Source organism: Carcharhinus amblyrhynchos, chromosome 23, assembly GCF_965287045.1.
Source record: "Carcharhinus amblyrhynchos chromosome 23, sCarAmb.v2.hapA, whole genome shotgun sequence".
NCBI lineage: Eukaryota > Metazoa > Chordata > Chondrichthyes > Carcharhiniformes > Carcharhinidae > Carcharhinus > Carcharhinus amblyrhynchos.
This window is the reverse complement of record NC_137346.1, coordinates 31,300,477-31,431,179: the sequence shown is the minus strand read 5'-3', so window position 1 is coordinate 31,431,179 and position 130,703 is coordinate 31,300,477. Positions and strand designations below refer to the sequence as shown.

At 42.8% G+C, this 130,703-nt stretch overlaps 3 protein-coding genes and 2 non-coding genes across 7 annotated transcripts; 2 read left to right on the top strand and 3 right to left on the bottom strand.

The window, feature by feature from the left end:
- Positions 1-37,860: 37,860 nt before the first annotated feature.
- On the bottom strand, positions 37,861-53,372 carry tbl2 (transducin beta like 2). The gene is made up of 7 exons (XM_080210827.1): positions 53,222-53,372; positions 49,803-49,933; positions 46,069-46,253; positions 43,416-43,567; positions 42,710-42,836; positions 41,190-41,342; positions 37,861-38,333 (listed from the first exon to the last, which is right to left on the bottom strand). The coding sequence occupies exons 1-7, from the start codon at positions 53,340-53,342 to the stop codon at positions 37,877-37,879; spliced, it is 1,326 nt and encodes a 441-aa protein (XP_080066953.1). The 5' UTR covers positions 53,343-53,372; the 3' UTR covers positions 37,861-37,876.
- A 13,246-nt stretch (positions 53,373-66,618) lies between these two features.
- On the top strand, positions 66,619-107,437 carry slc5a2 (solute carrier family 5 member 2). Its single transcript, XM_080210934.1, has 15 exons — positions 66,619-66,786; positions 77,770-77,841; positions 78,300-78,404; positions 79,822-79,881; positions 80,411-80,515; positions 80,821-80,926; positions 86,083-86,163; positions 88,614-88,843; positions 91,886-92,021; positions 99,608-99,715; positions 102,357-102,507; positions 102,713-102,881; positions 105,198-105,413; positions 106,209-106,347; positions 107,183-107,437. Exons 1-15 carry the CDS (start codon positions 66,664-66,666, stop codon positions 107,395-107,397), a joined length of 2,016 nt encoding a protein of 671 aa, XP_080067060.1. The 5' UTR covers positions 66,619-66,663; the 3' UTR covers positions 107,398-107,437.
- A 7,077-nt stretch (positions 107,438-114,514) lies between these two features.
- Positions 114,515-128,184, top strand: psph (phosphoserine phosphatase). Of its 3 annotated transcripts, XM_080210579.1 has the most exons (7): positions 114,515-114,712; positions 119,251-119,406; positions 121,103-121,237; positions 122,495-122,640; positions 126,791-126,939; positions 127,145-127,248; positions 127,363-128,182. In XM_080210579.1, exons 2-7 carry the CDS (start codon positions 119,267-119,269, stop codon positions 127,364-127,366), a joined length of 678 nt encoding a protein of 225 aa, XP_080066705.1. In that variant the 5' UTR covers positions 114,515-114,712; positions 119,251-119,266; the 3' UTR covers positions 127,367-128,182. The 3 variants fall into 3 exon arrangements, with proteins under 3 accessions (XP_080066705.1, XP_080066704.1, XP_080066706.1); XM_080210578.1 differs by having other exon boundaries at positions 127,145-128,183; XM_080210580.1 differs by lacking the exon at positions 114,515-114,712 and adding an exon at positions 115,154-115,265 and having other exon boundaries at positions 127,145-128,184.
- On the bottom strand, positions 125,897-126,087 carry LOC145357657 (U2 spliceosomal RNA). The gene has a single exon (XR_013889346.1). It is a non-coding gene; the product is annotated as a U2 spliceosomal RNA (small nuclear RNA).
- LOC145357658 (U2 spliceosomal RNA) lies at positions 126,227-126,418 on the bottom strand. The gene has a single exon (XR_013889347.1). It is a non-coding gene; the product is annotated as a U2 spliceosomal RNA (small nuclear RNA).
- Positions 128,185-130,703: the final 2,519 nt, after the last annotated feature.

Sequence of the window (130,703 nt, the reverse complement as noted above, 5' to 3'; positions counted from 1 at the left end):
GGGTTCCAGTTTCTCACACTGATCTTGAAATGAACCATTGTTCTATTTTTATATTCGATAGAATCCCTACAGTGCAGGAGAGGCCATTCAGCCCATTGGGTCTGTGACAATTCTCTGAGACAGGCCCTCTCAACCGCCCTATCCCCATTATCCCATATATTTCCCATGGCTAATCCATTCAACCTACTCCTTTTGGAACACTGAGGGACAATATAGCATGGCCAATTCTTGGAACCTGCACATCTTTGGACTGTGGGAGGAAACTGGAACACCCGGGGGAAACCTGCACAGACACACAGAGAATGTGCAGACTCCACGCAGACAATGACCCAAGGCTGGTATTGAACCTGGATATGCTGTGAGGCAGCAGAGCTAACCATTGTGCCACCTTTTGAAATACTGTCAGAAAACTCAGGCTCATCATTTTGTTTGCCTCCATGGTTACTAACTAAAGCCGTCTGTTTATCTCAAATATTTACATCCATCCTTATGGGGAATAAACAGTGTACATGTTCTCCTTCATTTCCCTTTAATCTATGCTGGCTGTAATGAAATTCTACAGCAGCACCAACTTTATATTTATACAGAGCTCTTAATATAATGGACTGTCCCAAGGCACTTCAGTGGAGCATTGTAAAATAGACAGTGAGCCACATAAGAAGATAATTAGCTCAAATGACCAAAAACTCGATTAAAGAGGTAAGCTTCATAACAGAGGAAAGTAATGCGGAGAGGCACAGGAAGGGGATTCCAGAACTTTTCGGGCCGAGACAACTGAAGACACAGCCACCAGTGGGGAAGCAATCATAATAAGGAATGCACAAGGGGCCAGAATTAAAGGAATGCAGATGTCTCCAAAGATAGTCCAAAGATGTGCAGGTTTGTTGGATTGATCATGCTAAATCGCCCCTTCGTGTCCAAATATGTGTAGGATGGGAGGATTAATGGGGTAAATGTGAGGAGTTACAGGGATAGGGCGGGATGGGCATAACTAAGATGCTGTATCAAAGATAGGTTATGATGGGCCAAATGGCTTCCTTCTGCACTTAGGGATTACATGATCTCAGGTGATTGTGGGACTGGAGGAGATTACAGGCATGGGGAGGGGCAAGGCTATGGAGGGATCCGAAAACAAGAATATTTTAAAATTAATATATTGCTTGACTCTGAGCCAATGTAGGTGAACAAGCAAAGGGCAACAGGGGATCAGGACTTGCTGTGAGTTAAGACCTGGACAGTTGAGTTTTGGATGACATCAAGTTTACAATTTCAATTGATTCTTTGCAAATAGCTCTTCAAATGCTTTCTGATTCTAAGGTAGATTTCTAAGTGATTATTATTTTTTTCAGAAAACCTTTAAGCCCTTGTGTATTCATTCAGACTTCTCCGTTGGAGATTAGTATTTCTATCATTGATCTTTCTTCCAAGATGTGTTGTGAGTTTGGAATTGCTCTGGTCCTTTAGCGGGGAACCTGATGAGATGAGAGACACAATCATTGCCAGTTACAAGGAGTAAATCTCGAGTTAGTTGTGTAGTATGATGAGTCATTCCCAGCCACAATTTCATACGCTCACTCAGTTGCCTTAGAGAATTGGAGAGGAGTTTCTCAGAGATTTCCTGAATTGCCTGCAGCTTTTTTATCTATCTATCCCAGGAAATAGCTGGTATTGCTAAGAGGAAAAAGTGGGGGACATGGGGAATAAACAGTCTACATTTATCTTATTGATGGGTGGAGTGAGCATAATGGGGCTAAATGCCTTTTCTTGCCCTTTGCAAACATTCCTGTATCCTCAAAAATATCTCAATGCAATTATGATAACTGGATTTTGGATGCTTCCCAATGTGTGATTGATGTACCACAAACTGTGTCATTGTTGAAGATCAAACCCAGAATAGTCTCTGTCTAATTTTGGCTGCAAGACAAACTCTTATGAGACAATCCTGCACCACATTTAAAGCACATACTTCTCTTTTCCAGATCTGGATAATTTAAATGTCAGCTAATGTTCATGCCTCACTTGCCCATACTGGCACCTGCAATGTCTGCCCTTTCTCTATACTCTCTGCCCTGGTATTTTAGTCTCTCAAATCAATGTTCTTCCATCAGGTCACTGTGCTTCATTTTTATATCATACATTTTTTGCCTTTCTACAAACTTATTTTTTTCTGCTCCAAATATTAATAGAACCGAAGCACTTTTACCTTCTTATTGTTTCTCCTCTTTGAGCTTTGTCTTCAATTTTAACCTGTATATACTTTCTTGTTTTCATGTCTGCATACAGTAAAAACAACTCTACACACCATCCTTCTGGTATTAAAAATGACCTATACTGGCCGCCATACAAGATAACGGATGATCAGTACAATACAAAACCCAATCTGAAGTCAGAGTGCTTGTTCAGTGGGTTGCAGCAGTCCTACAGCCCTCATTGTACTCTGGACAGGAAACCTAAAGTCACAAATTCTGGACCACTAGCCCCAGCAACTGGTCATCTCAATTCCGCTTCCCATTTGCTCCTCCGTTCATTTATTTATTCAGATTTTCTCTTCGAGCTCTCAACTGTATTTCAAACAGAATCTCATTAAATGTGTAACAGTGAATCCACAATTAATCTTCTGGGGTATAAGACAGAACAGAACAGAACTCAGACACCATAAATACTGTCTCTAGAGTCAGTGTCTACTGGTGGATCCCATGATTGTCATAAAGAACATCTGACTTTTAATTTATTCATCAAATGAGCAACCAGAGATAGATGCATTCAAACCTTGGTGACGCTAACCAGGTAGCCAAGGCAGAGCCCATTATTTTTGCAACTTTACAGACTGTAATTTCAATTACAACTACGCACTCACTAGAGACACCTAAGGGTATTGGAAGAGCATGACATGACAATTAGTTTTCATTGTGGCTTCATCTGTAAATTAAATACATCTAGTACCATATAACTACAAAGTGGTTATTCTCTCAGCATTTTAAGCCAGTCCAACCAATGTTAAACAGGCACTGAACTTATAACATCTCCATCAGAATCAGTAAAAAAAAGACCATTTAGGTTTTCAGCAATGTGCCTTTCAGAACCAGAGAGAGTGAAAGATGAGTAAATTCTTAAAAATTGCTGTGATCCCAGAATGAGAGCCAATGATGGAGGAAAGGGGGTGGTGTGAGTAGAGTAGTGAGACCAAGGTTTGGTTCAGGGTGGTTGGGGAACAGGCAGCGATGTTTTTTCTTCCACCTCGCCATTTTGAAGTCTTGTTGGATGCGTGGAGTGGGCTTTAGAGCTGATTTCATTGGGCCGTGCCCACCAGACCAAGGCAAGAAAAAAGAGTCCAGGCGTGACAAGGGGCCTCAGGAGTCAGCCCCAGGACTGATCCACCTGAATCTTCACCTCCATGGTTACCATGGAGGAGAGGGAGCTGTGGGGATCGCAACCTACAGTTTTTGGAACCCATGTCCTGTGCAATCAAGAGCTGAATTAGAAGGTCCCGCGGGCCTATGGCAGCTCTTGGGCTGTATTTGTTCAAGTCTGGTCTTAAAGGAGGTGGAAGGAATGAGGGAAAGAAAGATTTTGGAAGGGAATTTCAGAGCTCAGGAGAGAACGGGAAGATGCACAAGAGACCAGAATTGGAGCAATGCAAAATTCCTGGAGGGTTACAGAGATAATGAGGACTGTGGAGGGATTTGAAGGCAACAATGAATTTTTGCATAGCTGGCTCCTTTCAAGCTATCACTTGTGCTTTTGCCACATTGTACAGATTTCAGAACTCTAGTCACCCGGCAGAAATATCCTTTATTATTCCCCCATGGAAAGGAAGCAATACCGAAAGAGAGTGAAGCTGTTTAACTAACAGTCGGGTTCCCTGAAATACAAGATCTCAGCTGATGGTACCCTTTCAACCACCAACAGAACCTTCCAACTCAATGTGGGTGAATGCACAATGCAGCAGGGGTCACGATGGTTTAATCTGGCAGCTGTCTCCTTTGTCAGTGCTGTACAGCAGCAGATTGAGCAAATGGGACTAGGGTAACCTGCTGGAGTCCTGGCCCCTGACAAAATCAGGTGGGATTCTGATTTAAAGTTGGGAGAGGATTGCGAAAGTTAGCTATAATTTCTGTCCCAGTATAATTTGATTATTCACTTAGCAGAGGATCAACAAGGTCAGCTTGGGTTCTTGTCAGAGGAGAAAGAAGAGAAGGACAGTGAGACGACTGAGTCTGATACACAGCCAGGAAAACTGGTGCATCAAACTTTGACAATATAAAAGCTGTACCATCCTCTCTAGAGGAGCCGGAATATGCCAGGCATAACCACTCCTATCCCTATCTGCTTCTCTCCACCTTTCTGACAAATCAATCTAAAAAAGTGCATCCTGTTAACCTCCCTACCCCGATTTTGAGTTCTGCTTCAACATTTATTTCCCTGGTGATGGGTCCTCAATGAGAATATACAATGGGCACTAATCTTATGATCTTTCTGATTGCCACATTAGCAAGAGGGGTAAGTATGATCACAGGCCACTCCCATTAGAGCCGTGGAGAAGCCATTTTTTCTTTCTGTTAAATCATCAAACTACCTGCAACTATTACCAGCCCTCCAGTGTTCCTGCTGGCGGAGCCCTTCTGCCCAATATTTATGTCTTCTGCAATTCTTTGAGGAAAGCAACTAGCATTATACAGACAGAACATCAGCCGGAGAGGCAGCTGCCTTGTTATTGCTAAGCCCCAGCTTTTGTATGGTCCTTGCAAATGAAGAGCACCTGCAAATGGCAGCCAAAGTTTGGAGCAGCAATCGACACAACGTTATCCAGCAACTTTACCCAACAGTTAGGCCTCCTGTCCTCAGAACTCTTTCAAATCATCTACTAATATGCGAGTTGATGGTCTGCAGATTCCTTAGACCACCTCACCTCAGATGCCACAAAGGCACCATCATATATTCTCCATTCTATGTAGCGGGTGCTGAAGATTCTCTATAGATATGTAAAGTATATCTTCTGATTAAGCGCATCTTTGTTACAGCCCCTATGCAATGCAGATTTGTGAATCCCTCTCTGGGCCTAACTCTCCCTCTTGCTGTTGCTTATTTACTGCCTTTAGGTGATAGCCTTGGCTAACTCTCACATCTAAGTCAAAGTGTTATAGGTTTAAACTTCATTCTAGGATAAGAACATATAATCCAGGCTGGAAAAAGGGTGCTGGGGGAATGCTTTCTGGACAAGACATATTAAACCAATCAATGTGAAAGATCCCGTGGCATCACTTCTCATGATGAAAATCATCAAAAGCAGATTAATCAGTTGTTCATCTTATCACTGTTTGTTGCACCTAGTGCAAGTTTATTACCTTGTTTGCCCACATAATAATAAATACATTTCAAAAGTACTTTGGGATGTTCTGAGTTTGTGAAAGTCACATGTCGTCCACTTACTCCTCCTCACACAACTGCAGGACTCCATCTGACTTCCTAGAAGTAGATCTTTCTGTCCTGTTGCCTTTGTTTGGATCGCTTGACAGATGCTCGTATGATGGCCTTACTTCCTGGGTATTTGTTGCATTATCTTGAAAGCCCTCTATGAAGAGCAAAGGGGGATATGTATTTGCATGAGGTGTTTAGCAAAACACTGTGCAGACAGTACAGTTTTGCTCAGGGGTTGGTGCCTGTCTGAGTGACTTGCTGAACATTTTTGGAGAGCTAGCAAGAAAATATTGAAGCCACCTTGTTGGGCTATGAAGTAGCCATCAAACATCCTTTCTATGGACTCTTCCACCCCCTCCCACACCTCACAATTAGAAAGGGTAGGGTTCTCTTGGTGAATGTGACAACTTCACTGGATAGCTGACCCACTGGTTACAGACAATCTTCTTTAAAAGTTTCACCATGAGAATATGTGAAGATTGTCCAGAATACCTAACTGTATTCATTAGGTATGAAAGGGCAACCACGGAGTACTCAAATTATTTTAGGAGTCATACTAGTTACTGATAGCAAAATATGAACAGCCATTTTCTTTGGCAGTCAACACATTACAGTTGCAGCTGCAGCTTTATAGATCTGGTAATTAAGGATTTTACGATGTGAGATGTAGAGAAAATATTTTGCAGCTACAATGCTGATGTGGCACTATTTTGTGGATTAACCGTTTCATGACATTCCCTTCTACTGGCACTGTTTAGTCACCCCTTTTTTTGGTGCTCTCTCCTAAGTCCAGTGTGCCTGTTTCTTGTTTGATCCTATGACTTATCTCTGTGGGAGATTCCGTTTCATCAGCTGACCGCTTCCTGCAATTTTGCTCCAAAATTGGCCTTCATCATCGACACATTGTGTAACAACATGGGTCGGATTTTACAGATTCAAATTTTACAGAAACCATAAAATCCCACCTGAGATCAACGGACCTTCCCTTTGTCCGCACCTCACCTGCTCTGATTCTTGTGGACGAGGCAGTAAAGTTCTGGCCCACATCTAACCTCTTGTTGTAGGAGGTGCCATTCCTACTTCTTGTCAACATCACCATCATTGCAGTGTATACGTGGCAATTCACCTGATTGTGTTTGTGGGACTGTGAAACTACAGCAACTCTCCTCATTCCCTGACTACTTGTTGCAACAGCATTCCATGTGTAAGAGCAACACATGTGGACTTTAAATGAGATGGCCTCAATAAATCCAACAAGGCTGAGAATCATGCCGACACATGCGATTACCAAAAGAATAGGCACATTTTCTCTGCAAACACGGAATTGACCCGGAGGTGGAAGCTGTTGGATAATGTGTGGACATCAAAGATCTTCAAAAGTTGAAAACTTTGACTTCAGTAGTAGCATTCCCATTAAGTCAGAAGATGCAACCAGCTCTCGGCAGTAAGTGGAGACTGTCTGATTTTAGTTGACATCTTGGTAGACACAACAAGTGAGTAACATCATGCCAGCAGGAATCACTACTGGCTTCCAAAACGGCCCCGAGTGGTGAGGGAAATGGGTTGCTGTCCCTTGGCACCCTGGCAGTGCCAACCTGGCTATGCTAACCTATCAGTGGCAACCTGGCACTGCCAGATTGGCACTGCCAGGGCACTGGGATGGGGCCTCTAGGGGACCCCACTGGGGATCTCCCATTATATGTGTGTGGAGGGGGTGACGAAGTTGCGGGGAGGTGGGGATGTCTGCATTTTGGGATGGGGACGAGGGGGTATATCAGCATTGCAGGGGTGGAGGGAAGGGGATGCGCTCTGATGTCCCAATGTTGGTGATGATTGGGGGGGGGGATCTTTTACTTCAATTTGAGATCAGGACATTTCCTCCCTCTCCCCCAACCCAGTCTCCATACAGCCAGCCTTGCCAATGTCTTTAGGCCCCACCCCTCAGGAATGATGGTCCAAAGCATGCCCACCGCCCCCCTCCTTCCCTCCCATCTTGTTTTTTTGTTTTGACAATGTGTCAGAAGATCTGGGGAGAAAACCTGTCTCTTTCTCTGGGGAGGAAAACTCTGGTTTTCAGTCAGAACCTGACACTATCAATTTTTTGGACAAATTCCGTCCATAGTTCTGGCTATGAAAGGAGTATTCACATCACAGAATGTCTAACTGTTAATCAGACTGTGAATCCTTCCACATATTGACGTGATTCTCCAGGGGGGAATGTGTAAGGATATGAAAGCAACAACATCACAGTAAGGCAATGAGCGGGTATTAAGTGAATAATTGTGACTGTTGCTTCTTTATTCAGTGTTGTTGGACCAACTATCTATTTCCAGCCTTTTCTGAATTTATTTTCACTTCTTTCTGGTTCTCTAAAACAAAACTGCTAAACAATTTCAGTTTTTACTTCCTTATTCCCTTTTTTCGCACTCAATTAAATAGTTTTCAGATTCTAATCTTAATGGAGCCCAAATGATGCACAAAGCAACAGATGGCCCTGCTGTCCAATTGCAGTATTTTCTGATCCTTTTTTCTGAATGAGGTTTTATTTTGTGCCTTGACGGTGTCACACACAATGCTCCAGTGTTATTTTAGTAAATCAATGTCATGACATTCGAACCCTCGCCTAACCTTGTACTGCAGCTCCCGTTAAAACCAAAACATAGCACAAAGCCTCCCGGGGCAATTCTTTTAACCTTTGTAAGACAATGAAATATACTCACTGACTTCTTAAAAGCAGAGTACATTTTTTAAAGAAATCTCTGCTCGAGAACTTCTTAAAAACTGAATACGTTTCAGAGGGAATTCTGTGCTTCCAGCTCGTCACTGAGGGGAATGCAGAATGAAATGAGGACAATCACACTGCAGACCCCAACTCTGCAGTTCCTGAGGGTGATTGCTGGAAGCATGGAATTGGCCCTACTGTACAAAGTCAAGGTCAAGCCAGTTGTTTGCATGGCTTAGCTCCTCAGCTGCCTGCGGGTCAACTGTATTTGTTCGTACGGAATGGCCTCTTCTCAACCTCCTTTCTGGCAGCTCTTGTGGAAAAATCTTTCGGACAATACACTGGGCATTCTCTGATAATTTTACGAATCTCTGTGAACTCTGCCCACAAAGCTGTAGGCAGCAGAGAATTCAGCATGGTCTATCAGTCCTCTTCAATGTGAAAGCAGTACCACAGTCACTTGGACCAAAGCGAATCAACTTTTGTGTAGTAACTTCCAGGAATTAGCAACACACATGGCTGTCTGACTTTTGACCCTTTGTTTCTGACAACTAAACCAACCCACGCCAGTCCCCATCCCAATGTGAAGGTGCACTTTCTGCGACAGATTCTGTGGACTGATAGTCTATCTCTCTCATTATGATCCCTCCCTACCACCACTACCTCCTAGCCAGTACTATGCATTGCAAATACACGGTTGGCAAACTAACACTTCATTATAAGCCTCCTGTGGGCTTCTGTATGCGATTCCTCACAGCGCTATGCAGGATGACTTTAAGATAAAGATTTGCTGTATGCCATCATCAACTCAATGATCCGACCGTGCTAAGCACATAGAACAACTCTAAACAAAGTCAGGGAAGTGAGTGTGAGTTTCAGATCATAGAAATGGTTTCAGATAAAGATCTGTAAGATCTCCAATCTGGAGGAGGATCCACGAGGAGTTTGACAGGACCTGTCATTATCAGATCCCGTCTCAGTCAGCTTGTAACAAACCGCCTGGTAGTTGATCCCTGAAAAACACATTCCTTCAAGGTGGCTCCTAGCAGAGTAGAGTAGCAGTCGATAGAGGGATATGAGGTTTGTACATCCCGGTTTCTTTCCACCTCTCCTACCAGGGAGTCCCGATGTTTGAAGAAAACCCCAGGGCGACAGTGAGGATCCAAGATTGCTGAGTAAAAGTTCTTTGAAGGGAGCTGCTGGGTTCTGCCATTTCACCCACATCACCCAAGCACAGCGAGCAGATCTGGCTCACTTTTTGGTTAATCTCATGACAATAAAAAAAAGTTTGTTTCCCTGACTCTAGCGCCCTGCGTTGCTTGAAGGCTTTATTGTATGTCTAAAGCCAATGTTGCGTGCCAGTTATCTGGCGTTTGGTATTTTAGCTGCTTTTGAATGTACATGAGAAAGTTTCCAGCCTGTGACTGAACAGATATGAAGCTTGGTTCAGCTCAGCTCCAGTCTGCCCCACATGTATAGCACAAACTGTAGCCTGGGTTTGTGAACCTGCTGCGTCCACCAATTAACAAATTGTTTGCACGTTAGCCTAAGAAAAGCAGTGTTACGTCTTGTGTCTGTGATTAGTTTGGTTTTGGCTTAACTGTCTCAAAATAAATGTGATGTCCAAACTCTGTACTTTGAAAAGTAAAAGCCTGGATGAGAATGTTGCTTAGAAATTGGGAGTTTCGACCTGCACCCATTACATCTAAACACGTCTCTGATCTGACATTTGGTTAAAATGTACACTGGAGAAGCCCTTTAAACATCCTGTCATTTGAGTCTATATCGGAGCTGAAGATAAAAGCGATTCTGCACTCGCAATATTTGCAGCTTTTTTCAAAAAAATCAAAATGCTAAGATGGCACAAGCACAGAATGGGCTGACTGAGAACTTGCCCCACCCCATCCCCCCAAACCCCACCCCCACCAACAACCAACAAAAAGCACAAAGTGTGGAAAACGTCCCGGGGCAGTTTGTGAACGCAAAAATATTCGAGATTGGGTCAGTAAAGGAAAATCAGCTGGTGGAGAGGGCAGAGGCCGCCAACTTTACTGCTCTGACCCTCAGTGACTCCAAAGCACTCACTCTGCCATCCATTGTGCCACTCTTGTCTAATCCCCATTATTCCAATGTCCTCTGTTGCTCTTCCCCTCACAGTTTCCCTTCAGTCACCTCTTTTCAGTGTTATTCTCCAGCCCACCACCTCCCCCCACCCAACTCCGTGACTTTTCTATAACTCACAGTTTACAGTTGCGGTTTTTGCTGTCATTGGAAAAACTGACAGCCATGGTTAAGTGTTAACTGACTTTTTAATTGACTGTACTCAAATTAAACCACCTAGCAAGTAATGCTGCGATTAGCAAACTGTTCCTTAAAATCTAACAATTAAAACCAGTACTTCAACTTCAATAGCAGGTCAGAGCCATGCTCCAATTCACTGCCCAGTGCGCATGGATTTGGACAAGAGCGTATGTATCAGCTTCCACCCTCTGCTATTGCTTTGGACTGTGCAATATGCCAGTTGAGGAGACATAACCCATGGGCCCGATGTATCTGCATTAGGAGCAAGGACAGTGCATCTGGGTTAGATGTCTGCTGGATAGGAGGTAATATAGTTAGATGTCCGTTGTGGGGAGGGAGCATCTGGTTTTGGAACCTACTGCAGGAGGGAGCAGTAGGATTCAGAATTCATAATGGTAAGATTAGCTGTTCTGTGCGGGAGGGAGAGATGAAATTAGGATCTGACTGTGGGAGGGACAGGTACACTGAGGTCCACATTGCTGAAGGGAGTGGTAGGGCCAGGAGCTGACATTGGGAGTGAAGGATAATGTCAAGGGTCTATTGTGGAAGATGGAGTTAGCCAACTGGGGAAGCAAAAAGTAATGTCAGGGGCCACTGCTGGAGCATGGTTAAGGAGTTTAGGAGTTCATTGTAAGAGAAAGAAGTGGGAATGGGAGTCAGATGGAGGAAGAAGTCAGAATTAGCAACCTACGATGGGAGCAAAGCCTTAGGGACCGACTACTTGTGCGGTAAACTTAGGAGTTTACTGTTGGAGGGTGCAATGAGGATAGAAGCCAACTGGAGAGAGGAAAGGTGGGGGCCAGCTGTATGGGAGGGTAGTTAGAGACCAGTACAGGAGGGAGAAGTGAGTTCAGGAGGTAGCAGTAGGAGGAAGGGATGGGGTTGAACGCTCATTGTGAGAGTGAGCAGCCACATTAACAGCATTCAAAATTAATTTGAAAGAAAGCAATTGGATTTATCCTCCCCTTTGGGCTCTAACATGTGAAGGAGCAGAGACTGACCTGAGAGTCCAATATCTTACCTGCAAGCATGGAGCTGAAATTTACACATTGAATTATATAGAACGTGCATCACAGAAATAGATCTTTCAGTCCAACTGGTCCGTGCTGGTGTTTATGCTCCAATCGAGCCCCTTTCCACAGTACTTCACCCAACCTTATCAACATATCCAACTAATGCTTTAAAACCTCTCGTTCTCAAGGAGATAAACTCAGTGGCAGATATACCCTTCCCTGGATGCTGTGATGCAATCTCCATGGGGAAAAAGCTGCCTGCTCATACCTCACTCGAGTGGCCATTCCTCACTCATGAGCCTAAACTGAGAGTGTTAGCCAGTGATTTAACTGTAAAGGGCAACAGAGGCAAGGCCACTCAACTCCTCAGCTCTTCTTCATAATTTAGCACAGGCCAGTGAAAGTGATAGGACTTTCCTGGTCTACCTGGCTCAGCACCACTGGTCCAGGATGGAAGCTTTAGATCACTTTTCAATGAGGGCTACCCAGAGTTAATATCCAAGTGTTCAACATCATTTGGTGTTGTGTGTTAAATTAATGACTAGTTTCCATCAGTTGTCATTCTGTTCTATTGTTCTCCAAGTTGCACAACTAGGTGTCATTTAAATGTAAATGAAGATGATTATTGATCATTGGGATGTTCCAAGTTTGTCACTTGCTGTGTAATGGAGAATCCTGCATGTGATTCAATCTGTCCCTGCCACTTTCTCCTTAAATGGACAATGATCTGAAGTACAGATTTCAAAACTATTTTACTTACTTTTAATAAAAATGTCTTCCTTCTCATTTGAAAACAAATGCTAAATATTTTGGTGCCAAAAGTACAGTGTCCCCATTGTCTACCTGCAGATCAGTGTCAGGGAATTCCATATCGTGCTAGCTGTTAGCGCAAAGAAATATGTGACCACACCATTACATTCACCTAAATGGTCAGTGGCTAACAGCCACAAAAATTGGGCCAAAGATGGAAGGACAGTGCTGCTGGATGGAATATACCTCGTCCTCTAAATTATAGCATATATCAAAGAAGGAGACCTGTACTCCACTTATGAATAACAAAACAGGGCAACCAGGTACAGCTAGCTATACATTACAGCTCTCTCCATGCAGTTTATCCAGCTCACAGTGACCAACTGTAAGGTTGTCTAAAAATACTCCTACAACACAAGATATGGGAAGCTCAACTTTTTTTTTGCGGGTGTGGGAGTTCACTTCCTATTAGATAAATGACTCAGTGTGGTGAAGAAACTCCACCAGTTTGTTGTCAGGGAGTCCACCCGCTTCAGCAGCACTCTAGACTGTTCTGGATTTTTTAAGAGTAGAAAGTAGTCAACAGTCTAATGTTGCCTAATGAGCTGGAGCAGTAAGGGGAAAGGAGTAAGTGTGGAGCACTGGGCCGATACCACACAGGTCATGTCATAGGATTCATAACACAGAGCTGATAGTACTTGGCTGGTTACAATGTGCACAACATGCTTGATTTATTTTTAATAAAACAAGATTTGTGTCTGATCACGACGAGAAAAGGCTAGCAGCCAACATTTGGGATAACTGTGTAGAGTGAAGAGGGAGCTTACTTACCCTGGAAAGAGTTTGCAATTTGCTTTTTAAAAAGTATCCTGCAAACAGCCCAGAGATGAGCCAGCCCTGAACATTCCTTAGAAAGAAAAATCACAAGAGGGGCGTCTTCCAAGCAGGCGTTTTGAGATTTTATTTGACTATAATATTGGAATGGTTAATCCAGCATTTGATCTCTTCCCCTCCTTATTAAGATAAGCTCTGCTTGAGACTTAGATTTGCCATTTGTCAAACGGGAAAAAAATGAAATAAAATGGTCTGCAAAGCGCAAAGTTGAGTATGACCACCATGTGGGAGGATGTTCACTTGGAAGCAAGATGAAGACTTTCTCAGTGGTCAGTAAGCACTCCACAGTATGCATCCTGCACCCTCAGTTATATGACAAATCAATTGAACAGTTAGTGGTACAGCTTTGAGGGTAGGCCATCCAAGCAAACCAGCATCCAAAGCAAGGTCTGGTGCTCATGCCTAATCAATGTGTAATGTTTGCTGTCTCACATAAACAGCTTTAATGACAGTTGGCTTTAGAGGACTAAAATGTAACCTTGCACCACATTTAGTAAGTCATAACTGGCCTCAGTGGACAACCATGATATTAACGAGGAGACAATCTGGTTACAAGTGTTTTAGAAATGTAAGAAACGAAGAACTAGTTTAAATTTCCACTGACTGGACGAAGTACTATATATACCATAATGAATGTCAAACAGGTTAGATTAAAATTCAAGTCACATGTGGGAGTTAACTGAGGGCAGTCTGGATATACATACCTGCTATGTCTCATGAAAAATTAATGGGTGTTACCCAAACAAACCCAAAGAAGATGATTGAAAAGCCGTTCCACCCAGCCTTTTCACCTAGAGTTCAATCAACCAACCTAACATATTCCTTGACAAATAACCGCACTGGATAAAACAAAAGCAGAACATTAAAGAATTAAACAAAAAACATGAAATAGTGCTGAATATCAATTTCGTGAACACATGACCTGGAATGTTTAACTTGAAGGCTGGGGTAAATCAACTTGGGGAAGTAGTGTCTGGGAGGAGAAGCCTGACTTTCATAAATGAGGGAGGGATCGCGTGGAGTAGAGTAAGGAAAGTCATATCTTATTGTTATCGCAAGCTTTTTGAAGAGCAAGCCTAGTCATTCTTTCACCAATACGTAGAGAATGTGCACCACGCATCGATTGTCTAGGGCATTAATCAGCAAGCAACTCCCAGACAACCCACATGATGAAGAAATTCAGTGAGAACTTATGGTACAAACCTCAAGATGCCACCTGTGGGTCAATGATATAACAACATTCAGGGAAGCAGCAGCTGAATGTAACAGCCCACTCCTGATGCTTCAAAATCTATTGCTCTCCAAGAATTCGAATGATCCAATTATTCAAATCAAGCAGCACAGCAAAGTGGGAATTTAACACTTAATAAATTCATCATCAGATAATTCCCACTGAAGCGACTGGCACCAACAGGGGCAGACCTACACTAAATCGAATAGAGACGCATAGATTCAAACTTAGTCAAACAGAATGATGTGGAGGGTGCATACTGACAAATCAGGTATTTGACAAGTAAAATCCCCTCATGTAGAAAGCAGGAGCCAGCAGCACTGCCCGCTCAATTGAAGCCCCAACATGAACCCTCCTCCAGTTTATTGAGAATGCCAGGTACAATAAAGGGAAGACAAAACCATTTTTCTATTCTGCACAGAGCATGTAGGTCAAACAAAAGGGACACTGTAACTTGGGCAAACAAAAAGGAGATCAGAGGCTGCGCCCGAGATCAGTGCTGCCTCATCTAGAGAACTGTCTGGGGGGGCAAGCATTTCTATTACTGTGCAATAAAGTGGACAAAATACCCAGGTCCTTCTTACTCATTGAATTTATGCTGCATGTTACAGGAATTTTTAAAATGTGAAACATTTTTCTTTCTGTGTCTGAAACTCTCATTGAACTTGTCGTTTAACGTGCTGCCCCTCACCAGCAGTGCTTGATATTGTGAAGATGTGGATGGCTGTCAGTATTGTCAGTTCTGCCCTCTCTGCGAGGATTGCCCTGATTTGTAACTGTGCTGTAGAGCTGATTGTGCCGGTTTTATGTGTCGCAGTTTGTTGCAGAAGTGAGGGACGATGCAGTTCCCTTGTCTGCTCTCTCCCAGCCATTGCCTTCTTGTAAAGTATGTTCATGCTTTGGTTGCAAATGGCTTCCTGCGTTGTGAATTCTTATACAAAATAAACAATTCTGATCAATGACATGGTGTGGTCTGGTTCATGGTATGGTGGGCGGGGGTGTTTAGCTTGTTTTTGCTACATTCAGCTGCTGCCTCAAGTGTTGATCCCTTGGCATCAGGTTTATTTTTAGCAGGTTTTATGTGGCAGCCTTCAGGCGAATACCGTTTTTCTCTCTCTGATGGGATGGAAAGTAGCAGCCAGATTGCTTCCCAGGCCATATTCTCCTTGGAATGTTTGACAATGGGTAATTACTCCTTATCTATAAAAGAACATTTAAGCTAATTAGCAGTGGTGGCACTCATTAGCCAGACTGAGGTTTGAACCAGTTGACATACAGCCTTATTAGAAAGCTAAAAAAATGCAACGCCACAGCCTGGTGCCTTGTAGCTTCAGGAATACAACCTGGACCACTAAGCTCAACTCAACGTCTCAAAGGTTTATTTGGGAGCACAAGCTTTTGGAGCACTGCACCTTCCTGTTGAAGGAGCAGCGCTCTAAAAGCTTGTGATTCCAAATAAACTTGTTGGACTTTAACCTGGTGTTGTGAGAATTCTTACTGTACCCACCCCAATCCAACACCGGCATCTCCATATCACAACAACTCAAAGCTCTGGCGTCGCAACCGGGTGTTGTAATGGCAACAGGCGATTTCAAAGTTATGACGGTAGAAGGTAAGAGGATTATAACGACCAATTCATATTGTTAGCATAATTAATTGTCCAAAAAGGCTTCAGAATGCAATACTGAGCAACAATGGGAGAAGAATCAGGATGGTGGACAAGGTACGATCAAAGTGGCCATTTGGGGGAATGTATCAGCAAGGCAAGTGGGATTTCAACGGAATTGGCATGGGTGGACAAAGGGCCATAGTAAAAAAAGTGGGAGAGAAGGCAGTGGGGGAACTGGTAGATATGGACAAGAATTTGTTGTGAGGTTGGTAAGGGCAGGGTGAGAAGAGATCATGATATAATGTGGAATGGAGGCAAGCAGCATAATATTTTGATATGTAAGATGGGTTAACCATGAAAAGTGATATCTTTGTAAGAGGGCCCTTCATCCACAATGGTGCAACAAGTCACTTTGCACACCCAACCGTGATGTGCTGATGGTGTGTTTTCCCAGGTAATGGAAAAGTGGTAGAATCATAGAATCCCTACAGTGCAGAAGATGCTATTTGACCCATCGATTCTGTACCAACTCTCTGACAGAGAGTCTTACCCAGGCCCTCTCTTCTTCCCGTTTCCCTATAACCCTGCATATTTACTATGGCCAGTCCATCTAACCTACACAACTTGGGACACTAAGGGGCAAGTTAGCATGGCCAATCCACTTAACCCTCACATCTTTGTACTGTGAGGAGCACCCAGAGGAAACCCATGCAGGCAAAGGTGAATGTGCAAATTCCACACAGATGGTCACCCACGACCAGAATTGAACCTGGTCCCTGGTGCTGTCCCTGTTTGTGAAAAGATCTCCCACTCATCTGACAACGGAGCAGCAAGCACTTCGAAAGCTAGTGGTATTTGCTACCAAACAAACCTGTTGGATCTTAACCTGGTGTTGTAAGACTTCTTGCTGTGAGGCAGCAGTGCTAACCATTGTGTTACCGTGCAACCCCAATGGTCAACCATACCTTACCTCTCCTGGAGACACAGACTCTTGTCAAATATGGGCTGCATTCACAGCAATCTCTCTCCAGCTCCACATCCACAGAATTCCAATAGCAAATGGCAGCAGGATATTCCATCTTGGAGGGCATCATATCTGATCCTTCAGCCACCAGATACCCACACACATTATCTAAAGCAACACTTGACAGATGGTCATCAAGAGAAGGTTTGCCAACTGATTCTCCACCCACAGAGACTCAGAAAGCCTAAAGTTTTATTTAGAGCATGAGATCAGTAGAATGCAAGGATTGAACATCGGATCATCCTTCGTAGGAATAGAGTTAACACAAGCAAATTTTCAAAGATAAATGAAAAACATTGGGAAGGTGAACTGGAAAACACCTGTGAAAAAAATAAAGAATATGTATTTATACAGTGTCTTTTACAACCTCACATTGCCTCACACTTAATAAAGTCTTTTGTGAAGAGTAGTGACTGTTGTACTTACGTGAGGAAGCAGAGGATCTAAAGGAGGTTGACCAGCAAGGCCCCATAAAAAGAGAAATCTGACCAGATCAGTTGATGTTGGTTGACATTACTCAAGACAGCAGAATTCCCCTGTTCTTTCATGTGGGATGTTTTATATCCACCTGAACAGGCAGACTCAGTTTAACATCCCAGCAGTACAGCACTTTCTCAGTACTACACTGAAGTATCAGCTTAAATGATGGACTCATGCCTTTGGAGCAGGGTGTGAACCCGTAACCTTCTGACTCAATGCTACCACTGGACATAAACTGACACTTTCATTTCACTAACTCATTACTGGTCAGAATTTGGCCATAAAATAGAGAAAGTCCGATTATCGTGGCTGCAGTAAGAATAAGGTTCAAGATTTCAAATCTGGATTCTGCTGAATTTCCCAATCTGCTTCTGACAACGATTATATGTTGTTTCAAGTTTGTACATTGCATGCCAGTTGGAAGTAGAGCTAGCAGATTAAAATAAGACAAATGCCACACTTACGTGTGTGACTGTTCCTGACAATCTCTGCCTTAATAACAATTTCCAGGATTCCGGCCCGGAATATTTCCCCTTCATTACAGACATACAGATGATCTCCACTTCCAGCCCCCTTCGGAACAGCTAACACCTTCCTCCAGCTGGTTAAAATTATTCTTTCACCGAACAGCTTTTCCTTCAACTCAAATTACTTCAGTTAAAATGCGTTGCTATCCATGAGTCCCTTTTGCAGGATATGTTGAAACTCTCTGTTCCAATTTTAAGCTGGTCTCCTGTCAGATATTTTGTCCTGCCATTTATGAATATATTTTTGTGCAGTTACCTCCCCCCAACCTGATCTGGGAAATTAGTCAAATTTCCATCTATCCCTTATTTTGATCTGGGTCATCTCAGATACTTTCTTCCTTTCCTAGACTTCCTTCTTTCTATCTCTGAGGATAGACTTTTCATTTACCTTTATTACCAGCCTACTAAATCCCACAATTACCTGAAATATACTCCTTTCTATCTCACCTTCCTGGAAAGATTCCATTTCCTTGTCACAATTTCTTTGCCTCCACTGCATCTGGTACCACCTCACAAAAAGGTTTTTAAATGTCCTATTTTTGCCCCCTCAGCTAAGGGTTCCCTACCTTTATAGTGGATTGGGTTCATAACCAAGTCCCATATTTCTACTCAGACTTCATTCATCCGAACCCTGCCCCCCTGCCCACCCCAACAACCATCACCAGTCCCAACCCACCTCCATCACAACCCCGGTCCCCTAAAATTAAGATAGGGGCACCTTGTCCTCATCTCCTACCCCCATTCAACAGGTCAAGATGAGTCATTTCCACCATCTCCAATATGATCTCACACATAACTTACCGCTTCCTCCTCTTCAACATCCTGAGCTAACCAGCTCCTCTCTGGCCCGTTCTTCCACCAGCCCTGCCTCCTGCTTTCCAGCGCTGACATTTCCCGGTGTGATATCCCCCTACACCACAGTGCAGGTTCCAGATAAACAAAAATGTGCATGTATTTCTTCAAACCCAGCATGCACTATTCATTATTCATAGTGTAGTCTTCTCTACATTATACATGTCAAATGAAAGTAAATGCTTTGCTGAATGTTTCCATTATGTCTGCATGCATGACCCTGAACTCCCAATTACTTACCATTTCAATTTTCTGTCCCACACTGATCTCTCTGCCTTTAACCTACTGTACTGACCCAACAAGGCTTAATGAGAGCTGACAGGACAGTACTTTACCTGTCTATCAGGTACTTAGCAGCTTTCTGGCTTCAATATTAACTTTAGTAATTCATACCTTAACTGTGGCCCCTACTTACTCACTGGCAGGAAATATTTGCTGGCAATGTGGAACGAATAAGTCAGCACTTCGATTCCTTGAAAATTGTACTGGGGAAAAATCAGCTTAGTGCTTACGAAGGGGAGCACATTATCCGAACGCCATGCGGTTGGGCTGGAGTGTGCTGTTTGTGCCAACCTGTTTGTTGAATTCGAGAAGACTTCTTCAAGGGCCATAGAACTATAGAATCCCTACAGTGCAGAAGGAGGCCATTTGGCCCATCTGGTATGCACCGACTCCCTGATAAAGAATCTTACCCAGGCTCAACTCTCTACTGAACCTCCATAATGCCACTTACCATGGCTAATTCATCTAACTGACTCATCTTGGGTCAATAAGGGACAACTTAGCATGGCCAATCCACCTAACCTGTACATCTTTGGACTGTGGGATGAAACCAGAACACCCAGAGGAGAACGTGCAAACTCCACACAGACAAACACCCAAGGCTGGAATTGAACGTGGGTCCCTGGCACTGTAAGGCGCCACTGTGCCACCAGGCACAAAAGACTTCTCTGCATTTCCAGTCTTTTACATTTCTCTTTGACATTAATCTTATTTTCTGCATGCGCTCACCCCCATAACTGCACACTTAGATACTTTCATATCATTTTATTTCTACCATCATATCTCCTACCATTATGCGAATTTAAAAATCTACTGGTTTCCACTTAAGTACTTCCTTTGTGTTTTTAACCAGCCACATGTATTCCCCTCTTTCTCCACCACTCTTCCCTTCCTATTCCCACTCCACTGCCCTCTTCTCTCTCTTCCCCCTCTTCCGTGCTTTCTCCCTTCCCCGCCCCTCTCTTCCCTTCACTCTCCTATTGCCTCGCCTCCCTATACCCCTCAATTCTCCCTTCCCTTCCCTCGTCCCCTGCAGTCCCCCTCTCCTCCTACTGTTCTAAAGTGATTGGTCCACACCAGGAATATTACTTTGTCAGTTGCCTGCACAACTTCTGCCTGACCTGTTGAAAGAGTTTCCAGCAAATTCTGCTTTTGTTGCAAGGCTCCTTCATGTTTGTCACTGAACTGATTTTCTAAATCTATTCTACACCCTTCCTCACTCTTGGATTGCCAGCCATCCAGATGGTCCTGCAGTCTCCAGGAAAGAAACATTCATCTCCAAGCCAATGCTGTGAGCAACCTGAGAGAAACATTATTAAAAAATGATTAACAGGGGCGTGAAAAATTGTTTTTCTCATTTCCCTCTGAATAATTCTACTCCTGTATGATATTTAAAAAGAGCGCTGGTTGGGAAAAGATAGTTTTGTTGGGTGGGGGAGAAGAGTCATGTGATGAAACTTAAAGAATTACATCAAACAAATTTGATAATTCTATTCCCAGAGGTGGGGATCCTATGATCCTGGATGCTTGCATGGTGCAACACTCCCTCCCCATTTTCTACTTTTTCCCAGCACCTCTCCACATTGGCTTGTTACCTTTTTTTTCAAATCCTGCAGTTGAAATGGCTGACACACACACACACACCCACACACACACACCCCCATGCTGTCAGAGGAACTTGTACTCAAGTCCTGGAGTCCACTCCAAAGAATGACTGCACAAGTTTTAATTTAGTCAGAGTAGCAAACGCAGCAAGAGATAGGCCCAAAGCCCACTGGCATTCTGAAGGTGACTAACTAGAGATTTGCCTGAATACAGCATTTAAATAACATTGGTCCTGCCTCCTTCTCAACTGTTGTTGGAGAGGATTTGTTGGCAGATTTTAGAATGAATAAATTGAATATTCCCAAAGTTCTACTTGGTAGAAGCGACTGTAGAGTCATAGAGCGAGTTATAGTCAATTTGACGCAGAAGTAGGCCATTCAGCCCTTTAAATCCATGTCGGTTCTCTAAACAGCAATCCAAACACTCCCATTCCCTTAATTTATCGCCGTAGTCCTAAGAAGCATCCATAATCAAAGTACCCTAATTTGCATATATTTATTTCAGTAGGGGAAACGATGTGGATGACTAATATGGGCAAACAGAAGTTGAATTTCTCTCTGTTATCACCCTGATCTAACACATCTTCTCTAATATAGCCAATGTGAAATTTAGAAGCGCAACGGAGAAGATGTAGAACAGAATTCCCATGAATTTTCTCATGGATTGCTATCATGCAACAAAGGATGAACTTCTGTGAACACATACCCAGATAATGCTGCCCATGGTACATGAAGCTATTCTGTGCACCATGGCCTGTTTGTCCAATATAGTAACCTCTGATATTGCCAATATCTGATGCTACAATCTATTGCAACCACATGACTGCAGCCAAAGAACACAACAAGCACTGTGTGATCATAGGAATGCGCCAAGAGGGTGAAGATGCAGATCCAGCGGAAAAAAACAGCCCCCTGGTGATAAGAAAAGAGGGTGCAACCAGGATTGAGATCAAAGCTCAGATTCAGATCCACTGTGTGGGACATTTCAGTGTTTGAGTTTCAGTAAGGGCACAAGGAATTCTGTTAAAATGAGCAAGGAAGTGTTGCAAAGATTTGTAGCAAGGATTGACACTGGAGCCTGAAGGAGGATTTACAGATGGACAGTGGAAATCAACATTTTGTTAGAATGCATGTAAGTTTAGAAAGGCTGCATTAAAAATGTCCATAAAATTTGCCCTGGTAAGAAAAAAACATGAAAAAACAAGGTTCAGCTGGGTCGCTTGAGGGTTACAAGATAGTTAGGTATGAGTTTCAAAAGGGCTTAGGAGAGCTAGGAGGGGGCATGAGAAGTCCTCGGCGGGTCGGATAAAGGAAAACCTCCAAGGCTTTTTACTCTTATGTGAGAAATAAAAGAATGACCAGGGTGAGGTTAGGGCCAGTCAAGAGTAGTAGTGGGAACTTGTGTGTGGAGTCAGAAGAAGTAGGTGAGGTGTTGAATGAATACTTCAGTGTTCACTAAGGAGAGGGGCCATGTTTTTGAGGATGAGTGTGTGATACTGGCTGATAGGATGGAGGAGATAGATGTTCTGAGGGAAGATGTATTAACATTTTTGAAAAACTTGAGGGTCAGTAAGTCCCTGGGGCAGATGGGATACATCCTAGAATACTTTGGGAGGCAAGAGATGAGATTGCAGAGCCTTTAGCTTTAATCTTTGGGTCCTCAATGTCCACAGAAATTGTGCCAGAGGACTGAAGAGTGGTGAATGTTGTTCTTCTCTTCAAGAAATGAAATAGGAATGACCCTGGTAATTATAGGCTAGTTAGTCTTACTTCGGTGGTCGGTAAGTTAATGGAAAAGGTTCTGAGAGATAGGATTTATGACCATTTAGAAAGTTGCAGATTAATCCGAGATAGTCAGCATGGTTTTGTGAGGGGTGAGCCTTGTAGCACAAATTTGAATTCTTTGAGGAGGTAACTAAGTGTGTGGGTGAAGGCAGAGCAGTTGATGTCATATACATGGTTTTTAGTAAGGCGTTTGATAAGGCTCCCCGTAGTAGGCTCATGAAGAAAGTAAGGAAGTGTGGGATAGAAGGAAATTGGGCCGATTGGATAAGAAATTGGCTGTCTCATAGAAGACGGAGGGTGGTGGTGGAGGGAAAATTTTCAGACTGGAGGCCAGTTACCAGCGGTGTACCACAGAGATCAGTGCTGGGTCCTCTGCTATTTGTGATTCTTATCAATGACTTGGAAGAGGGGGCTGAAGGGTGGGTTAGTAAATTTGCTGATGACACCAAAATTGGTGGAGTAGTGGATAAGGCTCTTGTAGGCTGCAAAGAGACATTGATAGGATGCAGAGCTGGGTAGAAAAGTGGCAGATGGAGTTTAACCCTGACAAGTGCGAGGTGATTCATTCTGGTAGGACAAACTTCAATGCCAATTACAGGGTCAACAGCAGAGTTCTGAGGAATGTGGAGGAACAGAGAGATCTTAAGGTTCATATCCACAGATCTGTGAACGTTACCACTCAAGTGGATAGACCCATGAAGAAGGCTTATAGTTGTTAGCGTTCTTTAACAGGGGGTTTGAATTTAAGAACCTTGGGGTTATGCTGCAACTATACAGGACCTCGGCGAGACCACATTTTGAATATTGTGTGCAGTTCTGGTCACCTCACTATAAGAAGGATGTGGAAGCATTGGACACAGTGCAGAGAAGATTTACCAGGATGCTGCCTGGTTTGGAGGGTAGGTCTTATGAGGAAAGGTTGAGGGAGCTGGGGCTTTTCTCTTTCAAATGGAAGAAGATGAGATGTGACTTAATAGAGGTTTGTAAGATGATGAGGGGGATAGATAGAGTGGACGTGCAGTGACTATTTCCTCGGATGGATATAGCTGTTACTAGGGGGCATAACTATAAGGGTCACAATGGGAGATATAGGAGGGATGTCCGAGGTAGGTTCTTTACTCAGAGTGTGGTTGGGGTGTGGAGTGCTGTGCTTGTTGTAATAGTGGAGTCGGACACTTTACGAATTTTCAAGCAGTTATTGGATAGGCACATGGAGCACACCAGAATTATAGGAGTGGGATAGCTTGATCTTGGGTTGGGACATAGCTTTGCTTAACATTGAGGGCCGAAGGGCCTGTATTGTGCTGTGCTGTTCTATGTTCTATGTTCTAAAGAAACTGATTAACAAAAAGCATCCACAATTAAATTGATTTATTGTAAATCATTATTATCCTTCGATACTATATTTACCCATTCCATCCTTCAATCCAAATCTCTTCTTCACTTCAAAATGGACCTGCATCCCTACTTTGTAACAGCAAGAGTTCCAGCGTTGTGTTTGGAGCTAACATTGCTGTGATGATCTTTTCAGAGCATAGTCAACCCTCACAATTTGACCTGCAACAACTTGTATTTATATCTCACAGCACCAGGCTAAAGTCCAACAGGTTTATTTGGAATCAAAAGCTTTCAGAGCACTGCTCCTTTCTCAGGTGACCAGCCAGGAGTGGGTTGGAATTGTCAAGTCTGGAGGTGGCAGCAAGCATGAATAAAGCTTTCATCAGCTGATGAACTGAGACAGAGCAAGATTAGAATCATAGAAACCCAACAGTGCAGAAGAAGGTCATTCGGCCCATCGAGTCTGCACTGACCACGATCCCACCCCAGGTCCTATCCCCACAACCCCACCAATTCCTCTAACCCATACATTCCAGGACACCAGAGGGCAAATCCACAAGGCCAATCAACCTAACGTGCACGTCTTTGGACTGTGGAAGGAAACTAGAGCACCCAGAGGAAACCCGCACGGACACAGGGAGAACGTGCAAACTCCACATTGACAGTATCCTAAGCCAGGAATCGAACCCAGGTCCCTGGAACTGTGAGGCAGCAGTGCTAACCACTGTGCCAACGGGCTGCCCTGGCTGATATTATGGAAATGTAAATAGATGCCCCTAGTGATGGCACAATAATGAGGTCACAAGTTCATCTCAGGATCAAATTTAACACAAGTTGTGAACAAACTAGTTTAATCTCAGACTGTTGCCAGGGAGAGGGATGGAGTCGGTAACTGGGAGATGGTGTTTGGAATGGAAACAAAAAAGCGATGGCTTCAACCTTCCCAATATTTAATTGGAAGAAATTTCCACTCATCCAGTACTGTTAAATAAGCAGTTTGAAACAGATGACAGTGTTGAGAGGAGTGGTCGGTGAAATAGAGCAGGATGTCACCAGCGTACATGCAAAAATGTTCATCTTAAAGACGGGATGAGGTAGGTAACTGGTTGAAAATTTTGAAATAAAATTTGCCAACGTCAGGCCCTGAGGTAAAAGTTTTGATTGCAATTTTAAAAAGAGAATGTTGCAACCTCTCAACAATTTAAATATATTAAACTATAGATAGGTTGAGACAGTGCCAATATTGTTTAAAATTCTCTGTGTACAGTCACTAAATTAAAGGAACCACTGTCTCAAAAACAAGGCTAGCTAGCTTCATTTTTGTCACTTTGCTTAGAGCCCCAAGCACCCGAGGCTGATTCATATCCTAAAACTAACATCGACTCGAATCAATCACAAAGCTTGAATTTATTGCATGCCCACCATCATAGGAAACTAGATTATTATCTATGCCATTTTATATTGTTTGGCATCCCATTGACTTTAATTAAATTTGCAATCTTCCACGTAAAAATCAGTCCAAACATTCTGAAAGTCTAAATAAACTAAATAATAAATGTGCCAACACTTACTACGATGTAATTCTACATTCATGACTACTTTTTATTATAATTTTACTTGATATGTTCTGCTCCAACATATTCCTTACAATCAATTCTACCATTTATCCATTACCAATGTTAAGGCTAATAAATCTGTGCACTGCTCGCACAGATCTGAGTCTTATCACAGCTGGCTGTGATCCAAAACTAAACGTGCCAGGATTCACAAAGGCTGGTGGCTATAAGACCAATTTTCATTTTCACAAATTGTGCTTTGACTATCAATTTTGCCATCCTGCTCACTGGAGCAGGCATGATGCAGTGGACTCTGGCTTAGCAGAAGGTTGGAAATGGTTTCTTTAGCTGCTCATTAACTGCAATACAGTCAATCACAGCTGCCACTGGGAGAAAGCTCTGTTATCTGAGGCAATACAAATTGTTTTTCTGGGCTTCCATCTGCCATTATCCCAAATAATGCCCACTGTTGCAGAAAAAACATGACCAAGACCACTGCCCCCTCAGTCTGATGCAGTCCGATTCAATTCAAAGTATACATTCGCGATGCAAGAACTTCAGAAACCAAAATGAAAGCTTTGTGGCGCACTGAGCCTCTTCACATTTCAGGGGTTGGTCAGCAAACTACCAAAGAAACAGTGTTATGATCCAGTAAGAAGGGGGTAGAAAGGCTCCCCTCTTATTCCACTCGTTGTTTGATCATGAATTTTATTTTAATGAAATATGCTTGCCAATTCAATAAGTGCTTAATAGTTATCATGCTGTGATTTCAAAAGACACAGATACAAGTTTGCTGAGAAGTTTTTAAAAGGAGACGAGAAGTATATTTATTGTACATAATTTCTGGTATAAATAATAAAAATATTCTGATTTTCACACATACATGCATTAAAGGGAGGGAGGATATATTCAGCAGTTTTTTAAAAGTCTAACAAAAGTCACTGATATAAAGATCTTGTAGATGGAGGACTAAGATGATTTCGGGCTGGGTTCAGTGGGCCTTCTGCATATTGCATCGAGGTGATTAAAAGGTGTTGGTGGACGATTTCTTTTTTTCTTCTGGAGGCAGCGGCTGATAAGTTGAACCTTAAAACACTATGGGCAGCATGGTGGCATAGTGGTTAGCACTGCTATCTCACAGCGCCAGGGACTTGGCTTCAATTCCTGGCTTGGGTTGCTGTCTATGTGGAGTTTCTCCCCATGTCTGCATGGGTTTCCTCCGGATGCTCTGGTTTCCTCCCACAGTCTGAAAGATGTGCCGGTTAGGTGGATTGGCTGTGCTAAATTCTCTCTCAGTGCACCTGAACAGGTGCTGGAGTGTGACGAGTAGGGGAATTTCACAGTAACTTCATTGCAGTGTTAATATAAGCTGAATTGTGACTAATAAATAAACTTTAACTTTACATGCAGCAAGTGAATAGTCAAACAACAGGCAGGGCTCAAGTTTGCAGGATGGATGGAGACCAAGAGAGTACATCAACTCAGAGACCTTCTTCTTCTGTTCTCTGTTTGTCCGGTCTGTGGTCTGGTGAAAAGCAGTTTCTTGGAAAGACAAAAGAGGATCATCACATGAACTCTTCTCACCAACTGACCAGTCACCCAAATACGGTCATAGCAAGTCAATTCCAGATTCATGGTTTACATATCATTAGATTACAGTTGGACAAGTTCCGTCCTCAGCCAGGGCCCATAGTTTGAAGCCATTGTTTTGGATTTTTGTTTGTGAGTTGGGTACACAGTCAGGATGATCGAGTGTGTGGCCCTAGAAATAATGAGAAGAATGCCAGATGAGGAGGTGGGCTGGGCTGAAGGCCTGTCTTGGGGCTCCAACAATATGTCCAAAAGAATAAAACATGAAACATCTCTCCAGCCTTACCCCTCACCGACCACATACTTCTCATGTCAACATATGTAACCACATGACTTGTACTTAACCTAAGGCTCTTATTCACTCCAACCTGTTCCCTTGTACCTAAATCCTCTGGCCCTTTATAAATTCTGTCAATTTAATGCCAACTAATTCCCGGAAATGCCCATCCACCAATCATCCTTTACCCTTAAACCTATTATGCCAATTCATCAAGTATCCACAATGGCTAGACCTCAAAACACATGAAGAGATTGGATAAAATAAAGTTCCATACAATAAAGTTCTAAGTGTTTTTTGCAGGCTTCACTATATTGGGGAAAAACACTCATTCCTAAAAATCCATTTGCTCCATTTTCATTCCTGCAGTGGTGCAGTGGTTAGTACTGCTGCCTGACATACCAAAGACAGCATTTGATTCCCGGCTTGGGTCACTGTTTGTGTGGAGTATCCATGTTCACCCCGTGACTGAGTGGGTTTCCTCTGGGTGCTCCGGTTTCCTCCCACAGTCCAAAAGACTGTGTTAGTAAAGTGCATTGGCTGTGCTAAATTGTCCCTCAGTATACCTGAACAGTAACTTCATTGCAGTGTTAATGTAAGCCTACTTATCGCACTCATAAATAAACTTTCAAATATATAAAGCTTTATAGCATTAAACATTCTATCCAAAAGCACAATCCCAATTACAGCAAGCATTGGAATTCATAGTCCCATTTCAAAGAATTTATACCAATTGTAGCTGTCAATCAAACTGAAATGGCAGGTTGCTGTGACAATGGATGGTTATGAAATCAGTCATGTAGTACTAATCCAGTAACAGAAACATTCAGGGTTATGTCAACAGATGGAGTAAAATAGCAAGCAAAAGACTTTTCTTAATGCCCCACGCATTTTTTTTCAAAAATTTAAATGGCAGAACTTTTAAATGCCTTGATAACTCTCTTTGACAGCTCCATTGACAGTGCTTTTAACAATTCCTCTTGACAGTTGATTTTGACAGTTTTGTCAGGTCTGCTTATAGTTCCAATGAGCATGATAGTTAATGGGTTTATACACTTTCTATGCACATTTATATCTACCTGCAATAATCCCAAAGGACACCTGACCTCGTCTAAAGGTCATCTGACCTCCCCCACAGGATACTTTACTAACTCCAAAGTACACTTATTCATCCCCAAGTAATCCTTGGACCATATGCAAAGAGGTTCCTTACCTCTGCAAAGGTAAGGGATCATTTTTTAAAATTAATTTTACAGGATGTGGACAATGCTGGCTAGGCCAACACTTAATACTAATTGCCCTTTGTCAGTGGTGGAGGGATTGAATGCTTGTGGAATGGATAGCAATCAAGCATGTTGCTTTGTCCTGGACAGTGTCAAGTGGCTTCACTGTTGTTAGGGCTGCACTCAACCAGGCAAGTTGGGAGTATTCCATCACCCTCCTGATTTGTGCCTTGTAGATAATGGACAGGCTTTGGGAGACAGGAGGTAAGTTACTTGCATCAGGATTCCTAGCCTTTGACCTGTTCTGGTAGCCACAACACTTACATGTTAGTCCAGTTTAGTTTCTGGTCAATCAATGTTGAAAGCGACGGATTCAACAATGGTAATGCCATTGAATGTCAAGAGGCAATGGTTAGATCCTCTCTTGCCAGGCATTTGTGTGGTGTGAATGTTTCTTGTCACTTCTCATCCCAAGCCTGGATATTGCTGCACTTAGACATGAACTGCTTCAGTATCTGAGAAGTTGCAAATGGTGTTGAACATTGTGCAGTCATTGGTGAACATCCCCATTTCTGACCTTATGATAGAAGGGAGGTCATTGATGAAGCAGTGAAGATATTTGGGCCTAGGACACTATCCTGAGGAGCTCCAGTGATGTCCTGGAGCTGAGATGATTGATCTCCAACAACCAGTCATCTTTCTTTCGGTCAGGTATGATTTTTACAATTTCTAATTTTTCACCTGGGTCCAATTACAGACATAGCACCCAAAAAATGAGGTGAGAAGGGAAAGAGTACATAAGAACATAAGAACATAAGAAATAGGAGCAGGAGTAGGCCATCTAGCCCTTCGAGCCTGCCCCGCCATTCAATAAGATCATGGCTGATCTGTTGTGGCTCAGTTCCACTTTCCCGCCCTCTCCCCATAACCCTTAATCCCCTCTCTTATCAAGAACCCATCAACCCGCTTCTTAAAAATATTTAGCGAGGCAGCCTCCACCACTTCAACGGGCAGAGAATTCCAGAGATTCACCACCCTTTGAGTGAAGAAGTTCCTCCTCAACTCCGTTCTAAACCGCCCCCCCTTTATCTTGAGGCTGTGCCCCCTAGTCCTACTGTCTTTTTTGAGCGGGAAGAGTCTCTCCACCTCTATCCTATCCATCCCATTCATCATCTTATACGTCTCAATGAGATCTCCCCTCATTCTTCTAAACTCTAACGAGTACAAGCCTAGTTTATTCAGCCTCTCCTCATAGCTCAATCCCCTCAACTCCGGTATCAGCCTAGTAAACCTCCTCTGCACTCCCTCCAGGGCCAAAATATCCTTGCGCAGGTGCGGCGCCCAAAACTGCACACAGTACTCCAGCTGCGGCCTCACCAATGCCCTATACAGCTGCAGCAAGACCTCCCTACTTTTATATTCTATCCCCCTCGCTATGAAGGCCAGCATCCCATTTGCCTTCCTGACCACCTGCTGCACCTGCAAGCTGGGTTTTTGCGACTCATGCACAAGGACCCCGAGGTCCCTCTGCACCTGCTGCAGTTTTTCGCCACGTAAGTAATAGTCCTTCCTACCATTCTTCCTACCAAAGTGGACCACCTCACACTTGCCAACATTAAATTCCATTTGCCATTTCCTGGCCCATTCGCCCAGCCTATCTAGATCCTTCTGCAGACTCTCCACACCCTCCGCACAATTTGCCTTTCCCCCAATCTTGGTGTCATCAGCAAATTTCGACACCCTGCACTCGGTTCCCTCCTCCAGATCATCTATATAAATGGTAAATAGCTGAGGCCCCAGCAGCTTTCCTCTCTCCAGTCCTCATTTTACCAAAACATGGAATTGCTTGCCAGTTCAATGAGCATTTAACTGTTTATGTACTCAAAGATACTATTATCTTACAGTACATGTTAATGTACTGAAAGGTAATAGTTTTTATCACACCTAAACCCAGTCTAATTAAAAATAATAAAACCACTCCAACCCTCAAGCACACATGCATTCTAGCCTTCACAGATACAAGTAAGTTACAAACTGGGAGGATAGATTAAACATTTTTTTGAAGTCCAGTAGTATACTGATCTTGTAGATTGAGGACATGGTTGGCTTTAGGATGGGCTCAGAGGTCCTTCTGGATTCTGCATTGAGGCAATTTAAAGATGCTAATGGACCATTTATATTTTCTTTTGGCAATAGCAGCTGACGGGTTGATGCTGCCTGCAGTGAATTTGTTGATTCATCACATAATACTCTCTGACCAGCTGACTAGTCACCCAAAAATGGTCATAGCATTCGATTCCAGCTCCATGGTTTAGAATAGTGTTTTTCAAACTTTTTTCCCCCAGCGACCCATTTTTACCAAATGGCTGTCACTCACAACCCACATCACATGGGATGTGTAATGAAATACAATCTTTCCACTTTGTACGAACATTAATCAGTATATTAAACATCAAGGAGGTTCAGTTTCAGATCCATTTTCCAATTTATTCGGGCCATATTTGGCACAAAGGTGTCAGTATTTTGCGAACTCCTCTTGTCAACATTATATATTTGAAATAAATGTCCCAAATCACTCAAAACACTCATTTACTTTTATTCAGCCATCCACAGAAAATTGACTGCTGTTTATTTGTGACAGATGTCTCATTTAAGATGCACCTTTGCACTGCGGAGCTCATCAGATCAACGTGCTGCTTTTAGGTGGAAAATTAATAGGGTAGTTGCCAGTTATCTCAATCTGTTGTTATTCCCATCAATAAACCACTCTGGTAGGCGGGATATGTCACATCAATAACTACAGTTTGCTGCACCTAATGAAATCTGTGGTTAATGTGTCGATTATCTTTTCTCATACACAGCGTAACTTTAAAAAGTATATAAAACTTCTCAATGGTTTTCCTGTTTTGCAGACGTCATCTCATTTTGAAATTGATTCAGCATTTGTTTTGCACAAGTGAAAAGTAACGAGTTAGATTGTGAGATGATATAGTCTGCCTTCATGGCAGGAAATTCAAGACTCAGGCAGAGTCCAGGCAAGCTGCTAGTCACAATGAAAATCCCATTTTTTTTTTAAGCAGGATCACAGAACATCCTGGGGGCAGTCTTACTGGCTTGTTAAACCAGTCTATCAATGTTGCGAGCCAGTAAGATTGCAAGGAAGGCAAAAAACAAGGGGGCAGCAATCAGGGGTGCGCAATTGGCCATGGGGGGGGTCGTGATCGGTGTGGGGGAGGGGGAAATATCTCCCAGTGCACTAACTGTGTACACTTTACACACTGCACTGGAAGATATGTGCATGCAAAATGGCACCCTCTAGCAGCAACTACCTTCCCAACATGCATAGACTCTGTGCTCTCCCCCTACTGGCGTGAATCACGCTTTCTTTTTTCTCTGAAGTGGTATAAGATTTGAATTAATCTCTCACCAAAAAAATGGATGTGAATCTCTCCTGTTTTCATGCTTGTTTGGCACTTAGAATATTTTTAGTAAGGTCACCCCTATTTTTTGAACAGGGCAGTTTATAGAGCAGCAAGTATTTACCCGATGACCCATTTTCAACAACCCACAATCTGCTTGCGGGTCACAAACCCCACTTTGAAAAGCACTGGTTTAGGTATGTTAAGTTTGTTGCTGCACAAGTTCTTTTCTCAGCTTAGGTCCATTGTCCAAAGCCATTCTTATTTCCCTGTACATTTGAATACACAATTGATTGTGTGGATGTTTTATTAGTTACTGTAACTTCTGACCCATTCACATTCCTCTTAGATGAGTGTCTTTGATGGCTTGTCCTGGACAGCCTGACTCTGTTTTTAATGGCTTTGGAATTTATAATGTACAGTCATGCAAATCATCAACCATCGAAGGCATTGCTGTTGTTCAGTCTTTTCAATTCAGTTGTTTCAGTCCAATAAATAAATAAAGTTATTTTGTACATAAAGTATATGACTTTATAATAACAAGCTCTACGCACCAAACAGCCATAATACTGACCCTAAGTCAGGAGTCTAGATAAAAAACTTATTCAATAGAAGAGGTATAAAAGATTCTAAAAATGTCCTGAAGTAATTCCAGAACGTTATTTTAAAGAGGTAGTCAGAGTAAATAAATTGAAATTATTGAAAAGCAAACAAATAACAGCTGCCTGGAAAATTTGTTACTCAAAACCAGTGAATATTTGAATGAATTCACAAAGCACAATAGCAGGTTAAAAAAGCAGGGGAGTATTCAAATTACAGTGAGATCTATTGAATGAGGATGGGTTGAGGAGATCACATTAAAGCAGTTTACATTGTGAACAATATGTGAGATTGGAGAAGGCTCAAAATTTTAGGTACAAAAGGAAAAAAATAATTGCATTTATCTCAAGGCATCTCAAAATTATTTATAACTAATTAAGTACTTTCAAAATGCACTCACTATTGTAGGAAGGGCCCAGAGAATTTAGACACAAAGTCTAACAAACCACAATTAAATCAACGGCCCAATCATTTGTTTTAGGTGCTGGTTGTGGGATGAATGTTGGCCAGGAAATAATTGCTCTCCCTTTCTCTTCAAATAGTGTCATGAAATCTTCTACATCCACTTGGAAGGGCAGACATTTAACATCTCACTTGAAAGAGACCCTGGGTGAGACTTCTAATTTACACATTACTTACAGTTACGCAGTCCATGGCACTTATAGTTAAATGTTGAATACAAACAATATTAGATTTTTAGAAAGAAATTTAAGCTTCCCTCAGCTCACTAAACTCTCTCACTTGACAGGGTGGATGCTGACAGGATGTTTCTCCTTATGGAAGGAACTAGAACCTGGGGGGGGTGGGGGGAGGGGGGGAACAGTTTGAAAATAAGGGGGGTCTCCCATTTAAGAGGGAGGGGAACTGATTTCTCTCAGAGGGTCGACAGCTGTGGAATTCTATTCTCCAGAGAAAATTGGAGGCAGGGTCATTGAATATTTTAAAAACTGAGTTAGATTGATTCTATTATCAAGAATGTAAAGATACAGGGGATAAAAGGGGAAGTGAAAATTGAGACCAAACCAGATCAGCCATGACCTTATTGAATACCAGAGCAGGCTCAAGGGGAAAAATAGCCTACTCCTGCTCCAAATTCATATATTTGATCATATGTAACTGGTTGCCGGTAAAATTGGTCAGCATTTTACTGATGCAACACAAAACCAGAGGTTCAATTTCAAGACTGAAGGCAGGATTCTATCATTTTGAGACTAAGTACAATGGTGGGTAGCTGCAGCAGTACATGTCCCACCAAGAATGAAAGGATCCTGTGCCAAAATCTGCACTTAAAACCTTGTTAATTATGCACAGGCAAGTTTCTCTCCATCTCTCCTGGAGGGTCTGAATTGCCTGCTCACTTTCAGCTCAGAGGTTTGAAGGTCCCATTGTCATATTAAATACCAGTCCAATACATTCATGTCACTCTGTCCATCCTAACTCTTCTCTAGATTGTACAGGATGTTAGCAACCCAGAGGAAAAAGGCTAGCAGCCTCAAGAATAAGTATATTCTGCAATTCAAATCCCCCTCCCCCAAACCCATCATCAGTGAGGTGCCCCATACCTCACTTGGACCTCTACCTGTTTCTTCTGGACTCTTCATCACTACACTTTGACACGCTTGTTTGTGAACTCTTCATGTAAGCCTGACAGAGTCCAGCTTCCCTCTCCCTTCCATAGTTCATAATCTTCATCCACTTCTTTATCCCTCTGCCTGCCATCTTGAGCCCTCACTCTACCACCATTCCAGCCCCCTGCACAGCTCTCCTTCCCTATTGTCAGCACGAGATGGTGGGCAGGAAGCAATCTGCCCTTCCACAGTGTTGGAGAGCACATCAGGAATATTGCAGCACTATGGCAGAGAGCTTTTTCGCACTCACCTCAACATCTCTTGCCACTTCTTAGCAATTGGGTTTGACGCTGACATGATTTCCTGCTGGCATGATGTAAGATTGGAAGGCGTGAGAGGACACCAGTGGACAGCTGTTTTAATGAGCATTTAATGAGAATAACTGGATGCAAATGATTTCAAATGGTGCTTGCACCCACTGCCGACAGGATGACGACCTACTATTGGAAGGATTGCCATGTACTTTTACGCTGGCGGGTTTCTGACTTTTTGACTGCCGCCAGATTCTCCATACCTGCTGGCCATCAAACTTGCAGCGAGCAGGTTGGGAGGATTCCGACCCAAGAAACAAACCAGATACTGTTTAAGCTGGGTCAAATTATGTCTATCATAAAATGTAGAAGAGGTTTTAACCATTCTAAACTGAATGAACAAACAAATTCTTATTGGATCAGGAGCTTGAGTACAGACTCTTCACTTCTTCAGCCATATGAAGTGACTGAAATCTACTGACATCTGACAATCTCCCCCATCAACATACACTCCCCTCCCTGCTGCTAGACAGGAAGATACCTCATTTGATAAGCACCAACATTAATCTCACCACAACCAAGGGTGGAAAGTTTATGCAACATCTCTAAACTTTCTATAAGTAGGACAGATTGATGCCTCACACCCAACAAACCAACTCAACATAAGGCTGTATTTTACACATGACATCCAGATATGCTTTGGGCAGGGCAATGGGGCACACAAAATAAGGTTGGTGCTCACCCCGCCATCTTCGTGTCCACTCATGGCGGTAGTCAGACAGGAACGAGCAGCACCATCTTTTTAAAAGTTCTTCAGAGGATGGGAAGAAAGATGGGGTTCGCTTATCAGGGAAGGTCCTTTACTTAGTGTAGAGTGGCCTTTCTAAGAACGAATCCAGCCTTCCTTCCTACTCACCCACAGCCTTAAATCCACCCTCTGCCCCCTCCCTAGCCTACCCAATGTCTCCCTACCCAAGACCCCAGATCTACTCGCTCTGGGGATCCATTAGCTTTCCTCTTTCTTCTCCTGAGTTCCCGGCCACATTCAGTGATGAGGTTCTGGTGCTGCTGGGATGTGAAGAGCTGTGGGCCAATTGACATGGGTCCCGGTGACGGGCATATGCCACGTTTAACTGGTCCACAGCATTTTATGACAGTGGGGGCAGGTCAGCATGGAGCATTGCAGTGAGCTATCTGCACCCCCGCCCTCCCCTCCCCCATTGTTAATGAGCCCATAGGTTCTGCAGTCCAGATTAACAAATGATCAGCAAGTTAAACCAGTACATTAATTGAAATCCAAACTAACTTGGATGTCATCCATTCACTTTTATCACTAATGCCCACTCAACCCCTTTCCATTGATAGTGAGGTCAGGGAGGGCGAAGATAGGAGGAGGGGAATAGTGTCAAAATTATTTGAGAAGATCTCCTGTGGGTTTTATTGGTTTATGAAAAAAATGACAAATGTCAATTAAAAGAGGAAAATTTATTTCTTCCATATTTACTTTGGGAATCCATATGGATTCCAGCTATGCCTATCCTCCCATGAGATACAGCAAACATTCTTTGTTCCAATCCTACTCAGGTCCCCTTCCTGGTATATTGGTGGCTGACGCAATGCCCTACTCTGATCTCACTCCAAATTGGAAAATTTCAACTCTGATTCCAATTTCCACCCATTATGTTCATATGACTCACCTCCAAATCTTCCTTTTCTCCATTTCTAGAGATAGGCTAATGATCAATATATATTGTAAGCCTACTGATCATAGCTACATTGGTCACATTTCCTCTCACCTTGCTTCCTATAATGGACATTATTCCATTCTCTCAGTTTCTCTATCATATCTATCCTGATGATCCTTACTGCCATATCATTGCTTTGGATAGATCTTTCTTTTCTTTCAACCAATGATATGGCTCCAACATGGTTGTTGAAGCCCTTAATGGTATCTCCCCCACTTACTGTACTTCTGCTATTACCCTTTCCAGAATCACAATAGGTTTTTCTTGTCCTCACCTTCCACCCCACCAGCCTCCACATTCAATGCATCGTCATCTGCAAATTCTGTCACTTCCAGTATGATGCAACCACCAAATACATCTTTGCCTCCACCATCACTTTCAACTTTTCAAAGAGACTGTATCTTCACCTCCAAGATTTCAGGAGACACCTTCAAGCACAGGAGATGCAACACCTGCTCTTTTACCAACTTCTTTGCCACTTTCAGAGCTCTAAACACTTTCTCCAGGTGAAGCAGTAATTTACTGGTACTCATTTCAATTTCGTACATGATAATTGGTGCTCATGGGGCACAGCTCCTCCAAATTGGGCAGTCTATACTTGATTCATTGCTGCGCCTCTTCAGTCTGCAAGCAAGACCCTGAACTCCAGTGTCTTTTCATTCTAATTCTCTGCTCCACTCAGTCCTTGGCCTCTGCACTGTCCTAATGAAGCACAAAAGAAGCTTGAGGACCAACACTTGATTGGGTAGCCTTCAACATTAACACGGAGCTGAAAAATTTCAGACCATAACTGATGTTCCCATTTTTTTCAAGCAGCCACTTTTGATAATGATCCTGCTGTTGGCATTTACAGCTTCACTTGTCCCACTTTTTTTCTCCTTTCTTATTCCATTATTATCTGCTTTTGCCTTGCATCATCATGAACATCCTTTTTGTCATTTCATTATTCCTGCCTTCCATCCTATCCCAGATTTTACACCAATCTCCACCCTCAACAGCTCTATTTGCCTCTGCACTTGATTAAAACCCGCTACATCACTAACTTGTTCTGGTTGACGAAAGGTCATCAACCTGAAAAATTCTGTTTCTCTCAGCAGATGTGGCCCGACCAGCTGAGTATTTCCAGTATTTTCTGTTTATATTTGTTTTCCAGCATCTGCAGTATTTTGTTTTCGTTAAGAAAAAATTACAAGTAGTTATCATGGAATTCCTAGTGCAGAAGGCAACCATTCAGCCCACGGAGTCTGCACCAACTCTCCTTGGTAAAAGGAAATGTGTGTTTTCTACATCTACAGATGGGTATAGAGTTGTGTAGAAAGTAATATTCTGAACTTACATCATTCCATTGCATTGTATTAAAATCTATAATTCAGTTCAATAAAAATTCAACAGATCCCAAGAGATTCTTAATATTTAAGGTCAATTCACTGCCAATCTGATTTGCCGACTGTTACGATACTGAGATAGAAAGCAATAAACAAGAATATGCTTCAGATATAAAGAGTGAAAATTTGTATTTTCTTCATCTAGAGAAATTCTGCTTCAAAACAACACATTCAAATTCAGTGCTGGGCATCAAATTCCACTGGTCCTCGAGAATGACTTTCAGTGATGGCTGAAACCTAATGGCAAGGGATACTGAATTCACTTTGCGTACAAATAATGTAGAGTTAAAGTGAAGTCACAGACATTCCTCTGAGCTTACAGAGGAGATCCAGAAACACAAAAAGCCAAGGCAACATTAGTTTGTTGCAGTTTTATTCTTTCTTTGTATACACTGCCTGTAAAGCATTCTGTGCATCATCAATCTGCTGCTGCAATCTCTCCCGCATTGCTTCATTTGTTGCTTTCTTTAGCCTGCCTTCCATCTCTTCAATAACTGCACGGTATCCCACCACGTTGTGGAAGACTCGGATCGCACGGTCACCGCAGGAAACTAAAAACCTACTGTTGATGTCAAACGCCAAGTCAGCAATCTCCTCCCCGTGCACATTAAAAAATTCTTCCTCCTGCTTGCCCGTCTTGGCATTGTGCATTGTGATGTTAAAGCCACTGGAGATAGCTACCACCCTGGCATCAGGGGACAGGGCGATTCGGCAGGGATCAGGGACATTGTATTTCATAGTGTACAACAAGTACGGGTCCTGCTGTTGCTTGTACTCAACAGCAGTGTCCCACAACTTCCAGGTGCCATCTTTAGAAACTGTTGCCATTCTGTTCAGGAAACAAATTAGAAAAGTGTTTCAATAATTAGCCAAACCTGTAAATTGTTTTCCTAAAAGAAAATCGCATAGAACACTAGATTATATAATTTCAACAGCTTCCAACAGCGCGATCAAGAAGACGAATGGTATGCTGGCCTTCATAGCGAGGGGGATAGAATATAAAAGCAGGGAGGTCTTGCTGCAACTGTACAGGGCACTGGTGAGGTCGCAGCTGGAGTACTGTGTGCAGTTTTGGTCGCCACACTTGCGCAAGGATATTTTGGCCTTGGAGGGAGTGCAGAGGAGGTTCACTAGGCTGATACCGGAGATGAGGGGATTGGACTATGAAGAGAGACTAAATAGACTGGGTCTGTACTCGTTGGGAGTTTAGAAGGATGAGGGTGGATCTTATAGAGACATATAAGATAATGAAAGGGACAGATAGGGTAGAGATAGAGAGATTCTTCCCGCTTAGAAAGGGTAGCAGGACTAGAGGGCACAGCCTCAAGATGGGCGGGGGGGGGGGCGGTGTTTAGATCGGAGTTGAGGAGGAACTTCTTCACTCAAGGGGTGGTGAATCTCTGGAATTCTCTGGCCATTGAAGTGGTGGAGGCTACCTCGCTAAATATATTTAAGTCACGGGATAGGTTTTTGACAGACAAGGGAATTAAGGGTTATGGGGAGAGACCAGGAAAGTGGAACTGATCCACTTCAGATCAGCCATGATCTTATTGAATGGCGGGGCAGGCTCAAAGGCTAAATGGCCTACTCCTGCTCCTATTTCTTATGTTCTTATGTTCCAACCAACCATTAACAATTTAAGTTAGTAAGTCATTCTGAACACACTACCAAATGATTTATCCCAACAAACCAATTAAGAACTCACTAGCAGCTCATACATTAAAATGTAATACCTTGACTGTTACCTCTCTTAGTTCTCATCAGTTCAAACACTAAAACCTAACTGAAAGCCGGTGAGCGGCTCACAGGACTTTGTCCATTCTGCTCTTGAACTGCAAGAAGCAAATGGAGCAGTCAACTAAATTAAATAACTACCCAATATACAGAGGTTAATGACTGTGCACATATTACACAATGAACAAACTAAAGGAAAATATAATCATCTGGTACAACAAGAATCACATTTTCATCCCTCCACTCACGGGGGTTAATCTTTTTGTGATCTCTGATTTGCTTATCCAAAAGTGAAAAGCACCTAAAGACTGTAATCTAATCTTCTTAGTCTTCATCAACAGATATTTGTTCAAGAATTTGGAAACAGATTTTTTGAGCCCTAGATCATTATTTAAATATGGTGCCAATTATCAAAGATGGAGCCAACTTTCAATAAGGAAAACAAGACCAAAACCAGAAAATGATAGTTTGACTTTGGCAGCCGGAAAGTTGCAACAAGGTATCATCAGAGATACTGCAAAGGGATTGTTAGAGACTCTTAATGTGGATTCTAGTAAAGAAAGCCAGGTCTTATTAACCTGCTAAATTACTTTGATGAAGATATTAAGTTGGTGGATATAGGTTGCTCAGTTGGCATAGTATACATATATTTTCAAAAAGCTTTTGATTAATGGCATATTGTGTCGCAATTCAATATGATGTAGTTCTGCGAGACTGGTAGGCAGATCTTTGGGTAAATAGAAAAAAATTGGTCGTATTTGTTGAGACTGAAAGTTACTACAGTTGACAACGGCTCTGTGGTGACTGAGTCTCGAAGGAATCAGTCCTGGGACTACTGCTTGTCACCACCTTTATTATTTGAACAATAGCAATGGAGAATAAAGTGCATGCTTGCAACAGATCCAAACATCTGGTGAATATCATTTAGCTTAAATAGGCATACTATCATTGGGGTGGGGCGGGGGGGGTTGGTTGTGGAAGTGGTGCAAACGGATGTAAATGAACAGAAAGCCACTGTACATTGTGGAGGATTCAGAATGTAAGGCTGTTGTGTGGAATAGGAACCAAGTTATTACAGTAAGTTCATAATGAGTGTCAGAAACATAAAAGATTATATTGCTAGATCTGATGTGGAAGAAATGTCCTTATTAAAATATTTCATCTAAATTTGGTCTCTCAAATGGGAGCTGATTCGGAGGCTCTGAAAAAGGCTCAAAGGAGAGCATTTAGATACAGCAATTGGTATAGTAGGTTCTTTTTTAACTTTAGAAAGGTCTAGACTGCAAGGAGATTTGTTAAAAGTTCTTTAAACTAATGAAGGAAGCAGGAACAGTCCTTGCAAATAAACTATTTGAGTTATATTAGGTTGAGGAGCAGGGAAAATACATACAGTTGCAACAACAGATTCAGGTTAGCAGCCAGAAAGTCTTCTATTTACAGAGGGTTATCAACCTCTGGAACAGGTTAATAACTTGTGCAGTGAGTACAGTATTGCGTCAGGGACACAAGGAAACTGGATTTCTAACAATGACAGATATTGAAGCTAACACGAGGTAGGTGGAGCACTGAGAGATATATCCAACAGTCACTCATCTCCTGTTTTGGTCGCTTCAGAGGAATTAAAGACAAATTTCTCAGGATTTTTTTTTCCCTGAAATGGTTTAAGGTCTTTTCTCTGTGCTGGCCTGGTGGCTGGGAGATCTTTGACAGCACCATGATGGCACGGGACAAGATCCTATGCTTGTCAAAAACACATTAAAACTGTGATCACAAAAGTCCTTTAGTTTCTCTGCAAACTCTGCCTCTCTTGGCCCATGAAACAATATATCTGTCACAATTGTTTGAAACATGTCGTTGCATGTATATAAACACTGAAATCGGTGGGGTGAATGCTTTTTAACAAGTACATACTACTTAAGATACTGTATGTGAGGGGATCGTACAGTCTCACCTTCTGGAGTCATTGGAGAAAGCAAACGAATAAATGCCAGCTGAATGACCCTTTAAATCAAATGCTCTCATCACCTCGCGGAATGTGCCCGATTTGGTAAAGCAAACTTCCCAAACTTTCACATCTGGTGTAAAACCACATGAAGCCACAAACCTGCAGAAATGGAAATGGCACCACACTCCATCAAGTAACGTTTTTAAAAAGTCATGCAATCTACTTTTGACACAATCTTTGCCTGCAGCACCTGATACAGTCAAGATTGACAACAATGTGAAGCAACAGTTGTCAAATAGGAGGCAGAGAGTGGGGGTCAATGGGTGCTATTCGGATTGGCGGTTGGTGACTAGTGGGGTGCCCCAGGGGTCGGTGCTGGGGCCTCAGCTATTTACCATTTATATAGATGATCTGGAGGAGGGAACCGAGTGTAGGGTGTCGAAATTTGCTGATGACACCAAGATTGGGGGAAAGGCAAATTGTGCGGAGGGTGTGGAGAGTCTGCAGAAGGATCTAGATAGGCTGGGCGAATGGGCCAGGAAATGGCAAATGGAATTTAATGTTGGCAAGTGTGAGGTGGTCCACTTTGGTAGGAAGAATGGTAGGAAGGACTATTACTTACGTGGCGAAAAACTGCAGCAGGCGACGGTGCAGAGGGACCTCGGGGTCCTTGTGCATGAGTCGCAAAAACCCAGCCTGCAGGTGCAGCAGGTGGTCAGGAAGGCGAATGGGATGCTGGCCTTCATAGCGAGGGGGATAGAATATAAAAGTAGGGAGGTCTTGCTGCAGCTGTATAGGGCATTGGTGAGGCCGCAGCTGGAGTACTGTGTGCAGTTTTGGGCGCCGCACCTGCGCAAGGATATTTTGGCCTTGGAGGGAGTGCAGAGGAGGTTTACTAGGCTGATACCGGAGTTGAGGGGATTGAGCTATGAGGAGAGGCTGAATAAACTAGGCTTGTACTCGTTAGAGTTTAGAAGAATGAGGGGAGATCTCATTGAGACGTATAAGATGATGAATGGGATGGATAGGATAGAGGTGGAGAGACTCTTCCCGCTCAAAAAAGACAGTAGGACTAGGGGGCACAGCCTCAAGATAAAGGGGGGGCGGTTTAGAACAGAGTTGAGGAGGAACTTCTTCACTCAAAGGGTGGTGAATATCTGGAATTCTCTGCCCGTTGAAGTGGTGGAGGCTGCCTCGCTAAATATTTTTAAGAAGCGGGTTGATGGGTTTTTGATAAGAGAGGGGATTAAGGGTTATGGGGAGAGGGCGGGAAAGTGGAACTGAGCCACGACAGATCAGCCATGATCTTATTGAATGGCGGGGCAGGCTCGAAGGGCCAGATGGCCTACTCCTGCTCCTATTTCTTATGTTCTTATGTTCTTATGTTAACAGCTCAAATGCTGGATGCAACGTGGCATTTGACCAGTTCCAATAGGGCTTTTTGTGTTGGCCTTCCCTTTCCTTACTGTATATATGGTATTGCTGCTGGGTTTGTGTTGTTTAATGCCAAAGTGAATGACACCAACCTTCCACAAGGAGACACTGTGGCGTATGCGTTGTTCATCTGGTTAGTGTTAATTGTAGCTAGAACCTCTCCTTTCAGGTCCCAGATCAGGATGGTAGTGTCATTTGATGCAGACATAATGAACTTTCCTACAATTAAAATTAAATAGACTCACAGTTAATATATTTTGCTCTGTTCAGAATATTTATAGTTGACAGTCCTACTCCATCTTTGGCATGTAATTACTAACTAAGCAAAGGCCAGTGCCCACCACTTAGCCCATGACATGGGTAATATGGCAAGTCATCCCAGATCATGGTCACAGACTAGGGTTGTTTCCACCATTTGAATACAATGTACTTGGAGCAATAGTATATGTAAAATACTTGCAAGTTAATACAGGGATTTTGAGACAATAGGTACATAAAGTGTTAACAAATTCACTTTGATGCATTCTCAGATCACAAATAATAAAACAACTCAGTAACTTTCTCCATTACTGATAAATATCTCAAAGCCTTCAGGTAGAAGCCTTCGACCTCCTCTAACTGAATAACCAGGAATAAAGCAGACCAGCTTTTCTAATGCAGGGTCAATGCTTCCAGCTGAGGAAAATGAACAGAACTAGGCACTGGGTCAAACCTCCCAACCAAAAGGAGTGAACCAAACACAGAATGAACTCCCAGAGCAGAGAGAAGCGAACACTAACATTGGATGAAGGCCCACACCTGTTTCTGCAATTCCAATGTTCACAATGGGAGCTTTATGCTTCTTTGGAAAGTCTTCAGGCACAGCAGCGAATGCAAATGAGCCATCATCCTTTTTGCTCATTTTAAAAACCCGGATTGTTTCTTCATTTGCCAACCAAGTGATGAAGGCTCTGTAGTAGCAGAATTAAAAAGAAAACTAAATGAACACGCAGGCGGCATCTCAAGTGCTAAAGAACCAATATTCAGGGGTAACAGTAAACAGTAAGATTCAGACACTGAAAGATCAATATTGGATGGAATTACAATCATGAGATATAAATTGACAAGTTACTTATTTGGTTCTACCAAATCTGCAACTTAGACCTAGCTAATTGGCAAGACAGATTCTGTTTGCTGCACCCGAGCTGCAAAATAAGTTTCTTCCAATAATATATAAATTCTAAATGCCAAAATGGTTGGCTATGGAGTAGGACAAGAAGCAATCCAGAATAAGGATAATGGAGGAAAAGCCAACTTCAATGGGATATGGATTGTTCTAACCTCAGTAAAGTGGAATCAATGGTTGGCAGACAAGGCTATAACTGAACAGTGGTCTATTTTTAAAGAAGACATAGTTCTGGCACAAGGTATATTCACATGAAGGGGAAAGGTAGGGCAAAGAAATCCAGAGCACCTGAGCTGGCAAAATAAATAAAAATAAAAATGAAGAAAAAGTGTGCTTATGACACATGTTAGGTGGAGAATACAACAAGAAATCAGACTGAATACAGAAGGTTCAGAGGATGAAAAGAGAGAGTATTAAAAGAGACTGACAGCTATCATGAAAGGGAATCCAAAAGTCCTCTGTAAGCATATAACTAGTAAAATAGTGGTAAAAGGAGTGGGACTGACTGTCGACCAAAAAGGAGAATTAGACATGGAGGCAGGGGATATGGCTGGTATTTTGTGTCTGTCTTTACAATTCAAGTTAGTACTTTGTATCTGTCTTTACAAAGGGAGAAGGTGCTGAGCAGGTCAAGGTAAAAGAGGAGATATTTCAAACATCTAAAGGGTTTAAAATTAATAAGAGGGTATTGAATAGGCTGTCTGTACTTTAAGTTAATAAAGCACCTGCACTGAATGAGATGCATCCAAGAATACCAAGGGACTGAGTGTGAAGTTGTAGAAGCACTGGTCATAATTTTCCAATCTTTTTTAGACTCAGGTCTAGTGCCAGAAGAGTGGAAAATTGCAAATATTACACCTTGTTCAAAAAAGGATAATACGCAATAAAATTCATGATCAAATGTGGATTAATTAAGAAAAGCCTGTACAAATTTGTTAAGGACAAATTAATTTAATTAACTTGACTTTTTGATGAGGTAACAGAGAGGGTTGATCAGGAAAATCCTTTGATGTGATGTATATGGACTTCTAGAAGGCAACAGATATGAGCGAAGTTAGGACTCATGGAATAAAAGACAACAGTTGTGGTACAAAACTGACTGAGTGACAGGAGTCCATTCACCTGACGAAGGGGGTAACCCCGAAAGCTAGTGAGTATATTATCAAATAAATAGGTTGGACTAAAACCTGGTGTTGTCAGACTTTTTACTGTGTTTACGCCAGTCCAACGCCGGCATACCCACATCATGAGTGACAGGAAGCAGAGGGGAGTGGTGAATGGTTGTTTTTTGAGACTGGAGGAAGGTTTGTAGTGGAGCTCCTCAGGGATCAACGTTAGGGCCTTGCTCTTTCTTTTTTTTGTAACTACCCAGGACTTTGATGTACAAAGCACAATTTTAAAAGCTGAGGATGCACGTATTGTGAACTGTAAAGAGGATAGTGTAGAACTTCAGCAAGAAAAAGTCAGGTTGGTGGAATGGGAAGATGCATGGCCAATGAAACTTAATGCAGAGAAGTGTGAAGTGATTCCAGGAAGAAGGCAGAGAACCAACATAAGGGGTACAATGCTGAAAGGGATGAAGGCACAGAGGGACCTTTGTGTATAAATCATTGAAGGTCGCAGGACAGGTTGACAGAGCATAAAGCATATAGCTTCCTGGGCTTTATCAATAGGAACATAAAGTAAGGAAATTAAGTTAAATATGTATGAGACATTGGCCCAGCCGTAACTGCAGTACTGTGTCCAGATATGGACAACAAACTTTAGGGAGAATATGATGGCATTAGAGATGATGCAGAGAAGATTCACAATAATGGTTCTAGGAATGAGAAACTATTCAGTTATGAGGACAGATTGGAGAGGCTGAAAAGAAGTTTGCGAAGAGATTTGAAAGAGGTATTCAAAACTATGAGGGATCTAGATAGAGTATATAGGGCAAAATGTTTCCCACTAGGGGAAATATTAAAAACCAAAGGGCATAAGTGTAAGGTAATTGACAAAAGAAGAAAAGGCAACATGAGGAAAATCTTATTTACGCAGCAAGTGGTTAGAATCTGGAATGCATTGCCTGAGAGCATAGGGCAAGCAAGTTCAATCAAAGCATTCAAGAGGAAACTGGATAAATATCTGAAAAGGAAAAATGTACAGCTATGGGATGAAGGTTGGAGAGTGGCTCTGGAAAAAATATACCTTCAGAGAGAGCCAGCACAGACACGGGAGGCCACATGGTCTTGTTCTATACAGTAAGCATTCTATGATTACATGTTTAAGTAAATCATATTTTACCTGGAGTCAGGGCTGAAGCACACATGTGTGGCGTGATCAAGCTCAACGTTAGCTCGCACACAACGATGGTCATGCTCAAGAAAATTTTTTGTGCTCCAAATTCGCACTGTACGGTCATCAGCACAGGAAGCCAGGTACTTTCCATTACTACTGAAATCCAGGCAGCTGACATTCCCACTGTGACTCTTTAAAAACAAAGTAACAATTCAATCAAAGTATCTTTTCAAGTCACTGAAAATACATGCTTCATCTATACTAAGATTTGTGTCATTTTTCAGAATCTTCTGATAATTCTTTGTTGGACAGAACGTGTTACTTTAAAAATGCTTCAAGTGCATAGCATCATTTTAACAAAAGGATCCGAGATAATAGGTAATAAAGTTGCTAATAAAGCAACTTTGATGGTGTTTTCTCAGATTGGAAATAATAAATAATTTGCTAGCTTTTCTCAGTAATCACAACATTTTGTGCCTACTGTGTTGGGGAGTCACTGGCACTGGACATTTAGGAGGAAATCCAGTAGATCATTTTCTAACTGTGAGCAGCAAGTGATAAAACAGAAATAGACGCAGTTAGGTTTGAAAATCAGTGAAGTCATGAAGCTAGGCAGGATTGTTAGAGAGCTTTTATCTAGTTAGAATTGCTGTCTCAATTTGAGTCAAGTAGGATGGCCCGCTGATGTGGGTAGTATAACATGCCTTTTTTATTACTGCACAAATATAAGCTATAGAGGTTGAATTAAGTGCTGTTCTGCATGTTCATCTTACTGTGAAATAAAGCAGCTCATTTTTGTGTAGCACCAAGTGTTCATTTGCTTCACCTTTGGATAATTTGAAGAAGTGTACACATGCGAATCACACGAATACCATGTCCAGATCACAAGGGCTATTACTGTCACACCCTGGGTTACACTATCATGCAAACAGATAGAAAGACAGAGAGAGTAGTGTGAGTCAACCCCCATAAAAATTAAGATGTCCAAACTGCCCACGGCAGAAAATAATGCCAAGAAGATAGTTACAGCGGATCCAAATGCACAATAAATTTGCTGGGTAAAAATATATGACCATTACCACTATGAAGCTTTTTGAATCATCAACAGGTACTGGCACAGAGTTCCTCCAGTATCATTACCAACAAGTAGTGGCTCACAGGAATTTGTCATTAAAAATTGCAGATCTATTGACAATATTTCCAGTATTGCCAATAGATGTTCGTTTCGAATTCCACATTTAACATCAGAGACAGGCACTGACCAATGTATGCAGGGGATCAATGACAATACAGAGAAGAACTCAAGAGCCAGCATCTATTAGTGTGAGATGAATTACACAATCTGGTGTCCACAGCTGATTGAACAAGAAGCTCACAAAGCCACATCCCAGTGACAAGATGGGGAAGATCTCAAACACCCAGCACTCATCAATAACCAGATGGGAAGAATGTACAAATTCAGCACTCATTAATCATCAGGCAGGGAAAAATTATACGTGACCAATGCCCAACAATGATTGGATGAAGCTAACCTCAGAGGGTGGCATCCATCAGTAGTTTATAGCACTTGGGGTGAATGGGATTAAAGGTTATGGGGAGACAACAGGATTAGGCTACTGTGTTGGACCATCAGCCATGATTGTGATGAATGGTGCAGCAGGCTCAAAGGACTGAATGGCCTCCTCTTACTTCTATCTCCTATGTTTCTATTTGAATGGGAAGGACTTGCCAAGGTAATCATTGTCAGACAGGAGAGAACCTCTGAAGAACACTATTGCTCTGCGCTGAAAAAATGGTCAAAGCTTATGGAGGCAAATCCTTTATTGTTCTTTTGCCATAGCTACACAAATGTTATGCCAGAGAGTCAAGAAAAGCTTCCCAGTGATGTGCTTTTCAGCAAGGAGCTGTGAGAAATGGATGCTGACATGCATCATGAATTTTTCAAACCAAGATGCAGAGCATGAATAAAACATCCCGCACAGCAGTGGCTGTTACATGAAATGAAAACAGAAAATGCTGGAATTACTCAGGAGCTCAGACAGCAGCTGCAGTTGCAGAATAGAGTTTATGTTAACCAGCGGGGGCAAAAAACAAAATGGAGGCAGGGTTAAGATCTAAAGTTTCTAATTTAATGTAGAATCCAGAAAGCTGTAGAGTGCAGAGTCAAAAGGTGAGATGCTCTTTCTCAAGCTTGCATTGAGCTTCATTGGAACACTGTCACAGATCATGGAAAGCTTAGAGTGGTAGCAAAGTGGAAAATTAAAATGCTGAATGGTTATACTTATGGACTGAATGAAGGTGTTTCATTTCTTTTTTTTGCTGGTTCAGTTTTATCTTGTTTTTTTGTTCCTTCATATTGTACTGGGACAGCTGCCATGCAGACGTTCATATCTCAGCTGGGTACACTATTTTCTCCACTATGCCCATCATCACTCACTTTGGCTTTTGTACCATGAAACATTTTGTCCTTTAGTCTCTCCTGCCCTCCATCTTATCACAGGCCTTCTCTTTTCTTCATCCACTCTCCTCCCTTCCGCTTCCAAAAATAGTTACATTTGAGACTCTCCTCAGTTCTGATGAAAGGTCATCACAATCTGAAACATTGGGCTGAATAATACACCCCCAGCCCCCCCAATAAATCATGTTGCCATACTGAGCAGCCCAGTAGCAATAAAGCACTGTGGGCTCATTAACAAGGGCCAAGTGGGTCTTCCACCCCTCACTGAAGTGAACATCACACCCAATGGATTTGCCACCAGCTCCACCAGTTCCGGCAGTGCCAGGTGGGCATCAGGAAGGAAGGTCTTAGTTGTCGGTGGGTCAGGGGGTGGGGGGGGGGTTACTCAACAAAGGACAGTCCACAAATAGCAACCTCCTTTCCACCCTTTTAACCACAACCTCCTTTCCACCATGTTGTTCATACTAAATGTATTATAGAATAGATGGTGTACTGAGCACCTATGCCATTTTATGTGCTTACCCACCACAGGCACAAAAAATTCCGCCCATTAACTCATTTCTCCAAAGATGCTGACTGACATACAGAACATTTCCAGCATTTTTTGTTTTATTTCAGATTTCCAGTATCTGCCAGAGTTTTTCCTCTGTACTGCATCTTGCATAGAAGATCAGAGCTCTAAAAACATGGTCAGCCACGTAAAGGTGAAGTCAAGAATGAATCTTTGTTTTCCTTTATTATTACACCTCTGTGATAGACCTTGGATTGGTTTTCTGCATTAAAGACTCTAAATCAATGCAAGTTGTTATTGAAATATAGATATTAGTAAGACTTGGGTGGCACAGTGGTTAGCACTGCTGCCTCACAGCATCAGGGACCCAGTCTCAATTTCGGCCTTGGGTGACTGTGTGTGTGGAGTCTGTACGTTCTCCCCGCGTCTGCACGTTCTCCCCGCGTCTGCGTGGGTTTCCTCTCACACTCCAAAGGTGTCCAGGTTAGGTTGATCGGCCATGCTAAATTGCCCAAGTGTCAGGAAGATTAGCAGGGTAAATACGTGAGGTTTTGAGGCTGGGGCCCGAGTGGGATTGTTGTCAATGGGCCAAATGAGCTCTTTCTGCACTGAAGGGATTTTATTCTATCTCAGTTACTGTTCAAATATTAATATGGCTGCTGAAGCAAGTAGTGTTGTGACAGATTTTCTGTATAGCTTTAGAGTTCTTTACTTTTAATATTGCTGAAAAACAACATTTTATCAAAGCATGACGGAGCAACCAGTCCTTACCTTTAGTGAAGTGGCCAGCAGTGGGTGGGCAAAAACATGCTGCTGCAATTTTTCTTTACGTGGACGCTGCAACTTTTGCTTCTTTGATGCTGTGCTTCTGTCAGTCACACCATTACTGACTTTACTGTCCTCTAAATGAGACAACAGACGGCTTCAGTTCACTAACATTTTAATAACGATTAAATAAAATGCCTCTCTATACCAAGATATCTATAACCAAAGTTTTCAACCATATGTGCTTGTATCTGCTGCTGGGCAGCACGGCCAGCAGCTCGGGAGAGGGACACAGATAGCGACTAGAGAAGGAAGCAAGAACAAAGACAATACACTTTAGCCAACATGCGTATGTGAACAGATTTTGAACTATGCTGGATTTCTACAGGCACAAAGAGAAACAAAACCTTGTCTAATATATTCTGTATAATGGTCACCAAAGACATGACTTTAACACACGATAAAGCTGTCACCCATTTGGATTTCTAGTACTCTGCTGTCGTTGTTTAGCATCCTAAGTGCTCAATGGATTCAGCACTGACTGTCCTGAGCCATACAGAGGGAGAAGATCTCAGCAATAATCTTTGGGGCCTTAACATTTCCCAAGGGCCTGAGATTGGGAGTTTAAATATTTGCCTCGAACAGTGACACTGTTATCTAAAAAAAGAGACATTCTGCTGCCTGAGCATGTGCAGAATTCCCCGGATACATCCGTGACATTTAGGTTTGGCAACTGGTATTGTGCTTCTCTCCCAAATATAATAAAATCTATTTTTTTTAAACTGAAGAGCTAAAGGACTACTTGTGAAATCTGAGGTAAAATTAACACATTTTTCATTAACACAGAATAGGGGGCATGCACAAGAGAGAAAGAAAAATAAATAAATACTTGTTTCAGTCAGAATGTACTCCAAATTTTGAAAAGTGTATTAACCAGAGATACTATAGAGAAACAAGCAGAATATGTTTCCTGATCTCCTTTTTTACTAAAAGTCCAATTATCATTTAGCCTTTAGAACCATTACAAAATGCAAACATTCAAATTACTAAGGCAGAATCAAAGAAAGAATTGGATAACAGAGACGTGGCACGGACAGAAAGGCAGATAATAGGTGCTTATTTCCAGGTAACAACTGCAATGCAACAAATTTAGTGTGCACAAAGAACCCTTAAAAAGTCATAAGGCAGTCCTGCTAAACATTTCCAACCTTCTCTTGTGCAATCATACTTACGGCTTCTTGCACTCACTGCTGAGTGACATCAGCAAGTTACCAATGAGCCAAACTCAATATGGTACTCCTCAGCTCTGCCAAGCTATAGACTCCCACTCCACTGTGATTTAAGACCAAAGCATCCCTCATATTCTGGAAAACACTAACATTCCCATTGCAGTGTCACCAAACTCCAGAACAAAAGGGCAAGACTACCACCAGTGCACTTAAAGCACATTCCACCTCCATAATACTGCTGGGCACCTGATAAATTGCGATTGGTAAATCACATACAATCCTGGTGTGTAATGCTGCAGGTTAATGCCTGTCGTTAATTGCTCCAAGCGTTGCTGCAACCTCTAAAAAAATGTAGCCTGCAACCACTTCATGATAGACAGCCACTTACGTTAAAATTCCTATTATAGATATTTAGGCATCAATCAAAATTGGGACATAGGAAGCAAGATTGGTTAACATAATGTGCAATCATACATGTGTCCACACTATGCTTCCGCTTCCTCTTCCTCAGTAGAAACAGGGCTGAGGAGAATGGAATGTTTCAATGCTGAGGTGTGCTGCAGCAAAAGGCTTAGTCTGTATTGGCCTTACTTCAAAGCTAATAGTCTGTCCTCTGAGCAAGAACGGTTTAAAACTCAATCCAGGACTCGATCACATACCTAGGCCAATTATTTTAACGAAATACTGAGGGAGTGCTACCATCTCTCAGATGACATCCCTTCTGTTTTCAGGTGGGTGTAAAAGATTCCATGGCACTATTCAGAACCTGTCATGAGAGTTTCCCATATGTCCTGGCCAGTGTTTACTCCTCAACCAACCAAGTATACAAAACAAAAATAGATGAACTTTTTTTCATACAAAATGATTAACACTTCCTGGCAGAGCAGTGGAGCTGAAAACACCAGTATTACTATGTGACAAATAAATATAAATAATGATATTGGGAGGGGGGGACACAGAAATTTCTAAATGTATGAATTAGGAGGATGGTTCTAAATATGTTAAGTCACACTGGATCCGTTAATATTGTGACGTCTCATTGCTAAGTGCAGGAATTTGCTTTTGTGTAAAGTGGTTGCCATGTTTGCCCACAAAAAGCAACTGTTGATTACACTTCAGAAATTGTTTCATTGACTGAAGCACTTTGGGATGAACATAATAAGCATTATCTAAACAAGTTATTTCCTTTCACTGCAGACCCATTATCCCGAGTCACCTCAGTAAAGCATTAGGATGAGGATGGGGAGCAGATACTGTTGGAAATACTCAACAGGTCATGTAGTACCTCCGATATTCCCAAATAAATCCTGCAGGGGGGATCTGAGGTGCACATCCAGAGATTAGCACGCAAGTGGTCAAATCTAGGGGACAGACTCCCTAGGAAGACAAGGGAAGCAGCAGATCAGTGAATAATTTAGATCTAAATTAGCTTCTACTGTGGGATGCAGAGATAAACAATTTCAGACATGGGAGGTGATGGCTAAGGTTATTATTGCTAGACTACGATCACTAGTGGTATTATCGCTAGATCATGAATCCAGAAACGCAGAAATGTTCTGGGGACTGGACTTGAATCCTGCCATAGCAGAAGGTGAAATTTAAATTCAATAAAAAATATCTGGAATTAAGAATCTAATGATAACCATGAAATCATTGTCGATTATCAAAAAAACCCACTTGATTCACTAACATCCTTTAGGGAAGGAAATCTACTATCCGTCCCTGGTCTGGCCTACATGTCTCACGTAGAGCCACAGCAATGTGGTTGGCTCTCTGATCAACGGCAACTGGGATGGACAACAAATGCTTGTCATACAACAGCACCCACGTCCCTTGAATGAATAAAAAAGTACATTAAGTGTAGGGTGAAAAGTTGATTTTGGGACAGTAATTCCCAAAGCTCTCACTCTCAGTGAGGTTTTCCTTGTGTCTCTAATGTTTGCTGAATATTACTTGCTGCAGTCTCCAGCTGCCCTCCGACACTATCACTAGCTGCAGTGTGACAATCTCCAGCTGCCCTTTACTCTTTACCCTCTGACATTTTATGAATGGAGCAACCAGGTGGCCCCGCCCATCCGGCCAATAGGAGGCGCTGCCAGGCGGTCTCGGGACTCGGGCCGGCGCTCCCATTACCTCCCCCCACCTCCCGGCTACTCCACCCGCCCTCCTCCTTCTCCCTACCCCCCGGCTCCTCACCCTCACTAATGCTGCTGCTTTCCGGCGGCACCGCCTTCCGCGATCCGGTCACCGCGACCGAGATGAAGACGATGATCGCGCCGAGCAGCAGCGACAGGGCGAGGATGGCTAGCGGCTCCATGGGGCCCGGCTGCACGGCAACGTCAGCGCGCGTGGCAGCACGGCGTGGTGACATCAGCACGCTTTTGATGTCGGCGTGGTGAATGACGTCAGCACGCAGTCTGCGTGCCGCCTGAAACCCCGCCCACGTCCTCTAGGCTATTTGGGTCATTGTTGAAGTTGGGAGAAAGTCCCACTTGGTAGGTGCCACTCCACTTGTTGAAGTTTCAGTAACTTCAAACCTTAGGGGGGGAGGTGATGGCCTAGTGGTATTATCGCTTTTGAATCCTGCCACAGCAGATGGTGGAATTCAATTCAAACAAAAATACCTGCATTAAGAATCTACTGATGACTATGAAACTGTTGTCGATTGTCATAAAAATCCACCTGGTTCACTAATGTCCTTCAGGGAATTAATTCTGCCATCCTTACCAGATCTGGCCTACATGTGACTCCAGAGCCCCATCAATGTGGTAGACTCTCAACTATCGTTCTAGGGCAACTGGGGATGGGCAATAAATGTTGACCGCCAGCAACAAGAATGTCCGTCCAATGAGTAAAAATACAATTCTGCATTGTACCAAACACATCCATAATTGCATTAAGAGCCTGTAGAAATCAATCAGCAACTAATCTGGCCCTCCCAAATGGAGTAAGAAGTCTCACCACACCAGGTTAAAGTCCAACAGGTTTATTTGGTAGCAAATGCCACAAACACAATTGTGTCTTTATATGCCCTGTTTGTGAACAGAACTCCCACTTGACGAAGAAGAAGCAAGCTAGTGGAGTTTGTTACCAAATGAACATGTTGGAGTTTAACATGGTGTTGTGAGACTTCTTACTGTGTTTACCCCAGTCCAATGCCAGTATCTCCTCATCATGCCTCCCAAATGGAATCAATGGGAGAGTCTTCCCTGTTGCTGAACACATGTTGCACTGAAAAAGGCTGAGAGAGGGTTATTTCTGATTTGATTTGATTATTATTGTCATATGTGTTAACATACAGTGAAAAGTATTGTTTCTTGTGCGCTATATAGATAAAGCATACTATTCATAGAGAAGGAAATGAGAGAGTGCACAATGTAGTGTTACAATCATAGCTAGGGTGTGGAGAAAGATCAAAGTAAGTCCATTCAAAAGAGAGTGATGAATCTGTGGAACTCTTTGCCACAGAAGGCTATGGAGGCCAGGTCATTGAGTGTCTAAGCAGAGATAGATAGGTTCTTGATTAATAAGGGGATCAGCGGTTATGGGGAAAAGGCAGGAGAATGGGGATGAGAAAAATATCAGCCATGATTGAATGGCAAAACAGACTCAATGGGCCGAGTGGCCTAATTCTGCTCTTATATCTTATGGTTTTATGGTCTAACAGTCTGACAGCAGCAGGGAAGAAGCTGTTCTTGAGTCGGTTGGTATATAACTTCAGAGTTATGTATCTTTTTCCCAACGGAAGAAGGTGGAAGACAGAAGTCCGGGGTGCATGGGTCCTGGCTGCTTTGCTGAAGCAGCAGGACGTGTAGACAGTCAATGGATGGGAGGCTGGTTTGCGTGATGGATTGGGCTACATTCACGACCTTTTGTAGTTCCTTACAGTTTTAGGCAGAGCAGGAGCCATACCAAACTGTGATACAACCAGAAAGAATGCTTTCTATGGTGCATCTGTAAAAGTTGGTGAGATCCAAAGATGTGCGGGTTAGGTTGATTGGCCATGCTAAAAATTGCCCTTTAGCGTCCTGGGATGTGTAAGTTAGAGGGCTTAGTGGGTAAATGTGTAGGGATATGGGGATAAGGCCTGGGTGGGATTGTGGTCGGTGCAAGACTCGATGGGCCAAGGGGCCTGTTTCTGCACTGCAGTGTTCTATCGGAATGACGTGCCAAATTTCCTTGGTCTTCTGAGAAAATAGAAGCATTGGTGGGCTTTTTTAACTGTAGTGTCGGCATGGGGTGAACCTGGACAGGTTGTTGCTGATCTGGACACCTAAAACGTGAAGCTCTCGACCCTTTCTTCCTTGTTCCCGCTAATGTGGACATTCATTAGTTGCAACATTGCAATATCCAAAATGACAGCAATGGCGTCAAATCAATGTTACATGCTGATTGGCAACACAACCCACCTATGCTAAATTCTGACCACGGTCAATGCATTAATACCATCATCAGAAAAAGGGAATCACCCTATATAGATTGTACCAGAAGTGTCCTTGCAGGCTACTGCTGAGGTAATCCAACATATGTACCATAGAAAAGATTGGCACAATAGAGCTAAGTTTTGGGGCCTAGTAAATTAATTAAAGGCACTTTTTAACAGGGAAGCCAGTTATAGGAGCTTACCTACTCTCTCAACACATGGGAGGAGTAATGGGGAAATATAATTTAAATAAACCTAAACGGTCAACTAAGTGCTATAAAATTATAAATTGTCGAACAAGTGGTGTAAGGGTGGACAGTGGAATGGCCAAAATATACAGATACATAGCAATATAGGGCAATTTTTCCAATTGAGGGTAGATTAGAAGACATGGGAAATTGCACAGTTTGTAAAATTTTCATTTGGGGAAAGCCATAGCATTGGCATTTATTGCCTCCTAATGGTATTTTGGTTGGAGTCAAGCAGATCTATGGCTTGTAATTTTGGGTGACTGGACTGATGCTACAGCTTCCTGGTGTAATTCAGGCACAGGGTAAAACTACACTGACAGCACTGATGCTGAACACTTTTATTGCTATTACAGATGCACCATTCTCCATTTCATATGAAGAATTTTAACACAGGATTATGCTTGACTTCAGAGTACATCGGCTGGATTCTATATAGTGAGTGGCAGAACAGATATCTGGATTCTTAAATCAATTGGTTACAAGGGAGTAGTCTTATAAATGTAAATTCCTTCTATAATTTCTGGTCATTTGGAAAGATCATGAAAGGGGGGAATTTATCCAACTAATGCATTTTGGAAGGTCTAATACAAATAGGAAAGATACAGTAAATGGCAGAACCCTTGAGAGTATCGATAGGCAAAGGGATCTGGATGTACAGGTATACAGGTCACTGAAAGTGGGAGGCGGAGAAGGTAGTCAAGAAGGCATACAGAATGCTTGCTTTTATCGGCCAGGGTACTGAGTTTAAAAATTGGCAAGTCATGTTGCAACGTTATAGAACCTTAGTTATGCCATACTTAGAATATAGTGTTCAATTCTGGTCGCCACACTACCAGAAGGATATGAAAGCTTTGGAGAGGGTACAGAAAAGATTTACCAGGATGTTGCCTGGTATGGAGGGCATTAGCTATGAGGAGAGGATGGAGAAACTTGGTTTGTTCTCACTGGAGCGACAGAGGTTGAAGAGAAACCTGATAGAAGTCAATAAGATTACGAGAGGCATGGACAGAGTGGATAGTCAGAAGCTTTTTCCCAGGATGGAAGAGTCAATTACTAGGGGGCATAGGTTAAAGGTGCAAGGGGCAAGGTTTAAAGGAGATGTACAAAGCAGATTTTTTACACAGAGTAGTGGGTGCCTGGAACTTGTTGCTGTGGGAGGTAGTGGAAGCGGATACGGTAGTGACTTTTAAAGGGGGTCTTGACAAGTACATGAATAGGGTGGGAATAGAGGGATATGGTCCCCAGAAGGGTAGGGGGTTTTAGTTAAGTCGGGCAGCATGGTCGGTGCAGGCTTGGAGGGTCGAAGGGCCTATTCCTATGCTGTAATTTTCTTTATTCTTTGTTCTTTGATCTTTTATTACACTCTTCTGTGCTGTTGATGTAAAATAATGTTGTCCTATAGAAAATACTGATCAGGCACAGATGGTGACACTATTCAGGTACATTTACTAATTTTAGTAGAAAACACCTTAAGTATATTCACACAACACAGCTAAATATACTTAGTGGTTATTTACTTCTCAAATATCTACCATCATTCTGCAGCATAGAAAATAAATCACTTGAAATCTTTGCTTTGTGTCTTACTATTTTATCAACAAACATGCCAAAATGTTGAATTACATGTGCATCCACCATGTGGATACTTGTATTGAGATCACATACCCAACAATGGAATCTATTACTTTTTTTTACAAACCATAAATGCAATGAGTCAGAAGTGACTAATGTATTGAACAACACTGATGTAAATGATCCCATGACACTTGGAAAATGAATGGAAAGCTTTCTAAGTGTCCCAGCCAACATTTCTCTCAATATCAATACTGCTTAAACAGATTAACTGGCCAATTACTCCCCGTCAGCCTACATTCAATCTTGAGCAGAAACAAGTTATCAACAGCACTATCAATGGCACTCACAAATAATCTGCTCACTGATGCTTGCCTTGTTCGCGCTCTGTAAGGACCACTCAGCTCCAGACCTCATTTCAACCTTGCTCCAAATATGGGCCAAGAAACAGAATACCAGAGGTAGGGTGAGAGTAATTGGTCTCAACATCAAGGCAGGGTATGACTGAGTGTGGCGTCAAGGACCTCTAATAACATTGAAGCCAAAGGGAATGAAGAAGAAATCTCTCCATTGGTTGGAATCATAGCCAGTACAAAGGAAGATGGTTGTGGTTGCTGGAAGCCAATCATCTCAGCCCCAGGATATTGTTACAGGAGTTCTTCAGTGTAGTTCCAGTTTTTGGAGATTAACCATCTTCAGCTGCTTCTTCAATGACCTACCATCCAACATAAGGTGGGAATTGCTAATGTTTACACAGTGTTCCGATCAATTTACAACTACTAAAAAATGTAATTTGTGCTTACATGCAACAAGACATGAAGAACATTAAGTTTGCGCTAATTATTGGCATACATAGGATTGTATTGGATAAATAGCACAGAAACAGGCAATTTGACACAACCGGTCCATCACAATTTTTAGGCTGTACTCAAACCCCCTTGTATTTTTTCTTACCTAAATCTATCATCAAAACGCTCTATCCTGTTCTCTCTCATATGCTTGTCTAGCTTCCCCTTAAATGCCTATACAAATAATATTTGCTTAATGCCAGGCAGCGACTATTTTAAACAAGAAAGTATAACCTGTTTCCTTTGACAGTCAATGGCTTAACTTTTGGTGAAATCAATATCCTTGGGCCACCACTGACCAGAACCCTAACTGGACCAGCCGCATAAGTCCTGCGGTTAAAAGAACAAGCAAAATGTTGAATATTTTATATACGGCAAATGACTCAACTTCTGACTTCCCAAAGCCTTTCCACCCATCTAAAAGCACAAGTCAGGACTCTCATTTTCTAGATGAGTGCAGCTTTAGCAACACTCAAGAAGATTGACACCATCAAACACAAAGCAGTCCACTTGATCAGCACCCCATCTACAACCTTAAAACATTCACTCCCTCCACCAGTAATGCACAACAGCAACAGTATGTGCCATATGCACTGCAGTGACTTGCCAAGCTTCTTAACTTTTCCTTAGAGTGCTATGCTATAATAAAGTTGGCATCATCAACAAACTTTCATAACTAACGATTCATCCAATTTACACTTTATGGCCTCTGATTGTGTAAACCTGGTGAACAGGCCTGGCCACGTGACAATAGTGACTGCACTTAAAAAGGAATTCAATGAATTTGAAGACATCATGAGGATGTGATGAGTTGTCGAGTCAATGTAAAGGTTTTCCTAACCGGGTAAAGTGAAGATGACCAAAATGAATGTACTGAACTGTATCGTTAATAATGTAAGTACACAAATCCAGAATGTTGAACAGAATTATCTGCAATAAATTAACTAAAGTGCAGTAAGAAAGTACACAGTGAAGATTTAGAATTTACTGCAATCTTTGGAACATCCCAAGACATATCTGCTACATTTCCTAATTTTCTTTTAGCTACATACTACACTTCTTCAAGTTTAACCTTTTCTTTCTTGAGTGATGCCAACATCAACTATTGTTTTATCTCTTTCAACTTTCTTCATATACTTTCTAATCCCAATATCTGATTAAAAGAAGATGTGGCCATGATTACATATCCTGAGTGCTTACCTCAGCTCCCTTGAATTATTTAACTTCAGCCTCCTGGGGTTAACACTGCATGAATGTTAGCTCACCAGATTCTTCTCCTGTCATGTAACTTTAATTACCTTCCAGAACAATTCAACAAAAACAAAATCAAATCCACCAGTTCTTTCTATCTGCTATAATCAACATTCTTAGTGGCTTTGTTGTCCCCCATCACCAGTGGGCTCTGCTTCTCTTTGACTGAACAAATCCTGAGTCTATTGCTATCCTGAATGATCTTGAGCAACTCATCAATCAGCTGACCAGTGTCCTCAACCCTTTCAGTAATTCAGCTAACCTCAGCATTGATTTTGCAGCCTGTCTCAACTTTCACATTCTATCTGTCCCTTCATTAGTTGGCTGAAGTTTGACTAATTATGTAAGGAATAGGTTCCATTTCCTGAACACTCTTGAAGGCAACATTCTGCATTACAAATGTGCAATGAGTCCCCCATAACTCAGTACCCCAGCTGGAATTCTCCCATCTGGGACTAAGTCCTGTAGCGGAGGTGGAGATGGGGAGTGCTTCCTGCTGCGGATGCCAGTGGGAAACCATGCCATATCGTCCAGCCTTGACCTTATTAATTATGCATCTAGGGGTTCAAATGCGTATTCTGCGGCAGGATGGGCTTTATTGCGTTCACTCGCCATCATATCTGGGTGCCATATTTAAAAGGCACCCATAGTCACAGCATGGTGGCACAGTGGTTAGCTCTTCTGCCCCACAGCACTAGGCACCCCTTGTGAACTAGGGTTCAATTCCAGCCTTGGATGACTGTCTGTGTGGAGTTTGCATGTTCTCCCCATGTCTGTGTGAGTTTCCGCCAGGTGCTCCGGTTTCCTCCCACCTCCAAAGATATATGGGTTAGGTTGACTGGCCGTGCTAAATTGCCCCTTAGTATCAGGGCGATGGGCAGGGTAAATGAATGGGGTTACGGGGCTAGGGCCTGGGTGGAATTGTTACTGCTGCAGACTTGATGGGCTGAAAGGTCTCATTATGCACTGTAGGGATTCTCCAATGTTGGAGAAAGAAGATGGATCTCCCGGAACACTCTGAGGGTGAAAGCTGGAAAGTCCACCTGATCTTCCCACCCACTGCTATGGTGTTCCAGGGTTGTTGACGGCCTCCATCCAGCACTCCAGTGGCAATCACAGGCATTTTACATGTAAGTCCTGACTTCTGCTTGCCATGTTGTTCCAGACATGTTCTGGACCAGTATGTTTTCCCATTGGCATTGCTGAGAATTGGGCATGGGGGGGTGTGGGTTTGTGGGGGAGGGAAAGGAATACCGATTGGGCTTTCATCTGCATCCTGTTAGTGAGATGCAAATCAGCTCCATGCCAGTCACCAGCAGGTTTCCTGATCTGTCATGGTGGGCACCAGTGGATGTTAGCGCACAAAATTCATGTCAAACTCATTTTTGGACCTCCCGATGAATTTGCCCCTCTCCCCTCTCTGTCCACCATTCAATAATCTGGCTACCCCATATATCTAAAGATTGTAAAGTCATTATTAGAGAAAAACTATACAAATTGAAATAAAATGCCATGCACGTTCAGTCAAAAATTCAATATTTTTTTCCAACCAAAGTCTTGTTTTTGTTAATATTTTTATAAAGATGCCAGTATGGTAAATTGGTGCCTTGTACATCACGGACCTGAATCTTTCAGCCATCGGGCTTACGCAGTTGGTGGGCCCAGACGTGACTGCAAAGCACGTTTCCAGCTGCAGTCAACACCAGGACGCGATTTCACGCTAGCCAGCCAATTAATGAGCTGCCTGCGTTTATTGTGTGCTGGAAAATGCTCAGTGCTGCTGGAGTGGGTGAGAATACGGCAGGTTTGGAGAACAGGGAGAGTGCAGACTGACATTTCTAATGTGCTCCCTGAGGACGATAGTAACTACAGAGCTGTCACAGGGAACTGCTGACCTGTAAAAAATAATTTGCGAAGGGAAAGCTTTGCACATAATGTCCAGGCAGCACAGTCAAACAGAAACCTCATTGCCCCAGACACCTTCGTAAATTTTATTTCAGCCCAAACATCTCATCCCGCCCTCGATCGTGGTTTCAGCTGACATCAGCCAACCAGACAAGTAGATGAGCCACGTAAAATTGTATCCAAGTGCCTCCTTAATGGATTAAATTGCTTGCACCGACTCTCGGCCACATCCACCAACCAAAATGTTGCACAACCTTGGGATAACCTTGAGCTGCGGGCCCAACATCTTCTCATGTGTTTCCACGTACTTTTGGATGAGGAGCACACCCGCCTGAGCAACGTAAGATTCTGGCTAAGGTTTGCAGACTGTCAGATAGAACATAGAACAGTACAGGCCCTTTGGCCCTCGATGTTGTGCCGAGCTACGTCCGAACCCAAGATCAAGCTACCCCACTCCCTATCATTCTGATGTGCTCCATGTGCCTATCCAATAACCGCTTGAAAGTTCCTAAAGTGTCCGACACCACTGTCACAGCAGGCAGTGCATTCCACACCCCAATTACTCTCTAAATAAAGAATCTACCTCGGACATCCCTCCTATATCTCCCACCATGAATCTTAAAGTTATGCCCCTAGTAACAGCTACATCCAACCTAGGAAATAGTCTCTGAACGTCCACTCTATCTATCCTCCTCATCATCTTATAATAGGTGGTGTGAATTTGATGACGGTGAGCGTTCCAGTCACAGTAACTGCTCAGTTCCTATTCAACAAGACAGAAGATTTTGTAATTGAGTTTATTCTGAACAAAAACTTTTATATTAACCCATTGATAATCAGGATTATCTATGAAAAGCTGCAGCAGAGCTTGTCAGAATGCTAAATTTTGTTTTAAGCTTCAACCCACACAAGTTTTTTTTTAATTAATTAAAAGTACATCACTCTCTGCAGTTCTATCACATTGTGCAGTGGAGCCAATCTGATTTAAAGCAGCAGTGTCAGCACCATTAGGTAATTGTGAAAAGTGAGGTATATATTGTATGCACTGATATAAAGCATGAGGCACCGTGCATTGTGAAACGAAACAACTGAGCCAGATCGATGAAGTTTCACTACAGGGATTAACCAACCGTCAATTGTAATCAATACCCATCGGGTTTTGTATAAAACTTAGCTTGAGTTTTTTGTTCAGAACTTCTATTTGTGAAGATGTTCAGGAGGTTTGTTTGTTCCCTCCGAAATGGCGCTTGTGCCAGGGTGGCTGTCACTTGGCTTTCCCTCGTTCCAAAAGATATTCCACTGCCCTCCATGCTGCACCAGCCCTTCACTACACGTCACATTTATAATCTTCCTCTTACTAATCTCGGCAGTCTGTTGTACAGGTAGCATCCAGAAATTATCAGCTTGATGTCTTACTGCTTGACCTCCTGTTATAAGGACTTGAATACATTTTACATCAAAGGGTTCCAACATTGGCCCACAGCATTTACTTTCTCTCCCTCTCGACTGAAATGTTTGCATTTGTTTAAAGATATCCTTCAGCCTGGCAACAGGAAGGCAACACACTATTCAGAGCCTCCCTGTCACAACTGCAAGAAATTTTCTTAATAGTGGAATCTCCTACTACTCTTTGTGCAGATTTCTGGGTGCACTCTGAGATCAGAAGATGTACTCCACTGCCCTCCAGGACACTGAATCTGGAAGATCCACCTGCAGATGCTCATCCTAACCCACCCTCCAGACACCACGCCCCCCAACTCCAAAACTACTAATGTGGTGTTCTGAGTCCAGGAACGCTGGTAGCTTCCTTCTCAAACATCGGTGTTTTTTCCTGTTGGCACCGTGGAGAATCAGGCAAACAACAGTGGGGCGCAAACCCCTTTGACGTTGGCCTCCAGTGAGTTTCCCAATCTATCACGGTGCACACCAATGGAAGGTCAATGGGGAACTCACTGCAGCAAAGAAAAGATTTTTGGTCTTCCCACCAAATTGCACTCCCTTGCCAGAGTGTGGCAACTATGGGAATTTACAGTAATTTCATTGCAGTCTTAATGTCAGCCTACTTGTGACACTAACAAGTAAACTTTAAATTTAATGTCCACGTGCTTTACACTGTCCCCTTCTTCCCTTTTCCATGGTATCATCTTCACTTCACATTGTTAAATGTTGTGTATCTATTGGACAATTCAGAAACTTGGGCAGTCTATACCATTGAATTCCAACCCATCTCTTTGTGAATGGCCTTTCAATTCCCTCTTTCTAAAGGAAAAAAGATTTGCATTTATGAAATGTCTTTCATAACTGCTTGATGCTCCAAAGCATTTTTACAACCAACGCATTACTTTTGAAACACAAGAAATACAGTGACTAATTAACACGCAGCAAGCTCCCTCAGAAATGTGTCAGTGACCAGTTTATCTGTTTTTGTGACATTGATTGAGGGATAATTATTGGCCAGAACACTGCGACAACTCCCCTGCTCTTCTTCGAAATGATCCCCCAGAGAGGGCAGATGGGGCCTGAGTTTAATGTCTCATCTGCAAGTTGGTACCTCTGACAATGTAACACTCTCTCAGTTCTGCACTGGTTTATCAGCCTTGATGGTTGTACTCATATTGTTAAGCGGACCTTGAACCCACAACCTTCTGACTCAAAGTGAGATATGGCTGATGCATGATCCTGTTTCTTAAAATGTCTAACAACACTTTGTAAGAGGTGCATTCTCCCATTTACCCTTTACTGCTGGTTCTTGCCTTCAGGATTTTATAAAGGACAAACTTACATGGACACAGTGTTTTGGCTCAACCACAAGCTTGTTTATTAAAACACTCCTAATGCCCTAACACAAGAGTTTTAAATGATGCCTCACAATACTTGACAAGTTAACCTGATTTAAATCTTTCCATGATCCAACCTTAGCTTCCCATGAACATACAAAAAAATGACTTATTATTAAATGCCTCCACTGACACAGTGACACAGTGGTTAGTATTGCTGCCTCGTAGCGCCAGGGACCCGGGTTCAATTCCTAGCTTGGGTCGCTGTCTGTGTGAAGTTTGCAAGTTCTCCCTTGTTTGTGTGGGTTCCCTCTGGGTGCTCCACTTCCCTCCCACAGTCTGAAAGACGTGCTGGTTAGGTGCATTGACCTGAACAGGTGCCAGAATGTGGCGACTAGGGGAATTTCACAGTAATTTCATCCTATTGTTAATGTAAGCCTTACTTTTGACTAATAAATAAACCTTTAACTTCAACTTCGAGAAACCACAGGCAAAACTCCACGTATCTGCCCAAAGTTTACTCAATTCAACACAAACCCCCTCAGGATTTACTTGTTACTCATGAATTATCTTTAAACCTCAGCTCTTAAGTTATAAGTTAACAATCAACACCTCAGTTTGATTGATAATTTACAACTCCTCATACAGTTGGTACTTACATTGAAAGTTGTAGGTCTACAACTCAGACTGACCATTGCTGACCGTCCTTCATGACTGCAGTGACAGATCCTATGGTCTTGGTCTTTTTACTACAAATCTTATCAAAAATAATTAAACACATTTCCCAAAGATATTCTGCTGAGCGGTGAATATATTTCCTAGGTTCATCCTGCTGGATGGTCAGTGCTTAGCACCCTTTAGTCTCTTTAGTCAGTTCCATGCTTTGGTCCAGACAAACCTATTCATTGTTGATGTTGTTTCAGCAACCATAACAATGGACCCCATTCAGGTGAGACATCTCTGGACCCCAGACTGATATACATGTAACAAGTTCATTTCTCCTTGGCTGTTGGCGATGTTGTCTGTATGATATACTCATTGGGACTACTCATTGGAATTCAGAAGAATGAGGAGGGATCTTAAAGAAACATGTAAGATTATGAAGGGAATAGGTAAGATAGAAGCAGTTAGGTTGTTTCCACTGGCAGGTGAAACTAGAACTCGGGAACATAGCCTCAAGATAGGGGGGAGCAGATTTAGGGCTGAGTTGAGGAAGAACTTCTTCACCCAAAGGGTTGTGAATCTAAAGAATTCTCTGCTTTGTGAAGCAGTTGAGGCTACCTCATTGAATGTTTTTAAGACAAAGATATATCAATTTTTGAGTAGTAAAGGAATTCAGGGTTATGGTGAGCAGGCGGGTAAATGAAGCTGAGTCCATGAAAAGATCAGCCATGATACTATTGAATAGCGGAGCAGGCTCAAGGGGCCAGGTGTGCTACTCCTGCTCCTAGTTCTTATGTTTTTATGATTTATGATAGCTATTCTCTGAGGTCATCTGTTATGATGGTCTCCCAACTTCTTCAATTGAGTTGTCTGATAGTAACCATCTTGCGCTGTTATTGTGATCACGTCCTGGTGTCCTTATATAGATTTGGTTTGGTTTTGATACTGGCATTCTTTGAAGATCGTCCCCAACAGCATAGCTTGCCTCCATGCATTAAGGTTTGGACTGTCTATTTGCAATATTTGTGTCTGCGGGTTTTGGGATTTTGTATTACATGAAGTCCTGTTGGAGGGGATCCTTAGATTACCACATTCTGGAGAACTTATAGAATGTAGATGATTACTCCCCAAGAGAGATCCTCTGACTCTTTATTTTCCAATAGCTGGGGAAAATATGCTGTTCTATATGTCCGGGTACCTAGCATACAGAAATAAGTGAACACATTAGAATGGGATGGATAGGATAGAGGTGGAGAGACTCTTCCCGCTCAGAAAGGACAGTAGGACTAGGGGGCACAGCCTCAAGATAAAGGGGGGGGCGGTTTAGAACGGAGTTGAGGAGGAACTTCTTCACTCAAAGGGTGGTGAATCTCTGGAATTCTCTGCCCGTTGAAGTGGTGGAGGCTGCCTCGCTAAATATTTTTAAGATGCAGGTTGATGGGTTTTTGATAAGAGAGGGGATTAAGGGTTATGGGGAGAGGGCGGGAATGTGGAACTGAGACACGACAGATCAGCCATGATCTTATTGAATGGCGGGGCAGGCTCAAAGGGCTAGATGGCCTACTCCTGCTCCTATTTCTTATGTTCTTATGTTCTTATGAACCCCTGCTACCCAAGCTCACTTAGTGAAGATATATATTGCACTTAATATCATATCACATGATATCATCTTAGTCACCAAGGATGTGGGCTCGTTCTGATCCGTGAATCTCAGTACCGCACAGGAACCATATTTATCAATTAATATTATTTGGTAGAATCCATTGCTAAATTAATTGTTGAAAAGACTCCTAAGTGGGTCATGGTGTCAGCACTCAGTAACCTATTAAACATGATTAGTTCAATCATTACTTACCTGTCCCATATTAATAGGCAAGTCCCTCATACTCAGATGCTATCTTAGCCTCTTTCACACTAGTTATTCCCTCTCTCATCATACCAAGCAGACATGAAGGCATCTGCAACTCCAACATCAGCCACGTCTCCATCCCAAATTGTGGCCATCAACAATGCTGCAGACATCAGTGTGATTGCCTTGTACTTTATTTTGGTTATCGGTGTAGGACTATGGGTAAGTGTTCATTCCCTCATGTTATTGGTGTTATGTTCAGAGAGCTGGTGCAGACATGATGGGCCCAATGGCCTCCTTCTGCACTGTGACAATTCTATGACTGTGATTCTTTTTGAACACAGTTACTTCATTTACCCGAATCAGTCATATTATATTGAAATGCTTTTATTGGAATGGCGTATTATCCCCATTTCTGTTTCGTACTGTCCTGATCGTGGGGCAACGTGGTGACACAGTGGCTAGCACTGTCTCACAGTACCAGGGACCTGGGTTCAATTCTGGCCTCGAGTCACTGTCTGTGTGGAGTTTGCATGTTCTTCAAGTATCTGTGTGAGTTTCCTCGAGGTGCTCCGGCTTCCTCCCACAGTTCAAACATGTGCAGGTTAGGTTGATTGGCCATGATAAATTGCCCCTTAGTGTCAGGAGGAGAAGCACAGTGGATCCATGTGGTCACAGAGATAGGACCAGGATGGGATTGTTGTCGGTACAGGCTCAATGGGCTGAATGGCCTCCTGCACTGTAGGGATTCTATATAGTGTGATGCTGTTCATCAGTAGCTACGGTCTTGCTGCCCCATAATGGGTTGAGACTTACTGCCCCATGCTGAGTGGAGTTGCTACCTCCAGTGCTGGGATACAGACTTACTGCTCCATACTGAATAAAGTTGTATTGCCCCATTCTGGATAAAGACTCAACTTCTTCATTCTGGAGTACGGACTCACTGTCCCATACTGGGTATCATTGTACTGGGTACAGGGGTACATATACATTCCTCCTTGTAGGGATATATGGGATTTAGTCACATTGCTCTTTACTAGGGTACAGATTTATTGACCCATAGTGAATATAGTCAGATTGCTCCAACTTGTGGTACAGTCCCACTGACCCAAAACAGAGTTCAGTTACAAAGCCCAGTACTAAGTCTAAACCCACTGCTCACACTGGGTGCATATTCATTGCTCCATATACCGCCTCCTACCGAGTACTGAATCCAGACTTGGGTACAGTCCCAATGCCTATTTTGGGGTATAGTTACAATGCTTCATTTAGAGTAGGGACTCTCTGATCTATATAGGGTGTGGTAGCACCAATCTACACAATAGTTCTATTGCTCCATCCTGGGTTACGTATGCTTGACACTCCTGATTTGTGTCTTATAGATTGTGGACAGGCTCTGAGGAGCCAAGAGGTGTATAACTTATTACTGACTTGCCAGCTTCTGACCCTGGTCTTGGAGCCACAGCATTTATATGGCTGCTCCAGTCCAGCTTCTGGTCAATGAATGTTGATGGTGAGGATTGAGCAATGGTAATGCCAGTGAATGTCAAGAGGAGATGTTAAGATTCTCTCCTGTTGGAGATGATCATTGCCTGGCAGTTGTGTGGCAAAGATGTTAGTTGCTATCAATTAGCCCAAGTCTAATTGCTGTCCCAGTCATGCATACATTCAGATACTGCTCCAGAATCTGATCAGTCATGGAGAATGGGACTGAATGCTCGGTAATCATCAAAACATCCCCATATCTGAGCTTATGGTGGAAGGAAGGTCCTTGATGACCTCCTCAAGAGCAATTACGAAATGCAACAAATGCTGGCCTTTCAATACCAATATCCCGAGAATGACCGGAAAAACAAAGCTGAATATGGTTGAGCCCCGGACACAGCCCTGGCGAGCTCCTGCAGCAATGTCTTGAGGCTAAGCTGATTGGCCTCCAACCACTGGAGCCATTTTCTTTTGTGCTACCAATGACTCTCACCAGGGGAGTCTTCCCTCCTAATTCCCATTGATTTTCATTTTGCTAGGGTTTTTTAATGCCACACTGGTTATACACTGCCTTAATATCAAGGGCAGTCACTCTCACTTCTATTCTGGAAATCAGTACGTTGATCCACGATTGGAACAAGGTTGTAGTGAGGTCAACAGCTGAGTGACCCTCAGAAATTCAAACTGAATATCACTAAGCAGGTTTATGCTAAGTTCCACTAGATAAGCACTGAAGGTGTTTCCATCACTTTGTTGATAATGAGGAGTAGACTAATGGGCAGTAATGAGTTGATTTGATTTGTCCTCAATTTTGCGTACAGGACATACCTTAACAATTTTCCACAATCCACTGAGCAACACCTCAGCCAGTAGTACTGCCAGTTTTGGAGCATAAGTCTTCAGTACTACAACTGGATTTTGTCAAGGCCCATAATCTTTGAAGGATTCAACCATTTCTTGATAGCACAGCTGAGGTATTTATGAATGCTTGGTTGAGTTTCAAAAATTACAAATGCACTAATGAAAGTTTTGGGATGCTAGTAAATGACTATCTGTCTTGGATGTGGTAAGTGGACAACTTTTTTATAGAACAGATTGAACACTTGTTATAAACACTTTAAATGGAGTTTATGAATGGGTGTGTTTTTCTCAGTAGCAAGTGTTCTGAGTGAGAGGTGCGTACGATTGTTAGAAGCTTATATTTATTTACTTCCACATAGCTCCTGAGATCTGCCCAGAGTGAACACTGGGTGATTTCCTATAGAGGTGTATGGAGGTATGAGGTGGCGAGGTGGGCATGGAGGCGGCATGAGTAGATATGGAAGTAGAAAGGGGCATGGTAGATGCGTGTGGTTAGGTGTTGTGAGGGATGAGGATTAAAGGGCCTTATAACCTTTTATACAACTGGACTGAGGTCCCAGAGAACTGAGGGAGCCTTCTAACCAGGCTCTCTTGACATTCACCTTCTCCATGGCTGCCTACAATCTGTTTCCAGGCTTGGCGGATCCAATGCTATCTTATGCCAACCTCCTTGGAGTAAAAATTTAAGGCAGGTCTGCCAAGTTGGGGAATTTTCGGATTCAAAATACTCACCTCGGTAGCAAAAACATGAAGCTCATTGAATCGCCTGTGAAAAATGGCTAATTGAGTGATCCACCATATGCCAGCCAAATCATTGAAATCTACCGCTATAACATCAGCACCCCCAAGAGGAGAGAAAATGGCGGGGGTGATTTGGGAAGGTTTCTGCAAAACACTTCAAGCTACATGGTAGGCAGCGCAGTGGCACAGTGGTTCGCACTGCTGCCTTGCCTGGGTTTGATTCCTGGCTTGGATCGCTGTCTGTGTGGAGTTTGCACGTTCTCCCCGTGTCTGCATAGCTTTCCTCGGGGTGCTCTGGTTTCCCCCCACAGTCTGAAAGATGTGCATTGACCTAAGTAGGAGCCAGACTGTGACGACTAGGGGAATTTCACAGTAACTTCATTGAAGTGTTAATGTAAGCCTACTTGTGACTAATAAATAAACTTCAACTTTTTTTATGCTTACATTTATTAAATTTACATGCAAATTTCCATTTCACATTAATGCTAAACTGCAGTGTAAATCCTGAAAACAGGGCCTTATTTGAATCTTGAAAGGAACAGAGAGTACCTCCAACAATCCCTTAATCATACATGGAGTATTAGCCTAGATTGAAACCTGGACTAAGTAATTTACATTCACAGCAAAGTAGAGGAAAAGATCCTCTTCAATAACTACAAAAAAAGATTTACAAGGATGTTACCAGGACTGGAAGGTTTGAATTATAAGGAGAGGCTGAATAGGCTGGACTTTTTTTCCCTGTAGCGTAGGAGGATGAAGGGTGACCTTATTGAGATTTATAAAGTCATGAAGGGCATAGATAAGGTGAATAGCCAAGATCTTTTCCCCTGGAAAGGCAAGTCCAAAACTAGAGGGCATCATTTTAAGATGAGTGGAGAAATATTTAAAAGCGGCAGCTTTTTCACACAGAAGGTGGTGGGTGTATGTAATGAACTGCCAGAGGAGGTGGTAGAGGCGGGTGCAATTACAACATTGAAAAGACATTTGGGCAGGTACATGGATGGGAAAGGTCTAGAGGGATGTGGGCTAAACGCAAGCAAATGGGACTAGTTCAGTTTAGGAAACCTGATCGGCATGGATGAGTTGGGCCAAAGGGCCTGCTTCATGCTGTATATCTGTGTGACTCTATGATCCTGTGGGTGGGATTTTCCGGCTGCACTCACCCTGAGGCCAGAAATTTCCATCCCAGGTCAACGGATATTTGCATAGTCCGTGTCCCACCCGCTACGATTCCTGTAGTCCTGGCGAAGTGATGGAAAAATTCCCACCCTATGACTCTACAAGGGAACCAGGTGGGACTAAATGTTCTCTTAATGCTTATGTGAAATTATGAGTGTCATATTAATATTTACTTCAAAAACACAATTGTTCAACTGAAAGGGAAGAAAACTGATTCCTCCAGAAGTTTCCAGAAACCTGCATGCAGTGTAAGGGTCAACAATCAAATTCCTTACTGAACGGGGACGGACATGGTTAATTTAAGAGTAAGGTCATTGATCTCTCAAACTACATTTCAGAATATTTTTTCTGACCCTTTGGAAGTTTACAGAGCGGAAGATGTCAAAGGCCTTACACATAATTACAAGGGAAAATCACTGAGGAATTTTAATTGCATAGTCATTTAGCACAATTGACAGTGTAAGCAAAAAATTAAAGAGGAACATTGCATGAAAGACCTTGTTTACTCTGCTAGTTCACTGACTGGAACCGATCATCATTTTGGAAAGAAGCCAGCAATGTGTGTTCATGTGATCTGCACAGGGCTATTAGAAGGTTAAGTAAATGGAAGTATCTGATTCCTTCTTCCAGAATGCTTTCATATTGCCAGGGGGCTAACATTAGAACAGAGAGAGGATATGTAAGACTTAAATATAGGAAAGGTTTTTAAAAAATACAGCTACCTGGAAACTAATGGTGATATTCTAGTGGACCTGGATCTGGCTTCTTTGCTGTCTTTATGATGACCTTAATTCAAATGCAGGCTGCCCACATTGCCCATAAAGTGGGCATTGTGTCCTCATAGTACTTCTCAGATGCCCTGATACAACAGATTTAGATTGATTAAAAGTTGTGCTTTCTGCCAAGGACTACAGATGGACAAACTGTCCTGGAACCTACATTTCTTGCCCACCTCATCCCAATGATTTCAATCAAGAATAAAATTCATTGGCGCATAACATGGGAACGTAAATCAAATCCTACCCAGCCCCGCTGATTAAAATTCAGGATCAGGTTTTCCACTTAAATGTATTTCTTCATGGCGGACACCATTCTAGTGAATCAATGTCATTATCTTTCTACAGCCTCAATATTCTTCTTGTAATGTGGAGCTCCACATCACACACAATACTCTAGCAGAGGTCTTATTATTTAGGATCAGTATTGTCTCCTAAGTCTAAAGTTTTATATTAGTGTCACAGGTAGGCTTACGTTAACACTGCAGTGACATTTCTGTGAAAATCCCCTAGTCACCGCACTTCGGGTACACTGATGGAGAATTTAGCATGGCCAATGCATCTAACCAGCATGGCTTTCAGACTGTGGAAGGAAACCGGAGCACCCAGAAAAAACCCACGCAGACCCAGAAAAAGCATGCAGACTCCGCACAGTGACCTGAGGCCAAGAATCGAATGTATTTATTAGTCACAAGTAACACTGCAATGAAGTTACTGTGAAATTCCCCTAGTCACCATATTTGGATGTCTGTTCGGGTCAATGCCCCATGTCTTTCAGACTTTGGGAGGAAACCCATGCATACATGGGGAGAACGTGTAAACTCCACACAGACAGTGACCCAAGCCGAGGATCGAACCCATGTTCCTGGCACTGTGATGCAGCTGTGCCATCATGCTGCCCACTGGTACTATATTGCTATTATATTGGGTCTCTGGCGCTGAGGAGGCAGAAGAGCTAACCACTGTGCAACCGAGCTGCCCTGGTCCTTATATTCTATAATTCTTGTGAAAGGAGCTAAAATGTTGCAACCCCATCAACTTAAGATGGTTGTTTTAATGTCCTGTGAATTACAATGCAAAGTTTCATAGCATGGTGGGGTAATGCTAATGTCACTGGACAAGTAATCCAGGGTAATGTTCTGGAGGCATGGGGCCTGATTCTCCAATTGCAACCCGCAACTTTTCTGGTGCGTCCAGTCGGGAGAATCGCGTCATCGGCCTTTTTCCGGGATTTGCACATGCGCCAGGAACACACGCGCTTCTCCCAGAGCCGGAGAACAGTTAGAGACCAAACCTTGCTGGAAACAGGAGGAAGAGAGTTAAGTCATTTGAATCTTTTTTTAATATGTTTTGCACGTGATTATCAGGAACTTACCAGTCCGATTGAACCTCCCGCCTCGCCAGAGACGGGGTTAAGAGTAGCTTCCCACATTCGGGGAACTAGCGGTAGACCCTGCCACAATGAAAGGGGAGACAATCGGGGCCTCCCCAGAGGGTCGGGCGGAAGGGACGTGGTGCTCCCTGGGCATGGACACCCTGGCAGTGCCAGCTTATGCCCCCAGCACTGCCCAAGGGGCAAAGTGCCCATGCCCAGGGGACACCCTTGCACTGTCCAGTGGGCATTAGGCAGTGCCACAGGGCTGGGACCTATTATGAGTAGGACCTAGAGATGATTGGAAGGAGTGGGGGGAACCTGCTGCCACTCTGCATGGCAATCAGCCTGGAATGAAGGGAGGGCAGCGACTGGGGCAGCCTGTGGGGGGGTCTACCGGGGTGGGAGGCCTAACTCCTGAGGAGGGGCCTGAGGTCTGACCCCGAAGGGGGTTATTTGGTCGGTGGGGGGGGGGTGGAATCTGCCAGGTGAGGGTGGGTCAGGATTGCCACTGTTGTGGGGGGTTGGGCGCTCTGGAGCATGGGGGCTCAGGGCTGGCCTGGGAATGGTTGTGGGGTTTGCAATCAGGCCGTGAGATGGGCTGGAGGAGCAGAACTGCGGGGGTCCTGGGCTAGCGAGCGATTGAGCTGGCCAGCAAATGGGAAGACTGACAGATCGGGGCCACTGTGCATGTGCAGGGTCTGGCATGAATAGGCCTCACCCCCCTGGATTTTTATTGAGATTCATGAGGGATCTCTGCGGTGCACAGAGTGGGGAGATTCAGGTGAGAAGTTGAACTAACGAAACAGTTGGCATCTAGAACAGCACTTTCAGGAGAATCGCGGCCATGGTTTCAAATTCCAGCCCAGCTGCAGGTGAAATTTAAGTTTAATTAATAAATCTGTAACCCATCTGGTTCACTAATGTCCCATCTGGTTCACTAATGTCCTTTAAAGAGGAAATCTGCCATCCTTACTTCAGCGCAACTCGTGGGCCGAAGGGCCTGTTTGTGCTGTAGGGTTCTATGTTCTATGTTCTTACCTGGTCTGGCTGACTCCAGAGCAAGAAGTCTCACAACGTCAGGTTAAAGTCCAACCAGTTTATTTGATAGTAATCTCACAAGCTTTCGGAAACGGTGTTCCTTCGTCAGGTTTGTGGAAGGTTCTGATCAGAGAAGGACATATAAAGTCACACACAGTTTGCAGAATACTGATTAGAATGCAAGTCTTTACAGCTAACCTGCTATTCAGGTCTTAAAGATGCAGACAATGTGAGTTGAGATAGCATTAGGCACAGATTAAAGAGATGTGTATTGTCTCCAGACAGGACAGTAAGTGAGATTTTACAAGCCCAGGCAAGTCATGGGGGTTACAGATAGTGCGACATGAACCCAAGATCCCGGTTGAGGCCGTCCTCATGATAGCCGAGTTCCGCACACAGAAGGCAGGATGTTCTGATCCTTCTAGTTGGCGGGAGCTTCCGATGCTAGCAATAGCGCACTGCTGCCACTGACATCTGAGCTGTGTAAAACATAGCATGGGGCAGATTCAACAGGAAATCCCATTGACACTGGTAGGACCAGAAGATCCGTCCACTTACCAATAACAGGTTACCTCCTGCTGCCAAGAAATACGGGGGCGGGGGTGGAGGAGTGTGCCAGAGAATCCCGCCCAATGTCTATTTTCAGCTGTGATTTGGTCAAATGCTTCACCTTACCCCTCTTTGCATTAAAATGCATGTGTCATTTTCTTTAGGCCTTACAACATCATCACCCCCTCCCTTTTCCCAATTCTTCTGAATAATTAATTATACTTCCTATTTTGGTATTAAATTTCAACACCAGCTGGTTATATGTCCAAATCATCAGTGAGCAGAAGCAGCTTCAGAACAGGAAATTGTGGGTCATTGCAATCCACTCCCAACCACTCTGATAAACTGCTGTTAACCCCTGCTTTCTGTTTTTTTACCTCCTAAACATATGTTATCTCATTTGGTATCCTCCCTCTGCTCCCATACTGGAATCTCTCATGTGGCATCTTGTTAATAGCTTTTCTAAATTCTGCACACCCAACACATGCTGCATTTCCCTATCTACCTAGAGTATAGAAATACAGAGGGACCTGGGAGTGCAGGTGCACAAGTCTCTGAAGGTGTCAACACAAGTAGAGAAGGTTGTGAAGAAAGCTTATGGAATGCTAGCCTTTATAGGAAGGGGTATAGAGTATAAGAGCTGCCGTCTAATGCTTCAGTTGTACAGAACGTTGGTTAGACCGCGTTTGGAGTACTGCGTCCAGTTCTGGTCACCTTACTACCGGAAGGACGTGGAGACCCTGGAGAGGGTGCAGAGGAGGTTTACCAGGATGTTGCCTGGCATGGAAGGACTGAATTACGAGGAAAGGTTGGAGAAACTGGGGCTCTTCTCCTTAGAAAGACGGAGATTAAGGAGGGATATGATAGAGGTGTATAAAATACTGAAGGGAATAGATAGAGTCAACAGTGGTAGGCTTTTCCCTAGATTGGGGACAATTACAAGAGGTCACGATCTAAGGGTGAGGGGGGAGCAGTATAATTTGGATGTGAGAGGAAGGTTTTTCACGCAGAGGGTCGTGGGGGTATGGAACGCGCTATCGAGTAGGGTGGTGGAGGCAGGCACGTTGGACTTGTTTAAGGTTTACTTAGATAAACACATGAGCGAAACAAGGATGGAGGGTTATAGTAGAGGGTATTAAATGGGGTCAGAGCCTCGGGACGACACCGGAAATGTAGTATTACATGTTAATGTTTTGTCTTTTTATTCCACAGGTGTCGGTCCACCTTGTTGTCAAACGAGGGGCATGCACACGGTGGGTCGTGCGTGGGCTGCTCTTGGAGGTTCTGGGAGTGGCCTAGTACTTCGTGTCGTTGTGTGTGCTCAATCCTGGACCAGCAGACGGGCGCCACAACAGCTCAGTGCTAGCTCACTGCTAGCTGTGCAGATACATGGATTTGGGCCTGTGTCTGTGGGAGTTTGCGCATTCTCCCTGTGGTTGCGTAGGTTTCCTCCGGGCGCTCCGGTTTCCTCCCACACCCCAAAGATGTGCTCTTAGGCTGATTGGTGTACCAAATTGACACTATTCTCCCCTGAATCTGGCTACATTAGGGGTTCCACTCGCATACACGCAGGGTAGGGTAGGTGTAGGAAGACGCGGCGGCACGGGCTCGTTGGGCCGAAGGGCCTGTTTCCCGTGCTGGGTTGTTCGTTGTTCTTTGTTCTTTGTACCTCACCTGTCACCTTATCAAAGAATCCTGAGGTCTATAGAGTATATTTACCCATTTTGAAATCCTTGCAGCCTATTTTTATTCACTTTTCATTTTACTCCATCACTCCAGATATAACAGTAATTTCATCTTAATTAAAGTTGCTAAAGACTTTCCTTATCAAAAGGGGTCGAGCTAACTGGCCTATGATTATCCAGATTAACTGGTTTCCCTTTTAAAAATTTATGTATTTATTAGTCGCACATGAGGCTTACATTAACACTACAATGAAGCTACTGTGAAATTCCCCTAGTCGCCACAGTCCGATGTCTGTTCAGGTCAATCCACCTAACCAGCACGTCTCTCAGGCTGTTGGGGGAAAACCCAAGCACCCGGAGGAAACCCATGCAGACAATGTGCAAACCCCACACAGACAGTGAGAATGTGCAAACTCCACACAGACAGTGACCCAACCTGGGAATCAAACCTGGGTCCCAGGCACTGTGAAGTAGCAATGCTAACCACTGTGCTACCATGCTGCCCACTGGGTACCATATTGCTACTTTCCCGGCCTCAAACACATATCCACGCTCAAAGGAGCTCTGAAACATTGGTGTGGATTATTTGCTTCCCCTATGGGTATCATGAGGGCGTTTATGCACAGGGTAGTAAGTCAAGGCGAAAGGACAGGTTAGACCTGGCATAGGATTATGTTGCCCTCTCTCCTGATATAACAGCACATCTACAGCAGTCTGAGTTTCCCCCCATTTCCTGCCACCTAAGAAATCACACGACCTAGAAAACAGGCAAGGAATGGAGGCCGTTAATAAATGTGCTGCAGCTTAAAATAGGGTAATGGGTGACCATACTCATTCAATTTGAGAGGCACTTTGATCCTCTTGCTGACATTAGGTGGTCACTCACCTCACAGGCTCTTGCTACAGGGCCTGAACCAAGAAAAAGCACCAGCTAAGGAAGCTGACCACAATGCCTGCCAACTGATATGAAATATGTACCCTTCATCTGGTGAATATATCAGTAGATGCTGTGTTTGGCCAACCTTTTATTTATGGGGCAGGTCAGAAGATCATCTGGAAGGTCTTAACAATGCAGGACCGCTAATTTATTTCGGATGACAGGGTGAGAGGGTATGAAAGGAGCAGAAATTAGAAGGAGCCATTCATGGAAATGATTTGTCAATCAAGATTCTGTGAAAGGATCATGTGATTTACAAAAGGACTTGTGACATCTCAGCCTCTTCTGGCTTGATGTTGGCTCATCTGAGAATGCCTGGAAAGCACGGAGTGAAGTACAGATCTGTTTGCTACAATGTTTATCCATCTCCTAATTCCTCTTCCTACTCTTGCGATACACAATTTTCAAAGGACTCAATGTGTTAAGAATCCCTCCCCCACAAGTCCATCAGTTGCAAAATCTGCTCACTATTAAATGCTGCTTTGTCCGTCCAAAGTAGAAACAGTAAAGATTATCTGCCAATCACTGCTACATACGGCATTAATGAAATCTCATTAATGTGTATTGTGCTTTTTTTAGTCCATGTGTAGGACCAATCGTGCGACTGTTGGTGGGTATTTCTTGGCTGGGAGGAACATGCAATGGTACACAGTGAGTAATGTTCATTTTATTGATTTAATTTATTTGTCAGCCTCTTAAAATGTAGAAAACTACAATGATATAAACGTGAAATCTTAAGGAAATCAAAATCAACTTTAATCCATAACTGGATTGGATGGTGAGCTACAGGTTGAATGTGCAAAAATACTTATGATTGTGATTGATTAATCGATCTAAAAGCATAATGAGAATTAAACTTTCTGGTTAAAGATCATAAGCAACAGTAAGTAACTTTTAAGACTATGTAATAATTCTCAACTAGGCTTCAGTTAGATGGAGGTTGAATAGATTGAGGTTTTGGAGCTGGAAGTTCAGTTTATAACTTATTTTGAAGTCCAGTGTTCTAGAAACCTTTTATAGCTATTTGATTTCCAAGACTCCACACATGCAGCAGATGGTAGTTTTTTTTCTTAAAACTCACTAGGTCTCTTTCTCAAATCCCCCTCCAGGTTGGAGCCTCACTCTTTGCCAGTAACATCGGAAGCGGACACTTTGTAGGTTTGGCAGGCACAGGGGCAGCAAACGGTTTGGCTGTTGGTGGCTTTGAGTGGAACGTAAGTGTGGTGAAATAAGTATGTTAACCTTTTGTAGCATTTTATGAATCCTGATCAGTGTGTATTAGGGATTCCGAATTTTTCCCAAGCTGGCCCTCCCTTATATCATCACTACAGCTTGACATACCAAGATGTGTATTTCCCTAGTGGGGGACACAATATTGCATTTATAATCCTCATTAACCCCTAAGCTTTTTTAAACCAACTTATTACCTTGCTCTACTACCTTTAAAAATTTGTATTTATGGAGACAAGTCCACACTGTTCATTTGCACTCTTCAAAATCATAACATTTATAGTATACGGTCTTTCCAAATTAGTACTCCCAAGTGCAATCACTTCATACTTCTCCGTATTAAACTCCAGCTGCTACACTTCTGTTCATTTCACCATTTAGTCCGGGCCACCCTGAATGCTGTAAGTATCATCAAGTTTCACATTATCAACATATTTTATAATGCTGTTGCCTGCACCGGAGTCTAGATCAATTATAAAAGTTGAAATTAATTTTAAACCCGAAACTGACCCTTGGATAACATCACTGCACATCATCACTGTTTCCAGGCTCCATGGAAACTGAATATTACTTTCTTCAGTCTACCAGTAATCAAATACTTTAATGGTCCCAAGCCTAGGTTTCTGACATATAACTGCTTGCATACCTCAGTGACTGGGCATGTTACAGTTTCTAAATCTACATTAGGCACACTGCAATCTTTGAATTCCAAAGTTGTACCATTTGTCTCTAGTGTCCCAGAGATCTCAGTATTACTGATACTTACTGATTCTGGACACAGGAATCAGAGACGTATTTCCCATGTCCAAACATATCCATTGTTTGATGAAATTTGATTAAAGTTTGTCATTTTGTACCTCTCTCACTTCTAGTGTTCAGAATCCCTTGCACTGTCAGCCATTCTTTCCCTATCTTATCTATATTCCTGTTGTTAATGCACCTCTGAAATTGACCTTTTGTCCTCATAACATTCAAAACCATTCTCACCTCCCTGAATCTTCATGTTGTTGAAGTCAAGACCCATTCACCGGAATTCTGCCAGCCCACCCACCAATAAATCGGAGTGGGCGAGGGGCGGACAATGGAAATGATGGTTGACCTCGGATGGGATTTTCAGGTCTCAGGTCAAGCAAGGCCATAAAACCCCACTCATTGTTTTGTTTCCTACTCTAAATCATTCTTTCCCTGGAAACATCACTTTCCTCGCTCTTCCTTTCATTTTGCAATGTTGGAACTTTTAAAAACTCAACATTATCATCTGACTACTTTCACTCCTGACATACCTCATCATCTCTTATGCCCATTTCAACCTTGGCCCTGCCTCATATCCTCAGCAGGGTCTCAGAGTAATGAATGGAGAAACAATTTGCCCTGTTTAACTTTGAGATTTGCATCCCACAGGCCCTGTTTATTGTGTTACTCCTGGGTTGGCTCTTTGTCCCAGTCTATCTGACAGCTGGGGTGAGTATGAGATTCCATTCCCATTGACCTGCTCTGGTATTTATATCATACAAGTTCCAGATGATGAGTGGGCTTATCCAATACACTGTGGGGTACAGTATCCTGCAGCTAGATTCAAACATGGGAGTCCCAGTGATAGAAGAATACATTATCCAACACAATGTGGCATTCAGTGCTCTGCAGTTGGATCAACCTTGGATGCCACAAGTGGGAGTAATAATGAGTTTGGATAATAGAGTAAAATGAGCGATGAATTGTGTAAAATGGATAATAGCAAAATGAATAATCTCCGGTAAATTTTATTTCCATTGACTTCAATCAACAGTATCCATTGTATGCTATCAGCCAAAGTCAAAATGGCTTCTAGAGTTCCAAACATCATGTGGCCATCAATTGCAATTATTGTCTTCAGGAACCATTTTGATCTGTCAGATTTTTGTAAAGAAATATTGGCCTAACTGGCTTCAGCAAGGGGGAACTTGTGGATGAAAATATTTGCCCATTAATTGACTTCTATGTCCTTTCCTAGGTCATCACAATGCCCCAGTACCTAATGAAAAGGTTTGGAGGAAACCGAATCAGACTCTACCTCTCCCTCATCTCTCTCTTTCTATATATATTTACCAAGATCTCGGTGAGTATCTCCTCATAGTCATCACTTCATTCAACTTTCCTTTGACTGTTTCGTTAAAAGTGAGACTTGCCCCTTAAAAGATATTCATATTGTGAAATATCTTCTGTATTGATCCCTGATGGCAAACTCCACCCATAAAGGATATTTTGTGGCCAGGCACCCTCTTTAATGGTCCTCATGGGAAATTTTAAACACCCTAAGTGGCCATTTTGCCCTTATTAATTTCTGATGATTGGACCTCCTCTTCAGTTAGATTTCACTGTTGGTGATCTTTCTTAATAGACTTTTATCTGATTTCTTGGTAGGTGGACATGTTCTCTGGAGCAGTCTTCATCCAACAAGCTCTTGGATGGAACATCTATGTCGCAGTAATAGCCTTGCTGATTATTACCTGTATCTACACAGTTACAGGTAGGCACAGAAGATCAGGCAGCTCAACATCCTGTTTACATGGAACATTCTGCAAGCTGTTGCTTGAGAAACTCAGAAAGAAAAACTCGGAAAATTTGGCCATACAGAGCTGGCAGAAACCACAGCTTCAATGTCTGGCCTGTGCTCATTCAGCTGATGTGCCAAGTGTAAAACTGAACCCCACAAGTAGAAAAGTCAGCCTCCATCTCTGGTCTCTGCTAACTTAGCTGATCTCACTCAGTGTAGAACTGAACCCCACAGGCAAGTAGTTATTATCACTGGCCTGTGCTTAGGCAAGTGATCACGGGTATCAAGGGATGTGCTGAAATTGTCCATGGGTTGGTAGAAGAATAAACCCTGGGGTTCCTGCTTTCAATTACATCCACTGACTCTTGTTTTAATGTTTCATTTGTGTGGACGTCAGCTGTGGACAGGATCCAGCTCAGCTTGATTGCAACCTTCTCCATGCCACGACCGTATCATATACCACACATTTTCTGAGGTTATTGGGTGTAAGCAAACTATGGACCTTACAAATTCCCATTGTGATATCAGTAGAATACTGGTATTGCCATTGGGTAGGAACCCTAGCATCTACTTTCTCCCCTTGCTGGATCAGTTGCCATCAATCAGATGGTTCTTCTATTTGTAAATCTTCACTAGTTGAAAATGTAAAAAAAAAATTTGTATTTGTTTCCACAGAATAATCTGGATTCACTCCTTACCCACTTGGTTGAGTGTTACATAGTCAAAGTTTAGAAAGCTACTGACATAATTAAGGAACCGGGATAAGAGCAAAATGCTGCTGCAATCTGAAACAAAAACAGAAAATGCTGGAAAATCTCAGCAGGTCTGACAGCCTTTGTGGAATTCTGAAACAAAAACAGAACATTTCACAGAGGCTGTCGGACCTGCAGAGATTTTCCAGCATTTTCTGTTTTTGTTTTGTGTGTAATTAAGGAACTGGTTTATTTGAAGCAATGACGCTTGCAAAGTGGGGTATTGCAAGGACTTTACTGTGAATGTTTTTGAAGTCTAAAGGCAGAATGTTACGGCCCTGTAGAAGGTAATGTCCTTTGACCAAAGTCTTTAGCCCTGCCCGCTGGTGAGATAGTCTGATCCTGCTAATGGCTTTCCCCTGCCCCTCTCCCCCAATGGCAAATTCCCAATGGCAGAGAGTGTAGGGCATATAAAACTCAGTAGACATTGACAGAACTAGAAGATCACACCACCAGCCAACGGTAGGACATCCCTCTCACTGGAAAACATGCCTCACCAGGGGTGGATGGGGGCGGGAGAGCTGGCGGTGGTGGTGGGGGGTTGGTGGGAAAGGAGCTGGAGGAAAATCCCGAACATTAATTCATTGATTTTGGCGGGATCGGAAGATTCTGCCAGGAGGATTGTAAAATTCTGCCTTACATTCCAACTGAGGCCTTGTTTTTGGCTACTTGAGGCCCACAAACCAATTGAAGCCAGTTAGTTAATCAGAGGCCTGTTGAACCCTGTCAGTAGAATCAGGCCTATTTTTTCAGTTCAGGATAACATTAGTTCAGATTACGGTAATTTAGGATATTGTGGTTTCATCCTCTCCTTGCTGTTACCGTGAGCATTGACGTTCCATGTGGAGGACAGGGCTCGCTTCAGGAGAAACATTAACATATTTTTTCCTGTGCTTAACCAGTGGACAACATTGCTGGATTCATTTCAAAACAGCAATCTGTTCCGGTCAATAAACTAACATGTCGTCAATACGATGCTCTTCTTAAAATTTAGCTGATTCTGATAAAGTGTTCAGTGTCCAAGCAATTAAAATTCCTCAGTCATGTTCTTTCTGTAATTATTCTGGTGACCTTTGACTCTTTTGCTCTGTAAATCTTTACAGGGTCAGTTGGAGTATTCTGGAATACCAATTGAGATTGCCCTCGCTCTAATAATAACCATATGCCTCCCCATTCCAATAATAAAATTATATTTTGAACCCTAATACTGTCGAAGTTTCTGAGGAAATGCCGATGTCCAGTTTTGTGCCTTTTCAGCAATCCATTATGACCTTCAAATGAGTATCAATACCACAACAATAATTCCATGTAAACTTTAGCAAAACTGTTCTAAAACAGATTCTCTCACCTTCATCTCAGCTCCTACTATTCCAATCTTTACCAGTAGAATCGTGGAATAGAATCATAGAATCTCTACAGTGCAGTAGGAGACCATTCAGCCCATCAAGTCTGCAGTGACCCTCCAAAAGATCATCCCAGCCCCTGCCCCTCCCCGCAACCCAGCACATCCACCATAGCTAATCCACCTAACCTACACACTAGGGGCAATTTAGCATGGCTAATCCACCTAACCTACACACTAGGGGCAATTTAGCGTGGCTAATCCACCTAACCTACACACTAGGGGTAATTTAGCATGGTTAATCCACCTAACCTACACACTAGGGGTAATTTAGCATGGCCAACTCAAATAACCTGCACATCTTTAAAGTGTGAGAGGAAACTAGAGTACCTGGAGGAAATCCATGCAGACATGGACAGAACGTGTAAACTCCACGCACAGTCACCCAAAGCCACAATCAAAGATTGACCCATCGTTCTGTGAGGCAACAATGCTGCCCTATTGTAGGTGTGACTCTATATTTATTAGAAATAGAATACAAGGGGATTGAAGTCACTCTTCAGCGTCACAAGGCTGCAGTTGGACCACAGCTGGAGCACTGACAGCACTTCTGGGAGCCACATCTTCAAAAGGATATTGGCTTTGGAGGGAGTGCAGGTAGATGTAGCAGGGTGATACCTGGACTCCAAAGGTTAATCCATGAGGAGAGATTTAGCCTGGAATTTAGAAAGTTAGGAGTGACTTGATAAAAATATTCAGACAATTAAGAGAAAAGGATGGAGCAGGTTGGGAGAAACTATTTCTGCTCATGAGGGAGCCTAGGGCATGATCAATAAATTGGGGCCAGAATTTTCAGTAATGAAAATAGGAAACATTTCTACATGTAAAGGATGGTAGAAGTTTGGAAGTCTGCAAATGGTTATTGATGCTCAGTCAACTGTTAATATTAAAACTGAGATTGCAAGATGTTTTTGTCAGCCGAAGATATGAAGGATATGTTGCAGAGGCAGGTAAATGAAGTTACATTACAGATCAGCCTTGAACTCAACTAAATGGCCTGCTCTCATCCTGTATTCCACTGGCATAAAGAACATACTTCAAAATGGCATTCTCCATGAGCCCAGATTGTGAGAACTAGAAGATTCCAGTACTAGAGTCAGAATGTCATGTTGCAGCTTTATAAAACTTTGGTTAGGCCACACTTAGAGTATTGTGTTCAATTCTGATTGCCACATTACAGGAAGGATGTGGAGGCTTTGGAGAGGGTGCAGAAGACGTTTACTGGGATGCTGCCTGGATTAGAGGGTATGAACTATTGGAAGAGGCTGGACAAGCTAGGATTGTTTTCTCTGGAGTAGCGGAGGCTGAGGAGAGATCTGATAGAAGTCTATAAAATTATGAAAAGTATAGATGAGGTTGACAGTCAGAATCTTTTTCCCAGAATTGAAATCTCTAACACTAGGGGTCACGCACTTTAAGTAGGGGGAAAGTTCAAAGGAGATGTGAGGGGCAAGTTTTTCACACAGAGAGTGGGAGGCGGCTGGATGGCGCTGCTCGGGGTGGTGGTGCAGGCAGATAAGATAGGGGCGTTCAAGGGGGTTTTAGATAAGCACATGAATATGCAAGGAATAGAGGGATATGGACCAAGGGAAGGCAGAAGGGATTAGTTTAATTTGGCATCATGTTCAGCACAACATTGTGGGCTGAAGGGCCTGTTTCTGTGCTATATTGTTTGATGTTCTAGAGGATACCTCACAGCTGCACCCAATCCTATTCTCACCCAACAGCTACATTTCCCAGAAGAAAATCAACAGGCAGTGATCAGGAGTTAGCTCCTGAGCTTTTTTTTTTAACTTCTCTCTAGTCTGGGGTACTGAATTTCATTATAGAATTCTATATCTCTTTTGTAACGGCACAGGGAACCTGCCTCTACTTCCTGTGCCCTCTTTGAACAGGAGGCTTGGCATGTGCTGCTTTCCTGAAGAACAGCAAAGAGAGAACATGATTTATAGTAACGTAGTGCCTTTCACCACCTCAGGACAGCCCAAGGCACTTCAGCCGATAAAGTATTTTTGAAGTCGCTGTTATAATTTAGAAAATGTGGCAGCCAATTTTCCACAGCAAGGTACCACAAACAACAAGGAGGCAAGTGATCAAATAACCTTGGGATTTTTTTAGACATTGTTTGAGGGATAAATAATGACCAGAAAACAGGTAAGAACTGTCTGCTTTCTTTGAAGTAGTACCACTGGAATTTTTATCTCCACCTCAGAGGACAGCCAGAGTTTAAAGTTTATTTTTAAAGTAAGCTTACATTAATACTGCAATGAAATTAAAATGCTCTAGTCACTACACTCCAGTGCCTGTTTGGGTACACTAAGAGCCAACTGAGCATGGCCTATCCACCTAACCCACACATCTCTGGACTGTGGGAGGAAGAGGGGGCACCCGGAGAAAACCCATGCAGACACGGGGAGAATATGCAAACTCCACATAGACAATGACCTAAGCCGGGATTTGAACCCGGGTCCCTGGCGCTGTGAGGCAACAGTGCTAACCATTATATAGAACATTACAGTGCAGTACAGGCCCTTCGGCCCTCGATGGTGTGCCAACATGCAATCTAAAGCCCATCTAACCTACACTATTCCAACATCATCCATATGTTTATGCAATGACCATTTAAATGCTCTTAATGTTGGCGAGTCCACTACTGTTGCAGGCAAGGCATTCCACATCCTTACTACTCGGTATGGTGACTACTATGTCACCATGCTGCCCCTGGATTTATCATCTTGAGTACTTTTGTGTAGTGCTGACTATTTTTCATTCACTCACAGGGATGTGGGTCTCGCTGGCTGGACCAGCATTTATTGCCCATCCCTAATTGCCCTCGAGAAGGTGGTGAAGGAGGTGCCTTCTTGAACTGCTGCAGGTGCTGTAGCGTAGGTACACCCATAATGATGTTAAGGAGAGAGCTTCAGGATTTTGACCCAGTGACAGTGAAGGAACTGTTTCTTTCTGATTGGTTCTAGGAGGCCTGGCCGCACTGATGTACACGGACACAGTGCAGACATTTGTGATCATCGCTGGAGCTTTTGTACTGATGGGATTCTGTAAGTGAATTGGTCTTTGCGCCTTTCAAACAAGGAAGGTTTAAAAACCTCACCATGTCCCCTTGATGCTTCACTAAGCTTAAACCGCTATGTTACTGAGGCATACAGAGCAGAAAAGACCCAGGTTGCATCTGGGTCTGGGCAGATAGCTGCCCTCATCCAAGACAGGGGATTGATGTGCTTAGACTCTTGTACCCATGACTTTAGGAGGAAGGAAATCAGCCAGTGCTCACACTCCTCAACAATCCTCAGGAACACCTCCTGGAAAGAGTAGTGGATGTTGATTACAAGCTGACTATGAATACTTTCCACATTTGAGTACCTTGCTCGTACTATCAAGGCTCCTATAGGAATGTGGTGAGACATCAGAGGGTGTTCAATTCTTCTGGAACCTGTATCCAGAGAGAGTCTGCAACTTCGGGTGAGGATGGGAGAAAACTGAGAGAAGAAGACAGGCCTCTCTAGCTCTATAAGTCCATCTTCATCAACACAACAAAAATAATGCTATTCACTTTCATCATGTTGTTTGGGACCGTTCATGTTTGTCACGGTTCAGGATGCTTTGGGCCTTTTTCCACAGATTAGAATTGGACTTGAACAGATTTTAATAGGTGTGCTGAACAAAAGTTAACTAAAACGCACTCACCTCTCAACAGACTCCCATGTTGACTATTGGAACATTGGTCGGTAGGCAGCATTTAAGATGCAGTGTGGTCAATTGTTTTTGTACAGATGCCAAGCAATGGCTAACAAAACTCTGTTGGTGTTTGAAAAGCTTTAGGCATCAATACTAGCAGCAAATGAGGTCCCAGGACAGGCAGCAGTCTATCCTTTAAAGTTGAACAACCGACCCCAATGTTATGTATATTTTGACTACGGTGAAATGAAGCAGCTTACAATGGAACTGAACACCCTCTCCTCCAGTAATAACACAGGCCTCCGCCTTCAGAATGATTAAAGGAGTAAATATACTCAAGATATGGAGAACCAGAACACAAGAACATTTTGTTGTTAAATCCCTGGGTCTAATAGATATCACGCAGTGGGAGTCAAAATCCATTAGCATCAACTGCTGGAGGAAGGAGTTGACATCTTTAAACCTAAGTGGGATTGGATAGTAAATGGGATGAAGAATATGATCCCTCTTTAATGGATTAGTGTTGTGGTGGGAGAAACTGCTGCGTGGGTGCATTGGAGCTCAATGTTGGAATCACTATAATCATTAATTTACACAACTGGTGTGTACTCAGAAACTTAATGCAAAGTGATCAAATTTGCACATTATCTCAAACTAAATGGGGCAGTGGAATCAAAAGGGGCAATTTAGAAATTACAAAATGAACTGAACAATGAATGGAGGAAGGCAGAACAATGACAGAAGATATTTAAAGTCTAATTATTAATGTCACAAGCAGGTTTACATTAACACTGCAATGAAGTTCCTGTGAAAATCCCCCAGTTGTCACACTCCAGCGCCTGTTCGGCTACACTGAGAGAGAATTTAACATGGTCAATGCACCTAACCAGCATGTCTTTCAGACTGTAGGAGGAAACTGGAGGAAGCACACGCAGACTCAGGGTGAATGTGCAAATTCTGCACACGACAGTGACCCAAGCCGGGAATTGAACCCGGGTCCTTGGAGCTGTGAGACAGCAATGCTAATCACTGTGCCACCATGAAGAGAACTGTGAAGTGCTGAAGGAAAAATAATTGGTGGGCATACTGTTTGGATTGCTTGGAAATATCTAAGGAAAAAGCTGAAGAAATCTAGAAGCCGCAGCAGATGTGAGATCCAAGCATGAACAGCCAATGAAGAGCAGCATTGAGGAAAACCCACAGAATGTTGAAGTGCATCACTGTAGAAAGTCAGACAAGGTCATTGTGATCAAACTAGACAGTGGATTTCCTGTCCAATTCTGGTCGCCAAAAAAAAAGAGATACTTAGGCACTGGAGGCAATGTAGGAAAGAGCTATGAGATTCTGAAGCCTAACCCCAGTCAGAGAGGTCTGAGTTATAAAGAACAAAGAACAAAATCAGCCCGGGAAACAGGCCCTTCAGCCCAACGAGCCCGCGCCGCCATCTCAACACCACCAGTCCCCCTCTCCACCCACGACCCCTGTCTAATGTTTTATGGCCATCCAGATTGAGGGAAACTGATTTAGGGACACTTTATTCCTGCCAATCAGCCTAACAGCACATCTTTGGGGTGTGGGAGGAAACCGGAGCACCCGGAGAAAACCCACACAAGCACAGGGAGAATGCGCAAACTCCCACAGACACCGGCCCAAATCCATGTGTCTGCACAGCAAACAGTGATAGTCACTGAGCTGTCGTCTTGCCCAGTATCTGGTCCAGTTTAGGCACACACTAACGACATGAAGCACTAGTTATAGGGAAAGGTAGACATTTCTCATAATAACCTGTAGATTTCTGTTCCATTTTCCACAGCTTTCTATGAAGTTGGGGGCTACCAGGCTTTATTTGCCAAGTACAAAGATGCTGTGCCACGTCTTCATGATACATTAAATCCTCTCCGTTATAACATCTCTGATAAATGTTACCTCCCTCGTGCTGACTCATACAACCTCCTGCGAGATGCCATCAGTGGTGACCTACCCTGGCCAGGATTAATCTTTGGCATTACCATCATTGGAGTTTGGTTCTGGTGTAGTGACCAGGTAGGTTGCTGACTGACCACTGATCCACAGCTCTCAACAATTACTTTAAAAAAAGAACATAAATAAGAGAACACAGTTTTCCAAAAAATTCCCCAAAACCGGAGCAATCCATGCCAACCTGTTCAGTGCGGACAGGCCTATAAGCGTCCCACACTCAGTAATTTTTTGGGAGTGTGTTGAGTTGGGCACCGTTCTGGGAAGTTCGGGGCCGAAACACGCCAGTGACCCCATCTAAAAAGTGATTGGGCGCAATCTCACAATGCACTGGAAGACTCTCTTCCACTCCACGGATATTGGGAACCACCTCCTGCCTCATTAGAGACAAGTTTCCCCAACCCGTCCCTGACACGGATGCCATATTGGAGCATTGGGGCCCTCCCAATGGGTCCCCCTGCTTGATCCCTGCATGCTCCACCCCTTCATGTCCCTCCACCATGTCATAGATCCCTGTCATGGTCCCTCTGTCATAACCCCCCATTCAGATCCCACCCCCACTCAGGCCCTACCCACTCAGGCTCCACTCCCTTTGTACTGTGCCTGACTCATTGGCAGTGCCCAACTGTATGCTAGATGGGCAGTGCCAGATGAGTACTGCCCAGCCAAGTCCACAACCACCCAGGGGCTTTAATGGCCTCCCCAGCGTGGCCATCACACCTGGTCCAATTGTTGAGACCAGTACTGATTGTCACCAACGCCCAAGAGTCTGAAAACTCCAGGAGCTGGGAGAATTTGGCATTGAATGGGCTAAGCATATCTAAATGCTACTTTAAACCTGCTAATCAGAAAGGGCACAATTGGGTTTCTGTCAGTAGAAAGGCAGCAGGATGATTGCAAAACATTTGGTGGTAGGTACATAACCCGTTTTTAGGCCCGCTCACAATTTTCTGGGATTGGCGCAACCTGCACTATGCACAGTGAGGCCAGAAAGTCGCACCATCCACATGTTAGTTATGCTGCCCTTTCACCTCTGCAACTGAGATTTGAATCCAGCCGCAGGGAATCACAGTTTTCATGAGGTAAACCGTCCTCTCAGCTCAGAAAGATGGAATCGGTGTTTCCATTCTTTGTTAGCTGAGCATATTATTTCACTTTACAGTATCAGCATAGTCTCTATAACTAATATCAAATGCTCATTCAGGTTTGATAAAATAAAAATATATTTGAGCGGGACTGAACAGACACTGTTACAATTATGAGGTTTCTAGAATTGTTATATTTTGTAACTATTGTCTTTACTTTAAGGTAAAATGAAGGGGGTTGTGTGATTTGTTCTGAAGTCTGTCTGACAGCAAGTCTAGGTCATTTAAATATTAGAAATTAAAGGGGCCCAGATTGTTTTATAGGGAATAAAGTGCGAAGTACGTACACTTGAAGACAATGACATTGTTTACTAACAGTGGATCGATTATGAGTCTCAAAAATCTTAGAAAAATGTTGAAAATATTAGGTTGTAAACAATAGTGCAACTGTCCATTTGATTTCCAAAATAATAGATTTGGGGCTTCAAGGATAGCTAATCAGCATTTCTACATGAATATAAGGCCCATGTGATTCACATTGCCATGTGATGGACTTTGAGAGGGGAAAGGTCTAAGATATTCCTGAGAACTCACAAGGTAAGTCTACCAAATTCTAGAGTGAGAGAGCAACTAACAGTAGCAAGATGTTCTGGGTCACCATGAAGGAACATGGGTAGGAGCTCGCACTCGATTGAAAAGACCAAAGTGAACTCTTGGGGAGCTAAGAATCACCTTGGACAGATTCTGAGACTTAAAGGACCGTATAAACTATATCTGAGAATTGTGTTTCTGGTTGTGCAAAAAGTGAGAGGGGATTTTTTTTTAATATGGTTTAAAATATACTTCACTGACAAAGATAGTGTTTGGTCAAATGTGCTTTCAGTCTTTTGTTACAATGAAAGTCTTAAAATGTGAAATCTTGTTATGTTGTCCTTTGGTCATTAATAGGAAGTTTTAATTTATTTTCAAACATTATAGAGATCTATGGAGGTCATAATGACACATTTATAAAAAGGTGATTGATAGTGAAATTTGTTAAATGGACTTTGAGGAGGAAAGGAGAGAATTTATGAAAATGGAGCTGGTCTTTAGGGAGAAGGTGCCAATGTATGTGGAATGATAACTGAAGACTGCATTCGTGATGATGGGAGGGCAGAAACATATTAATGCAGACTCAAAAGATTGGTGTATGGTGCAGGAATGCAGAGCCTCAAGAGATTGGCAAATTAGGAGGATGAAGGATGTTGCAAGATTTGAAATCAGGCACAAGGATTTAAAATTGAAGGCATAGGAGGTAATGGAGGATGATAAGGGCAGCAAAGAAGGATGATGTGCATTCAGGTGAATTATATGGTGACATTTGTCAGAACAGGGGTAAAATGTGTGAGACTATGCCCAGAAGTGATAGATGAGCCCTAAGACCAGAGGAGATATATGCCTTGAGGAAGGACAGAGGTAATGCACAGGGATTAAAGGTGAGAGCAGTAAAGATTGAATGATAGATAAGGGAGGCAGGATGTGGGTAAGAGAAGCCTGAATGAATTGGAATGTGGGTAGAGAGGAGTTTTGGAACCAACGAGAAGAGTGTTGGAATCCTCAAACCTGAGGTCACATCAGGTTTTCACCAGACTTGGAAAGTGAGGCTGGGGCAAAGGCAGGAAATATTGTGAAGGACTAAACGGCCTCAAATTTGGCATAAAATTGATAAACTCATTTTGTGAGGATGGGAAATGGGAGGTGAGGGTGAATGGGGTGATAATTACATTAAATAGTGCTCCCCCTCCAAAATCAGGGTCATTGTGCTTGATGGGACAGAGTAGATGGAATATTATCAAACCTTTGCTGTACCTCAATGCAAGGTGCTTGACAGAATAATACAGAGGGAGACTTTGAGGTTGTATCTAATCCATACTGTGCGTGCTGGGAATATCTGATGCCAGCAGTTATTTTTGAATACTCTAGGATTAACATTTGAACCCCTTCTGCTAAGATATTTCTAATAGTTGCTGCTCTACATTTCCAGGTCATCATTCAACGTTGTCTTGCTGCTAAGAACCTGACGCATGTGAAGGCTGGTTGTGTCCTATGTGGTTACATAAAACTATTGCCCATGTATCTGATGGTCATGCCAGGCATGATCAGTCGAATACTTTACCCAAGTAAGTTTTCTGAATCAAATGCCTATTTGTCCCGAGACAATTATTCTTGTTAATGGACATGGAAACCAATGCTGGTGGATTATTGAAGTGGACTTGTAGAACCCCAAATACATTATCTTCAAATACGACAACTTAAATAAATGTGGCTCACCAATACCCGCTCACCACTCAAACCCCACCCAGCCACCTGCTCACACACTCACTACCACAGAATGATATTGATGGGTTTGCATCAATTACCATCTTCAAACCTGTAACTTTCTAATCTCTGTTTTTCTCTTTGGTGGGAGCAGGGAACTTTGAACAACTTTGGGTGGCACGGTGGTGCAGTGGTTAGCACTGTTGCCTCACAGCACCAGGGACCCGGGTTCAATTCCAGCCTCGGGTGACTGCCTTTGTGTGGTGTTTGCATATTCTCCCCGTAACTGCATGGGCTTCCTCCAGATGCTCCGGTTTCCTCCCACAATCCAAAAGATGTGCAGGTTAGGTTGATTGGCCATGCTAAATTGCCTTTAGTGTCAGGAGGACTAACAGGATAAATATGTGGGGCTAGGGGTATAGGGACTGGGTGGGATTGTTGTCGGTTCAGGCTCAATGGGCCGAATGGCCTCCTTCTGCTCTGTAGGATTCTATGATCCTATGATTCTATGTTTGAAGTTCCAGTGGATCTAAGCGCTGTACCTGGTCACCTGATGTCACACCATCTGATACTGTACACAGCAGACTGGGCCCAGAGACCTGAAATACCACTCCTTTCTGTTCCCAGCTGAAGGAAATTTCAGATTTTTACTCCTATGACAGGAGATGCACGTGGCTCCTTGTGCAGGATTCAAATTAATAAAAATCTACAAGTCAGGGAATGGAAGTGAGGGAGGAACTCAGGAAATGGTACTGAGCAAATTATCGGAGCTGCAGGCTGAATAGAACCCTGGTCCTAATGGACTTCACCCAGGGTCTTATAAGAAATGATTAGTGAAATAGCTGATGCTTTGGTTTTAATTTCCCCAAACCCTCTAGATTCAGGGAATGTCCCATTAGATTAGAAGATAGCAATTGTAACTCCATTATTTGAATAGAAAGGGAGACCGAAAGCAGGAAACTAAAGGCCAATTAGCTTAATATCTGTCATGGGGAAAATGTTAGAGGCAATTATTAAAGAAGCTACAGAAAGGCACTTGGATAAGTTCAAGCTGATCAGGCAGAGGCAACATAGTTTCATGAAAGGGAAATCATGTTTAACCAACTTACTGGAGTTCTCGGAAGAATTAACATGTGCTGTGGTTAAAGGGGAACTGGTGGATGTACTGGACTTAGATTTCTAGAATGCATTTGATAAGGTGCCACATCAAAGGTTACTGTGGAAAATAAAAGCCCATGTTATAGGCATAACATGTTGGTAAGGATGGAGGATTGACTAGCTAATAGAAAGCAGAAAGTAAGCATAAATAGGTCTTTTTCAGGTTGGCAAGATGTAACAAGTGGTGTGTCACAGGGATCAGTGCTAGAATCTCAACTGTTTACAATTTATATAAATGACTTGGATGAAGGGATGAATGGGATGGTTGCCAAGTTTGCTGATGACACAAGAGTAGATAGGAAAGTAAGTTGTCAAGAGAGTGTAACAAGGCTACAAGAAAATATAGATAGGTTAACTGAGTGGGCAAAGTTCTGGCAAATGGAGTATAATGTGGGAAAATGTGAAATTGTTCATTTTGGCAAGAAGAATAAAAGGGAAGCATATTATCTAAATGGCAAGAGATTGCAGAGCTCTGAGTAGGAGAGGGATGTGGGTGTCTTAGTGCCTGAATAACAAAAGCAAGTAATTAGGAAAGCCAACAGAATGTTATCATTTATTGTGAGGGGGATTGAATACAAAAGTAGGAAAGTTATACTTCAGTTATACAGGGTACAAGTAAGACCATATCTGGATAACTGTGTACAGTGTTGGTCTCCTTATATTTGGAAAGATGTTAATGCATTTGGAAGCAGTTCAGAGAAGGTTTACCTGACTAATACCTGGAATGGGTGGATTGTCTTACAAGGAAAGGGTGGACAGGTTTAGCTTGCATCTGCTGGAGTTTAGAAAATAAGCAGTGACTTGATTGAAACATATTGGGCAGGAATTTCCAGCTGCACTCACCCCTAGACCAAAAAATCCTGCCTTGAGTCAACAGACCTTTGAATGGCCTGCCCCACCCGCTACAATGCCCAGGGTGGGTAGGACGGGCATATTTCACCCATAAGGCCCTGAGGGATCTTTACAGGCTGGATGTGCCAAGGATGTTCCCTTATGGGGAATCTAGAACTAGAGGGGTCACTGTTTAAAAATAAGGGACCAGTCTTTGGAACTCTGTTCCCGAAAAGGTGGTGGAAGCAGAGACTCTAAATATTTTTAAGGCAGAGGTGAATAGATTCTTGGTAAGCATGGGGTTAATAGTTTACTGGGGGTTAGTGGGATGTAGATTTGAGCTTACTATCAGATCAGAAATGATCTTATTAAATGGCAGAGCAGACTTGGATGTCCAAATGGCCTACTCTTGCTGTGTGCCCCACAGGAATTAGAAGTGCAGAGTTAAGATGCTACGCTGGAAGCTTTCAAAGTAGCTGATTTGGAAGCTGTTTTGCCTTTACCTCTGTGGATCAGTGAGGTGGAAAATGGTTGCTGGCAAGGCTTGGGGAAGTGACAAAAGTGACAGAAGTGATATACATGGTAAATAGAGGAAGCAGCAAGCTACAAACAGAGATAACGGATCAAATTGAAGTTCTGTAGTCCTGCCACATCTTATTGTGATTGGCACAGGCAAATTAAACAACTAATCAGAAAAAGAATCTCCCTCCCCATCCTCAATGGGCAAATCCCACACGTCAGGGCAAAAACGAAGCAGAAGCATTTGCAAACATCTTCAGCCTGAAGTGTCAAGTGCATCATTTATTTTGACTTCCTCCTAAGCATCCCACCCTCCCCCACCATCATCAATGTCAGTATTCAGTTGATTTGATTCACTTTATATGATGTCAAAAAATGGCAGAAGGCACTGGACGCCACAAAGGCTGTGAGCCCTGACAACATCCTAATATTACTGAAGGTTTGTTTGTGCTCCCAAACTAACTGTGCTGCAGGTTATTTCATTCAGCTACAACACTGCCATCTGCCTGACAATGTGGAAAAGTGTTCAGGTATGTCCCAGCCACAAAGATCACACACTTTAGAAACACATTTCTCTAGGAAAGCACTATAAAAATGATCCCTAAGAGTATAAAGAAGCAGGATGAATCCAATCCAGCCAATTGTCGCCACAGCCTCCACTCCATCATCAGCAAATAAGATGTCATTGACAAGACCCCCAAAGAGGCACTTACTCTGCCATGACCTGCACACCCACGCACGCACAGTTTGGGTTCCTCTAAGACCACTTGGCGCCAAACCTCATTACAGCCTTAGTCCAAAAATGGGCAAAAGAGCTGAATTACGAAGGTGAGGTAAGATGCCCGCCCATGGCATCAAGGCAGCATTTGACCAAATGCGGCACCAAAGAGCCTGAGCAAAATTGAGGTCAAGGGGAACTGGAAGGAAAACTCTCCATTGTTTGAAATCATATAATTTCTGTGGCTCCAAGAGGAGATCAGAGGTTGCAAATCCTGTGGCCAATAACTCACGTCCTAACTCTATAAGGTTATCACCCCACCCACCCACCATGGAATCAAAGCGGGCGAGGAGGAGACAACGGAAATGTCCGTTGACCTCAGGTGGGAATTTCCAGTCTCACTTGAGCAAGGCTGTAAAATCCCATCCTATGCAGCTACAAGGCACAAGCCAGGAGTGTGATGGAATACGCTTCACTTGCCTGGATGAGTGCAACTCCAACAACACTCAAGAAGTTCGACATTGTCCAGCTCAAAGCAGGCCTTTTGGTTGGCACCCTATCCACCACATTAAACATTCATTCCTTCTACCATTTGTGTGCAGTGGCAGCAATGTGTACCATCTACAAGATGCAGTGTAAGTTGCCAAGGTTCCTTTGCCAGCATATGATCTCTACCATTCGGAAATGCAAGGGCAGTAAATTTGTGGGAGCACCATCAACTGAAAGTTTCTCTCCATGTCGCACACCATCCTGACTGGAATTATTTCACCGTTCCTTCACTGTCGCTGAGTCATAATCCTGGAATTCCCTCCCTAACAGCACTGTAGACATCATATGTGGTTGTTCTCTACCATTCTAAGGGCAATTAGGGAAGGCCAATAAATGCTGGCCTTGCCAGTGATGCCTACATCCCATGCATGATAAGAAAGATGACCAGCTATCCCAGCAAGAATTTAAACTGGCTCATTAGAACCAGTACTTTAATTTTAAAACAATAAAAATCTGATTTCTAAAGAATCTTGAACTATATCTCCTTTGTTACAGCATTAGCAACTTAAACATAAGAACATAAGAAATAGGAGCAGGAGTAGGCCATCTAGCCCTTCGAGCCCTTTGAAAGTTCCACTTTCCCGCTTTCTCCCCATAACCCTTAATCGCCTTGTCTGTCAAAAACCTATCTACCCGTGTCTTAAATATATTTGGCGAGGTAGCCTCCACCACTTCAACGGGCAGAGAATTCCAGAGATTCACCACCCTTTGAGTGAAGAAGTTCCTCCTCAACTCCGTTCTAAACTGCACCCCCCCCCCCCATTATCTTGAGGCTGTGCCCTCTAGTCCTGTTGTCCTTTCTGAGCAGGAAGAATCTCTCTACCTCTACCCTATCCATCCCTTTCATTATCTTATACGTCTCTATAAGATCCCCCCTCATCCTTCTGAACTCCAACGAGTACAGACCCAGTCTATTTAGTCTCTCTTCATAGTCTAACCCCCTCATCTCCGGTATCAGCCTAGTGAACCTCCTCTGCACTCCCTCCAAGGCCAAAATATCCTTGCACAAGTGCAGCGACCAAAACTGCACACAGTACTCCAGCTGCAGCCTCACCAGTGCCCTGTACAGTTGCAGCAAGACCTCCCTGCTTTTATATTCTACCCCCCTCGCTATAAAGGCCAGCATCCCATTCGCCTTCTTGATCACCTGCTGCACCTGCAGACTGGGTTTTTGCAACTCATGCACAAGGACCCCGAGGTCCCTCTGCACCGTAGCATGCTGCAGCTTTTCGCCCTTTAAATAGTAATCTCTCCTACTATTATTTCTGCCAAAGTGCCGAACTGAATCTCCAGAGCGTCTCTGCACCAAATTGTTAACTTGAAATTTGAATCATCACAGTTCTTCTTGTAATCTCAATTTCTCATTATGTTTCTCTCCACCCTGAATACGTCATAGCAGAAGCTTCAGTATTTTGTCCAGAAACTTGTTTTGGAAACAGTAAAGGGGGATTTTGCCAAGGATGGGGATAAATCTCACTTGCAACTTAAAAGGAGACTTAGTCAGTATCTAATCTAGGGCAGCACGTGGCAGAGTGGTTAGCACTGCTTGCCTCACAGTGCTAGGGATCTGGGTTCAATTCTCGGCATTGGGTCACTGTCTGTATGGAGTTCATATGTTCTCTCTGCGTCTGTGCAGATTTTCTCCGGGTGCTCTGGTTTCCTCCCACAATCTGAAAGATATACTGGTTAAGTGGATTTCCCATGCTAAATTCTCCCTCAGTGTACCTGAACAGGTACGGGAGTGTGGTAACTAGGGAATTTTGACAGTAAGTTTGTTGCAGTGTTAATGTAAGCCTACTTGTGACTAATAAATAAACTTTAACTTTAAGCTGTTCTTAACCTGGGACTGTTCAACAGGACAATGTAGAGGAGCCTTTGTTCTGTATGTGAACTGCGCCAACTTTAACCTGGCAATATTTGATGGGGTAGTGATCTTTATTCTGCCTAACTAATGCTAATAGTTGATCAGCTTCTGATGCAATATGCCAATCTTAATAGGGTACATTTGTACAGTGGTCCTTAATACTGTGGGGAGTCTGTGGGTCCATGGGGGTCTGTGAGACATTTTTAAGGGGACCAAGTTGGACACAGAATTCTGGGGAAAATCATACCAATTGGTCAACTGAGTATTAATCACCAAGGCAAGGTGACTAGTGAACCCTCAAATGGCTTTGAACCCCACAGTTTAACAGATCATCCTCGATAGGTTTTTAGAACTGCCACCTGATTTCCAGTGGCCTGTTAGGATTTGTTCAGGTATCAGTGCGTCCCTTTTTCCTGGCTTGCCCTGGCCACCCAGCCTGTGGATTTATCCATTTTACTACAGTCACAGCAGCCACACAGGATTGCCCTGCTCGCCGTCCCCTCTCACACCTCCTAACCGTCCGCTCCCCACCCCCCCCATCCCCCCTCCCACACACACCTTAGTAAGTAAGCCCCTTCACCAGCTATCATCTATCCAGAAGAGATCCAGTGTTCTGACCCAAAGTGATTACTGGAAAATTAGCCCTGGTGCAGTCAGTCCAGAAATGGAGTCAACATTTCATCACCTTTCCTTCCTCAGCTGGGGAGAATGCAGCCAAATAGCATGTGACAGAGCCAACCATGCAACAAGACAATTCCAGAGAACACTGTGCTTGGAGCTCCTCAACAATATATCTCTGACTATAGTTATGTTAATTGGGTAGGAAGGGGTAATGCACAAATAGAACCCATTGACCTAGGTCATTTGAGGCTCTTACCCACAGAGGGCAGTATTCTTTTCAGGAAGGCACTTGATTAATCATTTCCCATTTCAGATTCTTTTCAGTTTGTGATTAACCACTTCCCCTGCCTTTTGTTAACTTCTGAATGTTTTGGTTTATTTTTTCCTTTTTTATGACTAACTATTTCCCATTTGTATTTTGTCTCTGCAGGTATTATTCTATTCTCAGATTTCACACTGTTTACCAATTTTTACAGCTTTTCCCAGGTTTGCAGTTAACCATTTCCCTTATCAGACTAAATTACTGAATATTTATTTCCAATTTTTTTGGTTAATTAATTCCCCATTTTTCACTAATTCTGTTGACAATGCCACCATATATCACTATGGGGCAGCATGGTGGTAGAGTGGTTAGCACTGTTGCCTCACAGCATCAAGGATCCGGGTTCGATTCCCAGCTTGGGTCACTGTCTGTGCTGAGTTTGCGCATTCTCCCCATGTCTGCATGGGTTTTCTCCCGGATGCTCCAGTTTCCTCCCAGAGTCCAAAGATGTGTTGATTAGGTGCTTTGGCCATGACAAATTGCTCCTCAGTGTAGCCGAACAGGCGTTGGAGTGTGGCGACTAGGGAATTTTCACAGTAACTTCATTGTAGTGTGAATGTAAGCCTACTTGTGACTAGTAAATAAACTAAACATATCTTGTCAAAATTTTTGATCAGCAACAACAGCAAACGTTATGTTGAGCAAACAAAAAGACTAATTGATAAATGTTTAATTGAACAGTTAATTTTTATACAGGAAAATTACTCCTGCAGTGTTACATGGGGGTCTGCGGAAATTTTTATTACAGGGAGGACAAGCCTCAGAAACAAAAAAGGTGAAGGATCCTTGAATTTGAAGATATTAATTAGGGACAAATTTGGAAAACCCATGAGACTCATTCTAATGCTTCAGTTTTTTCCCACAGATGAGGTTGCGTGCGTTGTACCAGAGGAATGTGAATTAATCTGCGGCACTCCAGTTGGCTGTTCGAACATTGCTTACCCAAAGCTGGTGGTTGCACTGATGCCCAATGGTAAGTAATAAATCCAAGCTCCAAATAGCTCATCATCCATACTTCCTCTTCCCTGTATCCTCTCTCAACTCAAAATTTATCTTTGGTTTTTTTTGAAATGTTTTGTAAAGTTGGACATCTGTTCTCTGCTCCAGAGATACATTAAGGAGGGCCGTAGTTGGAAATTAATCTGTGGCCTTCTCTATCACTAAAGCTCTTTCATAGAATCCCTACAGCGCAGAAGGGGGCCATTCAACCCATCAAGTCTGCACCAACTACAATCCCATCCAGGCTCTATCCCCATAACCCCACAGATTTACCCCCCAGATCCCTCTGACCTATGCATTCCAGGACTCTAAGTGGCAATTTAGCATGGCCAATCAACCTAACCCACACATCTTTGTGGGAGGAAACTGGAGAACCCAGAGGAAATGCACACAGTCATCAGGAAAACATGCAGACTCCACACAGGCAGTGACCCAAGCCAGGAATCAAACCCATATCCCTCAATCTGTGAGGCAGCAGTGCTAACTACTGTGCCACTGTGTCACCCTTTCTCAACTATACTATTATCTTTACTTTATGCTTGCACTGAGCTGTATTGATTCTGCCTGTGCAGTTTGACATGGAAGCAATTGCTCTTAAAACCATTCGTTAAGAACTCTCTCCAAGATGCTGCCAGATCTACTGAATGTTTACTGCACTTTCTGCTTTTATTTATTGGAAGCTTTTTATTTGATTGATTTCTTATTAATGGTGGACCATGTAAATTCTTTACTTGCCTTTTATTAGTTTTTTTCCATTTTGAATGTGTCTCCTGCATTTGCTAAGTCTTTTTCTCCTTCAATTTACAGTGTGTCTTGCTATGTTACTTTGGATGGCACAGTGGCACAATAGTTAGCATTGCTGCCTCACAACACAGGGACCCGGGTTCAATTCAATTCCGGCCTCGGGTAACTGTGTGTGTGGAGTTTGCGCATTCTCCCCATGTCTACGTGAGTTTCCTCTGGGTGCTCCGGTTCCTCCCACACTCCAAAGATGTGCAGATTAGGTTGATTGGCCATGCTAAATTGCCCCTTAGTGTCAGGGTGATTAGCAGGGTAAATACACAGGGTTACAGATTTAATGGGCTGGGTGGGATTGTTGTCTGTGCAGGCTTAATGGGCTGAATGGCCTCCTTCTGCACTGTAGGGATGCTATGAACCTGCATATCTTTGGAATGTGGAAGGAAACTGGAGCGCCCAGAGGAAACCCACACACCACTGGCTCTGCAGGCATTGACCACCTCTTTCCTCAGTGGACATGTGCAAGGGAGGTTATCCCATCATGGGGAAAATCGCAGTTGATCATGATCTCTCCTCAGCCAATATTGACAAATGGAACACTTTCCAGCAGGAGCCACTGGACAATGATCAGGAGCAAATTCTTATCGTATCCCCACACAAAGTCACTGGAGCCAATTGTAATGCCCTTCCACATAGCTTAAGCAAGACTGAGACCATGGCATAGGTACTTTGACCTTTCCCAATCTGCCTGGTATAGCTTCTCATTGAGATAAACTTGCTCATTCTCTAACTTACATTCATTTTTTTCAGAGAAACTCAAACCAGAAACTCCTAATTTCCCCTCTCTAATAATTCACTAATTATTAAAATCCAAATTTGCTGCCACCATATTAATACTCCCAAACTTACATCAGCCTCTGATATTTTCTTAATCTCAGTCATGTTTTCTGGACTTTGGCTTTCTACTTATGTTTTAACTCTAAATGGAAATTGGAGATCTCCTCTACATATTTTACTCTTTCCACCGTGTTTCCTGTGTATATTCCACTGCTATCAGTGGAATACAATAAACAGCTTTGGTCTTCTTTCATATCTCCCATTGTTCCCCAGTGTGTGCCCTCTACAGATCTCCCCCTTCCCCAGTGTGTCCCCTCTATAGATTTCAATATTCCCCAGTGTGTCTCCTCCATAGATCTCCCTGTTCCCCAATGTGTCCACTCTAGATCTCACTGTTCCCCAGTGTGTCTCCCCATAGAATTTACTGTTCCCCAATGTGTCCCTCTATAGATCTCACCATTCCCCAGTGTGTCTCCTCTATAGATCTCAACGTTCTTCAGGGTGTGGTCTCTATAGATCTTCTTGTCCCCCAGTATGTCCCTTCTGAAGATCTCAGTTCCCCAGTGTGTCCCCTGTATAGTTCTCACTGTTCTCCAGTGTGTCTCCCCTATAGGTATCACCATTCCCCAGTGTGTTCCCTCCATAGATCTCACTATTCCTCAGTGTGTCTCCTCTACTGATCTCCCTGATCGAACATGTTCCCTCTATAGATCTCACTGTCCCCCAGTGTGTCTCCTCGATAGATCTTACTGATCCCAACATGTCCTCTCTATAGATCTCAGTGTCTCTCAGTGTGCCCCCTCTATAGATTTCACTGTTCCCCAGTATGTCCCCTCTATAGATCTCACCGTTCCCCAGTGTATCTACTCTATAGATCTCTCTGTTCTTCAGTGTGTCTCCTCTATTAATCCTACTGTTGCACAATATTTCCACCAGTGTATCTTACTGTTGCCTGCCATGTCTACTCTGAATATGCCCAGCTATTCCCTAAGGTCCCAAATCCATTATCACTTGAATGTGCTGTGTGTGTCTCTGGACAGGATTACGTGGCCTGATGCTTGCCGTGATGTTAGCAGCTCTCATGAGCTCATTAGCTTCCATCTTCAACAGCAGCAGCACGCTCTTCACCATGGACATCTGGGCAAGGTTCCGGAAACAGGCTAGCAGCAAAGAGTTGATGATTGTTGGCAGGTGAGTAATCATTACCAGATCCTGGGAAATGTTTTGCAAGATAGTTGTAGACTAGAGCAGCCACGTAGCCCATCCTGAAAGATCTTAGCATTCCTGCCACCCCTCCCTTCCCCCACTCTTCAGAATCCAGCTGGTTGGTCCTTGTCATATAAATAATAATTGAACCTGAACCAGTGAAACACGCATAATTTCTTCTCTTCCTCAGGGTGTGGATTCTCTGTATTGTCGCAATCAGCATTGGATGGATCCCTGTGGTTCAGGCAGCACAGAGTGGGCAACTGTTTGACTACATCCAATCTATCACCAGCTACCTTGCACCTCCCATTGGTGCAGTTGTCCTGCTGGGTGTCTTTGTGAAGAGAACCAACGAACCGGTAAGTAGCCATTCTGATCCAGTTGAAAAGCAATTGAAAGAGTGAATTTTCATATTCATCTCTAGACTGTCCATCCATCTAAAGCTAGCATTCCGAGGTCAGATATAACACCAGTCCAATAGAAACTGAAGCTCCATCAAGCACATCCACAGTGGAATGCCTCATTCATTAAACATCCGTTAAAGACATCCAACATTTTCTGATTATTTTTGGAAGGAGGTGGTGTAGTTCTAATGACAGACCTCAGAATTTGAAATGCAGCTCAGGCATGCCAGCGTTACGCTTCTTCTCAGGGCAAAATGAGTTGTTGGCAGAACTTATCTAACCAGGAAAGATTGAGTCCACAGCCTTTATTCTAACACACTCTCAGACTGAACTCTCAGATTTGACTGAAGCGATTGCAGAACATTTTTCTCAGTTGAAGGGACGTTTGCTAAATTTGCTGATGGTGCAAAGATAGAAAAGAAAGTAAGTTGTGAAGAGAACATAAGGAGGGTACAAAGGGATACAGATAGGTTAAGTGGATGGGAAAAGACCTGGAAAACGAATACAATGTGAAATTGTCCATTTTGGTAGGAAGAGTCTAAATGGTGAGAGCTTGCAGAGCTCTGATTCCGAAAGTCTATATGTCCTGGTGTATGAATCACAAAGGGTAGGACAGCAAGTAATTAGGAAAGCTAACAGATAGATCAATTATGGGAGGAGAAGTGATTACAGAAGTAGGGAAGTTATGCTGCAGTTGTTTTAGTGAGACCACATCTGGAGTATTGTGTACAGTGTTGGGCACCTTACTTAAGGAAAATGCATTCAAAGCAGTTCAGAGAAGGTTTCCTAGACTAATACCAGAAATGGGTGGGTTGCATTATGAGGAAAGGTGGGATAGGTTAGGTTTGTATCCACTGAAGTTTAGAAGAGTAAGAGGCGATTTGATTGAAACCTTTAAGATCCCGAGGAATCTTGATTTTGTAGATGTGGAGACAATGTTCCCCCGGGTGGGAGATTCCAGTACTACAGGTTACTGTTTAAGAAAAGGGGTGCTCATTGAAGGCAGAGATGAGGAGAAATTTGTTCTCTCAGCGGAAGGTGATTTCTCTTCCAAGTGGAAGCAGAGTCTTTGAATATTTTGAAGGGAGAGGTAGCTGGATTCTTGTTTTAAAAAAGGGAATGAAAGATAATTGGGGGTTGGAAGGAGTTACAATCAGATCAGCCATGAGCTTATTTAATGGCATAGCAGACTCGAGGGGCTGAGGTGGCCTACTCCTGCTTCTAATTTATATGTAGGTATGTTCATATACCTTTCCAGCTACTTCCTTATACTCCCTCAGGTCCCCCTGTATCATCTCAGAATTATCTCCTTGTAAATGACATACAGAGTAACGCAGCCATGCCAAGCATGTCCTTTCTGTGTCCTCTGGCCCAAAATACTACACAAATTCTTTTGCATGGAAACATGTACTGTCGACATACCTTCGACTCTAATGAAACTGTCAGCTTTTAAGCTTGACTACACTTAGAGATCAAAGAAAATCATAGAATCCCTAAAGTGCAGAAGTAGGCCATTCGGCACATTTTGCACTTGTGACCATTTATGCACTCCTCCACTTAACTCTTCAATCAACAACAGGGTGAATACAACAACCAACCTTCAACATTACAATTAATTGATCCCAGAAAGTCCCCACAAGATCAATGTCCACATTGCTGTAGCGTGTGGAAGCTCCACTCTATAGTTGTACTTATGGCTTGGGATTCCCAAAGTTTCAGTGTTTGAGTAAATTAGGATTGGATTCATGCTGGAGGTGGAAGGAGAGTGCATCCATCACATTCTGATACCCAATCACTTGAAGCTGGATTCAAACATGCACTGTGATAGCCATTCCCCCTATACATGGACAATATGATCCAGTTTGCATCAGGAAATACTTGCCTGAAATAAATTACAAACTAGTTATTAGATTTGGATAGCATAGTGGCACAGGGTTCAATTCTGGTCTCAGGTCACTGTCTGTGTGGAGTTTGCATATTTTCCCTGCGTCTGCGTGGATTTCCTCCGGTTGTTCCATTTTCCTCCCACAGTCCAAAGATGTGCAGGTTAGGTTGATTAGCCATATAAATTGCCCCCTAGTGTCAAGGTAAATACATGGAGTTACAGGGATAAGGTGGGATTGTTGTCAGTGCAGACCTGATGGGCCAAATGGCCTTCTTTTGCACTATGGTATCCTATTGAATAGTAGATAATGAATTCAGCATTAGTTAGTTGTTGTTTAACATATTCAGTACTAGTTGTGAGTGGTTTCTTGTTTCTTATTCCTACAGGGTGCTTTCTGGGGCCTGATTGGGGGCCTGGCCATGGGGCTGTGTCGGATGATTGCTGAATTTGTCTACGGAACGGGCAGCTGCATCTTCCCATCCTCCTGCCCTTTCATCTTCTGTGGAATCCACTACCTGCACTTTGCAATCATCCTGTTCAGCTGTACATGTTTGCTTGTCCTGATTATCTCCTTCTGCACTTCACCGATTGATGACAAGCATGTGAGTTCTGGGGGATGGAAATGGCGGTTACCAGTTCATAATGAGTAAAGGTTGGGAATGTATTTCTCTATATTTTTACCTCATACAGTTTCTCTTTCCTTGTGTTTGTCTCTGTCTGAATTATCCCTAAGTGTGGCATGTCTTCAAGTTCCCTGTTCCTTTCTCCATGGCAACACCTCAGCCTATTGGAGTCTCTTGCCTACTAATCAGCTCCCACTTATCTCCTGGAGTAAGAATTGTAATCATTTGAAATTTGACATTCTTGTATTTGTCCTGATGAGTGCAGAATGATAAGTTTCATCATCATGTCTATCTTTTCAGCAATATTCAAGTTTTGCACTACTTAGCAACTGTACAGGAAGGATGTTGAGACAATAGAATCATAGAATCCCTACAGTTCAGAAGGAGGCCATTTGGCCCATCAGGCCTGCCCCAACAACAATCCCACTTACATACACCCTACCCTCATAACTCCATGTATTTACCCTGCTTATGCCCTTGACACTAAGGGGCAATTTATCATGGCCAATTAACCTAACCCACACATCTTTGGACTGTGGGAGGAATCTGGAGCACCCAGAGGAAACCCACACAGACACAGAAATAATGTGTAAATTCCACACAGATGGTCAATCGAGGCTGGAAACAAACAGCTTTCTGGAGCTGTGAAGCAGCAGTACTAACAACTGTGCCACCGTGCTGTCCTCAGTAGATGGGACATGTCACTGTGGATTGCTTTGCCAGAGTTATTGACTGAAGCAAGTTAAACTAACATGTAGCTATTTGATCCTCCAGTTGCATCGTCTGGTTTACAGTCTCCGCTTTAGCCGAGAGAAGAGGATTGACTTGGATATTGTGGATGAGATCAAGCCGAAGATCAAAACACAAGAAGAAGCAGAAAATGGCACCATCGACAAGCATCCAGTAACAACAGGTACTCAATCTAGAAGTCAGGAGTTACTAACACCACATGGTGGGAAGGAAAGGGAGAGAGAAGATTGTGCAAGAATTATTTAAAATGTTGAGTGAAATGAGAATTTAAAAGTATTCTCTCTATGGGCTGCCATTAGCAGCCTTTCCCCTTGTTTTTGTGACTATGATTCACCTTTCATTCCCTCACCCAATAGTATAAATATCTCCCATTTTCTATGCCTTTGAGCTTTGAGCTGGACTGTAAACATCAGCACTTTTCCCCTCTTACAGATGCTGCCAGACCTGCTGAGATTTTCCAGCATTTCTTCTTTTCATTTAAAAATATAACTTTGACTGTGAGCACAGAATTAGAGAATGATTATGATGAGTCCCTTATGAGACAAGAGATTAGAAGGAATGTGATCAGACACATAGTAACAAACGTGGATCTGAGTTCAGCTAAAGGATTGAATGTTGTGTCCAGAAACAGCTTCAAAACATTGGAAAGATTCTGTAGTACACAGAGAATGTTGTATGGAATATGATGGTTTTCTAAGCTGACGGAACCATAGAAATGTCACCTGAGGCACTCAACTAGCTAGTGAAGTAGATGATGGGGGAGGAGGTTAGATTATGCGGATGAAAGCTAAACAATCCCAGGCTGAATATACTCGGTGCCAACTGGGTGAAGTTGGGTATAAGGTGGAATCAACACCTAATGTTCGATATGGGAAGCATCATCTGAATGGATCCAATGTTCTAACTTTAGAAATGAGAAATTTTAATGCGTCCAATGTTTGAACTTTAGATTTAAACAACAACCAGTAAGCAATGCATTATTTATGTTTCATTTGTAGAACCAAAGAAAAAGAAAAATGCCTTTGTCCGTTGCTCCAGCTGGTTTTGTGGCATTAGCTCAGAGCCAGAGCCAGAGCAAACAGAAGAGGAGAAGGTAGAAGCCATGAGGAAAATGACAGACATCAGTGAGAATAAGATCTGGAGTACTGTAGTTAATGTAAATGCAATTATCATGATGTGTGTCGCCATCTTTCTGTGGGCCTTTTATGCTTAAAAATTAAAATATAGTAAGTTTATTGTCTCTCAAAACTAAAGTCTCTTAATTTAAACAATTTTACAGTTGTTGAACAGGTTTAAAGAAGGTTTTCTCCAGGGAAATCATCACACCTATTCCTTGGGCCTATATATGTTAAGCCTGTTGTTGGACCTACGGAATTTTCAAGCTATGTTCTGCCTATCTCCTTTATAGATCTAACCCAGAAAACCAGCAATAGTTCACCAATAGGTTCAAAGAAGCTTTTATCACTCACCCCACCCCGCAAAAATCTAGAAATTCAAGACCAGCCTGGACAAGTTAAAAGCAATTAGTTGCGCATACATGCTTTTTTTGATCTGTACATATGGACAGTATGTTGCCGTGGATGGCTGGAAAAGCATAAGGAACAAAAAAATTGAAGGGGAAATTCCAAGGGGAAAACACTCCTGGAAACATTTTGAATGTCTTCATTAAAATGGTGTATTTTGTTTCAGCTTTGGTTCAATTGTAACACGTGTGACACTGAGTCAAAAGGTTGTGGGTTCAAACCACACTCCAAGACTTGAACATATAATCAATACTCACAATTAAGTGTTGCATTTTAGATGAGACGTGAACCCTAATCCACATTTCTCAGTGCCTTCTCAGATAGATGTAAACAATCCAAAGTCACTATCCGAAGAAGGGAAGTGAAGTTCTGGCCAGTGCCAGAAAATTGGGTTTGATTCCTGGCTTGGGTCGTTGACTGTGTGGAGTCTGCACCCATTCCCCATGTCCTTGTGAGTTTCCTCCGGCTGCTCCGGCTTCCTCCCACAGTCCAGAAGATGTACTGGTTAAGTGCATTTGCCATGCTAAATTCGCCCTCAGTGCACCTGGACAGGCACCAGAGTGTGATGACTAGAGGATTTTCACAGTAACTTCATTGCAGTGTTAATGTAAGCCTACTTGTGACACTAAGAAATAAACTTTAAACAAAATGTATCTCTCAGTTAACCACACTAAAATAGATTACCTGACAATTATCCATTGGCCTTTGTGGAACTTTGTTAGCTGAAAATGAACTGCCACAATTCCTACATCACAAGAGTGAATTTACTTCAAAATTATTTACTTGGCTGCAAAGCATTTTGGGATTTGTGATCATAAAAGATGCTATACAAGTCTAAATCCTTATACTAGTCATTTTAAGAACTTTTGTATTTCTCAATTATTAGACTTTGAATGGAAAATCAATTTATACTTGGATTTCCAACAGAATAATGAGAAGTCTTTAATCTGAGTCACTACATTTACTCTCCCTTATTCCTAATCTCTATCCCATCTCTGCCACTCCATTAGTAACTCTATCACCTCACAAATAGAGTTTACCCCACCATGCACACCCCACTTCCAAAACCTTGAGTTCCTCTCATACTCTTCTCCCTCTCCAATCCAGTTCAATTTGTCCCCTTGCAAAACAAGAATCTTATACAGAAACAGAAAATTCTGGAAATACTCAGCAGGTCAGTTAGCATTTATAGGGAGAAAAAGAAACAGAGATTATGCTTCAGTTGTATAACCTTTCATCAAACTGAGGTAAGTTTGAAATATTTTGAGCAGGGAATCCTTTTTGTTCCTTTTTATTCGACAAGTCTGCCTCTTCAGTCTGCCACTTATCACCCCTTCACTGCCCATTGATTTCCCTCTTCCTTCTTCCCTTCATTTCTCTCTTCATTGTCCTCCATGGTGGCATAGTGACGCAGTGGTTAGCACTGCTGCCTCACAACTCCAGGGACCCTGGTTCAACTCCAGCCATGAGTCACTATGTGTGTGGAGTTTGCACATTCACCCCGCGTCTGCATGGGTTTCCTCTGGGTGCTCCAGTTTCCTCCCACAGTCCAAAGATGTGCAGGTTAGGTAGATTGGCCATCCTAAATTGGCCTTTAGTGTCTCAAGATGTGTAGATTGGGGGTATTAGCCATGGTAAATATGTGGGATTACTGGAATAGGGCAGGGGGAGAGGGCCTACGCAGGATATAGTGTCAGAGGGTCTGTGCAGATCCGACAGGCCGAATGACCTCTTCTGCACTATAGAGATTCTATGATTCTCTGATTTTTCTCTTCCTACACAGTATAATGAGGCAGCAAACCAGCCAATTAGTAGCAAAAGTGAAGAGCAAGTCTGCCTGATACATTAACCACTGGATTGGGGAGGAGTGAGATAGGGGGTACAGTGGGAACCATGTTGTGGTGATTTTGACACACTGATTCAATACACAACATACTGATAATTGCTAAATATACCTGTGCTGGGCCTCTACCTTGCGCCTATTTTGGGTCTCTACCTGCATTTTTCATGGATCAATCACTTGTTAGACATTGCCAGCATTACTTGTCAAGTTTAATGTAAAAACAATTCTTTTAAGTGCTCTCCTTGCTCTTCTGGTGATTATCATAATTTTATGTACCTCAGTTACTGACTCACTAAACAATTAAACAGATTTTCCACAACTCGCCTTATAAAAATCATTCATAGTTTTGAACCCTGCTTAACCCTCTAGGCATTGTTGAGCTGGACACTAATGTAGGTCAGCAAGCACACAGGTGATGGTGAACAGAACCTGTTCTAAGTTAGGATAGAGACAGAAAAGTTATGGATAAGCTTATGTTCATGGAGGGTGATTAGCCAATAAAAGAATTGGAATGGCTGAATCTGGATGTAATAAAGATATGGTTTAGGATTTCAGCTGAAGATGGGCTGAGGCAGAGGTAGAGGTGAGCATTATTGCATCAGGTAAACGGGATCTAGATTGAAGTGCGCTCCAGAAGGAGCAAGTGTAGAGTGGATTTCAGTCTAAGCCAGCAGCCAGGAAGATATTGGTCAGGATTCTTCCAAAAAAGTTCCAAGTGTCGAATCTGTGGGAAAACTGGAATAATTCATGCAGTGGGAGTTCACACTAGAATCGCCCACACTCTGTGCAATGCAGAGGTCACCTGCATGATTATCATGAAATTTCAGGGGTTTCACACTGGATACCAGCAGGTCTCTGCGCATGCACAGTGGCCCCAAGCTGTCAGCCTGCAAGTTGCTGGTCAGCCCAAGAACCCTGCAGTGCTGTCCCCTCCCCCAATTTCCCATGGCCCGATTGCATCCCCCCCATCCATTCACTGTCCTGCCCTGAATAACTCCCCCCTGTCCTGCACTATCCGATCTTCTGCCCTCCCACCCCCATCAGTGAAGATTTCCCCTGCCTCACCACGATGAGACCCCACCTACCCCTGTCTGACCACCCAATCACTGGCCTTCCTCCTGCTCTGACTGGATCCCAATGCAATGTCTCAGTGAGACCCCCTTCCCACCCCCACCGACTGTCACCTATACCCCACCCCTAGGCCCCACCTCAATGAGTCCGCACCGCCATTTTAACATTGTGAGTGCCTTGAGTCCCTTGAGTGAGAGAAAAATTGAAATGTGGTCCCCCATGCGTGTAAAGGTTAGCAACCTGCTGCTTGGCCTCTGACTCTAGCTCAGAGGTGGAGGCTTTTTCAGAGGTTCCTGGGAAACAGAGGAAATTGGCTATTGGAAGTTGAAAATTCCCAGGCATTTTCCCATGAGGTCAGTGTGTGAGATTATTGAGCGTTCCTGTAGCGCATCCTCTTGGATACGTCCACTTTCCAACTTTATGGAGTTTAGAAAGCCTGGATCATTGAGACCCATTCTTGCTGAACCTCAGTGTCAGCTGAGAAAATCTCACCTGCAAAGTCAAGATCCCCAGTTTGGTATATGTGAGAACCACTATTCAACCTGCAGTTGTTAAATTCAAGTAAAGCTAGGTCTCGACAGTAACCAAAGAACTACTGCAAAAACAGATGACATGGAGCTGTTTTTATTGATTTCAAAGAATTGCAATGACAAAAAACATTTTAAATAAAAGCATATAGTTGTGCCAACAGACAGTGAGTTTGTTCCATTCATTTACTTAATTTTACTCTTTGCAGACATAACTCATTTTTGAAGTATTTAGTACCATAGACTCAAGTTATATTGAGTCTACAGTACAGAAACAGGGCATTTGAACCAATTCTCCTGTGTTAGCATTTATGCTCCACATGAGGTTCCTCTCACCCCTCTTCGTCAAAGTTCAGCAGCACAGCCTGCTATTAATTTCACCTTCATGTGCAAATCTAGCTTCCCCTTAAATACAGCTATGCTACTGGCCTCAGAACTCCTTGTGGTCTCTCAATCTGCATACTTACCAGTAAATGGGCAAAGAGATTTCTCCTGAATTCCCTACTGCATTTGAGCATCTCATACTTAACAGCCCTAATTCTTGAATCCTCTCCAAGTGGAAACAGCTCTCTGGATCCCCTGTCCAGCCTCTTCATAATTTTAAAGACGTCTTAAGTTGTTCTCAGCCTTCTGCTTTTCAGAGTTAAAAGCTTTTAATGTCCACCTTTCAGTTCTAGTATCTTGATTTTTTTGTACTTTCATGAAACCCTCACATCCTTTTCATAATATGGAGACTGGAACTGTACCCAGTGCTCCAAGCATATATATATGTTTAACATGATATATACATGTTTAACATGACTACCTGCTTTTCAATGCTATCTCTCCAGAAATAAACCAAGGGATTGTGTAATTTTAATACACCAATGTCCCTGGTGCTGCCTTTAATATCAAAATTGTGCCACTCATCATCTATATTGATATTCAATTTCTAATAAACCTGCCATGCTGCAAGTTTACTAATATATTCTTGTATATTGTTGCTGTCTTACTTCCTATTAACTATATCACCTAATTTGGTGTCATTCACAAATTCCTAAAGTACATCCAACTCCCAAATCCCAATCAGGTTTGTAACTAGGGAGCAATGATGGTCCCAGAGCCAATTCCCAAAAGACAACTTCCTGCTTTTTGCCAGTCTGTGTAACTGCCCTCAAAGTCCACTTTTGTTTTCTGTTTTGTGGCCACCTTGACATCAATTCTTCTGCCTTTCTGCTGACTCCACATGCACTGATATTTATAATGAGTGTACTATGCATTGAAAAACCATTTGAAAATTCAAATATGTTGCATTAACCTTATTGAGTATTCCTGTTACTTCTTCAAAGAATTCAATGAAATTGTCAAGCTTAACCTTTCCTTCTGAAATCTTTCCGATGGTTCCAGTTTCTATATATTGTTCTATTACATCTTTGATAAAGAGGTAGAATCCCTACAGCACAGAAGGAGGCTATTTAACCCATCAAGCCTGCACCGACAACAATCCCACCCAGGCCCTATCCCCATAACTCCACATATGTTTCCTGCTAACCTCACTGACACTAAGGGACAATTTACTGTGGCCAATCAACCTAACCTGGAGAAGAGAATTCCCAATAATCCCACTGACCCTCCACAGGGCAGCACAGTGGTTAACACTGCTGCCTCACAGCATCAGGGACCCTGTTCGATTTCAGCCTTGGGTGACAGTCTGGAGTTTGCACATTGTCTGTGTGTCTACGTGCGTTTTCTCCAGGTCCTCCCACAGTCCAAAAATATGTGGATTAGGTCAATTGGCCATGTTAAATTGCTCCTTAGTATCAGGGGGACTGGCAAGGTAAATGTGTGGGTTACGGGGATAGAGCTTGGGCGGGATTGTTGTCAATGCAAGCTCAATGGGCTGAATGGCCTCCTTTTGCATTGTAGGGATGCTATGCACATCTTTGGAATGTGGGAGGAAACGGGAGCCCCCAAAGGAAACCCACAGACATGGGGAGAATGTGCAAACTCCACGCGGAGACTTATCCGAGGCCAGAATTGAACCCGGATCCCTGGTGCTGTGAGGCAGCAGTGCTAACCACTGTGCCAATGATACAACACGGAAGGAGGCCATTCAGTCCAACATGCCTGTTGCTTTGAAGGAGATATCCAAAACCGCAGTCTCTCGTTTGTTCCTCCAGTTCTGCAATTGTTTTCTCTTCAAGACTTTATCCAATTCCCTTTTGAAAGTTACCACTGAATCTGCATCCACCACTGTATCCAGTAGTGTAGTCTCAGATCAAACAGTAACGCAGCTGAACTGGCTAGTTAAAACTCAGAGAGACAGAGTGGATTTCTCCTCTAATTGGGGAACTTAGAACCAGGAGGCAAGAAATCTAGAACCAGGAGGCAGAGTTTAAACATCAGGCATCTGACGGAAATGAGGAGGAATTTCTTCTCTCATTGGGGTCACTGGAATTCTTGGGAATTCTCTTCCCCAGAGAGTAGTGGATACTCAATCATCAAATACGTTCGCGGCCGAGTTTTAGGTTGTTAAGCAGTTAAGGCCACAATGTAACCAGCTGTGACCTTATTGAATAGTGGAACAGTTTTGATGGACCGAATGGCCTACTCCTGCTTCTATTTCTCATGACCTTATCTGACATCTTCTTGATGTCTATCACTCCAAACCCCTCCCCCACCCTTCACAGTTCATTAGCCCTTCATTTTTATACTATATTTGCAAAATGATACACTCACTGGGCACTGGTATAAGTGCAGCCTCTTGTTGGTCTGGTTATCACAATGTATTCTACAAACTTCCTCAATGCATTCGGTTCCTAAACATACAGCAGCACAGTGGTTAGCACTGCTGCCTTGGAGCACCAGGGACTTGGGTTTGATTCCTGGCCTGGGTCACTGTCTGTGTGGAGTCTGCACATCCTCCCCATGTCTGCTTGGATTTCCTCCGGCTGCTCCAGTTTCCTCCCACAGTCTGAAAGACGTGTTGGTTAGATGCATTGGCCATGCTAAATTCTCCCTCAGTGTACCCAAACTGGCCCCTGAGTGTGGCGACTAGGGGAATTTCACTGTAACTTCATTGCAGTGTCAATGCAAGCCTGCCTGTGACACTAATAAATAAACTTAAAGTTTAAACTTAATCCAGCCAGCATCAGGGATTCCTTCCACTTTCTGGGGACAGTAGCGCAAGCACCTTTTTTTAATAAACAGAACACACTTTGTGGGGTGGGGCCCACGAATGGTGACAGGCGGCATACGTAACATTGCCCTTTTAAATAACCACTAAATCCCGTGTCCCTGGGGCTGGCGGTGGATGTCGATTGGTTTCAAGTGCTGGTGAGTCTGGTCTGATTAAAGCTACGCCGCAGCTTGTCATTTATACTGGGAGCTTTCAGACTGAAGTGGCGTGTCGCGTTACCACTTTAAGCATTTCATCAGCCTGGGAAGGAACCTCACGCGATCTGTGTACTACATGAATCTCAGAACAGATCACTAAGTCTCTGCCCTGGGGTCACAGTGACAGAAGCGGATTGGGGGCTGTTTGAATGGTACGGTGTGAAATTGAGCTGCCTGTTTGTGCTGGAGGTGAGTGGAACACAGGCTGGATATTCAGATACATTGCCCTCTCTGCTACTTACTGAGGTTTCTTCCCCCCCACCCCCACATCCGTCTATTCCTGGGGACCCAGGAGAAGGAGGCGCTGAGAAGCCGGCAATCTTAACTTGCTTATAAGCAAAGAATTTTTCCAGCAGTGGCTTGTACATTCACATCGAAACCGAGATTGGATGGGCACCAGGAGAGAAAGTTATGTTGTGAATCTACTGTAAAGGCCTGAAGTGACTTGCAAGAGTTCTTCCTTCTCCCAGGCACTGGGAGTGGTGGTGGGGAGCTGTGACAGAGTCCACTTCGGCAGCCACAGAGTGGTTGCTGTGGGAATATGCACCCTTTCAGCACAAGCATGTTGTGGGCAGTGTTGGTGAAGGCTGCAGTCAGCTGGCTGACCAGGACTGCAGGGAGACTAACAGAGACAAGCACAGGGCACTTTTATCAGACCCATCACGGAAGTTCAGGATGCCATCAGTAGAAAAGAACATGCATGGAGGGAGGAATTAGAAATAACTTTTCCAGAGAGTTACCGGTATGTGGCCTCGATCCTGTGTGGTTACAGCATGATGTGGCGATGTTGGGGTAAACACAGTAAGAAGTCTCTCAACACCAGGTTAAAGTCCAATAGGTTTATTTAGTAGCACAAGCCACTAGCTTTCGGAGCACTGCTCCTTCGTCAGGCGAGTCACCTGATGAAGGAGTAGCGCTCTGAAAGCAAGTGGTGTTTGCTACCAAATAAACCTGTTGGACTTTTAACCTGGTATTGTGAGACATCTTACTGTGGTTACAGCATTCAAAGTCACCAGCTGGGGTGGTGGGGTGATGTGAAATAAGGAGAAAAAGCAGGAAAATGGGACCATTTCAAATCACACCCCCTGTAGTTTGGCAGGGACTGATCCATTTTGTTACAATTTCAAAAATCCTTTGCTAATGACAGGGCATCAATGTCATTGGAAGACCTTAATCCTTGTGCATTAACAAACTCTGTGAACAAGATAATTGTGAGATTATTGTCAATCTCCCTGAATGTGGCTCTTACTCTGGACAAAACTAGGATTTGAACGTTTCCTCGTTTTTGATCGTTAGCCCAGTAATCTAATCACAATGCTGCCGTTGCCTGGTACTTGCCTTTTTTCTCCACATTACCACTTAGCTAAAAGTAAAGTTTATTTATTAGTCACATGTAGGCTTGCGTTCACACTGCAATGAAGCTGTTGTGAAAATCCCCCAGTTTCATCCTGGACCATTTTTTGGTTCAGGTGATGAAACCGCAGAATTCGGGCTCTGCGATTCTGTGCTGTGGCCATATCCTCGATTTCTTCTCGCAAAAGGCACCCATTTACAACATATGTAGGCACAGACCAATGTCTGACAAGAAGCATCTCACCTATCAAGTGGCTGCTGATGGGTCAAATGGATCTCATCTGATGCACCATCTGAGGTGAATAAAGATCTGTTTGGACAGATTAGACTATTTGGTGGAAGTGCAAAGTCATGGGATTGGATGGAAGCAAAAACCTGATCCATGAATTGCAGTGTGCCTGTGGGTTTGATGAGCAGGTTGTTGAAATGGTTAGTTCCGTATTATAAGTTAATGTGATACTACATTTTACCAGTTTCTGCCCATTTTGACTATGTATTCAACCATGTGAGCTGAGACAATCTAAGCTGCTGGAGAAAATTGGCTGCCCACCAAAGCTACTTAATGTGATTTCTTTCCATGACAACCATGATGGGTAAGGTCAGCTGTAACAGAAACACTGGAACCCTTTGAGATTCGCAGTGAGGTCAGACTGACCTTGTTTGTTTGGTATACTCTCCTCTTTGTTGCTGCCCTATGCTTCTGGGTCTTCCACAGAGGATACGTACTTGCCCCAACTGATGGAAAGCTATTCAACCTTGCCTGCCTCAGATCCGAGACAAAGGTTCTCATCAGAGTTAGCTTTGTGCTGAAGATGCCACACTAGCATTCCATACTGAGGAACACCGTCAGCAGCAAATGGACAATTTTTCTTATTCCTGTAAAGAGGTTGATTTGATCATCAGCATCGGGAAGACAAATATCATGATTCAACAGGAGATTGTTAGAACTTTAAAAATCCTTTGCTAATGACAGGGCTTCAATATCTTTGGAAATCCTCAATTCTCGTGCATTAACAAATTCTATGAACAAGGTAATTGTGAGATTGACAGTAATCTCCCAGAATGTGGCTTCTACTCTAGACAAAACTGCCATATTGGATTTAATAAGGTCCATCGTATTGATTAACGTGCCACTGGAAGGTTTTTTTTTCCCTTCCACATTCGGTGGTACATAAGGCAGATGTATATCTGTTTCTATAGCTAGTTTTTCATGGAACAGGTCATTGCTAGTCTGTCACCAGAGGCCTTAGCTTGGAAAGCATTGCATCAAGCATGGCTGACCAGGAGCCACTCCCATTCTCACTGCCTATTATTAGCATGTGTTGAAACTTATTTTGCAGGCTGACAGTCACCCTTTTTGGCCACATCGAGTACACCTTCCATGTCCATGAAGACCTGGGGTGGGACTCAGACAGGGAGCTTCTGGCTCGGAGGCAGGAAGGCTAACCAGTGTGCCATGCAGCCTCCTTGATGGATGTTGTTGATGACTTTATGTATCTACACTCTACAGTCACCACCAATCTGTCACATGATGCTGAAAACCGCATGCACATTACAGCTGTTATGTCCAAGCTAAATAAGAACGTGTGGAACAATAGCAGTCTGACTGAGAACACCAAACTAAGTTGAACAAGCCTGAATCTTCAGTTTGTTGCTTGTTGTGAAACATGCCGAATATATACTAGGCAGGAGAAAAGGCCTAGTATGCCCAGGATATACCCAGTTTGTCTTGGGTATATCCTGGGCATCACTTGGCAGGACAAGGTCATGGAATTTACCAATTCAATCAATAGACACTCATTGCTAAACCAGTGATGTCTGTGTTGGCTCATCCATGTGCATCAGGTGGATGACGACTATGTCCAAAGATCATCTTTATGATGAATTGGCCACTGGGTTATGACTTTTCAGGCATCTATACCTCGTGAACACCTTCAGGCAAGATATGAAGAGGGTGAGCATTGACACTGACAATTGGGAAACAGTTGCTGACAGCTGAGACCTCTGGAGCTTAGCTTAGAAGAGGGGCCAGAGAACTGTGCAGCTTCCTCTACAGCAGAAGCTGTCTTGCTAGAGTGGGTGCCTGAGCCACACCAGGTGATGCTTAAAGCAGAGATGATCACTGAGATGCATGTCATAAACTTACAAGACACAACTGTTATGAGTACCCTTTTAAGCAATATTTCCTATCTGCCCCATTAGAATTGAATTCTGATTCTCCAAGTTGTAATTACTGAATAATCTGAATAGTCTTTAATTACATTATGCATCATAATGACATAACTTTGACTATGCCTACTTGGTAATAAAGTAAATGTCATTTTCTACTGCAGGGTTTACAGACAGACTCCCTTGGACCTCATCTCCACTCTATCTTACTTGTCTCCTTTTGAGACATCCTTTGAAACCCACATCTTTGACAAAATCTGTGGCTTTGGTGTCATACTAGGTTTTATAATGTTCCTGTGAAGCCTTAGGCTATATTTATCTGGAATGCAATATTCAGTTTTGATCGCTGCATCACAGCAAAGATGTAGTTTTATTCTAGGAAGATTAGAGAGTTAGAGTAAAATTAAAAAGTTGAGCCAAGGATTGTATACACACTGAGCCATTAATTTCAGGACAAGACTAGGATGAGGAAGAACTAGACTGAAATCTTTTGGAAAGTTCTTTAGCTGAGTTCCCAATTCAAGGAAATGGGATCACCAATTAGTTAATCCTCTGACTTGATTTGAGCCTGTGTGATACTTGACACAAACATCCATCAAAAACTTTCTGCTGTCATGATCTCTACCAGCTGGAAGGACTCATGCAGAAGAATGACAATATTGCTACTTGCAAGTTCCTTTCCAAGATGCACACTCTTCTGCTTTGGAACAAAGTCACTGGGTCAAAAAACAGGAACTCCCTTTCTCTCAGCACTGTAGGTGTACCTACACCAGATAGACTGCAACAGTTCAATAAGGCAGCTCACCACCATCTTCTGAAGGGCTGTTAGGGATAGGGAACAAATGCTGGCCTTGCCAATGATGCTCGCATCTCATGAAAGAAACAAATAGTCCTATTATGGTGTCTCTGGAAAAGTTAGTCATAGCTGTGGTATTATGGCATGAAGATAGCAATTATAAATTGTTAGTAGGCTAAGAACTGAAATTAGAAATGAACAGAGAAGAGGAATATACCACAATCCGACCCAAGGGAGGTCTGATTCTATTTTGAAGGTTGTACATTTTTTTAATATGTGGGAGGTTATACGTTTTCTGTATGTGGGGCACCTATAGTCTTGTCAACCTTTGATCTATTGTCTAGTCAAACTTCCTCTGTGCAGGAAGCTATAGGATTGTAATTTTACATTTTTGTTTGAATTTCTACAGGAATTTGCAAAGCAATATGGCCACACTTGCTGAAACGAAGGCAGTGCTTCGCAGTGCTGATGCAGTGTGTTTCGATGTAGACAGCACAGTGATAAAAGAAGAAGGAATTGATGAACTAGCCAAGTTCTGTGGAGTTGGTGATGCTGTGGCAGAAATGTAAGTATTTATGGCCCTTGCTTTTAATAATGGGAAGTCCATTGTAGTACCATCAGTCAACAGTCCTCACCTATTTTGAGCAATATTTCATTTTCATCCCTTCTAATTTCGACCCTCATTCTCCAAGTTATGGTTGACCAGCAACCTGAGAACACTTAGTAATTATGTTGTAAATCACAATGATGTCTTTGAGTGTGCTCATCTGGTAATAAAGTAGGATGCAGTTGTTCTCTTACAGACTTTGCAGTGAAACAGCCAGCCTATATATCATGTGTATGTATCAAAATGTCAGTTTAGAATTTGCATATTTAGAACAAAAAAAATCAAGTTAATTTGACACTTAATCGCCTGATTTTTGTGATAAGCTACCTGCTTATGTGATGGTGAGAACCTTGGAAAGAGACAGGGCATTCAGTCCATCATAGCTGTACGGACACCCTGAGGGAACTATTCAATCTGTCTTAATCCCTCCTCTTTCACCAAAGGCTTGCTTTTTGTTTTCATTTGCTCATATTTATCCAGTTCTTTTTGGAAATTGCTATTGAAGGAACTTCCTTTTCAAGTACTGTATTCCAGATCCTAACAATTAGCTACATTAAGAATAAAACCTTCTCTGCCTCTTTTGCCAATTATCTAAGAACTGTGTCCTCTGCTATTGACCCCATCCCACTTCCCTTACAGTGAAAACAGTTTCTATCAAAATGGTGTCTAATTTTGTGTCTGTTGCATTCAATCCAGTGAATTATCTGTACATCTTCTCCAAGGCTTGGCATTCTCCATTTTAAAGTGTGATGTCCAGAATTGAGTTTGATCCTGCAGCTGAGGCCTAATCACTGTTTATTTGTATCCTTAAGCTTCTCTTGTCCAGCTATGTTCAATGAATTTTGTATCTGTGGATCAGTAGGTTATTAAAACCAGTCAGTTTACTTTGCCTCTCCTTATTCCTCCTGCATAGAAGCAACGAATTTAAAATTTTTGGCTGCATACACTTATAAATACCTGTAGCGTGTCTCCACAATGTATGCTGGATTCCATCATTGTTGAGGATGACAATGCTTATGGAGTCTCCACCACAGTATAACTTCCTGTATTTCCATACTGGGTATGGTAGGTTCAGAGTTTTGTTGCCACCCCGTGGCTATTTGACTATGTACTTTGCTTTTCATAGAATCCCTACAGTGCAGAAGAAGGCCATTCAGCCCATCAAACCTGCACTGACAACAATCCCAACCAGGCCCGATCCCCATAATCCCACATATTTATCCTGTTAATCCCCCTGACACTAAGGGGCAATTTGATATGGTCAATCCACCTAACCCACACATCTTTGGAGTGTGGGAGGAAACTGGGAGCACCTGGAGGAAACATGCAGATGCTGGGAGAATGTGCAGACTCCACACCTCAGTTGAAAGTGTGCTAGGCCTAGTTCCTGGTCTACTATTTTAGACCCTGTCATCCTGGCCTCTCAACTTGACTGTGATTGAACAATGGGAGAAATTGGGACTATGAAGTTTACGAAATATGACCATATTCAATTCTGATGGTCCGCAGTGCCTTGCGAATGCCTAGTGAAGTCGCTGGTTCTATCCTGTTTGTCCAGCTGAGCACAATACCGCAGAGGATATCATCTTTTGTCAAAGCGCATGGTCACATTCAGTGGCTTTCTCCAATCAACTATTTTTGATATCTACTACAGGACTCGAAATGCAATGGGAGGGGCAGTCCCATTTAAGCAGGCTTTAACGGAACGACTAGCTATAATACGACCTTCACGTGAGCAAGTGAACAAATTAATAACTGATCATCCCCCTTATTTAACAGAGGACATTAAGTAAGTGAACACTGTCTAAATTTTTTAAGTATGATCCTGGTGGGAAGAGTTACCGTAGAAGCAGTGATTGCAACAAGGAAGAAGTTACTTGCATTTATATAGTAAAATTTAAAGAAGCTGAGAAGAACTTTTTATTTCTTGTTTTCTGATGTCAATGCTGTTAGAAATCTTCAGGTACTGAACTGATCCTCTGCATTCTAGGCACCCACATTAAAAAAAAAAGTTCTGAGTGGCTTCAGCATCTCAGCTTGCTGATAAACTGATTAGAAAATTGGATCTTTTTTAAGTTACTATTTTTAGTTTCTAACAGCATACAGATACAAAAGATTAAAAAGTTAGAATTGTACATCACACTTAATCATCTGCTGTTAGAATCCCTACATTGCTAAAGGAAGCCAATCAACCTATCAAATCTGTTCCAACTCACGCTGATGAGTACCTTACCCAGGCAAACCCCCTGCCCCCTGACCCCTGCCATCCTATCCCTGTTATCCCACACATTTACCATGGCTAACTCATCTAACCTACACAACCTGGGACACTAAGGGGCAACTTAGCCAGTGCACCTAACCGGCACATCTTGGGAGGAAATCCACGCAGAGACTGGGGGAACATGCAAACTCCATACAGACAGTGACCCAAAGCTGGAATTGAACTCGGGTTTCTGCTTAGCAAACACCGTTTTTAAAATATTTAGAGAATGAAATGAAGAAACACAGGATGTTGAGTTGCAAGTTGAAATATGAGCAATTTTAAAAAAAAACTAAAGGATTGTAATTATTTTTAAAATCTTATCATTAGCATAATTGGGACACACACATTTTATGAAGCTAAAATTTTTGCAAGGTCAAATTGCTTCTTATTAATCAGATTGCCATTTAAAAATCTAGTTCTGCCGCATTGAAAAAGGCCTAACTTTTCATAGAGCCTTTAATAGAGACGCTTCTAATAGTGGTATGATTGTGGAGCATAGGAAATTCTCCCCTAAGTCTCCCTCAATTTGCTCCTTACTGACTCTGTCAGGGCAGGCGAGAGGTTCTGCAGCTCACTGTGTCATACAGCAGTGAAAAGATAGACTACAAATCCAGGATTTCCATATTAGATTGCATTTGTGCTAAATCCTGAAGTTGCGATCAGTGCCAGAGGGTCATAATGGCGAAGGCTGATGTGATGAAGATATTTTTGAAAGTTGTGTGTCCTTGTTTGTTTGGTTTTGAAAGCGCAACTGTTTCTTTACACTTCTTTTTATTAAAACAGGAACCTGGTTGATCATCTCCAACAACGCGGTGTGCAAATCTTCCTGATATCGGGTGGATTCAGGTGCATAGTGGAACATGTAGCAGAAAAGATAAATGTTCCCTTATCCAATGTGTATGCAAACAAGCTGAAGTTTTACTTCAATGGTAAGGATCACTCTAATGGGAATTGACTGTTTCCAGACCAGAAACTTCTGTTTAGTAAAACTCAAAGGAGAAAGAAATGAAACGGCTGACCAGCAGTAGCAGGGAGCACCACAACAGGGACTGAAAACTGGTGCAAGGATTGGATACTGTCACCTCCATTATCACCGATACTAATCCCTTCACTGCTGCTAATTTTTCAAACTACCTGACATCAACTATTGGATGAACAGACATTTCCTTCATCAAAATACAAGGAAGACGTTGTCTTCGGTGCCTCCTATAAATTCAGTTCTTGAACTATCCCCTCCATCCCTCTCCCTGGCCACTGTCTGACATTAAACCAGTGTTTGAAATGTGGGACTGTTTTTGTCCCTAAGATGAACATCCAAACACACGTTCAAGCCATCACCAAAACATCTACGTAATGTCGCCTGACTCTACCCCATTCAGTTCATTTTGCTTTTTAATTAATTGAAGGGATATGGGCTTCTCTGACTAGGCCAGCATTTCTTGCCCATTCCTAAATGATGGTAAACTTCCTCCTTGAACTGCTGCCTTTCCTGTGGCGTGGATGCACACGCAGAGCTATTAGGAGGAGAGCTCCAAGATTTTGACTCTGTGACAGTGAAGGAACAGCGATATATTTCCAAGTCAGGATAGTGAAGGACTTGGAGAGGAACTTCCAATTGGTGGTGTTCCCAACTATCTGCTGCCTTTGTTTCTAGATGATAGTGGTCGTGGAAGATGCTGTCTAAGGGGCCTTGGTGAATTTCAACAGTAAATCTTGTAGATGGTACACAGTTGCCACCCTTCATTGGTGATGGAGGGAGAGGGCGCTTGTGGATGGGGTACCAATCAAACAGGTTGCTAGGTTGCAGGGAGCTCGGCAGTTACCACTAGCGGGCAGGAGCTCTGAGAGCAGTCCTAAGAGGAAGTGTTCGGAGAGGAACTGATAGCTAAAGATACTTAGTGTGAACAGATTGTCAGACTTCAAATTAAAGTTGAATCATTTTCACCCATAGCGTGATGGGCATCTGGGATTCACTGCCTGCCTAAGTTGAGGCTGAAATGCTCAACTCATTTAAAAGATACCTGGATCTGCGTCTAAAGTACTCTAAACCTGCAAGGCTACGGACTTGGTGCTGGAAAATGGGATTAAAATGAGCAGCTAGTTTTTTTCCTCTTTGGGCTGGTGCAAACACAAAGTGTAGAAAGAGGCTATTCAGCTCAGTAACTTTTCTATGGTTCAAGGAAGTTACTAACAAACAGACCTGGATACTGTGTTGGATGCTTGGGGCAATTCATATACAAAGATTTTTTTCCAGACCTGGAACAGAATCATCCATGACTTTGTGTAACAGCTTTACTGTAGTACACTGACAAGTTGACTTGTTACTCCAGTGATTATCAGTGGCTGCATGGATTGTCTGATCAAACATGTTAACTCTGCGCAATAGAAAGGTTGCAGGCAAAAGGGGTGGGAATGAGGTAAGTGTCTCAGGATCCATGGCACTCAGTCATCAGACTCCCTGAAGGGCTGGAAAATGAGCAGAATCATAGAATCCCTACAGTGCAGAAGGAGGCCATTTGGCCCATCAAGCCTGCACCAACAAACCCAACCAGATCCTATCCCCGTAACCCCATTTACCCTGCTCGTCCCCTGATACTCAGGCAATTTATCATGGCCAATCAACCTAACCTGCGCATCTTTGGACTGTGGGAGGAAACCAGAGCACCTGGAGGAAATCCACGCAAATACAGGGAGAATGTGCAAACTCCACACACTGACCGAAGCCAGGAATTGAACCCAGGTCCCTGGCGCTGTGAGGCAGAAGTGCTAACCATTGTGCCACCGTGCTGCCCTGTGGTAACTAGACCCAATGGTAACTAGGAATTGCAGGGATATTTTCTTCTAACCTTGCAGAAGAAAAATAGGCACTTCCAGTGCAGCCTCTGCAGAAAACCTGAAGGAGTGCACTTAGCATGGAATAGTTACAATGCAGGAGTTCATGCTGTGCAAGCTCTCTGAAAGAGCAATCCACTTACTCATCCTGTCCTTTTTCCGTAACCTTTCATTTCCTTTTAATCACGTATTGATCAAATTTCCTTTTGAAAGCTTTAATTGAATCTGCCTTGCAACCAGTGCATTTTGAATCATAACCACTCAATACATTTTTAAAAAAGCTATTCTTCCGGTCACCTTTAATGTTTCTGACGAAATTCAAATAGGTTGCAAACTTATTATTCGGTGAACAGGAGCAGAATTTGACGCTTTTCCTTAATCTAATTTTATTCATTTGAATTGGAGCAGGTAGTTAGGCTTTCCCTCTGGATTAGGAAGTTTTAACATTTTTACTTTTTACACAATAGGTCATTCATTTACATATGTCACAAATATTTAATTTTTATTAATGTACACACGCATAATCAATGGAAGGCTGAAACTGGACTTTCTGGAATGGTAAACAAATACAAATTTGGATTAATATTGTCATGTATTAGTATATAGTGGAAAAATATTGTTTCTTGTGCAATATACAGACAAAGCATACAGTTCATATATAAGGAGAGGGTGCGTAATGTAATGTTACAGTCATAGCTAGGGTGTAGAGAAGGATCAACTTAATGTGAGGTAGGTCCATTCAAAAGTTTGAAGGCAACAGGGAAGAAGCTGTTCCTGAGCCAATTGGAACATCTTGCACTTGCGCGTGCGCTATGTGTGACCCATGATAAAAACTGTGGTTTTGTCTCACAACAGGCCAACAATAACAAATGGTGGGTCCCAAGTGAAAAAGACAACAGATGTTGGGCTGCAAGTCAATGTGACCAAGTCTGTAGCTAGCTACTTAAATTTCATGTAAATGCAAGCTATGACACTGCATCATGAAGAAGGTGGCAGGGACTGTCAGGGGTGCATAGGATCCTTAATTATGCTGGCTGCTTTTCCAAGGCAGCAGAAAGTGTCGACAGAGGTGGGATGCTGGGTTAAGTGATGGACAGGGCTTTGTTCACCACCATTTGTAGTTTCTTGCGGTCTTGGGCAGAGCAGGAGCCATACCAAGCTGTGATACAACCAGAAAGAATGCTTTCTACGATGCGTCTTCATACTATTCGTGTAAAATAGTACATTTTTTTTAAACTTTTATTCCAATCGAATCAAGTCAAATTAAAGCCATTTCAGAGTCCCAACAAGTCAGGACATTCCTGATCCAAGCTGACAAGACAGGGCTCTCACCTCCTGTCTTGGGCTTGACCTACATGATCCAAGCTGATTGGAGTAGGCATAGCTCCACCTCCAAGGCTTAATCTAATTTGCATCTTAGCCCAAAGGCCCAGATGCCACTTTAAAAAATAGCTTCAAATGAAGCTGAAATGTAACCTAATGACTCAACCAAGTGCAGCATGTCGATACTACACTTGATCTTAGCCAAAAGGCCGAGAAGCGAAAATAGTACACGTTTTTTTTTAAACTTTATTCCAATCCAATCAAGTCAAATTAAACCCAATTCAGAGTCCCAACAAGTTGGGACATTCCCGATCCAAGCTGACAAGACAGGGCTCTCACCTCCTGTCTTGGGCTTGACCTACATGATCCAAGCTGATTGGAGTAGGTGTAGCTCCTCCTCCAGGGCTTGATCTTATTTGCATCTTAGCCCAAAGGCCCAGATGCCGCTTTAAAAAATAGCTTCAAATGAAGCTGAAATGTAACCCAATGACTTCAACCAAGTGCAGCATGTCGATACTACACTTGATCTTAGCCAAAAGGCCGAGAAGCGAAAATAGTACACGTTGTGCAAGCTAAGCAGCTAGCTGTTGACTTGCAGCCCAATATCTGTTGTCTTTTTCACTTGGGACTATTCCATGTGACCACTTGTTATTGTCAGCCTGGTTGTGACGCAAAACTATAGTTTCTATAATGGGTCATACCAGCAGCTAAGAGGAAGTGTGCGTGCGCTGGAGATGTTCAGGGCTCCCATCACATTAGGTGAGGTCAGGAAAGCTAAGGGAAGGAATATGTTTTTAGGGTTAAATGGCACAGATTTTCATGATGTGTGGAATTTGTTCTCTGTCGTCCCACCTCCAAATTGCTACTGAATAAAACTCCCTGATGGAAATGAGGTATATCAGAGTTGATCTTCTTTCATTACAGGCGATTATGCTGGTTTTGACGAATCCCAGCCAACAGCAGAATCTGGTGGGAAAGGCCGGATTATAAGTCTTCTAAAAGAAGAAAGAGGCTTTAAGAAAGTTGTTATGATTGGAGATGGAGCCACAGACTTGGAGGCATGCCCTCCTGCAGTATGTACAGATGGAAAACTTAATTTTGTCACTTGAAAGTTGTAATCTAAACTTATTTAATTTTAATTATAAATTTAACTTTAAGCTTTTCATTCTCTAGTAAGAGAATGAGCTCCAACATTACATTAGACTCTGATTGTTGCTTTTATGTATCAAATAATGCTTTTATAGAAATGCCTAACAAACTATTGGTTTCTGGTCTTAGGATGCATTTATCGGATTTGGTGGGAACGTTGTCCGTCAGCAAGTGAAAGAGAGAGCCCAGTGGTTTGTCATGAGCTTTAAAGAAATATTTGAAGAACTGAAAAAGTAATATTTTGAATAAATTATGTATTTTCTCAAAACACGAGCAGCATGACAAGAAAATTCTCCAGTACATTTTAATGATTTGAACTCTAATTGTTCTTTTTGATCCCTTCTCAGTTAACCTCTGGCGTCTAAGCAGTATCTAGCTGGGTTCAAGGTTGCCATGAGCACAGTTGCCAATGTCGCAAAGATGGGTCTCCAATTCTACATCCTACACAGTAGGAAGACTCCCAACTTGATACCTGGCAATGAAATTATAGAAGTTTCCCATATGGTTGAAAGAATTGAATTTTGCTCAGTGTTGAAGCACAAATCCATGATTGTTATGGTGTCAAGGAAGCTTTATGTATTGTATTCCTCCTCCCTTTCCATATTGCATCTCCAAACTGAGGAGGTAGGCAAAGCCCCAGGCTATAGTCAATCTGATCTTAAGAGGAACACAAGAAAAAGTTTTTAATTGCACTCCTTTTGACCTTTCCTATCATCCTTGGTTATCTAGTAAGCTTGGGTTCCCTTTCTCATCCTCCATCCTCTTTTCAGTTTAGCTGTGCCAAAACGAGAGCCTACCCCATGAGGGCATTCCTTTACCTTTCCAGGCCTTTGTTGGTTTTATGCACTGTAAAATATAAGAAGTGTTTTATCTGAAAAATTTAAATATATTTAAACACAACATTGCTAAGCTGAATTTTGATAACTGTTTTAATTAATTTAAAAACATTTTTGCTCGCAACATCTTGCGGAGTACAGTCCTTTTATTTGCCCCATGGACCTATACTTGAACAAAGCCCTGAAAATCAGATTGAGATGAGCTATGACAGGGACTGTCCATTATGAATTTTTATTAATCAGTTACATGCACTTGAGCAGAAATATCCCTTTATTAGCATAGCTCAAGGAAATAGAATAAAAATTAATTCACATCCAACTGTGACACTTTTTTTTCTACCTTTTTTTATGGTATATATTGCTCAGATGGATAAGTAAACCTTGATTCTCGTTGATGCTAAAGTGAGGCACACTCCAGTCATCTTGAAGTGACTTTGCTGTCTTGATTTTTAAGGATCCTAATGTGTTGTGGATAGTCTGGAGGGATGTCAGAAGTTGCAGCGTGACATAGATAAGATGCAAGTCTGGGTGGAGAAGTAGCATATGGACTTTCAATGCAGATAAATGTGTCGTGGTCCATTTTGGCAGGCCCAATGGGATGAAGGAATACAATATCAAGGGTAGGAGCCTTAGCAGTGTTGAGGAGCAGAAGGACCTTGGGGTCCGTGTCCATAGGTCTCTTAAATTGGCCTCGCGGGTGGAGGATGTGGTCAAGAAGGCATATGGTGTACAGGCCTTCATTAATCGAGGGATTGAGTTTAGGAGGCGGGAGGTAATGCTGCAACTTCATAAGACCCTTGTCAGGCCCCACTTGGAGTACTTTGTGTCATTCTGGTTGCCTCACTACAGGAAGGATGTGGAAGCTATTGAGAGGGTGCAGAGGAGATTTACAAGGATGTCGCCTGGATTGGGAGGCATGCCTTATGAAGACAGGTTGAGGGAGCTAGGTCTCTTCTCCCTGGAGAGATGAAGGTTGAGAGGCAACCTGATAAAGGTTTATAAAATGTTGAGGTATAGATCGGGTAGATTCTCAGAGACCATTTCCCAGGGCTGAAATGGTCGCTACGAGAGGACACAGGTTTAAGGTGCTGGGGAGCAGGTACGGAGGAGATGTCAAGGGTAAGCTATTCACTCAGAGGGTGGTGAGTGAGTGGAATCGGCTGCTGTCGGTGGTGGTAGAGGCGAACTCGCTGGGGTCTTTTAAAAGACTTTTGGATGAGTATGTGGGATTTAACAGGATTGGGAGTTATAAATAGTTCTATGGCCTGGCACGTATGGATACGATCAGTGCAACTTGTGGGCCGAAGGGCCTGTTTGTGCTGCAGTGTTCTATGTTCTAATGTGTAGCCCATCTTAATAATGAAATACAGTTTTTGTGCATGTTGGGTCAATTAGTGGTGGCATTCCTGCAGATGACATGCCTCCCACTTGTTACAAGTCAAGATCAGATCCTTCAAGATGTTCTCTGAAGCTTGCCTGATCTGCATTGTTTTACATTGAATTTGACTAGGATGAGCATGAGAGGTTTCAATTCAAGTGATTCAACTGACGCACAAGGAGCTTTTGTCAAAAACAAAGTTTAAATAAGAATATGGTTGACGTGTAGTAAGACAATTAGCATGAACTTTAACAATTACAAACAAGAAACAACAACCATGGTAATGATAACTCTTAAGGAAATATCTTGGGTTCCAACCAAAGCCAACATCCAATACACAAAACCCTCCAAGTGAACACAGTACAGCATAGGTTAATACCCACTTGTTACAGGCATCCTGCCCCCTGAAGAAACTGTTGAATCTGTTTCCTAAAACACAGCTTCTTTTAGGCAGGATGGCAATAAGCCTCTCCTTCAACTATCTGATAATTTCAGAACCAAACAAAGAAGAATAGGGAGAGAGACTGCTTCAAAAACACTCCCCAAAGTGAAACTGAAAGCTCAAAGGAAAAAACCCCCAACACCTGACTGCCACAAATGAAACTGAAAACCTTACCACCTATCACAGCTTAGATCGACCTCCCTATGACATCACTGAAGCTATAAGCTGCATGTTTACTTTAAAAAAAACTTTAAAGGTACAGTCACATGACAATGATGATCTTAACCAACCCAGCTTAATGTTAATTTTTGCCATATTTCTTTGTTTCCTAGCAACTACTCTTAATGCCCCAGTAGAAAGTTATCACAAATATAACTGATGAGAGAGGCCTTTTGTTCTATTTGGCTAATTCTTTATTGAAACTTTAGGTCCTAACACTACAGCAACTGGCTCTTGAACAACTTTGATTTCACTTCACAATCCTCCCTGGAGGATCATTTTACATGCTAATCATACAAGTTCTTCTAGATATAACTTTAGAACTCACCTTCTCCAATATTATACCAATGTTCCCTAATCCTATTTTTACTCTAGCTTAATGTTTGCTATTAATATATTATTCTGTACCTCTCAGAAAAATGGCACTCGTTGCTATCTTACAGGAATGGAGTGTGACTTTTTCCCCAACCTGTTGTAACTTAGACCCCATCAAGATGAACTGCAAGCCTAGATTTAGTACCTCTTATTTGAACTAATTCTAACTGATGGCCATGCAAGTTCACATCACCTTTGGCTGAAAGAGAATGGATAGAAAAAGTGATGTGAAAGAGATTAAACTCTACTCTAAGAGGAGTGAAGGAAATCTACAAACACTTAAGATTGTAAACCTTTGTTGCACAGTTCCTTTAACTAATCTTTTCCACACAACCTCAGCAGACTTTGGAGCAACTGATGTTTACTGAAGTGCTTAGCCATGTCACAGTGAATAGGCCCGTTGACCTAAAATGTAGTAACACACATGTTGCATATACA

What these genes read in the sequence shown, in the direction of transcription:
- tbl2 (XM_080210827.1), bottom strand. Translation starts at nt 53,342, where the DNA reads ATGGAGCCGCTAGCCATCCTCGCCCTGTCGCTGCTGCTCGGCGCGATC. An exon ending in AAGCAGCAGCATTAGTGAGG is followed by an intron (nt 49,934 to 53,221) that starts GTGAGGAGCCGG and finishes TGTCTCATTTAG; the next exon opens with AGGACAGTAAAGTCAGTAAT. An exon ending in TTCTCCAATGACTCCAGAAG is followed by an intron (nt 38,334 to 41,189) that starts GTGAGACTGTAC and finishes TTTCCTGAACAG; the next exon opens with AATGGCAACAGTTTCTAAAG.
- slc5a2 (XM_080210934.1), top strand. Translation starts at nt 66,664, where the DNA reads ATGAAGGCATCTGCAACTCCAACATCAGCCACGTCTCCATCCCAAATT. An exon ending in TTTTGTACTGATGGGATTCT is followed by an intron (nt 86,164 to 88,613) that starts GTAAGTGAATTG and finishes CATTTTCCACAG; the next exon opens with CTTTCTATGAAGTTGGGGGC. An exon ending in GGTTGCACTGATGCCCAATG is followed by an intron (nt 99,716 to 102,356) that starts GTAAGTAATAAA and finishes GTCTCTGGACAG; the next exon opens with GATTACGTGGCCTGATGCTT.
- psph (XM_080210580.1), top strand. Translation starts at nt 119,267, where the DNA reads ATGGCCACACTTGCTGAAACGAAGGCAGTGCTTCGCAGTGCTGATGCA. An exon ending in TATTTAACAGAGGACATTAA is followed by an intron (nt 121,238 to 122,494) that starts GTAAGTGAACAC and finishes TTATTAAAACAG; the next exon opens with GAACCTGGTTGATCATCTCC. An exon ending in GCTGAAGTTTTACTTCAATG is followed by an intron (nt 122,641 to 126,790) that starts GTAAGGATCACT and finishes CTTTCATTACAG; the next exon opens with GCGATTATGCTGGTTTTGAC.